Genomic DNA, 144179 nt, shown 5'->3' on the forward strand with positions numbered 1-144179 from the left:
TAAGATGCTACATACCTTTTCCAATTAATCATGGGCTTCTGATAATATCACCAAGACCAAGATGATTCATCCACCGGACAAACATATTTGACAATACTATACATAGAAAAATGAATCAGGGCCCAAATTGTGCAAATTTAACCAAATCTGTGCCAAATGTACAAACTATGGCCTCGATTTAATTCTAGCCGATCATGTTTATCAGCAGTTTCCTGGCTCCCAATAAGCCATTTATCTGCTCATGTTGATTAAATACATTCTGGTAAGATCTTATAGGAAGTCGATAAATATCAGTTTTAAATATTTAAAATGATACATATCCCTTATGTTGAAAATATCAGAAGAGGCGATTTACCTCTATTTACTGGGCACATAATGCCTGATAAATGACCTCATTGTATTTGATTACTAAACACAGGGCAAATAGTTACAAAAAGAGCCTATGAGAGTCAATATGGCCCCAACATTAGTATAAATTGCTCCCTCTTTTGCTTGTATATATATATATATATATATATATATTTAAAAAAAACATTCCTCCATCCTCCCTCCCTTCCCTCATCAGCCGTTGCATGCGTATGCATTCTGAGTCAGCAAATTAGTCCCATCACAGGCTTTTCTATGAGAAGTCTAGGATTGAACCGTGCACGACCCCAGTGACCTAACAAGGTGGCATGCAAAAGCAATGCTGGGCATTGGATTTCAGGTAAGTAGAACCTTTTATTTTCAGGTTTTATAGTTAATTCAGAGGGGGCTACTTTTCCACAATTCCCCCCAAAAGGCCCCCTCTCAAAAGGGTTATAGTAACCATTTAAGATTTTTTTTTAATATATATCTTCTTTATTGAAGTCTGATATAAATAAAATACACAAAATAAATTGACATTATTATAATAAATATTTTACAGCAGTCACAAAATATCAGAAACATTTTCAATTTAATCTTCAATATCAGAAACATTTTCAATTTAATCTTAATCAACAAGCATTCCAATCCACATTCATACTCCATTCATCAATCAATCAATTCATCAATAGAGGGTAAGAAGATGGTCATTCAGAGATTAGTACTTAGATTCAATAGTTCATATTGTTCACAATTTAATGGTCTTGTTTAAATTTCTAAATCGTATTAGTATAGGCAGATGTTTGCCATTGATACCATTTTGTTTTTTAAATAGATTCAGTTGGTTATTCATCAAATAGTAACCTTTCTCCATGGAACACTGGTAATTTATTTAGGTTGTTATTTCTTGCCAGTTTTGGTACATTTATTTTTCCAGTTTCTGGCTATACACATTTTTACTGCCAGTATAATATGAATCATTAAATTAATCAAGGGTTTGTCTATTTGGAGAAAGTCTAAATGGAGAAGAAAAAGCTGTGGAGTCATCTCTTTCCCCCAAAATTCAAGAGGAGTCTTTTTAGGTTATTTTTCAAAGTATCTAGCCCAGAACACTCCCACCAAATATGGAGATGGGATCCCTATCCCTTAGCATTACTACATCTCCAACATTGTATATTTGATTTAATTTTGTTGGAACCAGAGATGGCTGCTTGAAATCAGCTCAAGATTTTCTAACTGACTCTCAGTGGAATCGTTCTGAATAAATACATTATCTTTGGGAGCAAGTAAGTTTTTATTGATTTTATTCTGACCTTTAGATAATTTGTAATGATGAGATCGGCAAAGGATTGAGTAATCTTCACGCCCAGATAGTCAATAAATCTGCAGTCCCAATTAAACTCATAACAATCCCTAAGCTGATTCTTCTCTGAGGTATGAAGCCCAAAAGTCTGTATCTGTGTCTTAGTTATATTAATTTTAAAGTTGGAAAATTCACCCTATTCCATCATTTATTTGAGCGCTGCCGGTATGGACTCAAGGGGGTGCGTCAGAGTCAGAAGGGCATCATCAGCAAATAGGATGATCTTATGCTCCGTTTGGCGGACCAGGATGCCCTGGACTTCTTCTTTTTGCCTGATTAGAGTCACTAAAGGTTCCATAGCTAGAATGTAAAGCATGGGAGCCAGTGGGCAACCCTGCCGTGTTACGTTTTTAATATAAAAGTATTCTGATTCCATAGCCGGACCAATAATCTTTGCTGATGTATTTGTATATAGGGTCATGATACTGTCTCTGAAGCTACCTATCATACCAAATTGTTCTAGAACTAAATTGCCAATCCAGCCTATCAAACGCCTTTTCAGCATCTACAGCCAAAAAGGCAGCTTTGGAGTTTTTTTAAGTTGATCCTGTGAATTAGGTTCAGGACTCTACGGATGTTATCGGTAGCTCTTCTGTCTCTGATTAACCCAGCCTGGTCACCATGAATCAGTGAAGGAATTATTTCCTTAAGTCGGTTAGATAAGACTTTTGAGTAGGTCTTAATATCCAAATTTATCAAAGAAATGGACCTATAATTTGAGGTCTTGGTAGGATCTTTGCCTTCTTTTGGTATGGGGAGAAAATAAGCCTGAAGATATTCCTCAGGTATGTGTTCCTGGTTTGGAAGGATAGAGAACACCTTCAGATTATACAAATTAAAATAATAATCTCCAAAAGCTTTAACGATACGTTGTGGCGACAAATGTGTATGACTATCATCAATAATTTTTTTGATTATATTTTTTTATTTATTTTCTTCTTCGTATCTCTTTGTTTCTCTTCCATTCCTTACCCCCCCCCCCCCCACCAACACTGCGTCTCTCCAAAATCCACACTCTCTCGACAGTCCAGGTAGATTAACTTGTGCTGTAGAGAGTACACAGCATTCATACTACATTCATACTAGATCAACACATTAACCCTATACATTTTGTGTTAATCTTCCTTCAACGTCTCACAGGTGTGAGAGCTCATGAGGAGAGTGAGCTGTAATTGAATGTTGACTCTCTGCTCTCCACAATATGCTAAAGAAAAGTTGGACCAATGTCTCTTTCTCCCTCCCCCAATTTACCACTTCCCATATGAAAAATTGGGAATTGTACTAGTCGGAGAGAGGAGAAAAATAAAAAAAAAAAATGCCTTAATCCTTATTCCATATTTTATAACTTCCCTTGGAAGTGTAATCATTTTGTCTTCCCTTTAATAATCCAAAATAGATAAATAGTGAGTTTCCCCTCATTTATCTGTGCCAACATTCCACTCCACTTACTATATGTTTATCTAGGACGAATTGTGTATCTTTAAATTAAGTTGATACTATCTTATTGTTATTAAGTGTTAAGTGACTTCACACCCACTTGCTTAGATTAAAGTTGCTCTCTAATTAACATATTTTATGTGATTAATTTTCATGTGCTATAGCTTCCGTTGTAATGTTTGCATATTTTCACTACCCTTTTTACTGATTTATCTTACACTTATGCAACCATTTTAATCTCTTTACCATAACATATATCGTTAATTATTCCTTAAATTACCTATACTGTTTTTAACTCTGTGCAATCCTTTCTAAGAATAGCATCTTTTAATTATCTATTAACCCAATAGTGAGAGAAGATGGAAAAAAACATTATATACCCAAGATTTGTTTCCCCTATAGAGTCTTATTTTATTTTGTTGATTGTTGAGTCTTGTTTCCTTTGCATAGTCCCATTTCCCTAATTTCTGGCATGCTTGGGAAGGATCTTTTAAGATCAGGGATGATTTTTCGTGTTCAAAGATCAAGGCTACTGGAAACCACCATTTGTAGGCAATGTGGTTGTCTCTCAATATTTTTGTGCAGTCTTGAAACTTCATTCTCGCTTGTGTGGTAGCATATGATATGTCTACGAATATCTTCAGCTCTTCATATTGTTTAAGCTTAGTTAGTTATTTTCTTGCGGCTTGTGTGATTAAATTTTTAGTATAGTAAGAGGAAAATCTTATTATTACTTCTCTCGGTAGGTGCTCAGCTATGATTTTAGCTGTTGTGAAGCGATGACATCTTTCAAAAGGAAATTGACCCAACTTAAGTGAGGGAATTAATGAAGAACATAGATCCAATAAGACTTTTTCTAGTTTTTCTTTTGTATAATCCTCCGGTATGCCTCTAATTCTATATTTTCAGCTTTCAGATCTTTTAATTTATGTTCTAAGATTTCATGTTTAATTGATAGTAGTTTATAATTATCTTGTAGATTTTTTTTTATTGTTTCTGCTAGGAGCAATATGTTGTGGAGAATTTGAGAAGTTTCCTCTCTAAATGTGTCCATTAACCTTGTCATGTCTTGTTTAATTTTTTTATGTAGGTTGTCCATTAGTTCCGTCACACATTCCTTAGTTAAAGGATGGTAATGTTTGGATTGTTCTTGTAGGTTGTCAGGATTATTAGAGATTAATTGATTTATTTCTGGGCTGCCCAGTGAACTTCTGGGTTCAGTTTGTCTTCCTGAGTTCTTAGGCGAATAATACGTGTTCATAGGTTTGTTTTTATCACGGTTTTGTAACCTTTCTATTTTGGGTGCCATGGTGTGAGAGGGTTAATTTTCCTGTTAGATTTCACAGAGGAGATTGTATCTCTTTAAGAGGGAACTCCTTTCCTGTAGTGGATTGCTGTGGTGATTTGTTTGATATTCTAGGGGAACTACGCCCGATTAGGTGCTTAAGTAGATGGGGTATATCCTGTTAAATATGTTTTTAAACTTTTTCCCTCTCTTTCTTCTCTTTTTTTTCCATTTCCCCTTTTTTCTATTTCTTTACTCCTCATCTCTTTTCCTTTTCATTCTTTCCTCCTTTCCTCCTTTTCCCCTTTTTCCTTTGCCCCTTCTGTAATGCAGCTCCCTGTACCCCAGCTGGGTACCTCAGCCAAAGGACCGCTGTCTAACTGGAACAGGTGACATGCCCATGACATGCCCATGACACTCCCACACAAAACAGGATAATCCCTCCCCTATGCCTAGGAGATAATTGAGTCAGGAACTGTACAAAATTCAATTATCTCCAGGCACAAAAAACAAACATTTCAGAGACATCCCAAAAGAACCTTTAAACTACATGAAAACCCCACAAAAGTTATATCCCCTGATAGCCCCAATCTGGGTGACCAACATATCAAAAAATCACCCAAATCGGTTCAGGGGTTCAGGATTTCCATGGAAGTCATAATTTGACTGACCGCACATGAGTCTCCTGCGCAAAATAGTTCCAGGGTAAAATTGGTAGCGGTTGGTCAAGTTCGGTAGTTTAAAAGAGAACAAACTACCGAACAGAATCCATTGCCATACCGTGGAGCTTGTTCCCTTCATCCAGATGAATGATCCCACGAACAGTGTTCTTCTAAGTTTTGTAAAACCGAACACAGGTGATCATGAAAGTCCAGCAATGTTCGGGAGTTTCAGTGTCTGTTTTCAGTTCCATGAACTCGACGACCAAACACTGCTGCCTGCGTTCGTGCGAACAAGATGGCCGCCACCACTGCGGTTAGGATGGTTACAATGTATACATTAGGCTTAACAAGCACCCGGATGGTCCATAGTTTGTGTGGCGGTTCGGTTCCTGAACAGCATAGGGGAATCACACGAACCAAGCCAGTTAAATAGTCTTTTACACATTTCCCTGCAGGGCCCATAGTCTGTGGGCAGAAGGCTGGCAAGCAGGCTCTTCCAGGAGCTTGTGGTAAACTCACTGTTTTCAGCTTTAACAATTGGCACCTTCACTAATCAGTTGCCTTTATACTCCTTATACATACAGTCTTTAAGGGTATTCTCCCACAAGCATCATATGAATCTCTATTTTTGGCATACAATTGACCGAGCATGCAAAACTCACAGCCCCAGATCAAATACGGCTTGCACCTCCTGACCTCCACACTGTGTTGACAGAGTGTTCAGAACTCATGGCTCCCAATAGAAGTCCGGCTCACTGCTCCCAGCCTCCACACCATCCGTCGTTGACTATAAATCAGAAAGTTCTTCCAGACTCTCAGCCTGACTCGCAGCTTACTGTCCAAAAATACCCACTGGGTTCTTAATAAGTTTTCTTAACTCCAGCATCTGTGTTTGCCTCAGTAGCGTGATCAGTATCGTGGTCCATGGTCCATGCCTCGAGATGGTTTCACTTCCCCTCCCGGCTCTTCCGAACCAACGTCGTGCATCCTACGTCATCACGACCTTCTCCTTTAAGAAAATTTGAGAAAATTCATTGCTTCAAGAAAATCTTTACAGACATTTCTAATGAATGTACTCATTATAGAGATAAGAAAATCTATAGTTATGCTTAAAAGATTCTGTATTTTGAATATAATAAAATGTGCCAATCATTTTCATTTAATTAATGGAAATGTCATTTCCATTAGTTCCTTTTGGTCCAGAAAGGACGGGCCTATTAAAATGTCAGTTGATGCTGAATTCTTCTGCTATAATAAATAGCTCCATGGGGGCTTAAACAGCTTTCTAAGTATGTTCTTGATGACTCATTATAGAGAATAATGAAGTTATTCCAATACATTTCATTTAAGGCGTACATGCTTCATAGAAACATTACAGTTTCCCCATTCACTACATAAATAGACATACATTTATGGCTCAATTCAAAGGTACAAAACATGCATTACACTCTAATTGGCGTAATTGAACAGCAAGGATTAAGGAAGCTTTTGTTGTACCTGCTATTGATGGTATAGAAATTCAGAACTTTGCACTCTGCTCCCGTCATATATACGGAATTAATTTCTTCACAAATGCATCAATTGAAAGGAAGCTGCTTGCACCACTTGAGGGATTCCTAGCAATATTCAGTGATCTATTCTACACTGCTACCATGCAAACACAAAAGAAAGGTGATACATGCACACTTCTCTTTCTGCCGTTTTCACCTCTAAAATATGTCATTGTAGGAAATGAATAATGTATTAATGCCTGGAGATGAAAAACGAAACCTGCAGCGTATTCTGCAGAGATTTGTATCTGAGATGCAAGGTGTATGAAAGCATTGCTGTAAAAAAAAAACTTCGGTAAAGTCCAAGCATGCTAAAATATTCTCTTTGTTAAATAATACTCTATTCAACTCAGAAGAAGAACAGTTTACAATAACAGATAACCATTTTACTAGAATCTTTTAATTAAGTGAAAAGTATTTCACAGTTTCAATCTAACCTAATCTTTGGGGGAGGGGGGAATTAAATCATCGTTTTTTTTTTAAATTGAATCCTTGGATGTTAAAATGACACTCTATGCAAAAAAATCACTTCATCATAATGAAGTGGTTTTGGTGCATAGACTGTGTTCCTTTTCGTGTCAACGTAAACCTTTGCCATTGCTAAAAAAATGTTTTACATTTTGCTATTACCATGCCTCTAGAAGCTGTGGCAGAGTGACAGCCACTAAGGGCACTTCGTCATTGAACACTTTTAACATGAGAGTACTAGGAATGCTTCTCACATAGAACCATTGCATCCAGTACTTCTCTATGACAAACATTTGATTGGCTTAGCATATCAATTGCTGCTCATACCAAGTAGGTCCCCAATGCTTCTCTATGAGAATGCGTTTCTGTTTTCTTCTGTTTTCTTCTCTTGATCTGACTGACTAATTCTGGACATTTACAAAGTGTGTTAGTGCATGATTTTCAATAACAGTTGAAAGCTCAGTAGAATAAAATGTCAAATTAAAATGGTATGTCTACTTTATTATTCTGCCACCGGAATCCCACATTTAAGAATATTAAGTTAGCTAAGAAAATAGTGGCAACTCACAGAGTACACTTTAATATTAATACAGTAAAGTGCAGGTGCTCCCATTACAATTATTCCTTGAACAGACCGTGTTTAAATTTAACTTTTAATTTAATTGTAGTGAAAAGATAGACAATTCAGTTATCATCTAGAAAAAAATAATTTGACCCTGCAGCAGTCATACGTATGATAAAAACCATGTATTCTGTTATTTGAAATTATTTTAATAATACATGCATAGCAATTAGCTGGACAGGGAATAAGTAAAAAACATGAAGTGCTTGAGAAAGGGCAAGGTATCCTTTGCCATAGGTATTAAAGCTTTTTACCTATTTACCAACATATATATTAAGTATACAGTGGACAAAAAGACCTCAAAAGAAAGAAAATTTCAACATGGCAAGCTCAGGAATGTCTTTTACGTATACAGAGATTAGTCTGCTTTGAATTCATTATAAATATACTTTGTCATTTCTATCTAATTCTTTGTCATGGATCTGTATTGAAGATACAAGTGCACTGATTACAGACTACTGTCAGCCCTATAACTTTTGTAAAAGGTATTTATTGTATGTATTGTTATTTTTTCTAGTGGAAGGAATTTTGACTAAAAGGTCAAGAACTATGAGGTGGGGGAAACAATATACTGGTGATACTCGAAAAATTTGAATATCGTGCAAAAGTTAATTTATTTCAGTAATGCAACGTAAAAGGGGAAACTAATATATGAGATAGACGCATTACATGCAAAGCAAGATAGTTCAAGCCGTGATTTGTCATAAGTGCGATGATTATGGCTTACAGCTCATGAAAACCCCAAATCAACAATCTCAGTAAATTAGAATATTGTGAAAAGGTGCAATATTCTAGGCTCACAGTGTCCCACTCTAAAAAGCTAAGTAAGCCATAACACCTGCAAACCTTTAAATGGTCTCTCAGTCTGGTTCAGTAGGAATCACAATCATGGGGAAGACTGCTGACCTGACAGTTGTGCAGAAAACCATAATTGACACCCTCCATAAGGAGGGAAAGCCTCAAAAGGTAATTGCGAAGGAAGTTGGATGTTCCCAAAGTGCTGTATCAAAGCCCATTAATAGAAAGTTATGTGGAAGCAAAAGGTGCACAAGCAGCAGGGATGACTGCAGCCTGGAGAGGATTGTCAGGAAAAGGCCATTCAAAGTGTTGGGGACTTTCACAAGGAGTGGATTGAGGCTGGAGTCAGTGCATCAAGAGCCACCACACACAGACATTCCTCTTGTCAAGCTGCTCCTGAACAACAAACAACGCCAGAAGCGTCTTACCTGGGCTAAAGAAAAACAGACCTGGTCTGTTGCTCAGTGATCCAAAGTCCTCTTTTCTGATGAGAGCAACTTTTGCATCTCATATGGAAACCAAGGACCCAAAGTCTGGAGGAAAAATGGAGAGGCACACACTGCAAGATGCTTGAAGTCCAGTGTGAAGTTTCCACAGTCTGAGTGGATTTGGGGAGGCATGTCATCTGCTGGTGTTGGTCCACTGTGCTTCATTAGGTCCAGGGTCAACGCAGCCGTCTACCAGGAGATTTTGGAGCACTTCATGCTTCCTTCTGCAGACGAGCTTTATGGGGATGCTGAAAGTTGTGTGGAAGAAAAAGGCGCACAAGCAACAGGGATGACTGCAGCCTGGAGAGGATTGTCAGGAAAAGGCCATTCTGTCACGTCCTGCTCTCTTCTGTGGAGATGTCTGGCCTTGGCTTCTAGTATCCAGTACTCTTGTTACAATTCTTGTTTAGTTTTTCTTGGTTTTTGGTTTTCTATTCTATGTCTGGTTTTCTTTATGCTGGGATTTCTGGGTTCATTCCTGTAATCCATCCCTGGGATTCCCAGTCTCCAGGTTTCCTTTAAATGTTTGTTTTATTTGCCACACCCGTTTGTTTCCATCTTTCAATATGTTTCAGTGTTCCTGCAGGCAGCTGCTCTCTGCTTCTGTCCTTTCTTGCAGGTAAGTGCTATATATGTGTTCTGAATCTGTGGTTGTTTTAGCATACATTAGGCAGTGTAGGACCTGCCAGATATGGGGTACATTGGCATTGTTGGCAGGCTTGTGCAATGTATGATCATATAGTGTGACTAAATCCCCATGATTTCCATATGTAGTACTTGGTTATTTCTCCTCTTGTTTTGCCTTTGTTATCTTGTCTTGTTTTAGTTTGTATACCCAGTCCATGTACAGTCCTGTCCAGTCTTGCCCAAGTTATGTTCATGTTTTCCTCATGTCTTGTGTATATGTTCTGGGTTTAGCTTACTATCCTTCTCTGGTTCTGGGTTCTACTAGTTCTGTCTTGTTTTCATGTTTGGTGCCTATCTCTAGTCTTGCCTTGTTTCTAGTACTGGATACAATCTTGCTGCAGAGCCTCCCTATTAAGCTTCTGGGAGGTCTGCTTAATTTCCAAGCTCCTAGTTCCTGGTATCCGCTGAAGCTGATTCAGGGTCTTGGTATGTGGCTGCCCAAACGCTGGTGCTCAACACCAGGGGGCGTGCGGTTACCCTGCACCAGACCCTGCTAATCCACCTCCACACTGTGACTCCTACTTATCATCAGCCATTATGGGTCCCGGTCCATGCGCCGCCTGGACACTGTGTCTGGGTTCCGGACATCGGGCCGCCACCCTGACACATTCAAAAGTATTGGGGACTTTCACAAGGAGTGGACTGAGGCTGGAGTCAGTGCATCAAGAGCCACCACACACAGACGGATCCTGGACATGGGCTTCAGATGTCATATTCCTCTTGTCAAGCCGCTCCTGAACAACAAACAACGCCAAAGGCATCTTACCTGGGCTAAAGAAAAACAGACCTGGTCTGTTGCTCAGTGGTCCAACGTCCTCTTTTCTGATGAGAGCAACTTTTGCATCTCATTTGGCAACCAAGGACCCAAAGTCTGGAGGAGGAAGAATGGAGAGGCACACACTGCAAGATGCTTGAAGTCCAGTGTAAAGTTTCCACAGTCTGTGTTGATTTGGGGAACCATGTCATCTGCTGGTGTTGGTCCACTGTGCTTCATAAAGTCCAGGGTAGTGATGTCGCGAACAATATATTTTCGATTCGCGAACGGCGAACGCGAACTTCCGCAAATGTTCGAGAACGGGCGAACCGGGCGAACCGGGCGAATCGCCATAGACTTCAAAGGGCAGGCGAATTTTAAAACCCACAGGGACTCTTTCTGGCCACAATAGTGATAGAAAAGTTGTTTCAAGGGGACTAATACCTGGACTGTGGCATGCCGGAGGGGGATCCATGGCAAAACTCCCACGGAAAATTACATAGTTGATGCAGAGGTTTTAATCCATAAAGGGCATAAATCACCTAACATTCCTAAATTGTTTGGAATAACCTGCTTTAAAATATCAGGTATGATGTTGTATCGATCAGGTAGTGTAAGGGTTACGCCCGCTTCACAGTGACAGACCAAACTCCCCGTTTAACGCACCGCAAACAACCGCAAACAGTCCATTTGCACAACCGCAAACTCCCCATTTGCACAAGGTTGGATACCAAGCTAGCCATGTCCCGTTCCTTGTCCTCACTGATGTCATTGAAGGTCTCTTCCTCCACCCAGCCACATACAACACCAAGGGCACCCGAAAGGTGACAACAAGACCCCTGGGACGCCTGCTGTGTTTGGTCTAACACCTCCTCAAAGCCACCTTCCTCCTCTGACTCCTCTTCTTCAGACTCCTCTCACTGCGTTGCCTCTCTCTGCATTATTATAAGGTGTGTTAAGTAGTACTATTCCTATCAGTTTAATCCCTGTTACGTCCCCTATCAGGGGACGTGTATATAAGGCATCGATTTTAGGAAGCGGGAGATGGAAAAAGATGCTTGGACGGTCCTCCTACTTCAAATTTGGGGCACTGCGCGTGCAATCTAATGTGCCACCAGATAGGAGTGGTGTGTTAAGTAGTACTATTCTTATCAGTTTAATCCCTGTTACGTCCCCTATAAGGGGACGTGTATATAAGGCATCGATTTTAGGAAGCGGGAGATGGAAAAAGATGCTTGGTCGGTCCTCCTACTTCAAATTTAGGGCACTGCGCGTGCAATCTAATGTGCCACCAGATAGGAGTGGTGTGTTAAGTAGTCCCCCTCATCAGGCATTTTTAGTCGAATGTATCGCCCACTGTCAGTCCCTTAGGGATCCATCCCTCATTCATCTTAATAAAGGTGAGGTAATCTAAACTTTTTTGACGTAGGCGACTTCTCTTCTCAGTGACAATACCTCCTGCTGCACTGAAGGTCCTTTCTGACAGGACACTTGAAGCGGGGCAGGCCAGAAGTTCTATCTCAAATTGGTATAGCTCAGGCCACAGGTCAAGCCTGCACACCCAGTAATCAAGGGGTTTATCGCTCCTCAGAGTGTTGATATCTGCAGTTAAGGCGAGGTAGTCTGCTACCTGTCGGTCAAGTCGTTCTCTGAGGGTGGACCCCGAAGGGCTGTGGCGATGCGTAGGACTTAAAAAGCTCCGAATGTCCTCCATCAACAACACGTCTGTAAAGCGTCCTGTCCTTGCCGGCGTGGTCGTGGGAGGAGGAGGATTACTTTCACCTCTTCCGCTGTTAGATTCCCGTTGTGCTGCGACATCACCCTTATACGCTGTGTAAAGCATACTTTTTAATTGATTTTGGAACTGCTGCATCATTTCCGACTTGCCATAATTCGGTAACATTTCAGGCACTTTCTGCTTATACCGGGGGTCTAGTAGCGTGGACACCCAGTACAGGTCGTTCTCCTTCAGCCTTTTTATACGAGGGTCCCTCAACAGGCACGACAGCATGAAAGACCCCATTTGCACAAGATTGGATGCCGAGCTACTCATGTCCTGTTCCTCATCCTCAGTGATCTCTCTGAAGGTATGTTCTTCCCCCCAGCCACGTACAACACCACGGGTACCAGATAGGTGACAACGAGCACCCTGGGATGCCTGTTGTGGTTGGTCTTCCTCCTCCTCAAAGCCACATTCCTCCTCTGACTCCTCTTCCTCACAATCCTCTTCCAGCGTTGCCGCAGGTCCAGCAAGCGATGCTGATAAGGCTGTTTCTGGTGGTGATGGTGACCACAACTCTTCCTCTTCACGCTCATCTACGGCCTGATCCAGCACTCTTCGCAGGGCACGCTCCAGGAATAAAACAAATGGTATGATGTCGCTGATGGTGCCTTCGGTGCGACTGACTAGGTTTGTCACCTCCTCAAAAGGATGCATAAGCCTACAGGCATTGCGCATGAGCGTCTAGTAACGTGGCAAAAAAATTCCCAGCTCCGCAGAGGCTGTCCTAGCACCCCGGTCATACAAATACTCGTTTTTTCTTGTTCGAGCAGGCGGTCGAACATTAGGAGTGTTGAATTCCAACGTGTCGGGCTGTCGCAAATGAAGCGCCTCACTGGCATGTTGTTTCGCCGCTGGATATCGGAAAAGTGCGCCATGGCCGTGTAGGAACGCCTGAAATGGCCACACACCTTCCTGGCCTGCTTAAGGACGTCCTGTAAGCCTGGGTACTTATGCACAAAGCGTTGTACGATCAGATTACACACATGTGCCATGCACGGCACATGTGTCAACTTGCCCAAATGCAATGCCGCCAACAAATTTCTTCCGTTGTCACAAACCACTTTGCCGATCTCCAGTTGGTGCGGAGTCAGCCACTGATCCACCTGTGCGTTCAGGGTGGACAGAAGTGCTGGTCCGGTGTGACTCTCTGCTTTCAGGCAAGTCAACCCCAAGATGGCGTGACACTGCCGTATCCGGGATGTGGAACAGTACCTGGGGAGCTGGGGGGGGTGCCGTTGATGTGGAGCAAGATGCAGCAGCAGAAGAGGACTCAGCTGAGGAGGTTATGGAAGAGGATGGAGTAGGAGGAGTAGAGGAGGTGGCAGCAGGCCTGCCTGCAAGTTGTGGCGGTGTCACCAACTCCTCTGCAGAGCCACGCATTCCATGCTTGGCAGCCGTCAGCAGGTTTACCCAATGCGCAGTGTAGGTGATATTCCTGCTCTGACCATGCTTTGCAGACCAGGTATCAGTGGTCAGATGGACCCTTGCCCCAACACTGTGTGCCAGACATGCCATTACTTCCTTTTGCACAATCGAGTACAGGTTGGGGATTGCCTTTTGTGCAAAGAAATTTCGGCCCGGTACCTTCCACTGCGGTGTCCCAATAGCTACAAATTTTTTGAACGCCTCAGACTCCACCAGCTTGTATGGTAAAAGCTGGCGGGCTAAGAGTTTGGTCAAGCCAGCTGTCAGACGACGGGCAAGGGGGTGACTTTGTGACATTGGCTTCTTACGCTCAAACATGTCCTTGACAGACACCTGTCTGTGAGCAGATGAGCAGGAACTGCTCATGGCGAGAGACGGAGGGGCGGATGGTTGAGAGGGGGCAAGGAGGACAGCAGTGGTTAACGTGGCTGAAGATGCCTCGACCAAGAGGAGGATGGCGGCTTTGAGTTTGTGTGCTGCTTGTACTCATGTGTTGATCCCATAGGCGTTTGTGATGTGCGATCATGTGCCTACGCAAAGCAGTTGTACCTAGGTGGGTGTTGGACTTCCCACGACTCAGTTTCTTTTGGCACAGGTTGCAAATGGCATCGCTGTTGTCAGAGGCAGACACACAAAAAAAAATGCCACACTGCTGAGCTCTGCAATTACGTCATTCTGGTGGTGGCAACAGCATGCGTTGATTGGCGTGCTGTCTGGCTGACCCCGGGTGCCGATGCATGCTGTCTGACTGTGCCACTAGCTCCTTGCGACGACCTCCCCCTGCTTCCAACTCATCTCCTCCTCCTCCTCTCTGTCCCCCAATCTGAACTTTCCCCCTGTTCTTCTTCTCTTCTAGCGGGCACCCACACGACATCCACGGACGCATCGTCATCATCAACCGCTTCACTTGTATCTGACAACTCAGCAAAGGAAGCAGCAGTGGGTACAACATCATCATCATCACACCGTACGTGTGTAATGCTGCCTGACTGAGACATATCCCTGTTATCTACATCCTCTGGCAATAATGGTTGCGCATCACTCATTTCTTCCAACTGATGTGTAAATAACTCCTCTGACATACCAAGTGAAGCGGCTGTGGTGCTAGTGTTGGTGGTGGCGGCAGGCGGGCGAGTGGTAACTTGAGAGGTGCCCGAAGCTAAGCTGGAGGAGGATGGTGCGTCGAGGTTCCGAGCGGAAGCTGTAGAAGATTGGGTGTCCTGTGTTAGCCAGTCAACTATGTCCTCAGAACTTTTCGAGTTCAGGGTACGTGGCCTCTGAACACTGGGCATTATTCTAGGGCCAAGGGGAATCACAGCACCACGACCACGACGGCCCCTACGGGGTGGCCTGCCTCTGCCTGTCATTTTTTTTCTGGATTAGTGGTACTATGCGTGCAAGCTACTGTGACAACAGATATGAGTGGCACTGTGCACTGGCAGAAGTTGGCAGAGTAGACGCTGTAGGCCTGACACACACGCTTGCAGACAACTAACTGCTATTCAATCTATTACAGTCAAAATTGTATTTTTTTTTTTTTTAAATGTACACTACTGTTACACCAGATATGAGTTGCACTGGTGTGACACTGTGCACTGGCAGGCCCTGAAATGCACACGCGTGAAGGAAACTGACTGCTATTATTTCACAGTCCAAAAAGTTTAGTTTTTTTTAAATGCAAGCTATTGGGACACCTGATATGAGTGAGTGGTGGCACTGGGCAAGTGGGCACAGTATATGCTGTGAGCCTGACACACAGGCTGGCTGGCAGGCAGGCAACTGCAATTACATTACACAGAGGAAAAAAAAAAAAGAAAAGCAGACTGATGTTCTAGCCCTAAAAAGGGCTTTTTGGGGGTGCTGTCCTTAAAGCAGAGATCAGATGAGTCCTTCAGGACTGTAGTGGACACTGAATACACTAGCCTAGCTATCAATTTCCCTATCAAATCAGCAGCAGCTACACTGTCCCTACTCTCACTAAGAATGCAGCTTCACAATGAATGTAAAATGGATGCTGTCCAGGAGGTGGGAGAGTCTGGGAGGGAGGGTCTGCTGTTGAATGGCTGGAATGTGTCTGCTGACTGTGAGGTACAGGCCAGGGTCAAAGTTTACTCAATGATGACGAATAGGGGGCGGACCGAACAGCGCATGTGTTCGCCATCCGTGGCGAACGCGAACAAGCGATGTTCGCTGGGAACTATTCGCCAGCGAACAGTTCGGGACATCACTAGTCCAGGGTCAACACAGCCATCTACCAGGAGATTTTGGAGCACTTCATGCTTCCTTCCGCAGACGAGCTTTATGGGGATGCTGACTTCATTTTCCAGCAGGACTTGGCACCTGCCCACACTGCCAAAAGCACCAAAGCCTGGTTCAATGACCGTGGGATTACTGTGCTTGATTGGCCAGCAAACTCGCCTGACCTGAGCCCCATAGAGAATCTTTGGGGCATTGCCAAGAGAACGATGAGAGACATGAGACTGAACAATGCTGAAGAGCTGATGGCCGCTATTGAAGCATCCTGATCTTCCATAACACCTCAGCAGTGCCACAGGCTGATAGCTTCAATGCCACGCCGCATTGAGGCAGTAATTGCTGCAAAAGGGGCCCAAACCCAGTACTGAGTCCATATGCATGCTTATACTTTTCAGAGGTCCGATATTGTTCTATGTACACTCCTTGTTTTATTGATTGCATGTAATATTCTAATTTACTGATATTGTGGATTTGGGGTTTTCATGAGCTGTAAGCCATAATCATCGCACTTATGACAAATCACGGCTTGAACTATCTTGCTTTGCATGTAATGTGTCTACCTCATATATTAGTTTGCCCTTTTACGTTGCATTACTGAAATAAATGAACTTTTGCACGATATTCTAATTTTTCGAGTATCACCTGTATGTAGCCAGTGGATATCGTCTTTCATGAATATGCAAGGCTCTATTCCAGGTGTAGGCAACCTTTGGCACTCCAGATGTTGTGGACTACATCCCCCAAAATGCTTTTACACCCATAATGCTGACAAAGCATCATGGGAGGTGTAATCCAAAGCAGTGCCGAAAGTTGCCTATGCCTGCTCTATTCCATTGTGCTTTTTTGTGGCCTAGAACTAAACACCTCATTGTTGCTTGATCTGATTTCCTATCTGTTTTTACTGGAAAATGTTATATTCCCAGCTCCCTCTTGACCTCTTGACTTTGTATTCATTCTCCATGCTAGATATAAATTTATACATCTAACACAAATATATACTTTCCAATAAATATTCACCATGGTTACATTTCCTTTTACTGGGCTCTCGGGGGTGTTGAGGAACTTGTGACAACTTTCAAATTAAAAGAAAGTCAAGCAGACTTCAATATATCTATAAACAAATCAAGAAAGAAGAATTTAAATAAAAAAAATCAGATCTGACTAGCAAAACATCAAAGCAAAATTCGGTTTGCGTTATACAACAACGTATCTTCTGTCTTGTAATAAAAAATGCATGACATTGGCCCTTGTAGACTTTTCACACAGCTCTCCCTTATGTACTAGTGTCAAATATTAAAAAGGACTGAGCGTTAACACGTTTAAACAATAATGCCCTTGCCAGCAAGGCTCACTCATGTGTTGCAATGTTAATGTTGGGTCTTTGACAGGTGGGGCCCAGGAGGCAGTAGTGAGCCAAACGCGAGGTACCAATTTAGGATAAGACAGTCTCGTAGTCAGGGTAAGCCAAGGTCGAGGGCAGGCAGCGCAGGTTCAGGAACGGTATAACAGGCAGATAGGATAAGGGCTGGATAAGACAGGATTCACAGAAGTGTATATACCGAAGAGCACAGTATAACTGAGCACTGAGGTAGAGGTTAGCTGGGTTTATATAGGGGAGAGGTATCCACCTCTCACATATCATTGGTTAAACAATGATTAACTCTTTAAGATGTTTCAGGTGTTCTGTCCCTTTAAGAGGCCAGCTGTCAGGCGCGTGCACGCCTAGAGTAAGTGCAGTTTACACGTGGGTTTGGTTGGAGCTTTCCGCGTGTCGCAGCATGGCATGGAGAGCCGCGACACCGCATCCAAGAGTCAGAGGGATGCTGGCCGTCTGTCCTTGCAGTCGGACCCGTTGGAGTCCGGGGCGTGCATCGAGTTTGGACTGCCACAGGAGAGGACGGAGACGTGGCGGGGGTAAGCATGGCTGTGACAGATAAGTTCAGGAGGTGGCGTTCTGTGGTACCATCTCAGTCACCAGCAGGGTTAAATCATGGGATACACAGTAAGTCCTCAGAGAGCAGAGTTGATAGGTACGATACACAGCATGGTAGGGAATTTCTGAATAGTTGAATTTAGTAGCTTACAATGTAACCAGCTAGCCCTATTGTATATAGAAGAGGATATTCAGCTGAGAGAGTGTATCATTTATAGCCAAATCTCAAGAATATACGTTTCTCATCTCATTTAGTAGAATTCTTCACCCAATTAGCTTTTATATTTAACAAAGGAAGCAATATTGTATCAACGATTTAGAAGTACTATTTCTATTGTGTCACATCCTCACAAAAGAAAAAAAAAAATCTGCGTACATCTCATAATGAGGGAGAATTTCCATTTCCAGGCTTTTTTTTTTTACAAGCAAGTGGTTCTAATTATACAAGTCTACCTATTTGACTAGAACCAATTATCAGGAAGGTGGAAGTCAGCAAAGTTTGAAATGATACTTTTTAATATACACTGTTAGCATTAAGAAGCAATTCTCCTAATTAAGGTGAGTAGACTATTTTACTTTTATCTAGTGAAGTGACCACCTAAATAATCTTCTACAGATAATTTAACATACTCATTTGACTTAAAAATATTCAATTTCTACCATACACGAGTTTTAGCACTGGGCCAGCAATAGCACAGAACTGATGAAAGAGTTGTAAGTTTCAGACAATTGGACAATTCTGCTAAATTTTTAGTTTAAAGAATCAACATGAACTTTAAGCAACATACATTTGCGTTATTAAAATATTCACAGTGTGGGGGGCGTGGTTTGCGGCCGAGCGAGCTGGACGTGTCTGGGTAGAGCTCTGCTGCGACCGCGGTGCCAATAGCCTACATTAGCGGAGACTGACCTTTCAAACTACTACACCAGGTGGGGGAAACACGATGGACAAAAGAGCTCCCCGAAAACAAACGAAAAAATCAACAGAGACGGTCTCGGTACCTGATATGTTCGCGGCCTCTCGCGCCATGCGGTCGAGCACACAAGATGGCGGTCGAGAGGGCCCGGGCACACCCCGTTCGCCCTCGAGCCCAGTGAGCGGAGGAACCATGGGGTCTGCAGAATCCGACACTAGCCAGATCCTGGCAAAGCTGGCTGAAGTCCGCAGCTACCTGGCCACGGAGATGGTCCGCAACACGGCCGAAGTTAAAGCTGAGATCCAGGCTTTAGGGGTAAGGACAGAGACGCTTGAGCGGCGGATGGAGTCCACAGTTGTGGCCCATAACGCTGCCGCAGCCCAAATTAACCACCTAACCTCTCAACTATCCCTTGCAAGTTATGCTATTGACGATCTTGGGAATCGATCGCGGCGCAATAATATCCGCCTTCGGGGATTGCCGGAGCAGGAGGGGGAAGGGTCCCTGAGCGATGTGGTCTTGGGGATTTTCAAGCCACTTCTTCCCAATATCCCCGATCATCTATGGCATATTGAACGGGCGCATAGAGCGCTTCGTGCCAAAAGGGCGGATGACCGGCGTCCCAGGGATGTACTCATCAGATTCCTATCTTACCAAACGAAAGAGGCCCTGATGAAATTTGGCAGAGACCACCCGATTGTCCATAATGGGGCAGACCTTGCTCTTTTCCAAGATTTGACCCCTCTGACTCTGCAGAGACGTCGGGACTGGCACCCTATTACTGAACTACTGCAGCGGCACTCCATCAAATACGCCTGGGGGCATCCCTTTAGGCTATTGGCCTTCAAGGATGGCCGTACCAAAATTTTATTTTCAGATGGCGATCCGGAGAGGTTCCTGAGAGATCTGGGGATCCGAACCCCTGAGGACTTTGCGGTTCCGAAGGGGCCAGAGGAGGTCCTACCTGCTCTCCCCCAAGAGTGGTATGCGGCGGAGGATTGAGGTGATTTGGGGTTTTAGTCATTAAATCCGAGTTGCGGTCCGAGGTCCCGGATGGTAGGGTCTCGCGGGTGGGTTCATATTGCTTGGGAGGGGGGAAGCCGGACCCCACTTGGTGGGGCCTTTCCTTTTTTGCTGGTGGGCTCCGGCAGCCGGGATCTCGCGTAAGGCCTAAATGGGCTTTTGGTTTGCCCTTGCTGTGGGTGGGATCACTGATTCTGGGGAGGGTTAGGGTTGCTCGCTCTCCCCGATTCTGGCCTCGATACCCACTCTGATTTTTCGAGGGGGCCCCTTCCTTGCCCACTGTTCCACATGATCCGAAGCCCAACCTTTTTTAGTTGATTATTGGATATCTGGGGACTGTGGACTTTTATGTACTTTCTTTTTGTTATGGCAGGGATGCGGGATCGTTGAGGGGCGGCGGGCGGCGGAGGTTATTCACGGTGATTTCTATTCCGAATGCTCTGTTATTTTTGTTTCTATCCTGGGCTAGGATGCAATTTTGGTGTTTTGTTATATGAGGGGTACGTGGCCGGTGGGGGTTGGGGCCCTGGCTAATGGGATCATATAGGAAGCATCCTTGGCTTTGTGGGTTGCTCCTATTGCAGGTGGGATCGTTGTCTCGGGGAGGGTTGGGATTCCACGCTCTCTCTGATTATGGCCTTGATATTCTCCATAATAGTCTGGCAAGGCCCCTTATTTGCCTTTTATTATAATGTGTTCCTCCGCTCGACTCATATATTTTCGCTGGGTCTCGGGAGCCCGGTAATTAATGTATATTTTGGTTTTTAGTCTGTTTTTTTAAGATGGGATGCGGGATCGTTGCGGGGTGGCGGGCGGCGGGTGCTGTCGACTGTAATTATATTTCCGACTGCTATCTGTTAAATTTGTTTCTGTGCTGGATTAGGATGCATTTTTGTATAACTCGTGGTTGCATATGCGAGGTTTATGATGCCGGTGGGGGATGGGGCCCTGGGATCTGATTGCGGAACTTTGTGGTAATGTGCATTCTCTAATTCAGGACCCAGCCGTGTTTCCAGGAGACTAGCTACCTTCCCGGGCACAGAGCTAACTTTAAGTTTCTTATCCCATTTATCCTCGTTTCGGGGCCCATGGGCTCACGAGGTATGCTCGGGGGGTGGGGGGTCATTGGCCAGTGTCCCGGTTGGTGGCTCGGATGTGGAGGGATTCTTCTCCGGGTCAGCTGTGTATATATGCGTTCTATATAATCTTTTTTTTTGTTTTCTCATTTAATGCTCTCCAACGCCAATCCCTCCACATGCTGGCTATACTCCCTTCTCTATGCCCTTTAAGGTGGCCCTAAACCCTGATAGATTCTCCCACTCTCACCACGGGGGGATCTGAATCGGAACATATAACAAGTAAATTATACTTCCGACCTCATAACACACCACACACAAATAGTTAAATGTATAAATAATACCACATCGGATCCATAATCATAGACAGGTGGCCACTTTCATTTGTATTTGGTAAGCCTGGATCCCCCCTCTACTGTTAGTCGCTGCTGGAGCCGGGGGAGGGGGTAATGGATCTATCGGCTGCCCCCAGACACCCTTCTTAGTACCTCCTTGATAGGGGTCGTGACGCCGGGCTACACCCTGACGCGACCCGAAAGTTATCCCCCTACCGTTTGGTATCTCCCAATACCTATTAATTGGATTTCTGTCTCCAATTTAGTTGTGATTGGCACCCTAGGGGTGCCTATCTTGATTGGTCTATGTTTATACTTCTCTGGGGCCCAATTGGTGCTCTGGAGAGGCTTCAACATATACCCCATATTGTCCTGGCAATAGGTAAGACCAGGCTACTGTTTTTTTTCACTGTTACTCTTTACACTTTCCATTCTCTCACCCTACCCTCCTAGCCCTAGTTTATACCTCTCCCTACCCCGCTTCCCCTCTCTAACCCTCCTGGGAGGGGCTGTCACTGGACCCATTGTGCTTCTTCTACGTCGACCCAAGGCGGGATTGCCAGATAAGACTAGCTTGACCTTTCACCCACCGTCATGCCGTTAAAGATACTATCTTTAAATGTTAAGGGACTTAATGCCCCGAATAAAAGACGCCTCATGTTTCAGGAACTCAAACGCCTCAACCCCGACATAGCGTTCCTACAGGAGACGCATATCCCACAGGCCGCGAAGTTTGCTTTGAGAGACCACACGTTTCGAATTGTACACAAGACTAGGGCCTTAAATAAAAGGAATGGAGTAGCGGTACTTATACACCATAGGTGCCCTCTCCGGATAGGGACCGTGACAACGGATCCGGCGGGACGATTCTTAGTGCTTTCGGGGAGTTTATACTCCCATACGATTCACTTCCTTAATATCTATGCCCCCAACGACCCCTCCGCCGAATTTTGGGACACCATGGCCCAAACGGTTAATGAGCTGCCGCATGGAATGATTATTGTGGGGGGAGATCTCAACGCCACTCCGTGTCCAGCTGTCGATCGGAGCCAGGGGGGTGGGTTGCCGAGATCGCATAGGAGGGGGGCCAAGATAAACTGCTCCGCACATTCATCCAGCGCACTGGCCTCCTGGATATCTGGAGGGCTCACCACCCTGACGACCGCGATTATACCTTTTACTCTGCCCCCCACGATACGTACTCTAGGATTGACGTATTCCTGGTCAACTCCCACTTGGCACCAAAAATCTCGGACTCCACGATTGGATCTATCACGTGGTCGGACCATGCCGAGGTCACATTGTCATTAGACAATTTGTGCACTGCATCTCCGTGGTCATGGAAATTAAATACCTCCTTACTACAGGATCCGGCCGTGGTAGAGACGATCCGTATGGAATTGTCTGATTACTTCGACAGGAATGTGGTGCCTGATCTCCGTCCAGCCACGGTATGGGCCGCCCATAAAGCAGTTATACGGGGTATATTTATTCGTGAAGCCACTTTAAAGAAAAAACGCAAAATGCAGTTACTGTCGTCTCTCTTGGAGGCTTTGGGTAAGGCTGAGGAGAAACACAAAACTGCTCCGTCCGCTGATACGCTAGCGAATGTACAGACGCTGCGTTCCTCAGTATGTGAGACACTTATTGATGATACGGCCAGAGCTATGGTCTGGTCTAAGAGGACGTACTACGAAAAGTCCAACAAAATGGACACGCTTCTGGCCCGATCAATCCGCCCGAGACAAGGTCACTCCCACATCACTAGAATCAAAGACTCCACTGGTAAGTACCGCACTGATCCCACTGATATTGCAAAGGTTTTCTCGGAGTACTACTCAGCACTGTACAACCACTCCGGGAGGGGCGGCAGCGACCAGCAACAACGCGAGACGGATGAAACTAGAATATTTTTGGCTCAATTGGCACTGCCAAGGCTTGATTTTGTAGATACAGCTACCCTGGGAGCGCGAATCACGGCCGACGAAATAGATGCGGCAATCTCAACGTTGAAAGGCAACAGAGCCCCTGGACCGGATGGATTCGAAGGCGGTTATTACAAAATCTTTCGGGAAACACTTACACCACACCTGGAGACGTTGTTTAATGACCTCATGGAGGTGCCGGATAAAGACATGTCGCTGGCCGACATAGTCCTCTTACCGAAACCGGGCAGAGACGACTCGATTCCCGAAAACTTCCGCCCGATCTCGCTGATAAATCATGATTCTAAGATTCTGGCTAAGATCTTAGTGACACGCTTGAACCCCTTCCTAACACACTTAATCCATCCGGACCAAGTGGGTTTTATACCCGGCAGACAATTGTATGAGAATACTCGGCGCAATATCAACCTTATATGGAGGCAGGCGACCAAAGGGATCCCTACCCTGATCCTGTCACTTGATGCGGAAAAGGCCTTCGATAGAGTTAAGTGGCCCTATTTATTTGAGGTCCTACGGCACTTTGGCCTACCTGACTCATATATCACTACAATTCGGGCTATGTATACGGATGTTCAGGCGAGGGTCCGAATAACGGGATCAAGGGCACTACCTTTCACTTTGGGCAATGGCACCAGACAGGGCTGCCCTCTGTCACCTCTGCTTTTCGCCCTGTCGCTGGAACCCCTACTACAAAAGGTGCGTATTACGCCCGAAATTCGGGGGATATCTATAGGGGACAAGCGATATGTGGTCTCCGCCTTTGCAGACGACGTATTGTTGACTCTGACGTCTCCGACGGAGTCGATGGATGCATTGGCGGCGGTACTGGAATCCTACGGTGGCCTGGCAGGCTATAAGGTGAACCTGCCTAAATCGAGTGCGCTCCCTATTTGTATGTGCGACCCTGATGTTACATACGTGGGGAATGTACATGATATTCGAATTGAGAAACACCATCTCAAATACCTAGGGATACACCTGACAGCAGACCCTGCCCAGTTATTCAGACAAAATTACACCCCTTTGATTCGCACTCTGATATCGGACATGGAAAACTGGCAGGATAAACCAATTTCATGGATCGGTAGGATCCATGCTGTAAAAATGAATGTGCTCCCCAGGATTTTATTTTTGTTTCAGGCCCTTCCGGTCAAGCTGATTAGGTCTGATTTAGGGGCACTTCAACAGGCGGTGGGGAAGTTCATATGGCAGAACAGGAAACACAGAGTCTCCCGCAATATCTTGTACAGAGCGCGGTCGAGGGGGGGCCTGGGATTACCAAACTTCTATTTCTATTATCTAGCGGCCCAACTCTCGCAAGTAGCGTACTGGCATTCTCCCCCGGATGAGAGAAGATGGGTGGATTTAGAATCATCTCTTATGGGATCTGATCTCCCTCAGTTCTACATATGGGTCCCTCGGGACCATAGACCGATAACACAGATCGCTTGTCCGGCCATAGCAAACTCGGTGAAAATATGGGACGCTACATCGGTTAAATATGGGCTGTCCTCCCGGGAATCCCCGCTGACCCCCTATTTGAGGAACATCCCAGGATTGGATGCCAGGGTATTTAAAGGGATCGAGAGTACGGGCATTCAGCGTTTATGTCAACTTTACGAGGGCGGTACACTTCTTCGATTGGAAGACTTACAAACTAGAGCTGTCCTGCGCCCATCGGATTTTTTCCGATACATCCAACTTAGGGACTATGTGCAGACTTCGGCAACTAAACTATGCGCGCTCCAACCACTTACCTTCTTTGAAACCCTATGCCTTAAGGAACAGTTCCCACGAGGCCTTATCACAAAGTTATACACGCACTTGAGTACATCCACTTCGGAATGGGGTGAGCTTACGTATATTGCCCAATGGGAAGCTGACCTTGGTAAAGAGCTGGAAGGGGTGGACTGGCAGGAGATTTGGGAAGCTGCGGCGACTTCCTCCATATGTGTATCTATGCAGGAACAAGCTTACAAAACCATGTTCAGGTGGTACACCACCCTGGTGAAGCTTTGTAGAATGCATAGGTTATCTACGGATGTGTTCTGGAGAGGCTGTGGGCAAAAAGGAACCTACTTGCACATGTGGTGGGAATGCCCTGTGGCCCAGAATTTCTGGGGGCAGGTAGCGGGGTTATTGAAGGACATCTTTGGCAGGGAGATAAAGCTGGACACATGGGTGTTCCTCCTGGCCAGGCCACTGGAGGACTGGACCAGGACCGAACAGAAGTTGGTCCATAAGGTGAATCTGGCGGTGAGGCGGGCCCTTGCGCAAGTTTGGCTTCAACCCTCAGCTCCCTCACTTCGCGTATTGCTGCAGAAAATCAAAGATAATTTCCTCATGGATAAACTCACTGCAAGGGTCAGGGGCACGAATGCAAAGTTTGACAGAATCTAGGCACCTTGGGTAGATAGTAGCTTAGGAGATTAGGAGCCGCGGGAACTGGGCCTGATTTTTCCTTTTTGAGGAGATATGGGGGCTTCCATTGGGAAACCTCCAGGGGGTGGACGACTCCTTGGGAGTTGTTCTGCCCACAGGCGGGAACAGGGATGTAAGGTCAGGACCAAAGACATGACTATCTACACTGGAGCTGGGGGCCATATGACTATGCCATCCCCTCCCACACACCTTCCCATCCCTCCCCCCCCTTCCCCCTCCTCCCCTTCTGACTCTTATCTCTGTTCTCTTTTCTATCCCCATTTTCACTCATCTTCCTTTTTTTAAGTTCTTCTATCTCTTCTATCTCGTTTAATATTCATCTGTATGGCTACACTATATATACCATGACTTTCTGAACCCCGCCCCTGTACTGTTTGGAAAGGGGCACTACAGCAAGAATAACTGATAACTGCGTATAGTCACGCCGTTCAGCGCCCTCTGACACCGGGGATGGGTGGGGTTCTCAGATATTTTGGAGGCTCTGCTATTATGTGTCAGTATTCTTCGAATTATGAACCTCAACTTCTGGCAAGATAGCCATACTAGATTTCCTTGGATTTTATATACGTTGAAAACTGGAAGGACACCGTTCACATATCTGGAACAACTCAGGGACGATTCGCCAAATAAGCTATCAATATTGCCAAACACTTGTGTATTACCCTGTATAACGTACTTTTTATATATCTAAACCCATGAATAAGTCCGATGTGTGATGTTTGTATCAACATTGTTTGTATTAATGGTGTTCAACCTTGTTGAAAATAAAGAATTAAAAAAAAAAAAATGTTCACAGTGTAATAATTACCCTGCTTCCACTGTCACTAACGAGAGGGTTTATAAATGCAGCAAAAGAAACGTTGCTGTACTTTTATGGCAGGCCCCCTGAACAGTCAGTAGGAAAGCCAACATTGCCAGTTCTGTAGATACCTGGGTGATCCAGATGATTAGTTGGGGCTATGCCAATCACTATAAACAGCCTCGATGACAAATCTTTGAACAAGCCTGCATGTACAATAATAGCAGCTGGGGTATAGCTGCTATCAGTTTATAAAGCAATTCCACTTGTCTCATGCAATGAGTAGAATTATTGCTGGGGGGCAAATTACCTATCAGGTATAGGGGGTATGGCATAAGATCAGGTACCATAGAACAAAATGAGAGGCTTCTAAAAGGTGGAGACTTTTCCTTATAGGAGTTGTCTACCTGCTGCTGACACTAGCTGCGCAGTTACAGTGGCCGTAGGCACTTTAGAAAATAAACATTTGCATTTTTTTTTAAATGATTCTCCATATTTGAATGATTTTTTTTGACAATTAAGTTGATTTACCTATTTTAATGCTTATGCTGCCCCAAAGTCTCCCATTTAAATGATATGCTCCATAAAAAACTTATTTTCAGAACCCTGAGTTATTTTCAGAACCCTGAGTTAAAAGTTAACAGTGCAATTCAAACACAAAATGTACATGTTGAATATTTCAAAGCTACTTAAAATGACCTATTTCAAGTAAGCAATGTAGGCATATGCAAAGTTTGACAGAATCTGGGCACCTTGGGTAGATAGTAGCTTAGGAGATTAGGAGCCGCGGGAACTGGGCCTGATTTTTCCTTTTTGAGGAGATATGGGGGCTTCCATTGGGAAACCTCCAGGGGGTGGACGACTCCTTGGGAGTTGTTCTGCCCACAGGCGGGAACAGGGATGTAAGGTCAGGACCAAAGACATGACTATCTACACTGGAGCTGGGGGCCATATGACTATGCCATCCCCTCCCACACACCTTCCCATCCCTCCCCCCCCTTCCCCCTCCTCCCCTTCTGACTCTTATCTCTGTTCTCTTTTCTATCCCCATTTTCACTCATCTTCCTTTTTTTAAGTTCTTCTATCTCTTCTATCTCGTTTAATATTCATCTGTATGGCTACACTATATATACCATGACTTTCTGAACCCCGCCCCTGTACTGTTTGGAAAGGGGCACTACAGCAAGAATAACTGATAACTGCGTATAGTCACGCCATTCAGCGCCCTCTGACACCGGGGATGGGTGGGGTTCTCAGATATTTTGGAGGCTCTGCTATTATGTGTCAGTATTCTTCGAATTATGAACCTCAACTTCTGGCAAGATAGCCATACTAGATTTCCTTGGATTTTATATACGTTGAAAACTGGAAGGACACCGTTCACATATCTGGAACAACTCAGGGACGATTCGCCAAATAAGCTATCAATATTGCCAAACACTTGTGTATTACCCTGTATAACGTACTTTTTATATATCTAAACCCATGAATAAGTCCGATGTGTGATGTTTGTATCAACATTGTTTGTATTAATGGTGTTCAACCTTGTTGAAAATAAAGAATTAAAAAAAAAAAAATGTTCACAGTGTAATAATTACCCTGCTTCCACTGTCACTAACGAGAGGGTTTATAAATGCAGCAAAAGAAACGTTGCTGTACTTTTATGGCAGGCCCCCTGAACAGTCAGTAGGAAAGCCAACATTGTCAGTTCTGTAGATACCTGGGTGATCCAGATGATTAGTTGGGGCTATGCCAATCACTATAAACAGCCTCGATGACAAATCTTTGAACAAGCCTGCATGTACAATAATAGCAGCTGGGGTATAGCTGCTATCAGTTTATAAAGCAATTCCACTTGTCTCATGCAATGCGTAGAATTATTGCTGGGGGGCAAATTACCTATCAGGTATAGGGGGTATGGCATAAGATCAGGTACCATAGAACAAAATGAGAGGCTTCTAAAAGGTGGAGACTTTTCCTTATAGGAGTTGTCTACCTGCTGCTGACACTAGCTGCGCAGTTACAGTGGCCGTAGGCACTTTAGAAAATAAACATTTGCATTTTTGTTTAAATGATTCTCCATATTTGAATGATTTTTTTTGACAATTAAGTTGATTTACCTATTTTAATGCTTATGCTGCCCCAAAGTCTCCCATTTAAATGATATGCTCCATAAAAAACTTATTTTCAGAACCCTGAGTTATTTTCAGAACCCTGAGTTAAAAGTTAACAGTGCAATTCAAACACAAAATGTACATGTTGAATATTTCAAAGCTACTTAAAATGACCTATTTCAAGTAAGCAATGTAGGCATATGGGCATTCAAGGGCTGGTAGGCAGTACAAAAGTGAGTGGGACACTCATACTGTCTCTATTCTAGGTGAGCTATCTTTTACAGGTTCATTTGCATGACACACTCCAACCAACTTTGCCTATGCTGTACTATACAGTATTTTGCTTTACTGTACTATTCTATGTTATTCTGCACTGTATTGCAACCTTCGGCACCCCAGATGTTGTGGATTACATTGCCCATAATGCTCTATAAGCATCATGGGAGGTGTAGTACAAAACATCTGAAGTGCCAAAGGTTGCCTACCCCTGCACTATACTATACCATAATTTTCTTATGCACTTAATGTATAATCTGCCTCCTGTCCCCAACAACAAATGTATTATTTGCAGCTCCATTAGCTCTTATGTTAATCTGGCCCTGTTTGGGAGTCAAGGCCAACTGCCCAGTTTGGCACTTGTCACAGGTGCCTCATTACAGGGTCCTATTTAATATTGCACTACAGAGAGCCCCAGAAGGAAGGATTTCCTAAGTCAGTATGTTAATCCACAAGAGCAGGCATTAGGTTGTAGAATAGGACCTAACAAAAATGGCGCACATTGGTATAGTGGTAGGCTTAAGATCATATACATAACTACACCCCCATTATGTTTGCCTAGGTTACCTATTCCATTCTGTGAGCTTTGAAATTGCCATTTCGCGAATGAGTGACTGCGCTGGATCTTTTATGTCCAGTATGTTTTCAAGGCCCTGTGTTTAGCTATAGCAGAGAACATAGGGGGTACAATGTCTTCAAGTATCAGGGTACAAATCCAAGACAGTCTTTTTGAAGTTGAAGTGGTGGCATTTTACTATTACAGTTGCAAGAAAAAGTATGTGAACCCTTTGGAATGATATGGATTTCTGCACAAATTGGTCATAATCATAAAATGTGATCTGATCATCATCAGACAACAATAGACAATCACAGTCTGCTTAAACTAATAACACACAAAGAATGAAATGTTGTCATGTTTTTATTGAACACACCATGTAAACATTCACAGTGTAGGTGGAAAAAGTATGTGAACCCTTGGATTTAATAACTGGTTGAACCTCCTTTGGCAGCAATATCTTCAACCAAACGTTTCCTGTAGTTGCAGATCAGACGTGCACAACGGTCAGGAGTAATTCTTGACCATTCCTCTTTACAGAACTGTTTCAGCAACATTCTTGGGATGTCTGGTGTGAATCGCTTTCTTGAGGTAATGCCACAGCATCTCAATCGGGTTGAGGTCAAGACTCTGACTGGGCCACTTCAGAAGGCGTATTTTCTTCTGTTTAAGCCATTCTGTTGTTGATTTACTTCTATGCTTTGGGTCATTGTCCTGTTGCAACACCCATCTTCTGTTGAGCTTCAGCTGGTAGACAGATGGCCTTAAGTTCTCCTGCAAAATGTCTTGATAAACTTGGGAATTAATTTTTCCTTCGATGATAGCAATCCGTCCAGGCCCTGACGCAGCAAAGCAGCCCGAAACCATGATGCCCCCACCACCATACTTCACATTTGGGATGAGGTTTTGATGTTGGTGTGCTGTGCCTCTTTTTCGCTACACATAGTGTTGTGTGTTTCAACTTTGGTTTCATCTGTCCACAGAATATTTTGCCAGTACTGCAGTGGAACACCCAGGTGCTCTTGTGCAAACTGTAAACGTGCAGCAATGTTTTGTTTGGACAGCAGTGGCTTCCTCTGTGGTATCCTCACATGAAATCCATTCTTGTTTAGTGTTTTACGTATTGTAGATTCGCTAACAGGGATGTTAGCATTTGCCAGTGACTTTTGAAAGTATTTAGCTGACACTCTAGGATTCTTCTTCACCTTCACCCTTGAGCAGTCTGCGCTGTGCTCTTGCAGTCATCTTTACAGGACGGCCACTCCTAGGGAGAGTAGCAGCAGTGCTGAACTTTCTCCATTTATAGATGATTTGTCTTACCGTGGACTGATGAACAGCAAGGCTTTTGGAGATACTTTTATAACCCTTTCCAGCTTTATGCAAGTCAACAATTCTTAATCGTAGGTCTTCTGAGAGCTCTTTTGTGCGAGGCATCATTCACATCAGGCAATGCTTCTTGTGAAAAGCAAACCCAGAACTGGTGTGTGTTTTTTATAGGGCAGGGCAGCTGTAACCAACACCTCCAAGCTCATCTCATTGATTGGACTCCAGTTGGCTGACATCTCACTCCAATTAGCTCTTGGAGGTTCACATACTTTTTCCACCTGCACTGTGAATGTTTACATGGTTTGTTCAATAAAAAACATGGCAACATTGCATTCTTTGTGTGTTATTAGTTTAAGCAGACTGTGATTGTCTATTGTTGTGACTTAGATGATGATCAGATCACATTTTATGACCAATTTGTGCAGAAATCCATATCATTCCAAAGGGTTCACATACTTTTTCTTGCAACTGTATGTTCATGGCTCTATAAGAAGGGCTCAGTTTGGGCCTAGACACACACAGGATAATATTTAGATTTGAAAAAAATATAAGTAAGAGTAAACTTATATATAGTTATATATGTATAGACTTGCAATACCAACATTTTATTCAGATTTTTTTTTTTACTAGAGTGTGGACTTTGACAAAGACCTTATAGCAGGTTGAAACGTTGCTGCTCTGTCACATTTTTCTCACATTTTTGGACCCAATAAATCTGCCTTTGGTTTGAACACCCTGAGTGCCTAGAGGCTACTCTTCTGTTTGCCCAAGTGTTGTGGGATTGCTGGTCCTGCACGTGGTGTCCACTGGAATTGAGTATGGCTCCTTTCTTAATTCTTCAACCATCAAAAGGGACTTTATTATTATGACTTCATTATTACTTTTTCAATTAACCGTACACGCCTGCATTTGTACGACACACTCAATGCCTGTAACATATTTGACTAAACTTCAACGTTGTAGGATGAAGGACACGGAGCTGGGAGCAGATCAATTGTTACTTGCAGAATGTTGCATTTGTGTTAAAATGGTTTTTATTAGAGAAGACAGTGTAATTTATGTCCTGCGCAGAAGGATATATATTGTCATAGCACACTGTCGGGTACGAAAATCATAACAATTCAAAAAGTAACAAAAACGTAACTGAGGTTTCCACTCTAAACATAGAGTAAATTAGCCAGTGTTTAACGTATCAAAAAGTATAAACCATAGAACATACAGGAGTGTTAACAAATATGTCATCCCCTGCTCCACTTCCAGTTCATGCCTCTCCCCCAGAGGGCTCCAAGGCCGTGAATGAGGATAGTGTGCCAGTCGCCTCTGATAGAGTCCCTGTGTACTCCCATTTAGGACCTTCCCATGGGCATGGTAGAATGTTTTATTTAGTGTAAAGTATTTCCATGTCAGGAACAATAAGGAAACTTGGCTTTTTTATTAGTGCCAGTGTTTTGAAACCATGTTTATGTATTTGCTTAAGAAACTTAGTTTTTTGTAATTTATGTTTATAATGTAGTAATATAACATTTATTTAACAAGCATTATTTAACAAGCATAACATGTGTAATGTCATTGCATTATTAATGCAGGGTATTTATACTCAGACTACAAATTCTAATTTTCCACAAATGATGCCCCGCAAATTTACAAAAAAACATCTGCCACGGAACCTATTTTGAAAGCAGAATAGAGATGTCCCGAATAGGTTCGCTGGCGAATAGTTCCCGGCGAACATAGCTTGTTCGCGTTGGCCACGGCTGGCGAATATATGCGATGTTCAGTCTGCCCCCTATTCGTCATCATTGAGTAAACTTTGACCCTGTACCTCACAGTCAGCAGACACATTCCAGCCAATCAGCAGCAGACCCTCCCTCCTCCTGGACAGCATCCATTTTAGATTCATTCGGAAGCTGCATTCTTAGTGAGAGGAGGGACAGTGTAGCTGCTCCTGATTTAATAGGGAAATCGATAGCTAGGTTACTGTATTCAGTGTCCACTACAGTCCTGAAGGACTCATCTGATCTCTGCACACGTGTGCGTTTCAGGGCCTGCCAGGGCACAGTGTCACACCAGTGCAACTCATATCTGGTGTAACAGTAGTCTACATTAAAAAAAAAACTAGAAATTTGACTGTGAAATAATAGCAGTCAGTTTCCTTCACACGTGTACGATTCAGGGCCTGCCAGGGCACAGTGTCCCACCAGTGCAACTCATATCTGGTGTAACAGTAGTGTATATTTAAAAAAAAAAAAAAAACAACACTTTTTTGACTGTGAAATAATAGCAGTCAGTTTCCTTCACGCTTGTGCGTTTCAGTGCCTGCCAGGGCACAGTGTCACACCAGTGCAACTCATAACTGGTGTAACAGTAGTGTACATAAAAAAAAAACTAGAAATTTGACTGTGAAATAATAGCAGTCAGTTTCCTTCACACGTGTGCGTTTCAGGGCCTGCCAGGGCACAGTGCCACACCAGTGCAACTCATATCTGGTGTAACAGTAGAGTACATTTAAAAAAAATATACAATTTTGACTCTAATAGATTGAATAGCAGTTAGTTGTCTGCAAGCGTGTGTGTCAGGCCTACAGCGTCTACTCTGCCAACTTCTGCCAGTACACAGTGCCACTCATATCTGTTGTCACAGTAGCTTGCACGCATAGTACCACTAATCGAAAAAAAAAAGTGACAGGCAGAGGCAGGCCACCCCGCAGGGGCCGTCGTGGTCGTGGTGCTGTGATTCCCTTTGGCCCTAGAATGATGCCCAGTGTTCAGAGGCCACGTACCCTGAACTCGAAAAGTTCTGAGGACATAGTTGACTGGCTAACACAGGACACCCAATCTTCTACAGCTTCCGCTCGGAACCTTGACGCACCATCCTCCTACAGCTTAGCTTCGGGCACCTCTCAAGTTACCACTCACCCGCCTGCCGCCACCACCAACACTAGCACCACAGCCGCTTCACTTGATCTTTCAGAGAAGTTATTTACACATCAGTTGGAAGAAATGAGTGATGCGCAACCATTATTGCCAGAGGATGTAGATAACAGATATATGTCTCAGTCAGGCAGCATTACACACATGGACGTACGGTGTGATGATGATGATGTTGTACCCACTGCTGCTTCCTTTGCTGAGTTGTCAGATACAAGTGAAGCGGTTGATGATGACGATGCGTCCGTGGATGTCACGTGGGTGCCCGCTAGAAGAGAAGAAGAACAGGGGGAAAGTTCAGATGGGGAGACAAAGAGGAGGAGGAGACGAGTTGGAAGCAGGGGGAGGTCGTCGCAAGGAGCTAGTGGCACAGTCAGACAGCATGCATCGGCACCCGGGGTCAGCCAGACAGCACGCCAATCAACGCATGCTGTTGCCACCACCAGAATGCCGTCATTGCAGAGCTCAGCAGTGTGGCATTTTTTTGTGTGTCTGCCTCTGACAACAGCGATGCCATTTGCAACCTGTGCCAAAAGAAACTGAGTCGTGGGAAGTTCAACACCCACCTAGGTACAACTGCTTTGCGTAGGCACATGATCGCACATCACAAACGCCTATGGGATCAACACATGAGTACAACCAGAACACAAACTCAAAGCCGCCATCCTCCTCCTGGTCCAGCATCTTCAGCCACGTCAACCACTGCGGTCCTCCTTGTCCCCTCTCAACCATCCGCCACTCCGTCTCTCGCCTTGAGCAGTTCCTGCTCATCTGCCCACAGTCAGGTGTCTGTCAAAGACATGTTTGAGTGTAAGAAGCCAATGTCACAAAGTCACCCCCTTGCCCGGCATCTAACAGCTGGCTTGTCTGAACTCTTAGCCCGCCAGGTTTTACCATACAAGCTGGTGGAGTCTGAGGCGTTCCAAAAATTTGTAGCTATTGGGACACCGCAGTGGAAGGTACCCGGCCGAAATTTCTTTGCACAAAAGGCAATCCCCAACCTGTACTCGATTGTGCAAAAGGTAGTAATGGCATGTCTGGCACACAGTGTTGGGGCAAGGGTCCATCTGACCACTGATACCTGGTCTGCAAAGCATGGTCAGGGCAGGAATATCACCTACACTGCGCATTGGGTAAACCTGCTGACGGCTGCCAAGCATGGAATGCGTGGCTCTGCAGAGGAGTTGGTGACACCACCATGACTTGCAGGCAGGCCTGCTGCCACCTCCTCTACTCCTCCTACTCCATCCTCTTCCATAACCTCCTCGACTGAGTCCTCTTCTGCTGCTGCGTCTTGCTCCACATCAACGGCACCCCCCCAGCTCCCCAGGTACTATACCACATCTCGGATACAGCAGTGTCACGCCGTCTTGGGGTTGACTTGCCTGAAAGCAGAGAGTCACACCGGACCAGCACTCCAGTCCGCCCTGAACGCACAGGTGGATCAGTGGCTGACTCCGCACCAACTGGAGATCGGCAAAGTGGTTTGTGACAACGGAAGAAATTTGTTGGCGGCATTGAATTTGGGCAAGTTGACACATGTGCCGTGCATGGCACATGTGTGTAATCTGATCGTACAACGCTTTGTGCATAAGTACCCAGGCTTACAGGATGTCCTGAAGCAGGCTAGGAAGGTGTGTGGCTATTTCAGGCGTTCCTACATGGCCATGGCGCACTTTTCAGATATCCAGTGGTGAAACAACATGCCAGTGAGGCGCTTGATTTGCGAAAGCCGGACACGTTGGTATTCAACACTCCTAAAGTTCGACCACCTGCTCCAACAAGAAAAAGCTGTTAATGACTATTTGTATGACCAGAGTGCTAGGACAGCCTCTGCGGAGCTGGGAATTTTTTTGCCATGTTACTGGACGCTCATGCGCAATGCCTGTAGGCTCATGCGTCCTTTTGAGGAGGTGACAAACCTAGTCAGTCGCACCGCAGGCACCATCAGCGACATCATACCATTTGTTTTCTTCCAGGAGCGTGCCCCGCGAAGAGTGCTGGATCAGGCCATAGATGAGCGTGAAGAGGAAGAGTTGTGGTCACCATCACCACCAGAAACAGCCGTATCAGCATCGCTGGCTGGACCTGCGGCAACGCTGGAAGAGGATTGTGAGGAAGAGTAGTCAGAGGAGGAATGTGGCTTTGAGGAGGAGGAGGAAGACCAACCACAACAGGCATCCCAGGGTGCTCGTTGTCACCTATCTGGTACCCGTGGTGTTGTACGTGGCTGGGGGGAAGAACATACCTTCAGTGAGATCACTGAGGACGAGGAACGGGACATGAGTAGCTCGGCATCCAACCTTGTGCAAATGGGGTCTTTCATGCTGTCGTGCCTGTTGAGGGATCCTCGTATAAAAAGGCTGAAGGAGAACGACCTGTACTGGGTGTCCACGCTACTAGACCCCCGGTATAAGCAGAAAGTGCCTGAAATGTTACCGAATTACCGCAAGTCGGAAATGATGCAGAAACAAATCCAAACAAATTAAAAAGTATGCTTTACACAGCGTATAAGGGTGATGTCACAGCACAACGGGAATCTAACAGGGGAAGAGGTGAAAGTAATCCTCCTCCTCCCACGACCACGCCGGCAAGGACAGGACGCTTTACAGACGTGTTGTTGATGGAGGACATGCGGAGCTTTTTAAGTCCTATGCATCGCCACAGCCCTTCGGGGTCCACCCTCAGAGAACGACTCGACCGACAGGTAGTAGACTACCTCGCCTTAACTGCAGATATCGACACTCTGAGGAGCGATGAACCCCTTGACTACTGGGTGTGCAGGCTTGACCTGTGGCCTGAGCTATCCCAATTTGCGATAGAACTTCTGGCCTGCCCCGCTTCAAGTGTCCTGTCAGAAAGGACCTTCAGTGCAGCAGGAGGTATTGTCACTGAGAAGTGAAGTCACCTATGTCAAAAAAGTCTAGATTACCTCACCTTTATTAAGATGAATGAGGGATGGATCCCGAAGGGACTGACAGTGGGGGATACATTCGACTAAAAAAGGCCTGATGAGGGGGACGTAACAGGGATTAAACTGATAATAATAGTACTACTTAACACACCACTTCTATCTGGTGGCACATTAGATTACACGCGCAGTGCCCCAAATTTGAAGTAGGAGGACCAACCAAGCATTTTTTTCCATCTCCCGGTTCCTGAAATCGATGCCATATACACGTCCCCTGATAGGGGACCTAACAGGGATTAAACTGATAGGAATAGTACTACTTAACACACCTTATAATAACGCAGAGAGAGGCAACGCAGAGAGAGGAGTCTGAAGAAGAGGAGTCAGAGGAGGAAGGTGGCTTTGAGGAGGTGGAAGACAGCAGGCACCCCAGGGGGCTTGTTGTCACCTTTCGGTGACCCTTGGTGTTGTACATGGCTGGGTGGAGGAAGAGACCTTCAATGACATCAGTGAGGACAAGGAACGGGGCATGGCTAGCTTGGTATCCAACTTTGTGCAAATGGGGAGTTTGCGGTTGTGCAAATGGACTGTTTGCGGTGCGTTAAATGGGGAGTTTGGTCTGTCACTGTGAAGCGGGCGTAACCCTTACACTACCTGATCGATACAACATCATACCTGATGTTTTAAAGCATGTTATTCCAAAAAAATTAGGAATGTTAGGTGATTTATGCCCTTTATGGATTAAAACCAGACTCTGCATCAACTATGTAATTTTCCATGGGAGTTTTGCCATGGATCCCCCTTCGGCATGCCACAGTCCAGGTGTTAGTCCCCTTGAAACAACTTTTCCATCACTATTGTGGCCAGAAAGAGTCCCTGTGGGTTTTAAAATGTGTCTGCCTATTGAAGTCTATGGCGGTTCGCCCGTTCGCGAACATTTGCGGAAATTCGCGTTCACCATTCGCAAATGGAAAATTTTATGTTCGCGACATCTCTAAAGCAGAATCATTGTTGGAAAGTAGGTGCAATACTTTCCTATTAAATGTCAAATAAGTACTCATGTGTCCCCATAGTAGTAAATTCTATATTTCTTCTACTTCATTATGTACATCATCATTTCTGATAAGCTGACATCTAAATGCAATGCATTATGCTTTTAAATGTAGGTTTTCTGTCACTTAATTATGAAGGTGTCATCTTTTTTTCCTTCTAATTAATTCACTTGAAAAGGTCCTCAGTGTCTGTAATGAATTCAAAGTGCCATGAAAGGCACAGTACTTGACAATTAAATGCCTGATTAGAGCATTAAACCACTTCATGTCCTGCATTACTTAGTCAAAGTCAATCACCCAAAACCAGCAGATGGGTACAATAGATGTTTAGCACATGTGATTTAGGGAGTATACAGTTGTCTTTTTGCTTTAATTATTACTAAGGATTACAGATAGTTGGCAGTGTGTATATTTAACCTGACAACCCAGCTTCCCCTAAAATAAAGCAATATATTGCCTTAGAATGTGATGGTATTCATATAGATTGGTGCAGCAAAGCACCATGGGAGTTTCCATTTACACCCGCCGAGGATCTTTCATTTGGCCATCCTAGATTGAGAATATTCAAACATATTACACAGAACACACATCCTGTTATATTTGTACGTCTAACCTCTCAAACTGTTTGATTACACAGTCTTTTCTACATGACATTTTAAAATAGAATTGCTTGAAAGAATTCCTTATCCTGAAGGAGAAAAAAAAATAGAACTTTGTGATCTTTGCTGAATTGCCTCTGAGGATATATTAAACCACAATTTCCTATTCTATAAATACAACATTAATATAGCATTCGTGTTACATTTTTAAGAGTATTTATTGCGGATGTGCGGATCATTTTATTGTGGAATTACCATCATTACCAACATAAGATAGGAACCAATATTTTTTTATATGACCAAATCCAGATATTTAGTTGCAATAGACATGTAGCATGGCTTTAATTTAATGTCCAGGTTTGAAAGAAAATATCTATCTATCTATCTATCTATCTATCTATCTGAAAACAGGAAGCTACACTCACCTGAACATGCATAAATGGGGTGCTGCTGGGGCCAAATCATACAATACACAAGATCCAGCCCACTCACTCATCTACTTAACAGGAACTTCCAGGCTCAAAGACTTTATTAGTTTTTTAGTTACAATATATGGTTATTCATTGCATAAGCCTGCCACAACATCAAACATGGGGTACATTGACATTGTGGCAGGATCATGCAATGTATGATCATATATATTGTAACCCAACCCCCATTATTTATGCCTATATTAGGTGTTTTAAAAAAAAAAAAAAAAAAAACCAAACAATAAATGCAGAGAGCCATCAGTTATCCTTCCTTACATCACTTTTGTTACGTACAACCACTGCATACCAGGAACACCCAACACAACTTGCAGTTTTTGAGATGCTCTGACCAAGTCGTCTAGCCAACACCATTTGGCCCTTGTCAAAGTCACTCAGATCTTTTTTGCTTGCCCATTGTTTTTGCTTCCAAGACATGAAATTCAAGAACTGACAGTTCACTTGTTCCCTAGTATATATATATATCAACCCTTGACAGGTGTCATTTTAACTATATAATCAATGTTATTCACTTCAGTGTTTAACACAAAGTGTTTTTAATGTTGTGGCTGATCAGTGTATATAAACACAGGGCTTGTTTATATTTTGGCATGTTCATTTAATTTGTCTGAATGTTGGGCAACTGAAAAGCCGTTTGGATTTCCACATTCAGAATCGCTATATGACCGAAAACGAACTAAATGGACAATGAACGACCCATATAATCTGATTCTCAATTCCTGAACTGCCCTATATGGGCTAATCATGAAAAAAAAATGACTCGCCCAATGGATGAGCGTGCTCTCTTGATTCGTGATTAGGACTTTGGCCCGTGTAGCCAAACAAAGAGATGCTTGATGGGCAAAACGATGATTGTTGCTTAGGGCACAGACGCTAAATGTTTATTTTATTCATAGATCAAGGGAGAAGTGACAAGTAGAGTAAAAAAGGAGAAGTAAAAAATAAATCTATATTTATTTAAATATATCTATACATATATAAATATAGATTTTTTTTTTTTTACTGCTCATCCACTTTTTCCCTCTATTGGTTACTTCTTCCCACTTCATCTGAAAATGCAGCTTTCAGTGTACTGCAAAACAGATAAATAATATTTATATTTTGCAGTTTACTGATTGGACAATTTTTCACATTATTTTGGTTTGTTCAAATCATATTCCTGAAATGATCGCACAGACGACAAATGTTTGAACTGAAATTCCAAATGGATGAATCCAGAATCACCCAAAACAATTGCAGAGGAAGTGAAGAAGCCAGAAAGGAGCAGGCAGGAAATGGTGTCAGGAGCCCCAGTGCAAATAAACAAGGGCAGGAGACTGGGTGCCATCTGAGTCCCTGAGTCCCTTCCAGGGCCGTCTTTAATAATGATTTGACCCGGGGCAAGCATTTGCTAGGGCCCCCATAGACTGTGACCCCCAACTCCCTTACATGCAATCATGCCCTCCACACAAACGCAGTGGCGGAACTAAAGTATAAAGATCCCTGGTGCAAGAATTTTATTTGACCCCCAATTGCAAGGTTGGACAAAAGGTATAACCCTGTCTGTCGTGCAACTCCAACAATGCATTGACAGGTGGGTTCTACCAATTTCCCATGTTTGCAGGGTTGTACTTTGTACTGTTTGTCAGGGTTGTTTTTGTATGAAGTATGTTTGTCTGAATGTGTTTGTACATGGTGTTGGAGGTTGGATGCAAGCATGCATTTATGTGTAGTTTTGTTTTTTGATTGTGTGTTTATATATAATTTTGGTGCTCAGACACATTGACACACATGCAAATACACAGATACAGACGCTGACTGCTTACAGATACACAGACACATACAGATACACAGACATATAAACTGACTGACATACTGACACACACAAATACACTGACTAGACATACTGACGCGCACACACACACACACACCCACAGGCACATACACCGACAGACATAATGACACACACAGATACACACACTGACTACATACAGATACACACACTGACAACTTATAAATACACAGACACATAAACTGACTGACATACTGACACACACAAATACATACATTGACAGACATCACACATACACTGACAGACATACTGATGCACACAAACACATACACTGATAGACGTACTGACATACACACAGTCACATATACAGACATACTTCACACATACACTGATATTCATACTGACACAAACACTGACAGACATACTGACACACACAGGCACATAGACTGACAAACATAGATACAAACACTGACAGACATACTGACACACACAGACAGGCATACTGACACAAACACAGTCACATACACTGAAAGAAACTGACACACATACTGACACACACAGGCACATACACTGACAGACATACTCCACACACAGACATACTGACACACACAGAGACATACTGAAACACACACACAGACATACTGACACACATGTAAAACACCCTCAAGTTACCTAGCTTTTGCTGGAGGATGGCTTCCCTGGGGTCCAGTGTGGTGCCTGATGCTGATGGGAGTGAGGAGCCCCCATCCTTCGCCTCACTCCCGCTCTGATCCTCCTGCTCCCTCCTGTGCAGCTGCTCTCTTTATGGGAGGAAGTGACTCGCAGCAGTCACTTCCTTCCATGTTGCCGAAAAAAAGCAAGGGCCCGGTCATGCTGTTAAAGGGCCACAGCAACCGACCCGGCCCCTGCTGATAGAAGCCCACCAACACAGCTATCAGTGTCACACACATCATGGAGACGAGGTGGGTAGGGAAAGTAAAGCAAGGCTATCTAGGAGCACAACACACATCTATAGTTATGCCTTATATATTTAATAAATATAGATTATTTTTTTTACTGCTACTCTTCTTTTTTCTTCTGTTGGTTGCTTTTCATTGAATTTTTTTTTACATTTTGGACCAAGTGGTTCAAAACAATTTTTTTTTTCGCTCTGCACAAGTCTATTCCTTTACCGTAGTGCTGTATTTTGACATTTCATATAAACTAATATTCAAAAGTAAGGTAGGGTGTGCTTAAAAACTTTTTTTTTTTTTACCATTTAATTATAAAGGTTTCATTTGCTTCCTAATGCATTCGCTCGAAAAGGTCCACAGTGTCTATAATGAATTCAAAGTACCATGAAAGGTACAGTACTTGACAATTAAATGCCTGATTAGAGCATTAAATCATTCCATGTCCTGCATTACTTAGTCAAAGTCAATCATCTACACCTAGCAGATGGGTACCATAGATGTTCAGCATAAGTGATTTAGGGTGATGCAACAGTCTTCCTTTATTTGTAATAACTATTGTGTAACAATTGTAATATTTGAATGTACATATTAATGCAAAACATCTTATTATATGGAATTTTCATACAGGATTTACAGATACCTTACACTGAGTCCACGTTCTGTACCTAACCTAATCTAACCCATCTACCAGTTTGATTATACTTGTTTTCCACATGACATTTTAAAATGGAATTGCTGGCAAGAATTTCTTGCTCTGTAAAAATTGAAAAAAACAAACCAATATTATGCAGTTTGCAGAATTGCTGCAGACTATCACCATGGGGATTCCTTAATCTACAGTTATACTGTAACATAAATATATTACGATAGCAGTCAGATTGTTTCTCAAAGGCTATTTATGTTTTGGTTGTGTTTTTTGTCATTCTTCATTTAGCAAAAAATTATATAGCTAAATGTTATTCCATTAGAAATAAGCAATTATTTAGTTGCAGTTGAAATGCAAAAAAGTCCTACTCTGTTGTCATATATGGTGGTGCAGGGTACTGGCAAACAATACCTGGCCAGTGTGGTGAGAGCACTGCAATTTTTGGGCTAGTATTAAGAAATACACTAATCTGCCATAACATTAAAACCACTGACAAGTGAAGTGAATAAAATTGCTTATGTCGTTACAATGGCACCTGTCAAGTGGTAATATACATTTGGCAGCAAGTGAACAGTCGGTTGGACAGTTGGAAGCAGGAAAAATGGGCAAGCAAAAAGACAAGGGCCAAACAGTGATGGCTAAACAACTGGGTCAGAGCAACTCCAAAATGGCAAATGTTGTGGGGTGTTTCAGGGATGCAGTGGTTAGTACCTATTAAAAGTGGTGCAAGGAAGGACAACTGGTGAACCGGCATCATGGTAATGGGCACCCTTGGCTGATCGATGCACATGGGAAGCGAAGACTAGCTGTCTGGCCCAATAACACACAAGAGCTATTGTAGCTCAAGTTGCTGAATAATGTACTGATGACCACAATAGAAAGGTGTCAGAACCCACATTGCATCACAGCTTGCTGTGTATGGGGCTAAGTAGCTCTATACTGGTCAGAGTGTCAATGATGACCCCTGTCCACCGCCGAAAGCACCTTCAATAGTGATGAGAGCGGCAGAACTGGATCAATGGAAAAAGGTTGCCTGGTCTGATGAATGATGTTTTCTTTCAAAACAGATGGATGGCCAGGTGCATGTGCATCATTTACCCGAGAAAGAGATTGCAGCAGATGGCATCAGTAAGCACTATGAGATGAAGGCAGGCCGGCGGAGGCAGTGTTATGCTCTGTGCAATGTTCTTCTGGAAAAACTTGCAGTACCTAAAAGACCAGCTTCTAATGTCTTGGTGCCAGATACCACATTAAAATAACACATTCAGAAATCGTTGAGTCCGTCTTGATGCATCAGAGCTGTTTTGCCAGCACGAGGGGGACCTATACAACTACACAATATTAGGCAGGTGGTTTTAATTTTGTGGCTGGTCAGTGTATTTTAAAAGAGTAAAGATATAAGTAGCAAATGATTAAGAGGAACAATTATACAAAGATGCTGCATCAATGCAATATTAATGCTTGAATAATACTACAGCAGAAATACAGGTTTCAGCATTAAGTTATCATGCTTATGCATATACCTTTCTAGCTAATCAATCATAGTGTGTAGGAGTTGTGCAATGGATTCACAGGGATATATAAATACTATGGAACTTTTTAAATTAGGAACTTCCAGGAGGTCCAATATTATTTTTTGTCATGTTGGCTTTTTTACTGTGATAATTGTTTTAATTATTGCCTGTTAATTGCATCTTGGTTTTTCTGTTTTTTTTTTTTTTACTGCAAATTTTTTATTCTCCAGTTCATACATTTCTCAAGATGAATAAAAAGATGATTTTTAAATTGTTTATCACAAGCTTTTCCATTAAACAATACTGAGTGGTATGTAGGAATATATATTTTAAAAGGGTTGTGGGTATTAAAAATGGGTCTCGAGGGGCTTGAGGCTATTATTCAGGCCTCTACCAGGTTACTGATTATACTCAACCTCAACACACATGTATGGAGGATAGGGGTCTATTTGTGGAGCCACCTTAATAAATAGAGGTCCATTTTGACTTCTCAAAGTTTTTATATTTCTTTTCACTAATATTTGGATATAAGAAGGGTGGGTTATATAGTCAATCATTTAATTTTTTTGTTTTGCTGCTTGTCAAGTTAGGTTTATGTGTGATCACTATTCTAAATTTTTTTTTATACGGAATGCCTACTGTTCACAATTTTTACACCCTACAAATAAAGCAACCATTTAATAGGCAGCAGGCAGTGGTGTTTGGGCATGAATCTCATGGAACTAAAATCGGATACAGAAACTCCTGAACACCACTGGACTTCCATCATTGCCTGCGTTCGATTCTACTCGACTTAGAAGGGCACTGTTTGGTGAGATCATTCATCTGGATGAAGGAAACAAGCTCCAGAGCAAGACTATTGACTGTCACGGTTGCCAGCCCGCCACGTGGCACGGCCGTGCCCGACCGGCTCAGCCTCGCCGACAGCACGAGCTTACCTGCTCGTCGGCGAGCCGACAACTGCTTCCTCACATCTTCCGGCCATCGCGCCTGAATCCAAAATGGCACTGACCGCGTGGTCGCGTCTAAACAAGCTCCACCCCCGAAGTTTATACTGATGTGTGCGTGACGCCACGACGTCAACACGCACGCACGTTTTGGGGTCAGAGGTCGTCCTATGACCAATCAGAGCTTAGAGAGGGTTATTTAAATTCCTAACTCACCCCAGTACCTTGCCCTGTCGTGGTTTCCTGTTCCTGGTTTCCTGAGAGTGCTTTATCTTTGTGAATCTGATTTCCCGGTATCCTGATCTTGGCTTTTCCCTGGTTATTCTGAATTCTGGTTTCCCTGACTTGGCTTGTGTAAATGGTATTGTGTATTTTCTGGCTTCCTTGACCTCAGCTTTCCCTTTGACCTTTCTCTGTCTCTAGCGTATTAGTCCGGCCATTCTAAGGTCCGGTTTACGCTCCGTCCTTTTATTTTCCTTTTCTTGCCTATGTATATGTTTACATAGTTTCTGCGTGCTGGACCACACTAGTAGTCGTGACATTGACTCTGTTTGGTAGTTTGTTAGTTTTCAAACTACCGAACTAGACCGACCGCAAGCCCTGATCCTCTGGAACTGTTTTGGGCATGGGACCATGCCTGCAGTCGGTCAAATAAAGGACTTCCATATAATTTCTGAACCTCTGAACTGATCTATCAGGGGATATTATGTGTTTTTGGGGTGCTTTGGGGGTTTTGTAAAATGTGTTTTTTCTGCTGGAGTTAATTGGGTTAATGCATTATCGGACTCAATTATCTCCCAGGCAGAGGGGAGGGACTGTATGCTATGTGTTGGAGTGCCATGTGGGCGTACACTTTGCTTGGGGGCTTGTATAAAGGGCCAGTGTGGCCAGTGTGGCTCCCATTAGAGAGAGCTTTTGTTTACCCTTTAATGAAGTCTTGGCTCATGTTTGGGGGATTCGAGAACTATATTCACTCTGAGGATTGCTATAATCACAATACTCCCCTGAGTATAATCACTAGCTCTTATAAGAGCTGTTCCTGCTATGCTCTCTGGACCAGGAGAAGTCTACCCACTGGATCCTGGTCTTGGGTCCAAGGTGGCTGGAGGATGGCGAGACCCCAACCAAGCTGCAGTGGTTGTGGGGTTTACGGTGGTTATGATGTTCCAGTGCAGTGCTTATGGTACTCGCAAGTACTAGGAAGCAGTAATTGACAGAGGTACCCGGTCGGAGTGCCAGGTGGTCCGTCACAAGGTGCTCCCATAATTTTAGAAGTAAACAGTCACCCCTCCACTAACTGCATGTTTTTTTTAGATAGAGGAATTAAGGGCAATAGATGAACTCAATGTGGGTGCAGCTAACGCCCCAGACAAATACCTAGAAATCTGGTCGCACTGGCTACTGAGTACTGCCAAAGCAGACTTTGTGAATAGGCTCATATATTGACAAGATGAACGGACAGAGGGACTATAGGACTGCCCAGATCATGTCACCTTGACAATAACCCTTCGACCATTTTCCTCCCCCACTCAGTGAAACAAAGAGTAAAGCAACTTTACAGTCGAGAGACAACATCCTGATATACCAGATCACTGACACTAGGTGACAAACGTGACACAAACACAACACAAACCAACACCATGACACACGGACACAGAACCCAAGGGCATGTTACCCAGGCCAACAAAGGCCAACGCCTTGCAAGTACTAAGATGTAACTTAGGCACACACACAAGTACACTGCTTACTGACATGTACATAGATTGAAGATGAGACTTATGGGTCGCTATTCTACTATTTGCAACACCGACGCAACACGGTCTTGATTAGACGACCATAGGATAGACACATGATACCAGCAGTCAGACGAAGCAAAGTATGTAACAGAAGTGGATGTTATCTTATTATGCACTTGTATGATATGTTGCCATGCCAAACCGAGACCTGCGCATCTCCTATTTGATGCTAAACAAGAGATCTGCATATCTCGAAAACTAACTCACTCACTATCATGCTTGAAACCTGCATGTTTCCTTTTATTCATGACTCAAAATCTTCAATAAAAAGATATTTACAAAAAACATGTGTTTTACTAAAAACGACACTCTAAAAAACAACAAACATAAAATCCTGCTGTTTTGATAAAAGCGCAAAAAACATTCATATTTCTTATTGACAATCACATATTTCCCATCCAGATGACATGGTTAATGATTTTTATTAATTCCAATTTCCCATTGAATCAACATACAAAGTATTTTGCTGTGATCCAACAGGTCTTGTTCTGCATAAGCCCCCGGTTCCATAAACGTATCTTTTCTTTACTGCATCCAAAAATAACCATGATAATACAGCTTTAATTATGTTTTTATTAGAGCTTACAGGTACAATAAAAACTTTCATTACTGTTTGAGCTCAGATTTATTGCTTCATTTAAAAGTGAGCCTTATCACTCTATTATAATTACTGATAAGGCTCTCTGCCCAAGGCACACGCCATGATTAGTGTGCAAGTGCGCGAGCCATTAAATATTTAATGATTAAAATCACGGAATGGAAATGGAATGTTTCGTAAATAAACTTTCTGCTATGTATTAAACAAAATAACATTTTGCTATTTAATTTTAGTTTTTTAGTAATAGCAAGGAAGTAATATTCTGTCTAGCAACTGCTTAAAGGAAAATTATATAAATAAGATGTAATTTCCTGGATATTATTATTATATTGTGGAAATAAGCAAGTATTTCATGGTAGAATGGTTTTTAAATTTAAAAGTAAGTTATCAGATGCTGCAAATAATCTGTTTATATTTTAGGAAAGGAGCAGAAGGATACAGGCGTTTGCTTCCCCATATTTAACAGAGAGTTATTCTCAAAAGTATGAATTGTGGGGAATTCAATGTGACATTAATATGGATTTTAAGATTTAGGCCACAACAAAAAAAATGGAACCATTCTCCAAGTCAGCTGTGTTTTAAATTTAGCTATTTTAGATCAAATGCATATCTCTCTCCTTTGAGCTCTACATTTAATTGATATAAACACTTTTTGAGTATATAGTTATTATTATTATATTTATATAGCGCCAACCTATTCCGTAGCCCTTTACAATGGGTGGACTAACAGACACGTAATCGTAACCAGACACGTAATCGTAACCAGACACGTAATCGTAACCAGACACGTTTGACGTGCAGAAACAGAGGGGTTGAGGGCCCTGGTCAATGAGCTTAGATGCTAGAGGGAGTGGGGTAAAGTGAAACAAAAGGTAAGGGAAGTATTAGGGAAGTAGATTGATAGAATAGTATTCAATGAAGATTTAGTGTGGGTTTTTTTTGGAGCCATTAACAGTTTAATTGATATGCTTTTGGGAAAAAAGTGAGTTTTTAATGATTTTTGAAGGAGTGGAGACTGGGTGAGCGTCTAACTGAAAAGGGAAGGGAGTTCCACAAGAACAGTGCAGCCCTAGAGAAGTCTTGAATGCGAGCATCAGAGGTGGGAGTACGGACGGAGGATAGACGCAGGTCTTCGGCAGAGCGAGGGGTCTAGACGGGACATACTTGTGTATTAGGGAGGATAGATAGGTGGGACTAGCATTATGTAGAGATTTGAAATCAAGAATCAGAATTTTATGCTGAGCCCTATATCTTACGGGAAGCCAATGCAGGGACTGACAGAGGGGTGAGGCGTGGGAGGTGCGGCCGGACAGGAAGATGAGCCTTTCCGCCGCATTCATTATAGATTGCAATGGGGCAAGTTGGGAGCATGTAAGACCATTGAGAAGCGGATTGCAGTAGTCAAGGTGAGAGAGGACAGTGGAAAGGATAGTTACAGGATAGTTCATAAGTCAATGAAAAAAATTATACATGTGTGTATATATATATATATATATATGTATGTATATATATATATATATATATATGCTACTTATAATATATATTATGAACACACTAATAGGCTAATAGGTTATAAATGCTACATGATTACCTTATTTATCCAAAACTAATGTAAATTCATAAAATTACCAGAGTTATAAGAGGCTGAAGGACATAACTGGCCTTCATACTTCATATTTTAAAGAATTATGTAGTTGATTCTTCAAAAGCCTGAGGACATTAAAACAAGTATACTCCAAAATTGTAGAATATAAATTTCTCTGGTTTTGTGTAGTAATAACATTTGCATTGCCTTGCTCAATTATACCAAACATGTATTCGGTCCTTTATTAAGATGTCCTTAAATAATCAAGTATTGGAGCAGGAAAATGATTGAAATATTTAATATCTAATATTTGTCACTGTATAACCACAATGTTAAAAAAGTAAAAAGAAATAAAAAAATGTTCAGTCTTGTGATGTATGAACTCCTAGGCTAATTGGTAATCTAACAACTGAAAAGAAGACCACAAAAAAAAACAAAAAAACTCCATAACATAAAGTATACTGTGTAATGTTTCAGCTACTAAGAGCCTCCTTAAAGGACCACTCTAGTGCCAGGAAAGCATACTCGTTTTCCTGGCACTAGAGTGCCCTGAGGGTGCCCCCACCCTCAGGGACCCCCTCCCGCCCGGCTCTGGAAAGGGGAAAGGGGTAAAAACTTACCTTTTTCCAGCGCTGGGCGGGGAGCTCTCCTCCTCCTCTCCGCCTCCGTTCCTCCCCGTCGGCTGAATGCGCATGCGCGGCAAGAGCTGCGCGCGCATTCAGCCGGTCACATAGGAAAGCATTCATAATGCTTTCCTATGGACGCTTGCGTGCTCTCACTGTGATTTTCACAGTGAGAATCACGCAAGCGCCTCTAGCGGCTGTCAGTGAGACAGCCACTAGAGGAAATAGGGGAAGGCTTAACTAATTGATAAACATAGCAGTTTCTCTGAAACTGCTATGTTTATAAAACAATTAGTTAACCCTAGCTGGACCTGGCACCCAGACCACTTCATTAAGCTGAAGTGGTCTGGGTGCCTAGAGTGGTCCTTTAAGCTTAAGAAAGGCTCTTGGTGGCCAAATTGTTGTGAAGTAGGTGTCAATAAACCTACCTTGGATTTTATCCAAATTTTATGATCAGTTTCCATCTTAGTTATTTGGTGGAATAGAGTGGAGCTGCTCTGGACTGGTGCCACTATTGGTATGTGTCTTTTCTTTTTTCTATATTTTGTCAGTAATTCTTAAGCTTGATGGGCCCATTGCAGGGTCTAGTTTATCATATTGCTCTCACATTTTCCCAGCTTGGTGTCTTTGATGGTAATAAGAAATTTTGGGTCTTCCGGTATATACTCATAGAAATTGATATCATAATTTACCTGTAGGCAGCACTGGAGGTTGCCACTTCAGGTTCCCCTTCTTTCAAAGTAGGGCAGAGTTGTGGCCTCCTGGGATCTGATCTGATCGATAATTTTGTTAATATATTGCATTTGTGAGTACAAGTTGTGAAAAATTATGAAAAGAAGCTCAATCTATTTTTTAAGTCAAGGTTGGTTCTTTAAAGATGCTTCTTAGTAAAACACAGCCAAGAAAAATTAAATGATGTTCAGGAAATGGATGGAGTCACAGGGATTAAGGTTTCCAGAGCTTAGTTCCTAAACATCGGGTTATTTTATATTTGGTGACTAAAGCCCCATTTTTACTTATTTTAATTCCAGTGCCTCAGTGCTGGCTAGGTCTCCTCATCTTGTCACCGCACAAAAATGTAGGAACCTAATGCACCATAGGAAAGCTTTACTTAGGAATGTCACAAGACGGCCACCTCTTTTAAGGTCATCATCATTCCCTACAAGTTTCTTCTCAACCTTCTGTGAAAGATCCATGGCTATACACATTAATTGATTTAGTGCCTAAATGCTCTCCTATGGGAAATTTGAATATATTGGACATCCAGAGCAAAGCATGATGCCTTCCAATATAGTTTAGCATAGTTAAACTCCATAAGGCAGCAGGAAGCTCCTCCGGTGGCGGTCAGGAAGACAGCCCATAAAGGTAAACTTAACCTTGCAATGTAAACATGACAGTTTTTCTGAAGCAGCAATGTTTTATAATGCAGGGTTATGGGTACAGGGACACTGTACTCAGACCACTCCAATGGGATGAAGTTGTCTGGGTGCCTACAGAGTCCCTTTAATGCAATTGTAGGCACAACATCATTGAATGCGTGTGGCCATGGATCTTTCAAAGAAAGCTGAGAAGAAACCTGTAGGACATGATGATGACTTTTATAGAGGTTGCCATGTTGTGACATTCCTAATTACAGCTTTACCTACAGCAATGTTTGGAAATCTCTTCATTTATAAGAGAGCTGTGCCCAATGATCTGTACAAAATGCATCTTTCCTTATGGAGCTTTAAGTGCTATAGACTTACCAATCCTGTCACATTTACTAATGGCTAAAGTAATTCTAGTAATGTGCTATAAAAGTTTCAAAGAGCAAGGTACAGTGAACAGGAAGAATAAAATAAATATCTTACATAACAGGAATTTAACTATTAACTAATCACAATTACAAGTAAAGCCACAAAGTTGAGTCATATTAGACTGACTGCGTCCGCTATAAAAGAAGTATTACTCTCTACACATTAATAGGCGAGTTTTCAAGGCAACATGACCTAACAGATTATAAAGAGCCCAAATAATGGATATATATATATATATATATATATATATATATATATATATATATATATATAAAATTATTCAATGTGTCAATAATTATAATCTTTAGACAGTGACAGAATATGCCATATAGACATATGAACATTTGCATTGATAAAAAGAAACACATTTACACTGAGGGTAGAAGGATGTAAGGATATTGTATAGCTGCAAAATATAAGTACAGCCTCAAATATTGATACATAATTAAAATAGCTTCTCAGTAAACCAGAATTTAAAACTTTATTATGTTGCGAGCTTCACAAACCTGGAATCTATTGCAGTGCAATAATCTTGAAAGCAACTGTATACAAAGAAAGAAAACACAGAATATATTTTATCTGGTATAAGGAACACACAGTCTAGAAAGTGCTCTAATTAATCATATTTCCCATTTTCTTTATCCAGACAAATTAAAATATGGAAGGCTTAAGAATGCCTGCCACCCATTAAGGTCTACTGCCAACTGCTAAAAAAGACTGTGGGAAATCCATTATGCTATGGGTAGACATCTTGTAGGAAAAGCAATTATGGTTGATAATTGCTCTGCAAGGAAGTATAAAGTCCAAGGAATACAAATGCAGTTTTACATGACCAGGTGCACTATGTGCTGCAAACACTGTTCCCTCATGATATAGTTGGTGGCTTCAGAACCACCATAAAAAGTTGCAAACAGTCAATGACCTCCTCAAACATCAAATCTTAATCTCACTGATTCATTATGTGACGTTGTTCATCCATGTTTGGAAGATTCCTGTCTTCAGGATTGCGTAAAGCTCCACTAAATAAGGTGCAGAAGTTGGGTATACTGAATAGAGCTGTTTTTTGTTGAGTTGTCCCAAGATAACATGTTAGAGAGAATACAAGATAAGGATGAGGCAATGCTAAGTTAATATAGGGGAAAGTAATGCATGTTTTTGAAATTGTTAGGAGGATTTCATTGCTACTTTATAACTTACAGTGAAGTAGACAGATGGTGGTTTCTGTTACTTAAATTATTTTATAAAAGCACCAGGCAATGGTACATCTCTGTAAAAGGACATTTGACTATAAACAACATTTGGACATAGGAAATTGGGATGTGTGTGGGAATTGCTGATGGAGAGATGGAGAGATATGCATGCATAATCATGGTGGCAAGAAAGGTTATGGATATGTAGAGACAGGGGACTCAGATTAGAACTGTGCCTTTGGATTCAGTCTGTTAGAATGCAAATCAATACATGGAACAAATCATTACATACACATAGATGCATACTGCTTCCAAGGGGATAGAGGGATATTCTTTTGCATGGTTATATAATGAGGATGTGATTGCAAGAGAAAATGATTAGACTGTGAAGGTAGATCTAGTGGAGATAGATGATGTTTAAGGTAAAGCATAGTGGCACACACTAGAGTAGAGTGGCACACACTAGAATTTCCTATACACTGTGCCTCCAGACCATTTTGTTTTATTATTATTATTATGACAAAATGTATATCAATGAAGTTTCCTGCCGCACCTGAGTCCATCAGGGCTTTGCATGAAAAGTTCTTCTTGTTACACTTGGCCATAATATCAAGGAGGAATCTATTTTTGTTATTCCCAGAGGACGTATGCATCACACCTAAGACCTGTCCCCTTAGGGTTCTTCGGTGCCGATGTTTTCCGGACGTATGGGAGAAGCACTCCTCATATGTCCTTTTTAACCACAGTCTAGGCACAGACCCTCTTTTCTCCTATATTGTCTTTCTGTCTCTGACAGTCTAGTGACCCCCAACTGCATTGGTTCGGGTTCGGACTGTACAGAGAGGTCAGGAACAACAGGTCTGGAGAACCGAGGAGCTAGTGACATAGCCATATGTCTAGTTCTAATCCTGATGGTTTCTCTGGTTCTAAGTCTATTATCAATCTGCATGAGAAATTTGGTAAATTTCTTAATTTTTTAGGTAGCTTTTTGGCAGCAATCTCATCCAGAATAGCCTTGGATGATCCTTTTTTAAAAGCAGAGATTAACCCGCTATTAGTCCAATCTACCTCAGAAGCCAAGGTACAAAATTCTATGGCATTATCTGAGATAGACAGGTTCCCTTGTTTGATATGCATTAGGGCAGTGGAGGCATCATCCTTCCTGCCTAATGGTTCAAATGTTAATTTGAATTCTGCAAGGAATTCCTGGTAATTATGTGCAATGCTCCTATTACTCTTCCATAATGAATTGGCCCAAGCTAAGGCTTTACCTTTAAGTTAATACAAATACAAAAAGAGAAGTCCTGCGCTTAGTCCCATTACTGCTGGGCCAGTAGCAAGGACTACAATACACATCAGCCCCAATATATAGTAAAAACCAAAGAAAAGAAAATGTTACCTGCGCTTTCTCCTTAATCCCTATGTATATTTAGACAAATTTAGACAATGGAGGTCATTTAGTTGCTCCAATGGCCATTGGAGGGTCTGCCTTGACGTTGGCAGGCGGGCATTCCCTCCAATGGCCATTGGAGCAACTAAATGACCTCCATTTGTCTAAATATACATAGGGATTAAGGAGAAAGCGCAGGTAACATTTTCTTTTCTTTGGTTTTTACCTTTAAGTTGGCTTATTAGGTAACGAATCTTAGCTCTATCCGAGGGAAAAGATCCCGGTGAGGCCTCAAAGTGGTAATCAATTTGATTCAGAAATCCACGGCATTCTTGAATATTACCACCAAAATGCGGGGGAGGAGATAGGGAGATAGTAGGTACCTTATGTACTATAGGTGGAGATACATTAGGCAGAGGTGACCTATTAAGAGAAACCTTAGACTGCAAATGCACTGTTCGGGTAAGAAGCCTACTGAAAGCCTGGGCAAACTGATCCATACAGTGATCATTCTCCTATAGCTTTCTCTCGCAAGTTACTATGTGTTGACACAATTCTACAGGATCTATGGCCATGTCGCAATGTCAGGATTACTAGTTGATCCAGCACGTAGAACTGTATCACACCTAGGTCTAAAAGGTAACATCTTACAGGGCTCTAGAATGGCCGGACTTAATGTACCAGAGAATAGTCAGAATACTTGCCGAGGTCGGGGACACAGAATGAGACACAACAATGAGGGAAAGCCAAAAGTCAAGGATACTAGAATACAGGGAAGTCAAAATGAAGCCAAAGTCAATAACCATAAATAAATGCTCAGGAACACACTCTTGGACAACCACTAAAAGAAACCACAACAGGGCAAAGAGGAGAAGTAAAAATGCATTTAAATAAGCCTTTTACACATCTGATTGGCCGAAATCGGCTTTTGACCCCAGGACGTGCCCGCGCGTCTCCCGTGTGACATCACACGCACGCCAACATAGTCACCACCGTGGGCGGACATGGGGCTATAATTTGGCATGCATCCACAGCAGCTGGCGTCCACCAACATGTTGCAGTAGTCAGGTACACTGATGCATGGTCACTGAGCGCAGATACCACAAGGTGAGGATGAAAATTTTACAGATATTAAGGAAAGAACAGTGAGTGGGATGGCAATCAAGTGATAGAGAAAATGCAGTGTTTACATTACAGCCTTGGGACACCTCCAGTGGCCACTCCTCATATGGCTGCTAGAGGTGCTTCCTTGGGCAAAGCTGCACAGTGTGCAGCACTGACATTCAGTGTCATTACCCTATTTTGATTGAATCTTAGAATGCACAAGAAGCCAATGTAACAATTGATAGAGGGGAGACAAGTAAGAGAAAATTAGTCTGGCAACAGTATTCATTATGGACTATAGAGGGGCAGTATGGTTTCTGGAGAAACCAATTAGGAGATAATTACATTAATAAATGTGGGAAATTATCAGAGTCTGTACAAGCTCCTTAGTACCATCTTGGGTGAGAAAGGGGCAAATGCGGCAATGTTTTTAAGGTGGAATTGGCCACATTTGGCTACAGACTGGAAATTAGCTATAAAGGCAAGACTACAATCAAACATTCAAATTGCAAAGAGAGCGACAGGAAAATATTAGTTTTATAAGAGGGGAATATTAGAAGCTCAGTTTTAGAAAGATTGAGTTTTAGAAAGAGAGAGGAAGTCCAATTAGATACAGAAGATTGGCAACTTGATACAGAAGATTGGCAACTGGTGATGCATTCTAGGATGTATGAAGTAAGTTTCTCTAAATAGATGGGCTTTGGTAAGGTAGTTATAGGTGTGGTGGCTGGTTCTGGCACAAGGAGGTAAGGAATTCTAGAGTACATGTGTGGCACAGGCAAAATCCTTGGAATAGGCATTTCCCATAGTGCTTTTTACAGTCATAATGCAGACAAAGCATCAAAGAAGCTGTAGTCCACAACATCTGGAGTGTCGAAGGTTGCCTACCCCTGGTATAGATGGTCATAACTCACTGGATGAATGAGATTGTGATATATTCAGAGACAATAGCTGTGGTGTATCAGAGACTAATGTTCTTGACAGTATAGGATAGAATGGATACTTTTACATTTCTAGGAATTCATTTAATTAATTTAAGTTAAAAATGCTTTTCAAGTATGGGAAATGAATTTCTTAAGGAAAGGCAAACCACAAATTTATTCTGTATAAAACAATATAGAAAGACATGAAGAATGTAAAGTAATTATTTTTCCTCAGGCTGCTGAAAACCTATACATGCAATTTCTAGCATCATATGTTTTCCTAAGGTATGCATATGTTTACATAATTATTTATTTGTGAATTTCATAGAATCATATTTTATTTACGTGCAGAATGATTCTGAATACTAATGCCATATGCATACCTTAGGAATGCTACAGAATAAAGGTGTAGAGGAAGACATATTTGTTACAAAAAGTATGAGAGAAGAACAGTGTATGATTTGAGATTCAAGGTTCTATTTCTGAGTGGTAGAGGAATAGTCGTGAGAGACTGAGGTAGGTACCTTCTTTGAAAAGGGACCAGTGTTCACCTGGAGTGCCATAGTTGAACCTATACAAAATAAGAATGTTCTATGCAGCAGTGGCGTCACTTGGATTAGTGTCACCCGGTGCGGTAACTCACGGCGTCACCCCAACCACCTTAATAATGTTTTTTTTTTTTTTACTAATGTAACTCGTAATTCATAACTACAATCAGGGCCAGTGCAAGGATTTTTGCTGCCCTAGACAAACAAAAAATTGCCATCACAATGCCCCACCCATATGATCTGCCATATGAGTTAACATCAGTGCTGCACACAGTGTCTTTTTTCTGAAAAGGTAGTGTGCTTACATTAAAAAGCCTGTAGGAAGAGGCTATTGACACTAGAACCACTACATCAAGCTGTAGTGGTTCTGGTGACTATAGTGTCTCTTTAATGTAAATTAGAGATTAGTGAGACTACTTGTTAGTAATATTTACAGAAATAAGGGAAAATACCTACACAGACAGTTACAATTACTATTTTTGTTATTAATAGTTATACTTATTATCATAGCTGTTTATGCCATGTTTTGCTATCAATCCATTTTCTTTGAAAGGCATCTGCTTAATTTGACAGAAAAAAACTCTTTTTATATAAATATTTTCTAACAAAAATTAAAAAGATGTTTCAGTTGATTTCATAGAATTGTTTTATAGCAAGTGAAAATGCACAATATGCATAGGATAGGTGTCGCTAGAGCAGGGGTTCCCAATTAATTTTTCCAGTGGAACCCTTTGACATAGTGTATCGATGTTGTGGAACCCTCCCCTTCCCTCTCCTCCCCCCCCCACACACACACTGACATACACACACACACAAACACTGATAAACACACACACACATACTGACATACACACTTAGATACAAACAGTGACACATACACAAACCTTGACACACAGATTCACACACTGACACACTCAGACACACATACTCTTTGACAGACACACATACACTCTCACTGACAAACACACACTCTTTTACAGACACACATACCAACACACATACATTCTCACTGACAAACACATACACACTCACTGACAAGCACACATACACTCTCACTGACAAACACACATATACTCTTTGACAGACACACAAACACATACAAACTCCCTAACAGACACACAGCCCTACCTTTGGAAGTGCTAGCATGGAGTCTCTATGTCCCATTGGTCCAGTGAGGCTGTAGGGCTGAGCGTGCAGTCCCTGGGGTCTAGTGGGGCTGCCGGGCTGAGTGTGCCATCCCGGGGGTCCAGTGGGGCTTCTGAGCGGCTGGCATGCGGGTGGCAAGGGAGCAGTGATCTCCCTGCTCAGCTCCCTTGTGCGCCTCTTAGTGATGCCGCAGCCAGAGTGACGTCATATTCTGGCTCCGGCATCACTGCTGAGCTGAGCATGGAGATCACTGCCCATTGCTCCGTCGCCGCCCGCGGCCATTTTATTTTTAAACATTTTGGCAGAGCCCCAATTGTGTTCTCGCAGAACCCTAGGGTTCTGCGGCACACCAATTAGGAAACGCTGCTCTAGAGGTACTGAGCCTAATGCTACAGTATCCCTTTGCCAGTAACTTAAGGTCTGCGTCTGCCCCGGTGCTGAAAAGGTTCAACCCCCTTTTTTTCACTTACCTGTTTCTAGTTGCAAGGTTTCTTGGTGCTGGCTCTGTCACCTCCGACATCATAGCGATGGGGGAACCTAATGTACATGCACGCATTATGCCACCCCTTAGGTAAGCATTGAATCAATGCTTTCCTATAGGGGATTTGAAGACACTGGACATCCTCATGCAGCGCTAAAATCCATGAAAATCCAGGAGGCGCTTCTAAGAGCTGTCAGGAAGACAGCCATTAGAGGTGGAGTTAACCATGCAATGTAATTATTGAACGTTCTCTACTGTTGAAGTGGTCTGGATGCCTATAGTGTCCTTTTAAGACAAAGCTCAAATATGAGGCCCCATAGACACTTCATGTCCTATCCTCACAATCTCCTTATTACCCACTACCCCAGAGACCCAATCACATTTCACCAGACCATATTGCCTTCATTACTTTCTGCTTGATAGTCCCAATCTCAATTATGCCCATAAGCACCTCAAACTCCAAAATGATTACACTGCTCTCAGCCCCAATCACTTTACCTAGTCTCAAAATCCATATTCTCATTATTTGCTAAGCACCCATGTCCACAGAGTATAATCTTGTACCAATCTGCTGGGGCCCCCATTCTCCCAGTCAAATCCCATGCAGGCAGAGCCCTCTGCCACCCTCCAGTCAGATCAGTCCCAGGCAATCAGATGATGCCCATAGCCTACCAATAGTCATATCAGTCCTAGGCAGCTAGATAGTTTATTTAGGTCCCAGTCATATCAATCCTACCTAGTAGGGCCGGCGCGTCCATAAGGCGGCTCAGGCGGCCGCCTTAGGGCGCACCGGCCCGGGGGCGCAAAAGTCCGGGTGACCGGCAAGAGGGAAGCGCACAGCTCCCCTCTCCTGTCGGTCACTTCTTGTAGCGTGGCCGTGCGCAAACCGGCAGTGCCGCGGACTGTGTGGAGGGGGCGGGGATATGAACACGTCATATCCCTGCTCCCTCTGTAGCACACAGCGCGGCTGGCGCCCAGCAGGGGCGGAGCTACCGCCGGCCCCCTCACGTCAGCATGGGAGGAAGTCCTCCCAAGAAGAGAGCAGAGAGGAGGCAGAGAGGAGGGGGGCTGGGCAGGACCAGCTCCTCCAACTCCCAACTACCTCAAGCAGCACTTTGGATCCCAGGTAAGCCATCCTCTTGAACCTGTCTGTCAGTGTGTGTGTATGTCTGTCTGTCAGTGTGTGTATGTCTGTCAGTGTATGTGTATGTCTGTCTTTCAGTGTGTGTGTATGTCTGTCTGTGTGTGTATATCTGTCTGTCAGTGTGTGTATGTCTGTCTGTCAGTGTGTGTGTGTGTATGTCTGTCAGTGTGTGTATGTCTGTTTGTCAGTGTGTGTATGTCTGTTTGTCAGTGTATGTCTGTCTGTGTGTGTGTGTGTCTGTCTGTCTGTCAGTGTGTGTGTGTGTGTCAGTGTGTGTATGTCTGTCAGTGTTTGTACGTCTGTCTGTCAGTGTGTGTGTGTGTGTCTGTCTGTCAGTGTGTGTATGTCTGTCAGTGTGTGTGTATGTCTGTCAGTGTGTGTGTATGTCTGTCAGTGTGTGTGTATTTCTGTCAGTGTGTGTATGTCTGTCAGTGTGTGTGTATGACTGTCAGTGTGTGTGTATGTCTGTCAGTGTGTGTGTATTTCTGTCTGTCTGTCAGTGTGTGTGTCTGTCTAAAAGTGTGTGTGTGTCTGTCTGTCAGTGTGTGTGTGTGTGTGTCTGTCTGTCAGTGTGTGTGTGTGTGTGCCTGTCTGTCAGTGTGTATGTGTGTCTGTCTGTCAGTGTGTTTGTGTGTGTGTGTGTGTGTGTGTGAGTGTATATGTCTGTCAGTGTGTGTGTGTGTCTGTCTGTCAGTGTGTGTATATCTGTCAGTGTTTGTGTGTATATGTCAGTCTGTCAGTGTGTGTGTATATGTCTGTCTGTCAGTGTGTGTGTGTATATGTCTGTCAGTCAGTGTGTGTGTATATGTCTGTCAGTCAGTGTGTGTGTATATGTCTGTCAGTGTGTGTGTATATCTGTCTGTCAGTGTGTGTGTGTGTATATGTCTCAGTGTGTGTGCGTATATGTCTGTCTGTCAGTGTGTGTGTGTGTGTGTGTATGTCTGTCTGTCTGTCTGTGTGTGTGTATGTCTGTCTGTAGCATTGTGTATGTATGTCTCTATATGCCTCTCTGTTTCTTTATGTCTGTGTCTGTATTTCTGTGTGTGCCTGTGTCTGTATGAATGTATGTCTGTGTTTGCACGACAATGTACCTGTATGTGTAGATTGTATAACTGTGTTTGTTTAATTGTGTGCCTTTTATGACTGTGTGTCTGTATATCTTTGTGACTGTGTGCCTGAATAATTATGTCTGTGTGCTTGTATGGTTGTGTGTCTGTATGTTTGTGTATTTGTGCATGTATGTATTTTTGCCTGTATCCATGTCTATGTGGGAGAAAAAGAGAGATAGATAGGGGCTGGGGGGAAGAAAGAGACAGAAAGGGGCTAGCGGGGAAGTAAGAAATACATAAGAGGGGTTGTAGGAGACACACTAAAGGGCACAAAGGGGCCAAAGGGGTAAGACATTGAAGAGGTTGGATATGCAACACTAATGGGGGTAAGAAATTCAAAAGGGGGCTACGAGACACAGAGGTGAAGATGCATTGTTTATTTTTTGGGGGAGGCGTGGGGTGCATCAAAATGCATCTTCGCCTGTGTAGTCAAAAATCCTAGCACCGGCCCTGCTACCTAGCCAATGTCTGATAGGTTAGTAGTGTAGCTGCAGCTCCTGACATTCCACCTGGCCTTATGTTACTTCACTTTTTAATGTCCTGCTTTCACACAGAGCATAGGCAGGAAGCTAATGCTGATGTACACAATGGTTCCTTGGAAGGTCCTGTGCAATCTTAATTTTTCAGAATGTCAGTTGTGCATCACCATTAATATTATATTTGCCTTAGGATAATGGAGGCGCCTGTGAGAGTGAGGCCTTAGGCTGTTCATATTAGCTGTTTATCTTGGAGGGTTCAGGAGCTTACAGTGACTAACAGCAGACAGACTAAACATGCAAGTAGAAGTAGAGTAGTATAAAGTATTCCCTGCACATCATCATTACTTAAGTTTCTTGGAACCAAATGTACATGTCATCATGAGCACGCTAGTGACACTTGGTGGTGAACCTAATTATTGGATGGCATGAAGGGAACATTCAGATAAACATAGTAAAAATTCAAAATGTTATAGATCCATTTTAAAGACGAATATTATCTCTGGCTTCTAAAACCTATGTTTCAGGCTCTGCACTAGTTGAAATTATTTACATATACTTTATAATATTAAAATAAGTGTTCCTTGTAGATTAGCGGTATGACCTGTTTACTGAATTCAAATGAAAGAAAATTCTGCCTGATTTTCTAAAATATCCATACATTTTCTGACCTTCTGCTTGTACAGTCGGTATTCCAATAAAAACTAATAGATAAGAAAAATTATGTCTGTGCCTCCAAATTACTAACACTCTGGAGCCCTACAGAGGACCTCCCAACCTTTGAATATCCAGTGGAGAATTCATTACAAGCAGCAGCCTGCTTAATTGGGTTTATGAATGAGCTGATAAAGAGAGAAAATGACCTTCTTCAAAAATCAGAGAAGTTGTGTGTTGCATATTAAGTTGAAGAGTTTGAAATAGAGTTTGGTAATAGAGTTGGCCTAAGACAAAAATCTGCACAAATCAATGTATGCAAAAAATATAACTATACATGGAGACTGGATACATAGCTAAAAATACAATTTACTAAACTCCATATTTGTATATTGTGGAATATTTGTACAATAGCCAAAGTGGACAAAAACCAAATACAATTTGGTAATTACTAAGGGCAATTAATAGGCACATTTGAATATTGACCAAAAAACCCACAAATGCTCGACTATATTGGTCTGGCTAAAAATTAAACCTGTATCACAATATAATAAACAAAAAGAGGGCAGAACTGAAAATAACTCCTAAAATAAATACATTAACTGACCATTAGATGCACAGTGTGAGTGAATGAATAAATAAATAAAAAAATACAAACATGCATAAATATAATGGAGTGGAACAAGCTAGTAATCACATTGTCCAACATTGTCTTCAAGTTAATATTTTCTTTAATTAAGAGAATTACACATTTGACCACCAGTAAAAAGACCCTGACCCAATATAAAAACTAGAACAGCCTGAAAGTTTGGCTACATAGAAAGAAAGCAGAGTGAACTCACAAATAGAGGAGGGGCTTGTATTAAATGGTGAGTGTTATGATATGGTGGTCAAGGAGGGCTGGTTTGGATAAGCTTCACGTGGAGGGTACAATAAACTCATATGGATTGGGGAACATAGGTTTAGGAAGCAAACAAGAGGAAGCACAAGTTGAGAGAAAAGGGACGTTTTATAGGGTCGGTTGGCAGGGTCATCTTTAATGTTATTTTGGCACTGGCCCACCTACACCTTTAAAAACATTAAAAAAAAAACACAACTTAACCCCTTCAGGACCGGCCTGTTTTTGCGATGTTTGTACGTTAAGGACCAGAGCAGTTTTAACACTTTTGTGGTGTTTGTGTTTAGCTGTAATTTTCCGCTCTCTCATTTACGGTTCCCATACAAGTTATATATTGTTTTTTTCAAGACAAGAAGGGCTTTCTTTACATACCAGTATTTATATTATGTCATATATTGTATTTAAAAAAAATAATGAAATATGGTGAAAAATAAAAAAACAAACATGTTTTTGGACTTTTACTTGAAAAATCTTTTACTTATCTACAAAAGCTAATGAAAAAAACTGCTAAATAGATTCAAAATTTTGTCCCGAGTTTAAAAACACCCAGTGTTTACATGCTTTATTGCTTTTTTTTGCAAGTTATAGGCCTATAAATACAAGTAGGAAATTGCTGTTTCAATATATATATATTTTAAATGTATCAATAGTGACATTGTTACACCGTTATCTGTCATAAATCCCCGAAACACACCTAACATGTACATATTTTTTAAAGTAGACAACCCAGGGTATTTAAAATGGGGTATGTCCAGTCTTTTTTAGTAGCCACCTAGTCACAAACACTGGCCAAAGTTAGCATTTATATTTGTTTGTGTGTTAAAAATGCAAAAACCGCTAACTTTGGCCGGTGTTTGTGACTAAGTGGCTACTAAAAAAGGCTGAACATACCCCATTTGCAATACCTTGGGTTGTCTTCTTTTGTAAATGGTATGCCATCATGGGGCTAATTCTCATTCCTTGGCTACCATACGCTGTCAAAGGCAACCTAACCAATCTGACAAATTTCAATAAAAAAAATCAAGCCTTATATTTGACCCTGTAACTTTCACAAACACTATAAAACCTCTACATGTGGGGTACTGTTATACTCAGGAGACTTCGCTGAACACAAATATTAGTGTATCAGAACAGTAAAATATATCACAGCAATAATATCCTCAGTGAAAGAGCTGTTTGTGTGTGAAAAATGCAAAAAACTTCACTTTCACTGACAATATCATCGCTGTGATATGTTTTACTGTTTTGAAACACTAATATTTGTGTTCAGCGAAGTCTCCCGAGTAAAACAGTACCCCCATGTACAGGATTTAGGGTGTCATAGAAAGTTACAGGGTTAAGCACAGTGCTAGCAAATTAAATTATCTGGACTTTTGGCCTGGGTTGGCAGGCAGGTCCCTCAAATTGCAATCATTAAAATTACTTAATTAGGTAAAAATATTACATAAATATGCACGTAGAATTTTAATATATATACATATTTATATATTTGACGTCTACGTGTATATTTATGAAATTATTAATGTAATTTTGTATGTGGACATATGTATATTTCGTATTATTTTTATTTATTTATTTATACATAGATATATATATCATTACATTCTAAGTGTATTTTGATATAAATATATATATATCAATATCAAAATACTGTTAGAATAAAATTGAATATATATATATAATTTTTTTTTAATTATTAAAAATTATTTTTATTTTTTGTTATTTATTTTTATTAACATATTATTTGTATTTTATAATAATATATATATACCATATATATAGTTATTATATATATTGTATATATTCGTGTGTAATTTAAATATAAGTGTATTTTTATATTAATATACGTATATATAAATATAAAAATACACTTAGTGTGACATTATATATGATACATATACATATATTATATATATAGATATAATACATGTATATATATCATATATATATACACATATTATAATTTTTTTTACACTGATTGTTTTTTTTTTTAACTTTATTTCTGATTTTTCACTTGCAGGGAGACTGCCTGTCAGCACAGACAGTCCCCCTGCAGGCAGATACAAAGACCCCTATTGCGGTCATGTGATCGAGTGATCACATGGCCGTGGGGTCCTGATCTGCCGAGGGGGGACTGCCCGGGCAGACAGGCAGTCCCCCTGGACCGGGAGGAGAGCTGATCGCCGCCGTGGGACCGACGGCGATCAGGTAAGTAGCCCAAAACCGTTATGACGGTTCAGGACCGTCAGCGGTCCAAACGCACGTTTTACCGCTGACGGTCCTGAACCGTCAGCGGTCCTGAAGGGGTTAATAAAGTTATTGTTGCTTGGCCAGGGAGTGGGTGGGCCAGTGGGAGATACACTGCAGACTATTCAATGAAGGCTTCCCTGGTGGTCCAGTTTAGACGTTCTTGCAAACTCCAGTGTTCGAAGCACTACAGTGTTAATCCATGGCAACACTCCAAAAACTGGAGCTTACAGGAGCAATGCTGGGTCATGCACTTTCCAGGTTTAAAGATGGCCACCGCCATGTATGGTGGCCATCTTTAACAAACGAGCATGGCGGCTGATCTGAGCAGAGGTGCCCTGATCCCCACTTCATGATGGGACCCCTTGCTCCCTCCGTCCCATGTCAGTTCAATGTAGGTGTAAGAGGCAGCTGCTGTTCGCTCCTGGAAATTATGGGGTCTAGGGCAGTTCCCCCTTTTGCCCTATGGAAAAGATGGCCCTGAGGTTTGGTAATGAAGAATATAAGGGAATAGTGGATCAAGATGTGGAATAGTTATAGAAAAATGTGCCTGTGAACTTTTACTTGATTTCTGCAGATGTTTTGTTATTCAGGCTATTCTATTCAGGCTCAAAACCTTTGCCATTGCCCTGGAGGTTTACAGTGACATAATTATACCCAATAATATGAGTTTTAAAAGAGAATCCTCCGTAGTTGTGACTATTCACCTAGTAATCCAGGAAGCTTTCTAAATTTACATAACTAACTATAATTATCAAAATAATGTGCAACCCAGACATTTCTAAATATTACAGCCTTGATACATGGAGCAATAAGAACCGCTAGCGAAACTTCAAACTCTGTGTGACAAAAGGGACCTGGTTTGTGTCACATGGCACAAGAGGCAAAATCTCTCCCCTCAAGCTGGGACCAAAATGAGATTGGGATTCAGACTCTCATGCTGAGATATCTATCTAGCCGACCTAAATAGCTTTTGCAGGTCAGAGTGGACATGCACAGAGGAGGAAGGAAACTCTAACAAATAATATAGTTGTGTATTGTTTTCTGAGTGTTTCAAAACACCCTGGTTCTTGTAAAAAAAAAAGTAAGTTGCTGTTGTTTGCACAAAGAAGAATCTTGTTTGTCTCTTTTTTGATGTTTCACAAGCATATGTATGGTAGGCAATATTCATATAAATAAAACGAGAACACATAATAACCACAAACATCGTTTAATGACTTTTCAATGGGCTTGGCAGTGGTGTTTATTCAAAGCTCAAGGGGCATACAACCATAACTTTGAAACCATAACTTTGTAACCACAATCATAGCCATATAACATATGGTTCACCAACTTTCAAAACTTCTAACTTTATTAACCACCAAATAGCCAGTCAGTCATAACTAACCTGACCACGGTTTACTTAAAACTTTCAACTTTATTAACCACCATATTGCCAGTCAGTCATAACTAACCTGACCACCATTTAAAACCATTTACCACCATATCCTTCCTCAGAACTTGACCCAGAGGATGACTTTTGCCCCAATGCTTCATAACACCACAACAATACAATTAAATAAAAGTACAGGGAGGTGGGGTCCATCCGCACCGTTCCTGCTTCAGTCCACTCTGACAGGATTAAACTTGAGCTGCTTCTCTTTATACTGTTCCAGTTTCCCGCTCTTTCTCTGCTTTCAACCAATCCCATTCCTGCTCCAGCCCCCAGAAACAGCTGTGTCAGCAATTCTGCCCAGATAACTGACCAACTACCACAAGATGTAAAATTCCTCACATTCAAATTCTAGACAAAACATATTAACTCCTTTATTGCCACCATACATATATGCCGCAGTGCTTAGTGCCTGTGGCTTTTTTATTGTTCATAGAGTTTTGCCAGAGGACTAGATCGATAGAATATCCTGTAGTAACAGGTTAGTAAATCCTGCATTGTAAGTGGATAAAGCAACTCAAAGCCCGAGTCTAAGCACTTAGTATAGCGATCAGCTGTGCAAGTTAACACAAGTACCCATGGAAGATATTAAGCCTGAACTGTTGTGCTTTCGGTAACAGAGACGCCAAAGCCGTATCGTCACACTCTGCTATTCAGTATTTTTTATTTTAAAAATGTATTCTTACATAGAATCTAGAAAGGAATTATCTATTTTACAATACAGATTTTAGAAATAGTGACTTCTAGATGATTGCTCTGTCAGCTCCTATCCTCTGCAAACCAGGAACAATATCTGCATATTAATAATAATAATTTCTACATAACTTATGGCCAACCACCTTCACAGAAAAGGGTTTTAACGCAGTTTTGTAAAAAACACATATATTAAAAAATATTATAAAAAAGGCATTTGATGTTATTAATGGTAGATTGCTAGGACGGCATTCTAAAGAATGCCCGGATGCTGTTGTATTGCATTTATTTATTGTAATTTATTTTATTATGTTTCTATATAAATTTATTAAATAAGGTTCACATTTGCCCCCACTTGTTCTCTGTCTCTTTACACATTTCAATTAAATTTTCTGCATTAATGTGCAGCATTTTTACTTTTAAAACTCAAGTCCATTAATGTTAAATTGAAGAAATTTAGATTAATGAAGTGGCAACTGTATCCATGGAGTCATAAAATATATGTCCACTCTACACAAGTCTTATATTTCTTTTCAGCAAGATTTCCATTTGGTAAATTGCTGCTTCACAACATTTAACATCCCTTATTCATTTTTAACTTGATTTGTGGGAACAACTCATAATAATTTCACTTTATAAACCATATAATTCATTCTGACGTGATTGCTCTATCACAATTATATGCTTTGTGCTCAACATGTTTCTTATGTTATATTTGGCTCTATGCAAAACATTGCATCTAAAAGGAATTCAACAGACATCTAATGTCTTCTTATTTATGAAATCATGAATTTGATAGGGAATGCAGTAGGATTTGTTCGCCCTTTGTAAGTGATAAAAAAATAAATATTAATATTTGTATCACTCTATCATGCCTTGCCTATAAGTTAAATATGTATTTTCTCTCTTTGCTGCTAAACTCATACACTACCACCTTACTTTTATTAAATTATCTCCTTGGACCCTGACGTCCTGAAGGCTCATCATGTCCTATATATGTATAAATAAAATGTATAAGATGCATTGCGTGCATACATAAATGTACACAATCCTCATCAATATATCATGAAATAAAAACACAATATTTATTATTTCCTAACGACACAATACAATGTATTAAAGAAAAGCAGTATGTTATGATTAGTTCACCAGAGATATACAAAACATATAGAACAGGAATGCCCAAAAGGTAGATCCCCTGATGTTTTAAAACTACAGCTTCCATGGTGCTTTGCCATTCAAAAGCCATTCCAAAGGCATGCAGAGCATCATGGGAGTTGTAGTTCTACAACAACATCTGGAGATCTACCTGCTGGGCAGTAAGATTAAAGAGACACTCCACTTCTCCCCCTTAAAAAAAATGATAATAAAAAAATCATTATTTAGTAGACATACCGGCAATGAAAACATTCATGCATTTAATTAAGCATTTTTTCATTGGGGGTATATAGCTTGCAAAAGCTGGAGATCCCTTGTCTGCTACCTTTGCAATCCTTCCTTTTCCAACTCCACCTAGACTTTTTGTGACTGTTCAATCATAATCCCCCAATGCAGCCCACTGAGAAGCCTTTGCAATGCAGGCTCCCAGGGGCGATCGTTCGACTGTTAAGTTTAATTCCACTAAGCTAAACAACCACGAAGTAACAGGACTGACTGACAGTCAGTGGGGTGTAGTAAGGTTAATTTATAAAATTGCCATTTCTTTAGTAATCTGCACTTTTTGTAAAATGAAAAAAGAGGACACACTAGTCATACATAAAGCACTTTAGTAAGGCGTCTGGAGTATCCCTTTAAACGGGCTATTAAATAAAGTAAAAATTCTAAGTGAAATTCAAATTTAAGGTCAAAATAGTCAAAATTGAATTTTCTTCTAAGTCAGCTATGCTTCTCTGTCTTTTACTTTGTCCTTAAATTTTAAATTCATTTTGAACTCATTTTGAATTCTCACTTTGGTAAATAACCCTGAGTGTTACATTTAATTATAGTCTAGCTAGCAAGTCTTTTGACTGTTGGAGCATGTTGAAATATTAGGTGAGTGACCCCATGTAATTGGAAACAATAAAGAGAATATTAGTAATTCACGCCATACATTTGAGCATACTCATAAATTGGAGCCAGATCTACTTGCTAAGAAAATATAAACATTTATGCATTCTATAGCCTTTAGCTGTAAAATATATGTATTTTAGTATGATCATTTGTGTATGATTTTTGGAACAAAATATTTATTTTACATTCTGCATCTTATCCTTGCCGTGTCTATTAACATTCAAAATACTTAGTTCTTGCTAGTTAGCATACTGCAGGGAATTATGTCACATCTCAGGCTGTATGGCACTGACAATATCCAGATTTTCACCACAAGAAGGTACCACTGGAACAAGAGGACACCCAACCAGGTGGATATTGCCTGGTGCATGGTATAGTTCCTTTCCAACTGCCTGTGGAGTTAGCTGCTTTGAGTAGAACTGAGTGGAGATACACAGAGCATTTAGGGATGAGACATTTATGTGGTAGAGGGGCACAGCCAAGTTACATCTTCTATTGAAATGAAAGTTCCTCACTATCAACATTCTATCCCATTATATAGTGCTTTAAATCAGTGTTCTTCAACCCAGTCCTCAGGGACCACCAACAGTCCAGTTTTTTTCAGTATCTCCATTGGAATAAAACAGGGAAATACATAAATCCAACATTTTGAACTGTTGGTGGTCCATGAGAACTGGGTTGGGGACCACTGCTTTAAATTAAAGAATATAACATATATTTTAAATGTACATGTACTCTGTATATTATTTATGAATATTTGTGTATTTGTGGAACAAGTACAAGTAACCAAGCTTATTATTCAAGCATAGTGTATATGTCTGTAAATAAACTGTTCAAAAAATAAATAAATGTATATATATATATATATATATATATATATATATATATATATATATATATATATATTTGTGTATGGGATAATAGTGGAACGTATGGTTGAAATTGAATGTAATTTGATAAGAACAAAGTCGGTTGAGGTGTGCCGAAACCGACATGAGGTTGGACCTGTAAAAAAGAGGGCCCACCTAGATACATTAATATGAAATAATAAAGGATGAGGTGGGAGGGGAACTTCCGAAATCATCGACAATAGGTAAGCAGGGGCTACTGGGTTTAAAAAGGGCCAATAATCCCTCCCACAATTTCAGGCATATGCCTTACACTTGTGTACGGGGTAATAGTGGAATGTATGGTTGTAATTTAACCTGTGCCAAAACCGGCGTGAGGTTAGACCTGTAAAAAAGAGGGCAAAAATTATGAAATTAATTTTATTTATTTTGCAAAACATTAATTATATATTTCATGGAAAGCAAGTCTGATTTCCTTTTCTGGGTTTGGAATATACCTGTTGCATGCAGAGAATTTCCAGCATCCCATATTCTTAATTATATGTGTCGGAATGTGATTACTGGATGCTGCTGTGGCTGCCCCAATACGGAATGAATGACCGGAGAAGGAATGTGGATTGTGGCCTAGCCTGAGTAATAGTGTGCGTATGTATAGCATGAATTGTTTGGTGGTAAGAGGTTTCCCTTGAATGGATAATAGTGGGTAATCGGGGTTTGTTGTGAAGTGATTCTTAATTAAGTTAACCAATACTAATATTGGACACCATTTGGAAGAGGTAGGACAATACTTATTTTCTACAGGGGGGGCTGTCTGGCTAGTTTTGGTATGAGGGATTAACAGAATAGAATGGTCGTTCACTTTTGCTAAGTGTTTTTGCTTAAGGCATGACTTAAAGTCATATGCTTTCTCTACAGAAAATTCTTTAGATCGCAAGAAACTGTAAAATGCCAAATAGGCTGCTGATTTGATTACGTGGTTAGTGAGATTGTCGAAAGGGTTGTTATCTAATAATTTAGAGATCTTCCTAAATGTCTATGGGAAGTCTTTTAAGGGGATTCTGATGTTTTAGTCTCTGAATACCTCTCAGGATACTTTTAACTGGATATAAAGATAGGATTGGAGTTTTGTTTGTTTGTAATGTTGTATGCCCGTCAAGTAAAGTTTAATTGTATTGTATGCTAGTCTCAAAGAGATGTGGCAAAAAGTTGTGAATGCAACCATAGTTTCTACAGAAAAAACATTTACTACATTAAAGTCACGCACAAACTTTTTAAACAGATCATACGCTCTGGCGTAAGCTTTTTTAGTATCAATTGACAACAGCTTGTGCAAGTGATCTACTGTGTTTTAACACCATATTCAAAGCATAATTAGGTCTGTGAACTGTGGAGGTTCTTTGGGCTGAACGTTCGCTGTAGGATGTATTCTGAAAAACTCCTGTAAATTAGAAAGTGACAGAGCGTCAGCTGCGTTGTTCAGAATGCCTAGTACGTGGATACAACATACACAGAACTGTAGATTTGCAGCTAACCAGGTAAGTTTCCTTACTAAATTAATTATTATAATAATGTCTGAAAAGCAACTGTTTTAACTTTCCATTCCTTGCCCCATATGTGTGCTGCAGCTACTATTGAGAACATTTCAAACAGTGCTGAGGTCTTGTTAAAATTCTCTAAGGTGGAGGTTTCTGGTGGCCAAGTATCATATACCCAGTCATTGCCGAAAATAGCAGCGTAACCTATGGCTCCTGCTGTGTCAGTCCATATTACAGGGGGATCGTCAGAGATGGGGGGAACGAATAAGGACCTGACATTCCAAGAGGATAAAAAGAGATGCCACATTCTTAGGTGGGCCCTGGCTGGTTCATCTAAACTAGTTCTAGAGTCGTCGTCAGGGAGACCATGTAGACGAGAGGGTATTCTCGAGATGAAAGACCTTCTTTGAGTAATAATCCTTATAGCAAAGTTGAGTGAACCTAAAAGTGACTGTAATGTAACTTCAATATATGTTAAAATCATGTCTACCTTTTCCTGAGGCAGGCTAGCTTGCATGGATACTGAATTTAGCGTGATACCCAGGAAAGTTATTTCGGTGCTGGGACCTTCTGTTTTGTCTGGGGCTACCGGAACTCCCAGATCTTTAAATAAAGAAAGCATGTGTTGTAGACTGCATGGTATGTAGTAGTGTGGTTCAATGGAGAGAAAATCGTCAAGATAGTGAATCAATACTAGACATCTGCTTTTGTTAAGTAAGAGCCAGGTCAAGGTTTCTGTGAAAATATCGAAGATTTTTTGGCTACTTTTGGAGCCAAAAGTCAGTCTAGATGCGAAATAATATTTATTCTCCCACTTAAAGCCATGCAGATGCCAGAGTGATTGATGAATTGGTAATAATTTAAAAGCATTTGTGATGTCTGTTTTTCTTAACCAAGCTGCCTTGCCGGAGTTAATAATAGCTTGTATGGCATCGTCTATTCTTGCATATTGTAACGAGAAATCCTCCCTTGGTGTTAGTGCATTTAAACTAGGGGTAGTAGAAGAGTGAGGTGCTGATAGATCGATGATGAGTCTCTTTTTATTGGTAAATTTCCCTGTAGCTATGCCTAGAGGGTTCGTTCTCCAAGAAGTGAATGGTGGGGTAGTGAAACGCCCTATCATGAAACCACTCTCAATTTCTTTATTGAGGAGTTCCTGCAGACTAGTTGGGTCTGTGAGTGCGGATTGTAGGTTGGGGCATTCTAGAATACCTGTGGGAAGTGCAACAAAGCCAGTGTGAAACCCGTTGGAGTAACCAGAGGTGGGAAAGTCTACAAGATTTGAAGAAGGATAATCAGTCAGGTAACGTTGCAAATTTGGTATGTTTATTGAGGTTAATGATTTTTTGGGGGAACAATTTGTTCTGATACCTTGTTTTGGCATGTGCTCTGAAACAAAGTGAGCACACATGAAGAAGTCTGCAAGCACTGTAAGTACATCCCCCTGCATTAAAGTTATTACACACTTGAGCTTTCACGAGAAAAATGATAGGCCTGCCTAATTTATCTTTCAATTCTCTTTGAGCCATATTAGGTTGAAACTCTGGGTTGGCATTGCTAGTGGAAGGTACAGCCATGTTAATGGGACAGAAATTAACAGTATGTGAAGCTGAGGAACATATTGCACAAGCTGGTGTTTTAAGACCGGCAAAAAGTCTGCAAAACAACTCGGTGTCTAACTGGCCCCAGTCATTAGGAGTATTGATTTGGGCCAGCGACGCAGCAGATCTAGCTGAGAAGTAATTGTGGTAATCGTAGAATGCGTAGCCTCCGTATTTATAAGCTAAGTCTATCAGCTTGTGTAAGTATAAATGTAATTCCTCTCTACAGTAGGGAAAAGCAGAGCAAATAACTTCCCTATATAATCTGAAGGCTAGGACAAACTCTGGAATATTTAACTTCCTGTTAAGTCTAGGGTCTCTAGACTTCATTACCATGGATACATCGTCAAACGTGTATGACTCAATTATATCTTGTGACGCTATGAGGAGAAGCCAGATTAATATCTTTGCTTTCTAATATGTCACGTTTAAGGTTTTGTGGAATGAGATGTACTGGATTAATAATATTAGTACTTTTCATTGTCATCATGCATGTTTAACAGGCAAAATAGTTAGGCTTTCCTGGCTGTGGCAGGAAAGGGAATGTTCTTCCTTTTAAGTTTGGCTGTAATTTTTGGTATTGTCCTGGATCTGTAGCTGGACGTTAGGCTGGCTACAATGGTTTGCCTCATCTGGGAATTAGGTCTGGTTGGGGTGCTGGTAAGCGACAGGTCATCTCCTTGTTTTGTAGTGTTAGACATGCTAATGGTGTGATGTAGATGACTTGGTTAATATGATATCCTGATAGATATGAAGTAACCCAGCTCCCTAGGTTTAATGTCCAACGGCAAGATTATATTATTCTAACTAATTTAGGTGACAGATGACGCCCCTACTATTTGCCAAGTGACTTTGAGAGGCTCTATCTATGATTTGGCTCGTGGGGGCTTTTGGTGCCACTGACGTAAGTGGCGGGGTGTTGGCCTCTCTGTGACACTTATGAGATTTAAGATAGATTGGCCGTGACAGGTGAGGCCCTAACTATGACACAATGCAAGGAAATAATTATGAGTTGGGTTTGGAGATTGGGGTTGTACCTCTGAGCGAGAGGATGGGAGTTAGCCTTTTGGGACCGCTCAACTTAAGACAAAAAGGCCTATGAAAAAATTATTCCTAATTGGCGAGGGCATTTATAAAAGGTTACTTCCTATCTGTTTTTTTTTTTTTTTTTTTTTCACATACCTGCTAGTGGACTAGTAGGGTGTATTTGGTAAGATGACCCCCCACTTGTTCCTAACACATGTCATAATGAATGAGTTATAACCTTATACCCCCGAAGTAGTTGTAGAGCAATGACAAGAATAATAACTGAGAAAGAGAAACTAAATACTAACCAATTTTAGCTATTTAGGTTAACTTGGGAGAGCTTGGACTTGTCCTTGGAAGTGTGTTAACTTGAAATTATTTATAGAGGGAAACAAACCGTAACTTGTCTTATTAATAGTCCTGGTTATAACAGATAAAATGACTGCAAGGAAGAAAATGAAGGGATAGGGAGATAGCAACCTAGCGGCCTACCTCTTTAATTCATTTCTGAGTTAGTTTTAATGACTGGATCACGGCAAACCAATATATGGAATTATAGTATTTTTGAGGGAAGAAGAAAAATAAACTTTAATCTATTTATCTAGAACTGGCATAATTAGAGTTGTGAAATGCTGTTCTGATTAACATAACTATTTCTTAATTTATTAAAACGGACATCTAACCTAACAAATAATAATAATAAAAGAAAAGAAAATCGTAATCCATTTAAGAGAATGAAATTATAATATATGCAACAGTTACATATTGTGAAAGCGATAATATACACGTGAATTAACTATTCTAACGTAATGGAATGACAGAGACTAAGCCGGCTGATAATAGGATGGAGAAAACATAACCCTCTAATGGGAATGAACTTATGACCAGTCATAACCGACTTAAATTGCAGCCAGCAAAATACTACAACATAACATTCACCTAAAATAGTCAAACAGAATTGCTTATACTGTAATGTGTGAAAGAGAAATGAATTTCACTCTTAGGGAATGGATAGAAAGGAGTTACTCGAACGGAGCCTTTATACGACTTAGTATTGTGATTTTTGGCGCAAACGCAATATCCTACTATTATGTGAAATTTTGTATATCAGTAAATGAGATCCACGACATACCATTCCTCTGCTTCCTATACGAATGAAAAATTAACTGTAGTACATGAATGAAGCAGACTGAAACCTTATTTAACTGAATGGAGAAAACACACAAAATGTGAAACAAAATGAATGCGACTAACGAAAGATAGTAAGTGTGTTTGTATAACCGAAACTACTTAGAGTTAGCCTGTTCGTATGCTGGCTGTGTTCATTTTTCTAATACTCATAAAATTTCACGAAAGTAATTGGGATAGTTGTTCATACGGACTGCCGGCGGGCGGGAAAATTACATCAGGGTCCTGTGAACAGGAAGTAGAACAGTGGAACCTCCGAAATCGTCGACGACAGGTAAGCAGGGGCTACTGGGTTTAAATAGGACCAATAATCTCTCCCACAATTTCAGGCATATGCCTTCCACATATATATGTGTATATATATATATATATATATATATATATATATATATATATATATACACACACATATATATATATATATATGTGGAACATTAGCATATATATATTTCCATTACTTTTTATTGAAATTTGGAATACGCATGTTCACTAAAACAAGCAACCAAGATTATATATCAAAAGGAACAGAGGTAAAGCTTTCATACTGAAAAATGAACGCATGCTACTAGAAACTGTTAGTCACCTAGAACATTAGCAACTGAGATTTATGAGTCCTTTAACAGCTAGTCGATCCACAATTGTAGACATGGGAATGACAGGCTCGCACAGACGATTCTTGCCTCCATTAGGCAAACAACAGGACAAATGTGATAATTTGCCCATGACACATGCAGACCGTTACTTCTTTTAGTGGTAAGTACACTTAATAACAGAAAGATCTATACTGTAATTGATTAGTAGACTATTGAGGAAATGATGCCTTCCCGCAGTGGAATGTTTGTGAATTAAAATGTGATCTGGTGTGGGATTTACAGTGAGAGTCATTGAGCATCATTCACAATCTGAGGAACCATTAAAAAAAATGTATTTGTAGCAAGCTATGCACCTTAGGTCATGTGATATAGATAGTCTGTGTAGCAAGTAGCTATTATAAAAATAATTGTTTCCCTTGTGGAACATTAAGGGTAGCATGTATTGAATTAATTCTAGATCAGAGAAAGAGCAGTACAAGATGTTCTTTGAATCTACAGTTGCAAATGCGAGGGAGCTAGCTCTACTTCAAAGCTATCTGAGCTGCAGTACTGCCTGGTGGGAATATTAAAGAAAGAGCTACCTATTAATTAAATGTAAAATAAATTAGCAGATAAAGCTGCCTTCATTGTTTCATTGCATTGTTTCATTGCAATTTATTTAAAGGGAACCAGCCGTAGCTGTCACAGCTCTCTGACGATTTTAATCAAATCAAACACAAAAATAACTGATTTGTATATAGTAAAACAATTCTGGACAAAAAAAAAAAAATTCATAACGCAAGTGATGTTGTAAATCCTATGGTGCTTTCACAAATACGTAGTAAACAAAGGTTTCACATATAGTGTAAAAAAATTATAGGCGCTCACTATATTCAAAATAAAATTACTTACACAGCGATAAGTGGTATAAGGATTCTCAAACATCAATCAGTAAGCAGAAAAACCAAAATAGATAGAATATGCTGCGCCCAGTGTTGTACTGTGAATAAAAGTATAATAAAAGTTAATAAAAGAAATAAAAACAATAAGAAGATGCTAAAACTGGACCCCACTTTTTACGCATTTCGCCTCTTTAAAGGCTTCATCAGAAGTGTGGTAAGTCCATACAAGTCTGAGTTTATAAATTATATTGTTGACTGGTGATCGCTTCCTGGTGTGGTTAAAGTGTCCATTTCCACCACTTCTCCTTCACAATATTGACCCGAAACACTCTGATATGTGCTGGAGATGTGAAAAAGAAGTAGGCACCATGATACACATTATATTGGGAGGGAATACATGGCATGCTGGAAATGTTCTCTGATGCGCCACCACCCTGAAACCGGCAGAAATGCTACTTCACCAAACAACCGTCCCTAGGTCTAAATACAAGAAATCCATGACCATCAGAATATTAAACGTAGCAAAGCAAGTTCTTCCTCAATTCTGGAAGCAAAAGATTAACCCAAATTGATAGAGGAACTGACCATGACCACCAATACAAACCCCGTAGCGTACACAGGCACCAGGACTCACTGGATACTCGAGACCGCAAAAGATGACTTTACATTGAAGCTCCAAAACAATGGGACATATAGGACCAATTGACAGAATCCCAACACACCCACACACCACCCACACAGCAGGGAACCCCCCTACCACTTACGGTCACCTCCCCCCTCCTGTTATCCCCAGCTTCCCCCTTCTCCCCCCCTCCTACCAAAATGCTCCATACTTCGAGCAAGCCTCAGAGATAGAGCCAGACTACACCAAAACCCAGGGAGAATACTCCCCAAACAAGAGAAATCGTAATAACCACGAACCCTACTCAAAACCGTGCAAGAAAAAAAGAACAGATCGCAACTGGCCCAATACACACAAGCGCTTGCTCATATATAAAACAACATATTAGCCCACATAGCATGCAGGGGCACCCGAATAAATGAGCAGCAACCTATCACACGCAGCAGACAGAACACCATTGACACCGCTAGACAATGGTCACCCGAGAATGAACTAGCCCATACTCCCACTGATGGCCACAGTAGCTCCACTGCATGCACGAAACAGGACCTACGTATCCATCAGAACACAAACATCACCTTCTCTTAATCCGAGACAAGAGAACCTCTTACTGACATAGAACGCACCACGGCCCGCACCGATACACAGAGCATTAATTAGCAACAAGCTTACTCTAAAACACAGACCGCATTTGATGAGTACCCTCTAGATGAAAGCCCCCTGGCCAGATACATGAAACGGAATACGAGAGACCTACATATTGGACCTATCATTGAAATAAACTGAGACCCTAGCGCCCCTAGAACGCACGCTGTCTATTCTTCAACAACAATAGAGATAGCCAACCCAATGTATAAGGGGGCCTCTACACCCGCACAACAACCCCTCTACTCCTGGGTAAACTCAGAATGACAAAGAAAGCAACGACAAACAAACAACAAGACGGGAACCCTCTAGGGCGCAATACGCATCACACACAGGCTGAAAAAGCTAGAAGTTTTCAACCCTAAAACCATTGTATAAGATGCTGCACATAGTCTTGTATCTTTTTTATATGACAAAACCTTACTGGCCTTAGCAACTGCAGATTGACATTGCATATTGCTGCCTAATTTGTTGTGTATAACAATTCCTAAATCCTTCTCGCGTGTGGTTTTCCCTAATTCACTACCATTTAGGGTGTAAGTTGCTTGTGCATTCTTGAACCCGAAGTGCATAACTTTGCATTTCTCTACGTTAAATTTCATCTGCCATTTTAGTGCCCGATCCCCCAATCTATCCAAATCCCTCTGCAGCAAAGCAATATCCTGCTCACATTGTATTACTTTACAGAGTTTTGTGTCATCTGCAAACACCGAAACATGGCTTTCAATGCCAATTTCAAGATAATTTATAAATATGTTAAAAATAAGTGGTCATAAAACAGAACCTTCCTCCAGACCTCCGGTACAATACCTGAAACAAAAGAATCTTGAAAAATTAAATATAGTGGTTCACCTATTTCCCTACTTAGCTCCTTAAGTACTCATGGGCGAATACCATCAGGCCACGGAGCTTTATTTATATTAATTTTCTCTGTAGCACCTTGTCTCGAGTGTTCCAATCACAAGTTATCTACAAGTTGTTTGCAGCAATCATTTGCATATCACTTGCCATAGGATCCTCATTAATATATACTGAAGAAAAATAGTTATTTAAAATTTCCGCCTTTTCCTGGTCCTTATTAACTAACAGACCCATCCAGTGTACCTACACTTTCATTTGTTTGTTTTTTTAGAATTAATGTACTTGAAGAAAATGTTGGGGTTGGTTTTGCATTCTTTGGCAATCAATTTCTCATTTTCTAGTTTAGCCACTTTAATTGCCTTTTTGCAAGCATTATTGGCTTCCTTATATCTTATATAGGAATAAATGCTTTAAATGCCATTTTCTTATTTTGAATCTCTTGTTTTACTTCTCTACTAAGCCACATTGGTTTCAATTTGTTTCTTTTATATTTATTACCCAATGGTACATACTGAGAAATGTACCTTTCTAATATTTGTTTGAATAGTTTCCATTTATCCTCAGTGTTTGTATCACTAAGGAGTTTATGCCAGTCGATATGTTGTAGAGCTGCCCTAATCTTATTGAAATTGGCTTCTTTTTTCTTTTTTTATTATACGTTTTAGTATACCCCACTTGCTTTTGCTTTTTTTAGTTTATTTAAAAATTACCATATTGTGATCACTATGCTCCCCTACTTGAATGTTGGTCAAAAGATCAACATTGTTTGTTATAACGAGATCCAGACAAGCATCCTTTCTAGTTGGTGATTGTACTAGTTGTGACATAAAGGTGTCATTTAACACATTCAAAAACCTGATTCCCCTTGCTTAAGTACTAGTCCTTCTATCCCAATTTATGTCCGGGTAATTAAAATCTCCAATAATTAACGTGTTACCCCGATTTGCAGCTTTCCCAATATGCTCTTACAGCTGTTTTTCCTCATTAATATTTACATTAGGTGGTTTATAACATATTCCAACCAATAATTAATTTCCCTTTGTTTGCCCCAAGCAGATATCTACCCATAAAGCTTCCACATTTTCCCTGTCACACTCCACATGCCTAAGATTTGAGTTTAACTCATGGTTGACATACAAACATACCCCACCACCCTTCTTGTTTTTCCTATCCTTCCTAAATAACGTGTACCCATTTAAGTTAACTGCCCAGTCATGTGTCTCATCCCACCATGTTCATGTTATGCCTATTATATCATATTGTTTAGTTTATGCTATTGCCTCTAGCTACCCCATTTTGTTATGTAGGCTCCGTGCATTAGCAAGCATACACTTAATATTGTCATGAGTCATTTGTACTTTTTGTGATTTTTCATCAATATTACATACCTCCTCTGTTCTGAGCTGTCCCATCCCCCATCTCCACCACCCTTACACTGGTTGCCGAAAAATTGGGGGTCTTGTGTCTCGTGTTTCTGTCCTAGGGCTGTGTGTAGCTTCTATTGGTATTGTACTATTTGCTATTGTATTTGCCCTTGCTACTGTCATTTTATTTTCAGATTTTTTTTATTATTTGTGAGGTACTATTTATGTACATACATTTTTTATTTTTTTACTCATAAGTGATTGTAGTGTGCATTCTGTAGTTTATGTATTTTCTTTTTGTGTAACACCCAATCATACATGTTTATATATATAAACCTTGGTGGTGTATATTCAATAAAAAATTACACTAGGTAACAATACACTTTTATTACTAACATAGACCTCAATTTAATATTGTTAGAAAAGCTTTTAAAATTATTGAACTCTATAAATAATTACATTTTGTAATGTTTTTATATTTTTTGATATAGAAATATATTATATATGCATGATATATTTTCTTTATATTTTAATGTTAAAAAACATTTTTAAAGTTTATAGAAAATATTAAAGCATGGTCAATGGCACTGAAGGCCCATTTGACTGGGGACTTATTCTTGGCCATCAATAAGGAATGTGAAAGCAGTGTGGGCCCAAGCAAATGTGGGCTGAGAGCACACTCAGATTTTTCAGGCAAGGTCCCATGAGAATCAGGAAGCAATGGTTCTAGCTGCTTCCAACTGGCCCCACGCCTTCTTACTCTTAGCCTGTCTATCAGAAAACTGGGACTTGATGGCTTACTGGAAAGAGTGTTAGTATCTGATTACTACCTTGGTACTTTAATTTATTAAATTCATTTAATATCAAAATATAAAAAAAATGTTGTCTGTCTGTGAAATGCATTGAGTGGTGTGTAGTGCATGTAGCTTGTCTGTGAATTGCACAGTTTGTCTCTGTGTAGTACAGGGAAGGTATGTCCAAACTGCATGGAGTGCGAATTATTCTTATTATTTATATAATGACTACAAATTCCATAGCACTTTACAGTTATGGAAAGGTAAAGAGGATCCGGCTCAAATAAGTTTACAAACTATGAGGATTTGAGGTAGGTAGGTAGATGTATATCATTAGGTGTCTTTAACAAGGACAATTAATGCTAAGGTGGTCTGACTTGGACTCAGCACATTAGGAGCCAGAATATGGCCCTTCCGCAGTGAGTGGATAGCGAGAAAATAAGATCTATTTGGGGGAATGAAGGGGTTAATTGAAAGAGAAATGGGGGGTTAATTGTAAGAGGAATGGGGCAACCTAGTTAAGTACACTTACTATACACCTAGCCAGGGCATGTGCCAATCAACATTGAGAGGGGAGACGGTTAGTTGGTAAATCTAATTTGGTAATAAAGAGGATTCACAAGTATTCCAGTGTGCTAAAATATAATTTGGGGAGTGGTACATTGTCATGGAGTGAGGCTGTCTAAATTGGGAAGAGGGTGAAATTGCATGGGATATATAGTCTTGTGAATATAGAGTGGGTTATTTGGCAGTGGCAAATAGGCACTTTTTAGGGAATTAGATGTTGTCAGGACTTTAATTGCACCAGGGCCCTCTGTACATCCCCCCTGCCCCCCCGCTACTGGTTAAAGTGTTCCTTCCTTTTCATTGTGATATCAAGTACATGACACTTGAGAAGGTAGACTAACTAGATTGACAGGTATAACGCTCCTTGATGTTTAAAAATGCCAGAGAAGCTATACATGCCTGAAGCATTAAATCCATAGAAACATAGAAACATAGAAACATAGAATGTGACGGCAGATAAGAACCATTCGGCCCATCTAGTCTGCCCAGTTTTCTAAATACTTTCATTAGTCCCTGGCATTATCTTATAGTTAGGATAGCCTTATGCCTATCCCACGCATGCTTAAACTATTTATTGGGCTTGCAGATTCACAGATAGTTTAACTGAACACAGTCAATGCTTATCATTTGTTTTACTTTAGAATATGTGCTGACAAATGCTATCTTACCTAGGTTTCTATTTTTTTAGTTTTGTGGTTTGAGAATATCTCTAGCCAAGCTATTGAAGTGTTGCCAGGATAGGTGTCACAGTAACACCGATGATTATGTCTCAGTACATTCAAAATACATCACATTTGGCTTTCCATCATGTTTCACAGTTGAAATGCAATTGTCTCTTCAAATGCCGTTTAAGCAGCATTTTGTTTCACTGTGATCCTGTCTATAGTTTTTATCTAGATAGTATATGAATTCTTGTAATGATTTAGTAATTATTGCTAAAAGTCGATATAGATTATTTAAAAACAAAACAAAAAACATTAGCTTTTAAACGGAAAGTTTTATTTAGAGAGTTGAAACAAGCAAATGCATTATGCACAATCATATCTTGTCCGTTCTTTGATAGAACAATGCACACTGAGTTCAAAAAGCGTTTTTTATTTATATCAACTTCAATTACTGTACGCCTAGCCAAAATCCAATGATAATATGAAATGCTACACACAATGGAGTTAAATCCTAACCAAACTTCGGAAATGCTTTCAAACACTTCAATGAGAATGATCAGTGAATTTTACTTCAAATAGCCTACTGTCCCATTCTATTATGCGCCCATAACAATTCCACAACAGTATAATGAATGATAACCTTTAGTAATTTAAAAAATCTGTCAACATTTAAACTGCCGTAAAGCAGAAATGTGTATATAAAACAATCTCAACTACTATTAACAAGTAAGTGTAAATAAAAAGTGTATATCAAAACCACATGAAAAGGGATAGCCCCAAAAAAAGGTGAAGTGGTAGTAAAAAACCATAAAATACAACCTGAACGTTGAAGGATGGCAAAATGTTATCTACAAAATATAAATGCATAATATAACATAGTGTATACTGTATAATACAAATAAACACTGAATAAAGATGGACTACCACTCACATTTGACAGAGCCGTACCAGGCTCTGTATAGCAGGCTCAAGGGTGCCAATTCAGGCTGACGAAATTCCAAACAGTAAATGGAAAAAATTCTGTGGTAAAAAATATATACATTTATTTAAAGATAAAATAATCAACAAACTCCTGGTTATAAGGGATTGGAACCCAATAGTAAACAATATAAAAAGGTATCCACTTACCCAAGCTGTAATAACCAAAGGAGTAATATAAAACAAGAGTAAAAAATACAATCAAATAGTAGATAGCAGCAAACACGTTTCGGCTTGGTAGCCTTCTTCCAGTGCTGTTCCTCGAGTCCTCAATGCTTGTTTAAATGCGCCCGGCATTTCAGATCACCTGTGCGTAGTTTACTTCCGCGTGCGTCACTTTCTGTATTTTCGAACTATGTCACTTCCGGTTTCGTCAGTTGGAACGCATGGTGGAACGCATATAGCGTTATATCATTTCTGGTAATCGGAGAGAGTTCTTATATATCAAGAAAAGATCATAATGTAAAAAGAAAAAAAATATAAATACACAATGCTCACAGATATAGAGCCAAAAGGATGACTCAAAAGATGACTAACTTTCCATATACATATGACACTTATGTTTAATATGTATATATGTAAAACAGAATACATATGTATAAGGGGAGATATAAGAGCTGGCAAGAAACAGGGCAAAGACAAAAGGAGAAAAATTAATAAATAAATAAAAAATAAAATGGTAAATATATAAAATATATCAAAATATATAAAAAATATATTTAAATATACATTTAATATAAAAAATGAGAAAACTCAAAATCTAAATTTAATCCATTGGGAGATAAATGAGGGCATTAGTTTCCTCGACTTATATGTATATATCGAAAATCAAACTATTCAAACTAAGACCTTCTTTAAGAAGGTTGATGTTAATGGGTATATTGATACTTCAAGTTGTCACTATGGCCCATGGCTACACAATATGCCTAATAGCCAATTTTTGCGTCTATACAAAAACTGCAGTGACCCTAAATTATTTGATGAACAGGCACAGTTTTTAAAAACTAGACTAGTTGAGAAAAATTACGATGCAAAGGCATTAGATAACTTTATAAATAAAACCAAAGAAAAAGAACGTAATGATATTTTGACACAAAATAGTATGATACTTAATACAAAAAAGAAGGAGAACTTCTCAAATATCCCAATTGTTCTAAACTATAACGAAAATGCCAAACACAAACAGGTTAAACATATTATTAATAAATATTTGTACATTCTCAAATCAGACCCAACCCTTAAGAATATTATAGGATCAAAACCGACTATAGTATATAGAGGTGCAAAAAATTTGAAGCAACACCTAACGACCAGCTTTATTAAGGATAAAAAAGATAATACCAGATTCTTCAACATTGATCCGGGTTTTTATCCATGTAAATCATGTGTCGCGTGTAAAAAAACCTTATTCAAAAAACAAAAAAACACCTCTTTCACTTTTATCATAATCACCATATTTTCCCTATTTGCCAGGTTTTGACGTGTCATTCCACTAATGTCATATACCTCCTCTGGTGCCCATGTGGTCTGCAATATATAGGAATGACTACAAGAGCATTTAAAACTAGGGTTGCGGAGCACATGGGTAATATCCAGAGGGGGTATATGAAACATAGTGTTTCAGCACATTTTGCTGACAAACATAGAAGTGATCCATCTGTATTATCATTTATGGTTATTTTTAAAAAATATACAAATTGGAGAGGTGAAAACAATGTGAAGGAGTTGGCAAAAATAGAGAGCAAATGGATTTTTGATGTAGACTTTTTATCTCCCAATGGATTAAATTTAGATTTTGAGTTTTCTCATTTTTTATATTAAATTTATATATATATATATATTTTTTTTTTATATATTTTTATATATTTTATATATTTACCATTTGTTTTTTTATTTATTTATTAATTTTTCTCCTTTTGTCTTTGCCCTGTTTCTTGCCAGCTCCTATATCTCCCCTTATACATATGTATTCTGTTTTACATATATACATATTAAACATAAGTGTCATATGTATATGGAAAGTTAGTCATCTTTTGAGTCATCCTTTTGGCTCTATATCTGTGAGCATTGTGTATTTATATTTTTTTCTTTTTACATTATGAGCTTTTCTTGATATATAAGAACTCTCTCCGATTACCGTAAATGATATAACGCTATATGCGTTCCACCATGCGTTCCAACTGACGAAACCGGAAGTGACATAGTTCGAAAATACCGGAAGTGACGCACGCAGAAGTAAACTACGCACAGGTGATCTGAAATGCCGGGCGCATTTAAACAAGCATTGAGGACTCGAGGAACAGCACTGGAAGAAGGCTACCAAGCCGAAAAACGTTTGCTGCTATCTACTATTTGATTGTATTTTTTACTTTTGTTTTATATTACTCCTTTGGTTATTACAGCTTGGGTAAGTGGATACCTTTTTATATTATTTACTATTGGGTTCCACTCCCTTATAACCAGGAGTTTGTTGATTATTTTATCTTTAAATAAGTATATATATTTTTTACCACGGAATTTTTTCCATTTACTGTTTGGAATTTCGTCAGCCTGAATTGGCACTCTTGAGCCTGCTATACAGAGCCTGGTACGGCTCTGTCAAATGTGAGTGGTAGTCCATCTTTATTCAGTGTTTATTTGTATTATACAGTATGCACTATGTTATGTTATGCATTTATATTTTGTAGATAACATTTTGCCATCCTTCAACGTTCAGGTTGTATTTTATGGTTACTACCACTTCACCTTTTTTGGGGGCTATCCCTTTTCATGTGGTTTTGATATACACTTTTTATTTACACTTACTTTTATTTAGTGTCTGGGAAACACTGCTTTATCAGCCACTGCATTATATTCACTATATCTCCATTCTGTGAAGCGGCTACACACTATTTTCTATTTTTTTGTACTATTAACAAGTGCAGGCGGTAAATAACAAAATATTTGATTGGGATTTCAATGAACCAATTCTCTCTGCTCTAAAAACAAGTAAATATTGAATAGTAAAATTTTAAAAGAGTCACAGAGCCCACATCATACAAGTATTCTATGTCAAAAATCAAAAAGTACTAATTTATGCAAAAAGTGCAAAAATACCAACAAAAAAAATCATAAAACGTGATTTTTATTTATGATCATTTATTGCTTGAATGTGTTTTAAAATATCACTTCAAATGCATATAATAGGAGGTATTACTCATCCGAAATATGTTGAGTTTGGGTTAATGATATCTTATTGTGGGAAATGTACCATGCAGAATGAATTCCATTAAAATAATCACAACTCATAGCCAGATCACGTCATGGATTGCATATAAAACAACAAGCATAAACACGTGACTTATTTAGGTTGCAGATGAGGGTTATATAAAGCTTCCAGGTAGCTGAACGATTGAATAGCTCATCTGTGTGAGATGCAGATAAGAGTACACATTTATGTATTGCAAACAGTAATATAATGTTTTGTCAAACTGATGTATGAAATATTATGTGCTTTACGCAAAAGGGAATAATTTTCTGCCTGTCGTGCATTTTTTTTGACTTTTATTACATAATTATTATTGAATTTGAGCCAGGAAGCTCATTTTTTATAAAGAATGTCATTTACTCTCCCCTAGAAATGCATCATTATTGGTGGGGTTGGTACTAGATGATGCATTGCTCTCAAATCTCATTAAACCAGGAACTTGGAATGATGATGGATTAAAGTAATGAGTCATTTATAGCCTAAGGCAAGAGATCACTAATGAGGGAGAGGGTTGAGAGAATGGCACACAAGCATTCAATCTAGTGGCAGGACAGGGAAAAGTTGGTTGGATACAAATGCATGAATCAATATTCTGTCATCTTTTATATAATTTAAAATAGAACATATTTCTATATTAATATATGCTATATCCCACAGCTGCATTCCTGTATTGATGATTAGCGATAAAGGAATGTTTGTTTCATTCTTCCAGGATATTCTGTATGATATTTATTATATTTATTAGACTTAGAGATTCGTTTCGGAATGAACTACAATTCAGCCTAAAGCGGGCCGATTGGGTGATTGAAAGAATTTTTGATTTCCAAACAGCCATGTGGCTTGGGTGGACTGACTTATGCAAATGCCTGTTTCCAGTTTTGATTTGTTATGTCCATCCTTGCACCAAAATAAATAAATAAAAATAGGAAGGAATGGAGAAAGAGGCTGCTTTTTGTTTTGGGGATGGGGGCGAGCAAAAAAGCAGCATAGTTTCCCATGATTGACAAGAGATCTGGCAAATCATGTGGGCTGGATTTTTTTGATTTTATTTACAGATCATGTCTGTACAAAACAATGTTACAATAAAAAAAACTATATTTCCATGCAGGATTCTTCTAGCAACTTTGACTGTTTACCCTTACTTGTGTGGAAGTGGGGTAATTTATTCTAGTATGAGACTAGCTTTAAATTTATGCTGTATCTAGCAACTAGTACTACCAGGAGCACTAGAGAAAACTTTGAGTGAGAGATAGGAGACTGCCACTTAGGTTGGCAGGTATTTTGTCATTCATCCTAGGGTGAGACTATTTTACCAATATAAAGTTGTTAAAGGTTTTGGCTTTTTTTTTTTTTTTTTTGTTACATGCTTGGAAGAAAGAGATACCCTCCTTTCAGGACCGTACTGTTAGAAAAAAATATATAATTTTGCCTAACAAGGGTCACCATAATAAATGTTCCATCCTAATCCACCCCAAAAATATGAGGAACAGTCTGGGAAGGGATCATGGCCTCTGAGAGTTAGAATACCTCCTCCTCAGCTATGACCATTGCCACTGCCACTGCCATACCTACTATCAGTAGTATTCAGCCTTAGGATAGTGATATTAGCAGCATGTCTGTTAAGTCCAATTCATCACCTAGAAAGGATGTTTCTCAGCCTTTTCATGCTGCAATAACCTTTGCTGCTGCTTCCACGTGCACGCCAACTCATCTAGTATGGAGCAAAGGATCCATGAAACCAGTGTACTTGTTGTCATTTTATGTTTCCCCCTATTTCTTGTAGAGTCGCAGGAAGTAACTGAGGGAGAGCTCAGCAAAGACTTTCAATGCCATCAGTGCCACTAGCTACTAAAGATGTAGAGCATAGTGTCCAAGGACTGTCTGCAATTGTAGGTGTTGGTTGTGGGGAGGAATCTAGTGATGATCATATTGCCCTTTCCCCTGCCACTTCCGACATTTGTTTAAGTCTATGATACAGAGGAATTAAAAAAGGAGGATCCAGAGAGTAGAGGCAGCAGTCCACCATTGTTCACCTACTGTGCACTCACCACTTTGTCAAACCCAATCTCTGTTTTCCAGTGAAATCACCTCATTTTAAGGAAACAGTTACAGAGTAATTTCCTGCCAATTCCAGAACTAGCTCACCCAGTGAAAATGTTATAAACACCATCACCTCCCTTCCAATTAGCTTAAGTCAACAACATGCTAGTGTTGATGCTAGTGTTGCCACAGTTTCCTAATAAGGAAATCCACCAACATCTACATCATTTAGAAAGCATAGGTTTGAGGCTAGTAGGAAATACCAAAGCAAGGATAGGCATTACTTTGACAGCCTCCAAGAAGAAGTGCAAAGTACAAATTGTGTGGCAAGGAAATGTTTAGGGAGAGAGTGAAAGGCCATTTCACTAGTGCTGGTCTGAACACCACAATTTGGTATTAAAAAGAAAGAAACAGAAACAGAAGGTACTAGGGCAAGCAGCATGTCCACTGGTACTGTATCTGATTATGTGCAAACAACAACTACCACTGTTATCTCCTACACTATTATCTCCCTTAGGCAGGATGATGATCAAAGTGCCACTAAGCAGCAGGCACAGTCCACATTATGCTATGGACATGTCTACTATTGAACATTTTGTTGGATTTCATTCCATGGGCATGTCAAAACAGTAGGCTAACAAAATCATCCAGCTGATTTCTGTAGGGTGAGCTGCTTTTCCATGCAAGAAGAGATGCCCTTCAACATAAGAAACGGACCGTGGAGCAATAAAAAAAGGTTGCCTGGTCTGAAGAATAAGATTTTATTTTAGATTAGGTGGATGGCAGGGTGCATGTGCACCATTTAAGTGGAGAAGAGATGGCAGCAAGATGCACTATTGGAAGAAGACATGTTGACAGAGGCAGTGTTATGCATTAGGGAATATTCTGCTGAGAAACCTTGGGTCCTGGCAATCATGTGGATGATACTTTGACATGTATTACCTTCCTAGAGATTGTTGCAGACCATGAACATTCCAACATGGCAACAGTGTTCCCCGATGACAGGCTTAGGAATGGTTTGAGAGAAATCAAGGTGTTGTTTTGGCCTCCAAATTACCCAAAACTCAATCTGTTTGATCATCTGTGGGATGTGCTGGATCAAGCAGCTATTATCCCACTAATTAGAAATTGTATCCCTGTATGTTATGTTTTTGCAAGTATTTATCCAATTGCAATTTAAACATCTGTATAGACTCTGACAAAACCACCTCTTCCGGCAATGAATTCCATATCCTTATTGCTCTTACTGTAAAAAAACCTTTTCTTTGCCTTAGATGAAATCTCCTTTCTTCAAGCCTAAATGTGTGACCTCGTGTCCTATGTATAGCCCTGTTTATGAATAGATTTCCAGATAATGGTTTGTACTGGCCCCGAATATATTTGTATAATGTTATCATATCCCCTCTAAGGCGCCGTTTTTCCAAACTGAAGAGATTTAAATTTTTTAACCTTTCTTCATAACTAAAATGCTCCATTCCTTTTATCAATTTTGTAGCTTGTCTCTGCACTTTTTCTAGTGCCATTATATTTTCATCTCGAGAATTCATGCCCCTATTTATACATGACAAAACCTTACTGGCCTTAGCAACGGCAGATTGACATTGCATATTGCTACCTAATTTGTTGTCTATAACAATTCCCAAGTCCGTTTGGTAAAGCCCTATTGCGGCATGGTCTCACAGCTTCCCTCCAGCTCCTGGCCCCAGTATGGGTCGTCTGTTGCGAACAGAGGGTCCCATGACTTGCACAGCTCCACACACTACCTCCCTGTCGTGGGCCATCAGTAGAGTCGACGCTGGAATCGCCATGAGGTCTGCTGCCTGGGCAGGTGATATGGCTTCCTCTCATAAAGGCTCAGTGGTGCCCGAGCCATTGGTGGAGCATCACGGGCCGTCACCATCTTGCGAGGTAGGTTCAGTCTTCTCCCAGCCCAAGCTCTCTCTAGTGGGGACTGGGATGACCCCCCCGGCTCAGAGGGGGGACACGCGAGACCGGTAGGCCTGTCAATAAGCCGGCGTGTGGTGGCCCGAACTGAAGGCAGGGCGGCGGCCATTCACCCCGCTCCCCTTCTGAGTAGGCCGCAGTCCCTGAAGCCTCGTGCCTCCCTCAGAGGACCCAAAACTCCCGATCTTGGGGTCTGCCACCTCCTCCACCACCGTATGGATGTCTCGAGGCCTCATCTTGAGTGCCAGAGCAGCAAGTTTTAGCCTAAGAGGCCAGATTTCTCCGGAGCCTTTCCTGCATGCGACCGGACAGCATGGCGGCCCGGCCCCACCCCCCCGTGTTAGTGTTTTTATGTGCGTATTTTAGAGCAAGGTGTATTACTGTGTGTATCATTATGTATCTGAGCGTGTGTGGCACTGTACATATAGGAAGAGGGCCGGACTAAGACCTTGGCGGAGTAGCTCAATAGGAACGTGCAGGGCCAGTGAGAGGGTGTATTGTCATGACCAAAGACACACATGCCTCCCAAAGGTAGGCATGTTAATTCAGTGCCCCTCCAGGGCACCTCCTTGCAGAGTCCTGCTGAAGAAGTCTTACATGGGAAAAGTACCCTGTGTATAGCACCATGCAAATTAACTTTACGACATGCTTGCTTAGAAGTGAGACATCATAGGACAAAAGGTAAATAGGTTTAGGGGCTGGTATTGTGTGTGGTTAGCTGCTTGTAGAGTTGTATGTGCTTGGCATTGCATGTAGGGGTAGACTATCTGTGTGGAGAGGCTGCTTGTGGTATTGTGTGTTTGTAGGGATGTCGCTTGTGGTGTTGCATGTCTATGTAGATGCATTTGTGGGGATGGGCTGCCTGTGGGGTTGCATGTGTCAGGTGAAGCTGCTTGCGGGTGTTGTGTTTGTATAGATGGACCTGTTTGTGGTGTAGGATCTATGGATTATGCTATTAGTGGTGTAGTGTGATAGGGAATGCATTTTGTGTGGGGGGAAGGCTTGTGGAATTGTGGTTATTACTTTTGCATAAAGTGTCTTGCCTTGTTTGTTTTGTCCATTTCTTTGGCATATTATATGTTTTTTTTTTTTTTAATAAGTATACTATAGTGTGTATTCTGATTTTTGTTGTATATTTATGGTTAGTTGGAGCACTTAAGGAAGTGCTTATGAGATTTGCACCAATTTCATAATCTATATCTGTCAGGATCGGGACAGGGATCCAACACGCAGAGTACAAACAGTAGCCAGATACGTATACCGGACCTTAGAATGGCCGGACTAACGTAAGTAGTACAGTATAGAATGGTCAAAGACAAGCCGAGGTCGAGGGTAACAGAAGACAGGTAAGCGAGAGACAAGCCGAATCAAGGGTAACAGAGATAAGCAGAGTAAGGTAAACAAGCCGGGTCAAAACCAAAAGGGATAATAGAATACACAAGCACTGAGTGACTAGAACAAGCTAGAACCACGACAGGGCAATGAGCTAATGAAAGAAGCTCTGTTAAATACCCTGTTCAGAGCAGTAACCACGCCTCCGAGGCTTCCTGATTGGTCCTGCAGCAATTGAGTGACAGGTCGTTCCGGAGGAGTGTCCTGATGGCAACTTCCTGCCTAGATGCTGTAAAAGGCAGTCACTCCCTCGCGGCCGGCCTTGCATGACCGGATAGACCGTGGGGAAGGGGGCCATCAGGCCGTCTGGATGGAGGAACAGCTAAGTCTCTACCTCTTTCGGAGGTAGAGACCACAGGTACCCTGACAGTACCCCCCCTCTCAGATACGCCCACCGGGCGGAATACACCAGGGCGAGAAGGGAATCGAGAGTGAAACGCCCTGCGGAGACGGGGAGCATGCACCTCCTCCTGAGGTACCCAACTTCTCTCCTCAGGACCATAACCCTTCCAATCGACCAGATATTGCAGTTTCCCCCGGGAGATTCGAGAATCAACGATGGAATTGACCTCATACTCCTCCTGACCCTCCACCTGAACTGAGCGGGGAGGGGCGATCGTGGAGGAGAACCTGTTACATATTAATGGTTTTAGCAAGGAAACATGAAATGAATTAGGAATGCGTAAGGCATTAGGCAACGCTAAACGATACGCAACTGGGTTAATTTGGGACAGTACCCTGTAAGGTCCAATATATCGAGGAGCAAACTTCATGGACGGCACTTTTAACCGAATGTTTCTAGTACTTAACCATACTCTATCGCCTGGAACAAACACCAGTGCTGCCCTTATACGTTTGTCAGCGTGTTTTTTAACCAGCGTAGAATTGTGCAGAAGGATTTGTCGAGTTTGATCCCACAACTCTCTTAAATTGGCAACATGAACATCCACCGACGGTATCCCTTGAGAAGAAGACTCCGAAGGAAGGATGGAAGGATGAAAGCCATAATTCAAGAAAAAAGGGCTAGACTGTGTAGAATCACAAATTAGATTGTTATGTGCAAACTCCGCCCAAGGAATCAAACCGACCCAATCGTCCTGGTGTTCTGAAACGAAACAACGTAAATATTGTTCAACTTTTTGGTTAGTGCGTTCAGCAGCTCCATTGGACTGAGGATGATAGGCAGAGGAGAAATTCAATTTGATGCCTAGTTGGGAGCAGAATGATCTCCAAAAACGGGAAACAAATTGGGAGCCTCTGTCAGAGACAATCTGGGAAGGTATCCCATGCAAACGGAAAATCTCCCTGGCCAATATCTCCGCTAATTCGGGCGAAGATGGGAGTTTAGGTAAGGGAATGAAGTGAGCCATTTTAGTAAATCTGTCTACCACAGTGAGGATGACAGTCTGCTTTTTAGAGATAGGCAAATCCACAATGAATTCCATTGCCAGGCAGGACCAAGGCTTTTCAGGAACCTCTAAAGGGTGTAGAAATCCGCATGGAAGCGAATGGGGTAGCTTGGTCTTGGTACAAACTTCACATGCCCCGATGAATTCTTTAATATCCTTGCGTAAGTCAGGCCACCAAAAATCTTTAGAGACCAGCGCATAAGTCTTGCGGATGCCAGGATGCCCAGCCACCTTACTGTTATGGAGACAGCGTAGCACCTCCAGTTGGAGAGCGGCAGGAACGAAGTGTCGATCCCCAGGGGTCTGTTTGGGTGCCAAATGCTGAAACTTCATGATCTCAGAAAGCAATGGAGAGTGAATCCTGAGATTCGTGTTCGCGATGATATTCCCCTTAGGAACTATGGAGGACAGAAGTGGTTCAGTTATAGTGGATGGTTCATATTGACGAGACAATGCATCGGCTTTAGAGTTCTTAGAACCAGGTCTATACGTAAGTACATAATTAAAGTGAGTGAGGAACAAGGCCCTGTCGTAATGTCAGGATCGGGACAGGGATCCAACACGCAGAGTACAAACAGTAGCCAGATACGTATACCGGACCTTAGAATGGCCGGACTAACGTAAGTAGTACAGTATAGAATGGTCAAAGACAAGCCGAGGTCGAGGGTAACAGAAGACAGGTAAGCGAGAGACAAGCCGAATCAAGGGTAACAGAGATAAGCAGAGTAAGGTAAACAAGCCGGGTCAAAACCAAAAGGGATAATAGAATACACAAGCACTGAGTGACTAGAACAAGCTAGAACCACGACAGGGCAATGAGCTAATGAAAGAAGCTCTGTTAAATACCCTGTTCAGAGCAGTAACCACGCCTCCGAGGCTTCCTGATTGGTCCTGCAGCAATTGAGTGACAGGTCGTTCCGGAGGAGTGTCCTGATGACAACTTCCTGCCTAGATGCTGTAAAAGGCAGTCACTCCCTCGCGGCCGGCCTTGCATGACCGGATAGACCGTGGGGAAGGGGGCCATCAGGCCGTCTGGATGGAGGAACAGCTAAGTCTCTACCTCTTTCCGAGGTAGAGACCACAGGTACCCTGACAATATCAGATTATTGTTTACCCTCCATGTGTTTTTGTTATTGGATCATGGAAAAGCATATCCATGTTTGTATGTGTGCCTAGGAATGTGAATGTATCTGTAAGTTTGTATCTGTGTTGCTTGGTGCCCACAAACTAGTTATGTAAGCAGCCCTGACCACTATGCACCTTCAATTTATTTTAATCAGCAGAAGAATTCTTCACTAATTCTGGAGCCTGCTAGCCTTCCATGCTAGTGACTTGAGTGGCAATTGCTCCTGTCCCTCTTTCTAGCCTTTTTCCAACTCTTTCACACCCGTAGAGCATTGTAAACTTATACCCACCATTTCTTACAAAGTACTCCAATATCAGTCGACTCTACACTAAACATGGAAGAGAGACATGATAACTGTAAAACTCACTACTTAAAGGGGCAATTTAACCTTAACAAGTACAAAGTGCGGAAGGGGTTGTAAAAGTTGGAGTTACCACAATGTTAAAAGTCATATGGTTTTTTAAATTGCCCTAACACGCAGAGACTAGGATAACAATAATAGACTAGATATCATAGATGTATTACCAGTCCTTACAGTGGCCAGACTTAATGTACAATAGAGAGGGAACATAGAAGCCTAGGTCAGGATAACAGAGAGACAGCATGAACAAAACCTAGCCAGAGTCAGGTGAGGTATATCAGTAGAATAGGTAAACAAGGTCAATACTAGAAATATTACAATGTAATCAGGAACACACTAAAGGATACAGAGATCAGAAACCACGATAGGGCACAGTAAATGTTATTGTAGGTCCATGTTACATGTGATTTTAGGTCCATGTCATGTCTGCAACCGCAGAACGTCAATTGGGATGCCTTATTGACCTGAACCAAGAAGAGCCAGAAATATTGTGACACCCCCAGAGTATCTTTCACAATATGCTCCTAGTGTGAACATCATTCTTATTGCTGGGAATTGGGCCGTGTGTATGATTATTTTGTTTGGCGCTCACTGCCCTTTCAGTATCGTTACACCTGGGTTATCTTGGGTGCCTGAGGTCTGGCCACTAATCCCTGATCTAATGCCTGTAAATCAGCTGAAAACGTAAGCTCATCCCCTGCTTCCAAACAGTACATTAAGTTTCAAAGTGATTTATCATTCCTACAATCAGTGAGGGGAGAGGAGTGTGGATTGTACCATTTCACTGTTATCATAACATTAGTAGTCCAGAGATTGATAAAGATATCTATAGCAGTTTTAAATACCTTTATTTTACTATATGATTTAACTGTATTTATTGTATGCAGGCATTATGCTCAAATGCAGGCATTCTTTTTATATTTTGCTGCCATTTTTAGTAAGCTGCACTGCTAGTAATGCAGTATGTGATAAAAGATAAATGACCCCTCCCTCCTTTGCTAATGTGACTGTAGATTTGCCTATCTTTTATTTTCCAAAAAGACATAAGAAAAGGAAACAGGTCATATGCCAAACCAGAGGAAGAACTAAGGCTCACACGCTCAGGGTGCCCATTGGGTGGCCCATGCACTTAGGGCAACCCAATGACAAAGTGTTTTCAGGGGCCCTTTAATCTTGGCAGCGATATGAGGAAGAGAAAGTTGATCACTTCCTCCCAGATAACACAAAAGCTACACGGGAGGTAAAGGCAGAGAGAAGGGGTGAAGAATGGGAGAGCCTCTGGCTCCTAACAACCTCAACCACCTACTCTCCTGCACCACAAATATAGGAAACAGGAATGTGGCTTAATGTGTACATTGTGCATGTGTATCTGTATCTGCATGTCTTTATGTGTATCTATTTGTGTCTGTATGTGTGTCAGAGTATTTATCTGTGTGTCAGTATGTGTATCTGTGTATCTATATGTGTGTCAGCATGTGCATCTGCATGTTTGTATGTGTACCTGTGTTTATATCTTTGTGTCTGTATGTGTATATGTGTGTCTGCATGTGTATATGTGTGTCTATCTGTGTGTCTGTATGTGTATATTTAGTGTATTAGCATGTTATATATTCACAAAATGGCTCTCAGACATTGTAGTAAAATAGAACTTCTCTTTACTCAGTACAAACACATAATGACATAACACAAGAGAGACTAACACAACAGTACAAGTGCATAACTTCACTATGCTGTCATCTACTGGAAGGTGGACTGCATAAACCTCAATACATAACACTCCTCCCCCCTAGACCTCAAAGTCTTTGAGATAACTGGGAGGTTTAATATTTCATCTTGGGCGCCCCAAAACCATGTTTGGAACTGCTTCACCTGGACCTTCAGTTGTGCCCATCCTTTCTTTCTGTGCTCTGTCAGATGGACCACACATAACTGGCTCTTCAACAACTCCTGGAGAACTGAGACCTGTATCATCCAGTGGTTCAACATCATCTGGTATCACAGAAAACCCAGTATGACAGGGACCTGCAGCAGGCACAATCTCATCACTCCATTCCCGAATCTGATCGACATGCCTTCGTAATATTCTACCATCAGGAATTTGTACTTTGTATGACAAAGGTCCTGTGGCCATAAGTACTTTTGCAGGTATCCATTTAGGCCCAGAAACATAGTTCCTGACATAGACAGCACTGTCAGGTGCAAATATTCTGACAGTAGAAGCATTATAGTTCTTATTGAATTGCAATTCTTGCTTCTCTTGTAACTCAGTTGTCAAATCAGGATGTAAACGATCCAGACAAGTTTTAAGACGCCGGTTCATAAGGAGCTCTGCTGGACTACTACCGGTGCTTGAGCAAGGTGTCACATGTTGTTGCAGAAGGAAATTTGCAAGTCTACGATTCCAATCTCCTTCAATAATTCTCTTTAATGAGTCTTTGGTAGTCTGAACCATACGCTCAGCTTGACCATTTGATGATGGGTGAAATGGTGCAATCGTAAAATGTTGAATAAGATTACTTGCCGTGAACATTTTGAATTCTGATGAGGTAAATTGTGTTCCATTATCAGACACAATTATATCTGGCAACCCATGTGTAGCAAACAGCCTCCTTAGAATCTTTATGACTGTGACTGAGGTAGCAGATTTAACTGGAACAACTTCTAACCATTTTGAAAAGGAGTCAACAACTGAAAAAAACATCTGTCTGTGAAAAGGGCCAGCAAAATCTATATGTAAATGATACCAAGGATGTACTGAGGCTTTAGGTGGAGCAGGACGAGTAGATTGGCATGGTACACAGTTCTTCACCCACTTTTCAATAACTTCTTCCATTTTAGGCCACCAAACATAACTTCTGGCTAAAGCTTTCATGCGAACTATTTCAGGATGTCCTTCGTGAAGAGCCTGCAATACTCGAGCTTGCCCTGCATTTGGAATTACCACTCTGTTTCCCCATAATAGGCACCCTTTATAGGCAGATAGTTCATGTTAGCGCACTACAAATAGTTTGAACTTGTCTTCCACTTTTGATTTTGGCCACCCCCTCCAAACCCAGTTGAGCACACGGGACAGCAAAGGATCCTTGGCAGACATACAGGCAATGTCACTTGCATGTAATGGAGGGTTTGGAATGGATTCCAACATGAGGACCTCAGGCATAGGAGGAACAAGGAAGTCAGGAGAAGGCAAAGGTGGCAAATTGGCTTAATCCATCAGCATGTGTGATATCCTTGCCAGGACGATACTTGAACTCACAATCATAGGCATTCAGCATAAGGGACCACCTGAGCATGCGTGGTGAAATTATTTGAGGAGTGAGAGTATTGCTGGTGAACAGACCCAGTAAAGGTTTATGATCTGTTATAATAGTAAACCTCCGCCCATACAAATAGTCATGAAACTTTTTTACACCGGACACAATAGCTAAAGCCTCCTTGTCAATTTGGGCGTAATTCCTCTCTGTAGTAGATAAAGTCCGTGAATCAAATGCAATAGGAGCCTCAACCCCATTTCTCAAAGTGTGGCTCAATACAGCCCCTATGCCATACAGAGAAGCATCGCAGGTGAGGTTGAGCGGTTTCTCCAAATCATAGTGTACAAGCAAACTGTCAGAAGACAACAGTTTTTTAGCAGCGCTGAAAGCGGTAGTATGAACATCAGTCCACTTCCATGGAGCATCTTTATCTAGTAGACGATGCAGAGGTTCAGCAACAGTTGCTTTATCAGACAGAAAAGAATGGTAAAAATTAAGCAACCCTAGGAAAGCTAGTTCTTGTTTGTGTGTTGGAACCGGAGCTCTATGGATAGCTTCAACCTTAGAATCAGTTGGATGAATGCCCTGTGCGTCAACTCGGTAACCAAGGAGATCTACGCTGCTTACACCAAAAACACACTTTTCTTTTTTAAGTTTTAGACCAGCATCAAGAAAACATTGTAAACCAAGTTGTAGCTGTGCAGCCAATGACTGTATAGAATCTGCTCCAATAAGAACGTCATCAAAATAAGGCACTACACCTGGAAGTCCAGATAAGAGGTCCTCCATTAAATTCTGGAATATGCCAGGAGCAATGGAAACTCCAAACTGCAAACGTCTTGCTCGGAAACCTCCTTTGTGTGTTATTATCGTTTGTGCATCAGCAGCCTTATCATCTACAGGTAACTGCTGGTAGGCTTGAGCCATATCCAACTTGGCAAATACTTTTCCTTTTGCCAAAGTAGTAAGAATTTGATTAACAGCTGGAATTTGATAGGGATGCTCTTGCAATGCTTTATTGAGTGTACATTTGTAGTCAGCACAGATTCTGACATCCCCATTTGGTTTCATGACTGGAACTATGGGTGTACACCACTTTGGGTGTGTTACGGGTTCAAGTATGCCTTGTTCCACAAGACGTGTAATCTCAGCATCTATTTTTTGGTCTGAGAGCTAATGCAATTTTGCGAGGCTTCATACGAATTGGGGGTACTTTTGAATCTAATACAAAATAAACAGGAGGGCATTTAAACATGCCAAGACCTTCTTCAAAAACTGCACTAAATTTATCAATCACATTCTGTAGAATATCTGTGGATACATTATTAACTCCAGTTAATGAAATTCCTAAGGGTTCAAACCACTCTCTACCTAGCAAACTTGCTCTTTGTCCCTTAGTAATTATTAAATGTAAGTGTCCTCTGAATTTACCATATTTTACTGGTATAAAACAAGCCCCTTTAACATCCACAGCCTGTTTGTTGTAGTCCACGAGATGAATATCACAAGGTACTATTGAAGGAGAATTATGAGGCCATAACAATGTAAATGTCTCTTCTGAAATCAAAGAATATGCGCACCCAGAATCTACTTCCATTTTGCACGGAACATCTTGCAGCACAAGTTCAGTGTAAACCTTCAGTCCTGATGGTGAATTTTCCACTTTATTCACGTAGTCATTTGAGTAAACACCTGCAGTAATTTCACTATCTGAAACGGTATGTGGAGTATTAAAAGTGTGCGCTGTGGTTTGTATTTTATTCACATTCTTATATTTGGTCTGAATTCCACTGGCTTGACTTTGGCAAACTGTCTGTATGTGACTTGTATGTTTACATGTGCCTGTGCAGTTCTGCAATGTATGCTGCAATGCTTTCACCTGGTTTCTGATTTTTTCTATTGAAATGGAAACGTCTCACTGTTTCAGATGGGGTGGGTGCTAAATGATTTTTTAACAGTGCCAGTATTTCTTCAAATGAGTAGTCTTGTGGTTTAGCAGGAGATATCAGTGAGTGGACAATATTAAAAGTATTGGATCCAATAACACTAAGTAACACAGCTCTCTTCTGAATAGCATCAACCACCTTATTAGCTTCCAGGAAAAACACTAACATATGAGTCCCATGAGGCTGGATTAGCCAGATCAAATTCCTCCATGTGTCCCAGAGAAGCCATGCTGGAGATATTTGTAGATAATAGAATTCCAAAAGGAAAGTTTTACTTCCTCACTCAGGCTGATTTCATTTCCTTTATATATATTCTGCAGTGTCCATTTACTGACAATACATGCTCGTCGCCAGTTTTGTGTATTAGCATGTTATATATTCACAAAATGGCTCTCAGACATTGTAGTAAAATAGAACTTACACACACATAATGGCATAACACAAGAGAGACTAACACAACAGAACAAGTGCATAACTTCACTATGCTGCCATCTACTGGAAGGTGGACTGCATAAACCTCAATACATAACAGTATATGTGTGTCTGTAAATCTGTATGTGTGTCAGTGTTTGTCTGTGTATGAGTGTCATTGTGTGTATCTGTGTGTCTGTGTATTTGTATGTGTGTCAGTGTTTTTATCTGTATGAGTGTCATTGTGTGTCTGTATCTGTATGTGTATTAGTGTATATATGTGTATCTGTATGTGTGTTAGTGTGTCTGTGTATCTGCAAGAGTGTCATTATGTGTATGTGTGTCAGTTTGTGTATCTGTGTGTCTATGTTTCTGCATGTCTGTACCTGTGTGTCTGTATATGTGTCAGTGTGTGTATCTGCACGTCTGTATATCTGAATGTGTGTATGTGTATCCGGATGTGTGTTAGTGTGTGTCCTCTGTGTGTGTATATGTTTGTGTATGTGTACCAGTGTGTGTGTGTGTGTGGCAGTGTATATGTATATGTGCCTACATGTCAGCATTCAAACATCTACTACACACAAATACGCCCGTACATTCAAACGTCAACAGTACATACAGATACATCCCTGCATTCAAAGGCAAACGCTACACAAAAGTAAACCACTGGTGGCAACGGTACATAAAAACACACAACACTACACACAAATACACCACTACATCCACACACACATACTCCATACAAAAAATGCTTACATTCAAACTTACAAACAATGCTCAGTGCTAAATGCAACCCTGCAAGGATAGGAAAATGATAGAACCCCAGCAGGCAAACCATTGTGGATGTTGTATGGCAGATGGGGATCTACTTTTTTTTTCCATCCTTGTGATAGGGACCCCCAAAAAATTCCTGCATAGGGACCCTCTCTACTTTAGTGACGCCACTGTGCCAAACAGCATAACAAAAGCAGTGGCAGCAGCTATACAACTGAGGATCTCTTACTCTCCAATAAAAAAATATGAAACAAAACATAAAGACAGGTTTACCCCTTAATCCACATACCTACATTGTAAGTTATTGCACAGCTACCTATTCTTATATTTTATTTCAGTTCTACTCAATAACCAGTTTATTGAATAAGCATCAACTTTTTACTTGCAATTAACTGTTAATTAATGCCTGAAGTGTAAGCCTAGTTTAAAACTTTTGTTACTTCTGTTTCCTCCTACACCGAGCTGGCAACGGTATGTTTCAGGAAAAAAGCTTTTGGCAATAAAAATACTTGAATATACAATTGACCTCAAATTCAATATTTTTCTTTCACCAATACTGCAAAACTATAAATAGCATTGTTAGTAAAAGCTTGAAAGAATATACAGTACAGGAAATACAGGGAGTGATCGGAGGGTTTAATAAATGTTACAGTAAATCATTTTTGTTATAATTAGATTACAAACTGCAAGACAAAATTGTCTGCCATACTGCATGTAAAGATAACGATTAAATTATTTCTCTTAAAATAAATGGAAGGTAAATGAAATAGAGAGTAAGAAAAAGAGAACTTGAATATAAGGACAGAGTATGCAAGAAAGACCCCCACAGTGATGATAAATAAATAAATGCATGCATTCACAAACTTCCATGCTGAGTACTTTAATCATCTTTGTCTTTATAGCATACAAAGTGACTTCAATTAGCAATGTTCTATACTTTCATGAAACATCGACAAACACAAGTTCATTGGATACACATCCAAGGCTTTGTGGTGTGCCATTGCTTGGACTAAAAAAGACAACCTATTTATTACTACTGCCAGAAAGTATTTTTTTGGCAAAACATGACTACTTTAATGAATCTTTTTATGGAGCGTTTTGGCTTCCATCCCTGTCTGAGGCAATACAGGTGCATAATTATAGATACCACCTGTGATTTTTAATAGGACTCCTAGACTTCAGTTTTCCTTATTATCTGAATTATTCAGTGTAAATTCATTGGAAAACTGTTGGGCATAAATATATAATAAAGATTTACATTTGTCACACACATGTGAATCAGCAAATCTGTTTTATACTGTTATAGCAGGAACACACACAAAGACTAATTTAACATTGAAAGACTAGCTCCAAACCTGTATCAAATATTAGAAGGGACTGTACAAAAAAAATCACGGCAAAAAAACATGACAACATTTATTTTTCAGCTGCATTCATGCAGCCATATGCCTCCAGTTCCAACGTGTGTTCATGCAGATTAATATTATCGGCCGATATTCTGTATTTTTGGCAATATCTGTATCGGCCAATAAAGATACCGATATTGCCGATTAGGACCGCCGGGCCCATTACAAGCCCAGCGGTCCTTGGGGGCCCAGTAAGTGCTTCCTCACCTTCTCAGCAGCTCCCTTCAGCTCCCCTGTCTAAATCTGATGACTCCCACGGCCGTCAGAGCGTTGCCATAGGATACCATAGCAACGATCCGTGCGGCACGCAGGCCGCGAGAGTTACACAGGGGAGCTGAAGGGAGCTGCTGAGAAGGTAAGTGTCAGGGACCAGGAACCAGACAGAGACAGAACTAGATGCAAAAACACCTTTATTAATAAATAAGAAAATAAATAACCAAAAGCAAAGTCCAGGAATCAAGCAGGGGTCAGTCACCAGAGCGGGTAGTCAGACAAGCCAGGATCAGGAGCACGGAGAGCAGCGGAGTCAGGAACAAGGTCGGAGTCAGGAACCAGGAACAAACAGGAAACACAGGAACAAGGAGACTTCTGGGGAACAGGAAACCATGCAAGGGCAAGGAGGTTCTGGGATTTGCTGCTTAAATAGGCTGAACTGCAGCAGGGTTGACTACTACTCTCAGGTGAGTAAACGTGGCAACATGCTGAAGGATCTGATAGTAATTACAGCTGAAAACTCAGTCACTGAAACAGAAAGGGTTGCTGTTTAAAACAGCAAATAAATTCTGACAGTAAGTAAGAGCTTGCTGGGCCACCACTGCACAGGCTATACCACCGGACCACCAGGGAATGCCATAGCCCCCACTCCCTGGCCAAGTAAGAAGCAGGGAGGGGGGACAAAAACAATTAAAAAAGATTTATATTTTACACTCACTACAAACCTACACAAACACACACACACACACACTCTGCATTATATACACACTACACAAACACACACACACACACACACACACACTCTGCATTATATACACACACTACACAAACACACACACACACAGGGCCGGATTAACATAGGGGCTGATGGAGCTGCAGCTCCAGGCCCCTGCCCATGGAATAGGCCCATTAAAAAAAAAAAAATATATATATATATATATATGTTATAAACTTTTTTTTTTTTTTTTTACACACTACTCTTAGGTTTGCCACCTGACTGGTATTTTAAGGCACAGATGGTATTTGAGGTTGCCTGGCCGTCACGGTATTGCAGTAATTCCGGAAATTCAAATGCAAATGTTTTTCTCAGTATTAACGGAGGTTACTCTGCAATACCAGCACCGGCCAGTAGGGGTCACTGTGTATGGAGATGGATAGGAAGTTACAGCATCTCCCTTCCTCTCTCTACTCATTGATCCACGGGGGAGCAGCTACGCAGCACTGAGAGTCCAGACAGCAGCTCCCAGCCTGCAGAGACAGACTACAGCTCCGGTATAAGAAGGATGGGAAAGGCAACAGGGAGACATGGGGACACTGAGACAGTAGGGGACACATGGTGATACTAAGACACTAGGGGACACTAGGAGACGTGGGGACACAGACACATGGGGACACTAGGAAACATGGGACACTGATATACTAGGGGACACTGTGAGACATGGGGATGCTGAGACACATGGGGACGCTGTGAGACATAGGGAGACACATTGGGACACGGAAACACTTGGGACACAGTGTCTCGATGTCTCCCAGTGTCCCCATGTCTCCCAGCCAGTGTCCCCATATCTCCCAGTGTCCCCTAGTCTCCCAGTGTATGTGCCCCCAATGTCTCCCAGTGTCCCCAAGTGTATCTGTCTCCATGCCTCCCAGCCAGTGTCCCTAGTGTCTGTGTCCCCATGTCTCCCAGTGTCACCTAGTCTCCCAGTGTCTGTGTGTCATTTGAGTTTCCCTTCAACACCAACTCCATCAGATACATGATGCTTAAGAGCTATGACTGTTTTAGTGTTTTTGGTTGATAAGATTCTGTAATTAGGCCCCATCATAATTGTCAGCACCAGGCCCATTGGACTCCTAATCTGGCCCTGCACACACACCCTGCATTATATACACACACTACACAAACACACACACACACACTCTGCATTATATGCACACACTGCACACACACACACACACTCTGCCTTCATTATATACACACTACACAAATGCACACACTCTGTATTCATTATATACACACACTGCACAAACACACACACACACACACTTCATTCATTATGTACACACACACTACACACACACAGTGCATTCATTATAAACACACTATAGAAACACACTTCAGAAACACACTACATTCACTATACACACACTACACACAGACACACTGCATTCACCTTACGCACACTACACACACACACTGCATTCACTATACACACACTACACAAACACACACACTCTGCATTCATTATATACACACTACGCACTCACTGCATTCACTATACACTCACTACACAAATACACACTCTGCATTCATTAGACACACACTGCATCCACTACACACATACTACACAAACACACACACTGCATCCACTACACACACTACACAAACACTGCATCCATTACTCACACCTATATTCTTGAAAACATAACAAATTCTGACTGACACGTATATTTTGTGCATTTACCTTAAAAAAAAAGAAATTTGCAAAAAAAAATTAGGGGCCATTAGGGGTCACTCCCAGGAGCAACGGGATAGGAGGAGCGCCTGCAGAAGGGATGACAGAGGACATCAGCGTGGAGGGGCGGAATGGCAAGACAGCAGGAAGGGATCTGAAGGCAGTGGGAGATACGGGGACAGGAGCCCAGCTGGGAGTCGGAGCAGTAGGAGAAGGTCCAATTCCAAGGACAGGTGGCTGAGGCGCCGGCGCAGTGAGTCAGGGTCGTCAGAGAGGAGCTACGCTGCTCAAAGGTGGAGAAGAAGCGAGCAGGAGGGATGAACCATGCATGGGTGCGGGAGTGGGGATGGCAGGTCTGAACGCAGGGATGATGGGCGGGTGAGGCTGCAGTCGAACAGACCACCCAGGCTGTATTCTCCTTGCAGGTTGATGAGTAGGACGCCCACGAGATCAACACACGAACAGGCGGGCAGGAGTCGGCGTCCCCTGGTTCCTTCTGGGGCGGTCGATGCTGAGGAAAGGATGGCGCCCCCGCGGCCAGCAGCGGACGGGGGCCTGAGCGGTGAGTCACCAACTGCACCACACTCAGGGAGTCTACTGGGGTATTTAAGATTGCTGTTAGATTCATGGTCAGGGGACGGGGGTTCGCCAACACAGTTCGAGAAAGTGTGGGCTGTAGACGGCGGTCGGAAGGCGAGGGTGAGGGCCGCAGTGTCAGCAGTGACCAAAGGGGGGTGAGGGTGCCGCAGAACCGGGTCTAGGAGCGACGGGAGGCGCGGGGGAGCATGTAGATCTATGCGGGGAAGTAACGGATGCAGCGCGGCAAAGCGTGCATGTGTCTTTTGCGGGGCCGCTGGGGTGTCACTTAAAGGCGGAGGTTAAGGATAAAGTATGGAAAGGGGAATTTGTGGAAATATTTTACCTGCTTCCCCTGGAGGAGTTTTTAGACTTGAAAGAGGAGGATAAGAAGGAGGCGAAAAAAGAGGAGGAGGAAAAAAGGCGGAGGTATCAGAAGATACCCAAGACTTTTGGGAACTGGTTGAGGGCTTTTTGTATCTTAGCGAGCGTGATCGGGGAAAAGTGCCCAGATCGCTATTCGCAGCTCTTTTGTTATTTAGACGGGATAGGGGACGCCTATCAGACTTACGGGGGTCTAGCGTGGTGGAAATATGACGAACAATTTCGTCAACGGTTAGCAGCGAACCCGTTAATGAGGTGGGACCAGATGGACCTGCCGTTGAGGATGAGGCTGATGATGGCACAGAAGAGTGCCCCCCTTCTCGGAGTGGCCGGCACGGGCTCGAGTGGGACCGTGTCGGCAGGCCAGAAGAAGGGTTTCTGCTGGCTCTATAATGAGGGCCAATGCAAATGGGGTGCATCATGCAGATTCAAGCATGAGTGCTCCGGTTGCGGGGGTAATCATGAAGTCTCCAGATGCTTTAGGAAAGGTAAGCCGAACGTGGGAGGGGGGGGCACCGGCGCAACAGCCACCGCAACTGCGGCTGGGGGCATCACCGGTGAAGGTAGGCACGATGCTGCCTTGGTTAAAACTATACGATAACCAAGAGGTGGCGAGGTTCTTATGGCTAGGTTTTACAGAGGGTTTCAGGATTCCGTTTCAAGAGAAGGGTTCGGGTGAGTTATGTAAAAATCTTCGGTCGGTGTGGGAGCATCCAGGGGTGGCTCGTGAAAAGTTATGCAAGGAAGTGCAATTGGGGAGGATGGGTAGGTTTGCGAGTGTCTCCACTCGGGGTGGTCCCCAAGAAGGAGGTTGGTAAATTCTGTATGATACATCATTTATCGTACCCAAAGGGGGCATCGGTTAATGATGATATCGACGAGGCCCTGTGTTCTGTTTCCTACACATCATTTGACAAGGCTGTGGAGTTGGTAAGGAAAGCAGGGCAAGGGGCACTGATGGCGAAGTTGGATGTGGAAGCGGCATTCAGGCTGCTTCCCATACATCCGGATTGTCATCACTTACTGGGGTGCTATTTCGAAGGGGGGTGTTTCGTGGACTTGTGCTTGCCTATGGGATGCGCCATCTCATGTGCCTACTTTGAGAGGTTTAGCACCTTTTTGGAGTGGGTGGTACGGCGGGAGTCGACTGGGGGTGCAGTGGTGTACTACCTTGACGATTTCTTATGCATCGGCCCACCAGGCACAGAGCGCTGTGGCCAACTATTGCAGATCTTTCAGTGGGTGGCACATACATTTGGGGTGCCGCTAGCAGAGGACAAAATGGTGGGGCCCACTACGTGCCTCAGCTTCCTAGGGTTGGAGATCGACTCGGTACAAAGGGAATGCAGGTTGCCTGGGGACAAGCTGCACGCCCTTAAACAACTGGTGGACACGGTTAGGACGGCAAGGAAGGTAACATTGCACGAGCTTAAGTCATTAAGAGGGAGCCTGAATTTTGCATGCCGGGTGTTTCCAATGGGAAGGGTTTTTTGCAGGCGGTTGGCGCGGGCGACGAGCGGGGTGAAAAAAACGTCACATTAAATCAGAGTGTCGGTGGACATGAGAGAAGATTTGGGGGTATGGGCAAGGTTTTTGAGGGAGTTTAACGGGAGAGTGTTTTTTCGGGATCCAGTGGGATCATCCGACGATGTGGGCTTGTTTACGGATGCATCGGGTAGCGTTGGGTTTGGGGCGTACCTAGCGGGTAAATGGTGCGTGGAGAGGTGGCCGGAGGCCTGGAAAGCAAGCCCATTGATTAGGAACATGGCATTTTTGGATTTTTTTCTGGTGGTCGTAGCGGTGGCATAATGGGGTCCAGAGCTAGCCAATAAGAGAGTGGTGTTCAATTCGGATAACATGGCAGTGGTGCAGGCTATTAACGGGTTATCTGCTTCTTCGTTGCCGGTGGTACAGTTGTTAAGACAATTAGTACTCTTATGCATGTCGTTTAATATTGTGTTTCGGGCTCGACATATTCCGGGGCTAACCAATGTAGTCGCTGATGCGCTGTCTCGCTTACAGTGGGAGCGTTTTCGAGAGGCGGAGCCGGAGGTGAAGGAAACGGGACAAGGCTGTCCAGCAGAGATGTGGGAGCTCGGGACGTCCTGCTTGGGGAATACATAAAGAAGTCTTTGGCGCCTGGGACTTGGTTCTCCTATGTTAAGGTTTGGAAGGTTTGGGAAGACACAATGCAGCAAGTAGGGGCGGAGGGCTCTGGGAATAATTGGCTGGAAGTGCTTTTATGGATCCTATGCCGCTTGTTTGCAAAGCAATCATCGCCGTCGATGGTGGATAGGAAATTGTCAGCGTTGGCATTTCTGTTCAAGTTCAATGGCTGGGTTGACATGACGAAGCATTTTATAGTGAGGCAAGCGGTTCGGGGATTCAAGAAGGGTAAGAAAACCAGAGATACGAGAAGGCCAGTCTCGTTCACGGTATTGCAAGGGTTAATAGGCAAGCTACCTGAGATATGTTTTTCCGCATTCGAAGTGGCGTTATTTACGGTGGCTTTTTCTTGGGCCTTTTTTGGGGCGTTTCGGATAGGAGAATTGCTTAGTGCCAACACGAAAGGGGTTGGCGGGCTCAGGTTGGAAGATGTGACGGTTGGTGGGGACAGGGTGAAGATACAACTGGTTCGCTCGAAGACGGATGTCTTCGGGAAAGGTTCCATGGTCAAGGTTCCATGGTCACGGGGTTTGGGTTGTGTCCAGTGGCAAGTGGGGCTGGGTTTTTGAAAAACCATCCAGAGGGGAAAGCATGTTTCTTTATACATGCCGACGGCACAGCGCTGTCGCGCTTCCAATTTGTGCGGGTTTTTCGTTTGGGCTTACAGAAGTTAGGTCTGGAGCCAATGCAGTTCGGAACACATTCATTCCATATAGGTGCAGCGACTGAAGCGGCGCGCTTGGTTTGGGTGATGAGCGGATTAGACGGATCGGGAGATGGGAATCTTCGCTCGTATGTGCGGCGGCCGGATAGACTGGTGTGAGGAGGTGGACGATGAGAGGAGAGTTTGGGGGGGTGTATATGCTGCTTCATCGCTGTTATGTTTTTTCTTTAGGTTGTCCGGTGTGGATAATTGGCCATTCGTATATCTATTGGGCACAGAGGAGGGCCGCAGTTCGAAGAAACCGAACACAGCTGGGCTTTCCTGTGGAACGGGTGGCGTTATCCTGGTTTGGTTATCGGGGTTTGATTGGCAGCACATTAGTACAGCAATGTTTCAAAGGGTAGTGGAGGAGGCTTTACCAAATGTGGTAGTAGTTCATGGGGGGGGAAACGACTTAGGTTTGGTCCCCCAACGTGAACTGGTTAAACGTATGAAGCAGGATGTTGATAGACTTATCCCTGGCGTAAAAGTGGTATGGTCGGAGATGGTGCCTCGGTTGTGCTGGAGACACGCCAGGGATTCGACTGCAGTTTCTCGATGTCAGGGTAAGGTGAACAGGACCATGTCAGTGTTTATTCGTAGGTTAGGAGGTTGATGGTGAGACATCGGGAATTAGAGGAAAAATTACCCGGTTATTTTCGAGCAGATAAATTTGGGTTTGCAAGAATGGATAGCCCTGTTTTTGTGTGGTGGGGGTCGCACATGTCCTTAAGGGGTCAAGGCAAGTGCTGTGGCGGAAAAGGTCTTGGTTAAACAGGAAGTTTGGTGGTTTAAGAAATTGGTAGGCCAAGGTCTAGGCTGGAGTAGGCCGGAGTTAAAAGTGTGGAGGTAGGTTCGAGCCCATCGGTGGCTACGAACCAAGGGGTGTAGGGGTGTCTGGGTACACCCCTGCAGTTAGACAAATGGAGGTGGGGCCTCTTGGTAGGTTACATGTTATGTATTATTGGTTATGTTAATGTTTGTTCTTTGGTAGGGTCATTGTCGGGGGTATGGTACAGGAGAGAACGTAACGAAAGGAGTACTGTTGACAATGACCCTAAATTGTTAATTTATATATTTATATTAATTAATAAAGCTGTGGACTTTATACTGCAGCAGAACTTTTGGTGTCTGCGTGTTATAAAAGTTATGGTTGGCACATGCCGAATAACGACTGTGCAATAATGTCATGGTCCATACCGCCCAATAGTGGACGATTTGAGATTTCATGTGGGTGGTGAAAGGTTTTGCTGAAAATGCCTAGTGGGCCTCAATGGCTGTGGACCAAGGCTGGCAGGGGAGATCCTTGCATCTCCCCTGCCAGCCCATGCAGAGCCAGCCTTGCTGTAAACCCTCTCAGGCTGGTGAGGAGATGAAAGATCTCCCTCGCCAGCCCGCTGGCACTTAGTTCCAGCAGAAGGAGGGAAGGGCTTGGGAGAATTTGTTTTCCTCCCACGAGCAGGCTGGTCTTATACAGTGCTGTGCTCGCTGGAAGACAGGAGAGTAGGCCTGCAGCCGGAGGAGCTGCAGGCTAAAGTGAACATGCCACCACTGGACCACCAGGGCTTTCAGCATTATGTACCCTCTCACTGGTTAAAGGTAAGAAGAAGGGATGGGGAGACATTAAGCTACAAGTTTACATCTCACCCACCTACACACAGCATTGACCCTATGCACCACACACAAACACACACTACGTCTCTCACACACACACTATACCCCCCCCCACACACACACACACACTGACCCCCTTACACACACACTGCCCCCCTGAAACACACTGTACCACACACACACACTAAGGTAGAATAGAAAATAGAAAAATAGATGAATTTAAGTACATATTGAAAAAAACAACACTCCTTTCTAAAAAAAAATAAAAAAAAATTTTAAATTGCACTTGCAAGTTACTGTGGCACTGGTGGGCGGTAAGGACATTTTACTATCAGCATAGAAAAAGTGGGCGGTAAGTATTAAAAGGTTGACTACCCCTGCTCTAATGGATGTCCCAATGCTCATTACTATTGCTGTCTGACCCAGAGTGAATGGTCAAAGGTAGGTCAGCTGCAACAAATAGCATGTATTAATGTGAATTAAACATAAAAAATCCACAGCAATACATGGAGCAAACAACATTGCAGGAAGGTTACTTGTTGCAACTGGGAACCATAACTAAACCTTTTACACTGTATTATAGAAAGGAATGTTTAAATAGAACCCACAAACCTTAAAGCTTATGTAAACTGATCTCATAAGAGAAATTATTTATTTTTTCATTATTTTACTCTCAAGCCAGCAATATTATATGAATAAAAGAGGTCTTGCCATCTATTAGTCTAGAAGAGCTTCGGTACATAAAAAGCAAACAGGAAATGCAATGATGATCGTAATACAAGGTAAAAAAGCAAACTGCAATTGAGGTTACCTGTGCTTTCTAAAGCTCTAAAGTGTAGGAATAATAAACAATATATATGTAAAAAAAAAAAAAAAAAGATTTTAGAAGAAAGACACAAACAGTGCACAATAAGTACCTCTGGAAAAGTACATTAACCTGTACACTGCTAGACGTATCCATCAAAAGTAATTCAGTAGAAAATGACTGGATATAAGTAAAGTAAGGAACATAGGATATGTTACATAGTTACATATAGTTACACAGTCTGAAACGAGACATGTGTCCATCAAGTTCAGCCTTTCTCACATCTGTTTTTGCTGTTAATCCAAAAAATGGCAAAAACCCAGATTGAAGCATTTCCAATTTTTCAATAAACTAGGAAATAGTTCCTTAAATAATTCCGTAAAAATATGACTGCCATAAAATTTCTGAACCTCTGAACTGATATGGGTGATTTTTGGATATGTTGTCACCCAGATCAGGGCTACCGGGGGATGTAAGATTTGTGGGGATATTATGTGTTTTGGGGTACTTTTGGGACTTTTTTTTTAGAAATGTGTGTTTTTTGTGTTTGGAGATAATTGAGTTTAGAATAGTGCTTGACTTAATTATCTCCTAAGCAAAGGGGAAGGCTTATTGTATTGTATGTGGGAGTGTCATGCATTTTATCACTGTTCACTATCACTTATTGGTTTGTCAGTTTGTGTCCCTGTCCCCAACAAGGTCCATGTGGGTGTCACACTTGCATGGGGACTTGCATAAAAGGCCAGTGTGGCTACCATTAAACCAGTCTTACTTTTACCCTCAACACTAGTCTTGTCTCTTGTTGTAGGGAACTGCTATACCAGCTATAATCCCTTCTCCTGTGATTGCTCTTTGGATTACGATACTGGCTATAATTACTAGCTCTTTTAAGAGCTACACTGCTATACTCTCTTGGAGGAGAGGTTCACCCACTGGAAGCTGGATCCTGGTCTTGGGTCCAGGGTGGGTAAAGGACCCAAGCTGTGGCGGTTCATGGGGTCTACAGTGCTTATGGTGTCTGGTGGAGTGCTTGGAGTCCTCAGTGAGCACTAGGAGCATCGATTGGCTGAGGTACCTGGTTGGGGTGCCAAGTGGTCTGTCACAATTATGTTTTTGCAAGTATTCATCCAGTTGCTGTTTAAACATCTGTACGGGCTCTGATAAAACCACTGTAAGGTACCGAATAATAACTGTCTTTTTATATATGATATGATACATAATAGTGAATCATGCATTATAGGTAGTGATATCCCGAACGGTTTGCTGGCGAATAGTTCCTGGCGAACATAGTGTGTTCACGTTCGCCATGGACGGCGAACATATGCGATGTTCGGTCCGCCCCCTATTTTCTTCATAATTGAGTAAACTTTGACCCTGTACCTCACAGTCAGCAGACACATTCCAGCCAATCAGCAGCAGACCCTCCCACCCTAGACAGCATACAATTTAGATTAATTCTGAAGCTGCATTCTTTATTTATTTATTTTTTTGTATTTTTATGTGTTTGTGTTTATTATACATTATCCTCCATAGCCAGTAACCTGTGTTTATTATACATTATCTCCCCATAGCCAGTAACCTGTGTTTATTATACATTATCCCCCCATAGCCAGTAACCTGTGTTTATTATACATTATCCCCCCCATAGCCAGTAACCTGTGTTTATTATACATTATCCCCCCCATAGCCAGTAACCTGTGTTTATTATACATTATCCGCCATGGCCAGTAACCTGTGTTTATTATACATTATCCTCCCATAGCCAGTAACCTGAGTGTAGTATAGAGATACTGTGTGTAATACTCTCTGTATTACTGAGTGTAATACAGGGATACTGTGTGTAGTATAGAGATACTGTGTGTAATACAGAGATACTGAGTGTAATACAGGGATACTGTGTGTAATATAGAGATACTGTGTGTAATACAGAGATACTGAGTGTAATACAGGGATACTGTGTGTAATATAGAGATACTGTGTGTAATACAGATATACTGAGTGTAATACAGGTATACAGTGTATAATACAGGGATACAGTGTGTAATACAGAGATACTGAGTGTAATACAGGGATACAGTGTGTAATACAGATATACAGTGTGTAATACAGAGATACTGAGTGTAATACAGGGATACTGTGTGTAATATAGAGATACTGAGTGTAATACAGGTATACTGTGTGTAATATAGAGATACTGAGTGTAATACAGGGATACAGTGTGTAATACAGGGATACAGTGTGTAATATAGATATACTGAGTGTAATAGGGGGATACTGTGTGTAATATAGAGATACTGTGTGTAATACAGAGATACTGAGTGTAATACAGGGATACAGTGTGTAATACAGAGATACTGAGTGTAATACAGGGATACAGTGTGTAATATAGAGATACTGTGTGTAATACAGAGATACTGAGTGTAATACAGGGATACAGTGTGTAATACAGGGATACAGTGTGTAATACAGAGATACTGAGTGTAATACAGGGATACAGTGTGTAATACAGGAATACAGTGTGTAATATAGAGATACTGTGTGTAATATAGAGATACTGAGTGTAATACAGGGATACAGTGTGAAATACAGGTATACAGTGTGTAATACAGAGATACTGAGTGTAATACAGGGATACTGTGTGTAATATAGAGATACTGTGTGTAATACAGAGATACTGAGTGTAATACATGGATACTGTGTGTAATATAGAGATACTGAGTGTAATACAGGGATACAGTATGTAATACAGGGATTTAGTGTGTAATACAGAGATACTGTGTATAATACAGAGATACTGAGTGTAATACAGGGATACTGTGTGTAAAAAAGAGATACTGAGTGTAATACAGGGATACAGTGTGTAATGCAGGGATACAGTGTGTAATACAGAGATACTGAGTGTAATACAGGGATACTGTGTGTAATATAGAGATACTGTGTGTAATACAGATATACTGAGTGTAATACAGGTATACAGTGTATAATACAGGGATACAGTGTGTAATACAGAGATACTGAGTGTAATACAGGGATACAGTGTGTAATACAGATATACAGTGTGTAATACAGAGATACTGAGTGTAATACAGGGATACTGTGTGTAATATAGAGATACTGAGTGTAATACAGGGATACTGTGTGTAGTATAGCGATACTGTGTGTAATACAGAGATACTGAGTGTAATACAGGGATACTGTGTGTAATATAGAGATACTGTGTGTAATAAAGAGATACTGAGTGTAATACAGGGATACTGTGTGTAATATAGAGATACTGTGTGTAATACAGATATACTGAGTGTAATACAGGTATACCGTGTATAATACAGGGATACAGTGTGTAATACAGAGATACTGAGTGTAATACAGGGATACAGTGTGTAATACAGATATACAGTGTGTAATACAGAGATACTGAGTGCAATACAGGGATACTGTGTGTAATATAGAGATACTGAGTGTAATACAGGGATACTGTGTGTAATATAGAGATACTGTGTGTAATACAGGGATACAGTGTGTAATACAGAGATACTGAGTGTAATACAGGGATACAGTGTGTAATACAGGGATACAGTGTGTAATATAGAGATACTGAGTGTAATAGAGGGATACTGTGTGTAACGGACCGTTTCACTTACAAGAGGATAAAACCCAATTTAGGCGATAATCCCCTTTCCAGATGCACAGGCAGCTACTGCAAACACCATTCTCCCGACTGGAACCACACGAACACTGGAACAGCTGAACAAGAAAAGCAGACATCGGCTTACACTCTTGGCAGTCAGCATACAATCCCATTCCCCCAAAGACCGAGACGACACATCGCTTTGCGGGTTAAGCAAGACTCTCGACTGGCTCATCCAGCCTGGCTTTTATTTCCAACTCACACATACATGCCACACCCAGGGGGAGGCATAAAAGAACCAATGACATAGATGTTACCTCCCACACATCCCCTCCCCTTAGTGTGACACATAATCCCATTATGCATACAGAGTAAAATATACTTTTACACAACTTTCATAACTTTAAAACCATACATCACATTCACATAAAAATACATATCCACAATCAATCCATTTAGGGGAACAACATATTAAAAAATGGCATGAATCCGACCAGGGGTTCAAAAGTTACTAAAAGTATCTTTTGGGCCCTGGCTTGCAGCATGGCACAATCTGGCTCAAACAGAAGTAAAACATCCCCCACAATGCATCCCGGCTTCCTCCCTTCTGCCCTGGAGATAATTGGAGAAGTAATCCAATTATCTAGGACTAGAGTCAGACTCCATTAACCACATGGTTGCAAAAAGACAGTAAAAGACATAAAATTACATACTGATACATTTAACACATAAAACACACATTTCTACATATCCCCAGTTTAACTGAACACATAAATACCTACATAATATTTAAGACAGTATTACTGTGATATGTTACAAAGTCTTAAAGGGACATTAGTCCCAAAAGTCCCAATATGTCCATCGCTGATTTTAAAGGGCCAGTAGCAGCAATATAAATTATTACATGCCCAAATATAGTGTTTATAGAGCAATATGTCCATGGGCCGTAGTCGCAGGGCAGGAGGCTAGCAGCCAGGCCTCTCCAGTTCACAGTGGCGAAGCTGGTTTCGCCACACTGTGTGTAATATAGAGATACTGTGTGTAATACAGAGATACTGTGTGTAATACAGGGATACAGTGTGTAATACAGAGATACTGAGTGTAATACAGGGATACAGTGTGTAATATAGAGATACTGTGTGTAATACAGAGATACTGAGTGTAATACAGGGATACAGTGTGTAATACAGGGATACAGTGTGTAATACAGAGATACTGAATGTAATACAGGGATACAGTGTGTAATACAGGGATACAGTGTGTAATATAGAGATACTGAGTGTAATACAGGGATAATGTGTGTAATATAGAGATACTGAGTGTAATACAGGGATACTGTGTGTAATACAGAGATAATGAGTGTAATACAGGGATACTGTGTGTAATACATGGATACCGTGTGTAATACAGGGATACAGTGTGTAATACAGAGATACTGAGTGTAATACAGGGATATTGTGTGTAATATAGAGATACTGTGTGTAATACAGAGATACTGGGTGTAATACAGGGATACTGTGTGTAATACAGGGATACTGTGTGTAATACAGAGATACTGAGTGTAATAGAGGGATATTGTGTGTAATATAGAGATACTGTGTGTAATACAGAGATACTGTGTGTAATACAGGGATACAGTGTGTAATACAGAGATACTGAGTGTAATACAGGGATACAGTGTGTAATATAGAGATACTGTGTGTAATACAGAGATACTGAGTGTAATACAGGGATACAGTGTGTAATACAGGGATACAGTGTGTAATACAGAGATACTGAGTGTAATACAGGGATGCAGTGTGTAATACAGGGATACAGTGTGTAATATAGAGATACTGAGTGTAATACAGGGATAATGTGTGTAATATAGAGATACTGAGTGTAATACAGGGATACTGTGTGTAATACAGAGATACTGAGTGTAATACAGGGATACTGTGTGTAATACAGGGATACCGTGTGTAATACAGGGATACAGTGTGTAATACAGAGATACTGAGTGTAATACAGGGATATTGTGTGTAATATAGAGATACTGTGTGTAATACAGAGATACTGAGTGTAATACAGGGATACTGTGTGTAATACAGGGATACTGTGTGTAATACAGAGATACTGAGTGTAATACAGGGATAGTGTGTGTAATATAGAGACTGTGTGTAATACAGAGATACTGAGTGTAATACAGCGATGCAGTGTGTAATACAGGGATACAGTGTGTAATACAGAGATACTGAGTGTAATACAGGGATACTGTGTGTAATACAGGTATACTGTGTGTAATACAGAGATACTGAGTGTAATACAGGGATACTGTGTGTAATACAGGTATACTGTGTGTAATACAGAGATACTGAGTGTAATACAGGGATACATTGTGTAATACAGGGATACAGTGTGTAATACAGGGATACTGTGTGTAATACAAGGACTATTGGAGAGGAGCAGTAAATGTAATATAATAGAATTAAGGGAGGAAGACATGGAGAGGGGGCAGTAAATGTAATATAATAGAATTAAGGGAGGAAGACATGGAGAGGGACATGGCACTAAAAGACTGTGTCCACTCCGGGCAGCATCCAGCTGACCCGTGTGAGTCAGGCTAGGGCTGCCGGGAGTGGACAAGGGGGAGATATGTGGCGGGACATCGCCACTAAGTGCCATGTCCCCTGAGTATTCAGAGGTTTGGTTTTATATTTTGTGTCTCCAATATGTACTGTGATGATTTTCCCTTGTGTATGTCTTGCTATTACTGCATTGCAGAACATTGAAAAGTTGACAGTTGGCAGTTGACAGTTAACTCCTGGAGCCGTGAATAAAAATTGTCAGTTGACTCCCAGGCTATGTGTCGTGTAGTCCTTGGGAATGGGAATTATGCTGTGTGTCCTGCCTTCTGTATGCTGAATCCTGATTACCAGCGGAGAGCCCTTGGATTAACCCCTGCCACTCTGCTACAAGGCTCCCATTGGCCCACGTCATTCCAGCACCCCCACACACAAACGTTTTGGGGGCGTTGGCATGATGTGGGCCAATCACTGGTGTAACAGTAGTGTACATTAAAAAAAAAAACTAGAAATTTTACTGTGAAATAATAGCAGTCAGTTTACTTCACATGTGTGCGTTTCAGGGCCTGCCAGGGCACAGTGTCACACCAGTGCAACTCATATCTGGTGTAACAGTAGTGTACATTTAAAAAAAAAATAAATACAGGGGGCTTGTTGTCACCTTTCGGGGACCTTTGGTGTTGTACGTGGCTGGGTGGAGGAAGAGACCTTCAATGACATCAGTGAGGACAAGGAACGGGACATGGCTAGCTTGGTATCCAACCTTGTGCAAATGGGGAGTTTGCGGTTGTGCAAATGGACTGTTTGCGGTTGTTTGAGGTGCGTTAAACGGGGAGTTTGGTCTGTCACTGTGAAGCGGGCGTAACCCTTACACTACCTGATCGATACAACATCATACCTGATGTTTTAAAGCACGTTATTCCAAACAATTTAGGAATGTTAGGTGATTTATGCCCTCTATGGATTAAAACCAGACTCTGCATCAACTATGTAATTTTCCATGGGAGTTTTGCCATGGACCCCCCTCTGGCATGCCACAGTCCAGGTGTTAGTCCCCTTGAAACAACTTTTCTATCACTATTGTGGCCAGAAAGAGTCCCTGTGGGTTTTAAAATTCACCTGCCTATTGAAGTCTATGGCGGTTCGCCCGTTCGCGGACATTTGTGGAAATTCGCATTCGCCATTCGCGAACCGAAAATTTTATGTTCACGACATCACTAATTATAGGAAAATAAGTGGTTCTGAAGTCATATCATTTTGAGACTAAAGACTGACTGGTTTACAAATGTCTCCAGACCCCGGCATAATATTATTTCCTCTATTACATAATTTGCTGGGATTTCTCTTTTATTTTACTTGATATAAAGTTGGGGTTAGGGCTCAGGCTAGGTCTCGAGCTGGGAATAGAGATAGTATTAGCTTTAGTGTGATATTAAAGTGTTTGGGTTCAGAGTAGATCATCACTGGTAGGACGGTATTGGAGTAGACATGACTGCATATTGCAACCAGAAAAGGTAATCTGAGCAAAGTGAATACCTTACAGAGTTTATTTGCATTATGTCATAGCAAACATGAAATTCCAGAAATAATGCAGAATAAATGTGTATACTGTTACACTACATATACTGTATAGTTGTAAATACTATGGTACTGCTCAAGATATTGCTGCCTGGCAGTGGTGGAACTAATGTAGATGGGCCCTGGTGCGAGAAATGTTTTGGACCTCCTCTAGCACAAGGGTGGCCAAAAGGTAGATCCCCAACAGTGAAACTCCCACGATGCTACGCCAGCTGAGGATTTACCATTTATCTGGTCTTGCAGGGTTGTATTTGTGAGTAGTGTTTGTGTGTTTGAGTGAAAGCTTGTTTTTGTATAGCATATGTGTGTGTGTGCATGAAGGGGTGTATTTGTATGTACCGTTGCCATTTGGAATGCAGTGGTGTACTTGTGTGTAGTATATACGTTTGAATGCAGAGATGTGTTTGTATGTTGTATTGGCTATTACATGCAGGTGTTATTTGTATTTAGTGTTTGTTTTTAAAAATGTATGTGTGTAATAATGGTGTTTGTATTCAATTTAAGTATTTTAATACAGAGGTGTGTTTGGCAAGCCCTGAATGTACCTCATACAGGGAATATGGGGTTTCAGGACTCAATTTAATATTGGTGGAGAAGATTTCTAATTAATTTAATATTTTTGGAAAAATCTTGTAAAAATACCTTATGTAATATTATGAAAATTATTTTAATTTTGCAATAGTTTAATAGTTTTTTTAAAAATAATAAATTATTTGGAAAGCTTATCCAATAATATGAAATTGATGCCTTAATTATTATTATTAGTATTTAGCATTTGACCGTTTATACTTATGTACCGTATATACTCGAGTATATGCCGACCCGAATATAAGCCGAGGCCCCTAATTTTACCCAAAAAAACTGGGAAAACGTATTGACTCGAGTATAAGACTAGGGTGGGAAATACAGCAGCTACTGGTAAATTTCTAAATAAAATTAGATCCTAAAAAAATTATACTAATTGAATATTTATTTACAGTGTGTGTATATAATGAGTGCAGAGTGTGTGTATGAGTGCAGTGTGTGTATGAATGCAGTGTGTGTATGAGTGCAGTGTGTGTGTGTATGAATGCAGTGTGTGTGTGTATGAGTGCAGTGTGTGTGTATGCATGCAGAGTGTGTGTGTATGAGTGCAGTGTGTGTGTATGAGTGCAGTGTGTGTGTGTTGCAGAGCCTTGGTGGGGGGGTGGGCATTTTTTTATTATTATTTTAATAATTTTTTTTGTTAAATTATTTTTTATTTGTTATTATTTTTTTTAAATTATTATTATTATTTATATTTTTATTTTTATTTTTGTACCCCCTCCCTGCTTGTTAGCTGGCCAGGGAGGGGGGCTCTCACTCCCTGGTGGTCCAGTGGCAATTGCAGTTCAGTGGAGGGGGCTGTCAGAGAGCGCTTACCTCTCCTGTAGCTCCTGTCAGCTCCCTCCTCCTCCGCGCCGGTGCGGTCAGCACCTCTGTCAGCTCCCAGTGTAAGTCTCGCGAGAGCCGCACTATGACCCCGCGGCTCTCGCAAGACTTACACTGGGAGCTGACAGAGGAGCTGACCGGACCGGCGCGGAGGAGGAGGGAGCTGACAGGAGCTGCAGGAGAGGTGAGCTTCCTGCCAGCCCCATTGTCTGTATTATGGCAATGTAAATTGCCATAATACAGACATTGACTCGACAAAAAATTTGCTGAAAAACTTGGCTTATACTCGAGTATATACGGTATTTTGGCACATATACTGTAAAGGATACAAATATCGAGGCTCCACTGCCTTAGGTTCAAATAAACGTACAAGGAAACTATAGTGCCAGAAAAACAAAGTTGTTCTCCTGGCACTGTAGCTTCCCCCCCAGTGGTGCAAAAGGGGTTAAAAACCCTCAGTGCTGGTTCAGGCTCCACCTCTGCTCCTCCTCCCCCAATGTCAGGGACCTAATGCGCATGCATGGCTAGTGTTGTGATCGCTTTCCTATAGGATATTAGTTGATGCTGGATGTCAGTTAGGACTTCACATTAGGACTTCCTTCATAGGAAAGAATTATACAATGCATGTCCTCATAGATAGCGTGGGGATGTCCAGTGTCAGTTAGGTGACCAAAAGTCCCCTGACGACACAGAGTTCCCTCTATTGGCTGTCTAATAGACCTGCCATTAGAGGTAGAGTTAACCCGCAAAGTTAATTATTGCAGTTTATTATAAAATGCAATAATTACCTTTGCAGGGTTAAGGGACCTGGGACCCTGCACTCAGACCACTTCGATGAGCTGAAGTGGTCTGGATGTCCCTTCAATTTAAAAATATACACAATGTTTCACATTACTTAACCCCTTAAGACCGCAGGACGTTCTATGCCGTCCTTATTTAGATGGCTCTAAAATCCGCAGGGCGGCATAGAACGTCCTGTGATCTTATGTACTTACCCGGTCGCCGGCGATCCCACGCCGGCGATCGCGGTATGGGGGACTTACCTGGGAGCCCAGGGAGTCCCCCTCCGTCCTCTTCGGCCCCCCAGGGCCATGTGATCGCGAGGTCCTTGCGAGGACCCCGCGATCACATGGACGGCATAGCCGTCCAAGGCAGTGCCAGCAGGGGGAGTGCCTGTAATGACAGGTACTCCCCCTGCTGTCTGAAATTCAAATAAAATCAGTTAAAACAGTGTAAAAATAAGATTATATATACTTAGATCATATATATATTTATTATATATATATGATCTAAGTATATATACACATATACACATATACACATAAATATACATACACTGTCTACATGTATTTTAATATTAATATATACATAATTATATATATATATATATATATATATATATTAATATCAAAATACACGTACAATGATATTGATTAAATATATATATAATTTTTATTATATATATATTTATATATAATAAAAAATAAATAAATATATAAATACGTTAAAAAATAAAATAAAAAAATAATACAAAATAAATAGATAAAAAATATATAAGCATGCGTAATTTCGTTCTAACTGTATTTTAAAATTAATATATATATATTGATATCAAAATACATGTAGAACGAAATAATATATATATCTATATACATAAGTATATACGTATATATCACTAAATATATACCTATATATAAATAAAAATAATAAAAAAAAATATATGCATATATATGCACACACATATATATATATATATATATATATATACACACCTATATATATAATAATTCTACGCATATATGTATGTAATAATTTTACATAATTAGACCATTTTATTAATTACAATTAACCCATGCTGAAACTATAGGGAATTTAATTTGCTAGCACTATATTTAACCCTGTAACTTTCCAAGACACCATAAAACCTGTACATGGGGGGTACTGTTTTACTCGGAAGACTTCGCTGAACACAAATATTAGTGTTTCAAAACAGTAAAATATATTACAACGACGATATCGTCAGTGACAGTGACATTTTTTGCATTTTTCACACACAAATGGCACTTACACTGACGATATAATTGTTATGATACATTTTACTGTTTTGAAACACTAATATTTGTGTTCAGCGAAGTCTCCTGAGTATAACAGTACCCCTCATGTACAGGTTTTATGGTGTTTTCAAAAGTTACAGAGTCAAATATAAGGTTTGCGTTTCAGTTTTTTCACATTAAAATTCGCCAGGTTGCCTTTGAGACCGTATGGTAGCCCAGGAATGAAAATTATCTCCATGATGGCATACCATTTGCAATAGTAGACAACCCAGGGTATTGCAAATAGGGTATGTTTTTTTTTTTTTTGTAGCCACTTAGTCACAAACACTGGCCAAAATTTGCGTTCAAATTAGTTTTTTGCATTTTCAAATATCAACACTAACTTTGGCCAGTGTTTGTGACCAAGTGGCTACTAAAAAAGACTGGACATACTCCATTTGCAATACCTTGGGTTGTCTACTTTTGCAAATGGTATGCCATTATGGGGGTAATTCTTATTTCTGGGCTACCATATGGTCTCAAAGGCAACGTAACCAATCTGGCGAATTTCAATGTGAAAAAACTGAAATATGTAACATGCTATATTTGACCCTGTAACTTCCCAAAACACCATAAAACCTGTACATAGGGGGTACTGTTTTACACGTGAGACATCGCTGAATACAAATATGTGTATTGTATTGCAGTAAAAGCAAACAGTATTATGACATTCACAGTTAGAATGTCACGTAGAACTAAAATTTTTTAAAAAAAATCTTATTTTCTCCCATTTTTGTAATATTTTTTTCATATTAAATAATGTTCCATACCTAAATATTTGATGTTAAACGAAAGCCCTGTTTCCCCTGAATAAAATGATATATAATAAGTGTGGGTGCATTTAATATGAAAGAGGTGAATTACGGTTGGACAGACATGTAGCGCAAATGCCAGGTTTTGTTTAAGTTTTTTTTGGATCACAACTTGTACATTTGGCTGCGGTCTTAAGGGGTTAATCATGTGTTGTATCACAGTCTCCCCAGGTGGGGTTTAAATAATCATTAGATAAAGTCACATGGGCTTAATTGAATTCTACAGCAATAGTAGCCCTGTCATGTGTTAATGTATATAGTTCACAAGTAATATACTTAAAAATAATTTTGTGGTTTTATAATTTTAATGTTTTTAGTACAGCATATTACATTTTTTTTCTGTTGTAAACACATTGTGTTTTATTAAATGAACCATTAATATGATGTATTTAGGTACGTGTTTTAGTTTGGAATGTATTTTTGTGTGTATGAACAGCAATTTGTATATGAAATTGCCGTTTTATTTTTTGTTTATGCACTAGCAGAACATCCAATGCAGAAGAAATAAAAGCTATGCAATTTTTTTTATTTTTTTTTAAGTGAAACACAATGCTTGTGAATGGGTTAAATACATTTATGTGACTGTGATTTCTTTAGGCAGTGTTCTCAAACTAAGCCAATAGTTCCATGTGAAACTATAGTAGTTATTCTGGAGCATAGCATTGGTCTCATCAGAATTGGTTTAATAAATATCAGAAGATGATAGAACCAGTATAAGTACAGGTGGCTTAGAATTGTTATTTGCATTGTGCATCGATACACTGATCTCATATAGAGCAGACCTGGCCGACAGCTCTGTCTCAGTAAATGGTGTGTGAGAGATTTATGGAGAACATACACAATACTCTCAGGAAATGAGTGGCTGAAACTAGGCAATTAAAAAACCAGCGTGTGTCAATCATTTGTTTCATCACCACCCTGTTGGAAATTTCGCTCTTCCAAGAATTATTTTTCCAGATGTTAAAGGTATCAAGAGAAAGTGATAACGCAGCTCTGGTTATAAACAGGTAAAGGATTACAGCACGCAAAATGCAATTATGTTTGATCTCCTTTTAATGATTGGATGACATTAAAATATAGGGAGTAATTTGTCTGTATCCGAAGGCTGAAAACCATTATCTAGCTCTGCCTGAAAATGAGGATAACTACAGTCACAGTTTGGAATCAGAATGATTAAACTGTTATCCGGAAATCCAATGATCATTATAATATTTTCATTAGGATACAGCCCCGGAAGAGAACAAAATGAAATGAATTCTATTAAGAAGATGTAACGTATTGCATGTAATGACACACCCAAGGTCAACTGGTTTAAAGAGAAAAAAACACAGTGAGTTAAAAATGCATTATCACTGTATGTGAAATGGAAATCTGTTAGCATACATCATTTATCCGCAATGCTGGGCTGTTTTAATAAATCGTAGAAAAACTACAATCGTCCAGATAATGAACTGTATTTAGGGTTAATTCTTTTGAATCTTGGTTTGTATAGATTCCTACATTCAAATGGCTTTATTTAAAATTTTGAGTATTACGTCATTATCATATACGAGTATTTCTTTCTTAAAGGGACACGTTAGGCATCAAAACAACATTTGCTTAATAAGGCTGTTTTCATGTATAGATCATGCTGCTGAAACTGTATGTAGTGCCCTCAGTCCCTTCCCTCCCTTGCGCCAATCTCTCAGTGCAGAAATGGTTTTGTCACTTACCTGATTGCAGTGTCGATGTCTCTCGGCGCTGGGTATGGCTTTGCCTCCACTTTTCTTCCAACGTCAGCCGACGGAGGACCTAATGTGCATGCGCAACAAGCACCTCAAACGCATTAGGACTTCCCCACAGACTTTCACATGGCTTTCTGGTGACAAGGTAATTATTGCAATTTCTCAATAACTCCAATAACATTGCAGGATTAAGGGGAAAGGGGCATTGCACCCAGACCACTTCACTGAGGTAAGGTGGTCTGGGTGCCTATAGTGTCCCTTTAAATCACTTTTGTTTCTGTTTATGCAGCTCTTGTCACACCTAGCCTGCATGTGACTCACACAGCATGCATAAAAAATGGTTTAATTTATAAATCAGATGTCAACTTGCTTTAGAAGTTTATTTTTATATTCTACTCTGTAAATCGAACTTCAATAACACACAGGAGGCTCCTGCAGGCTTTAGCAGACTGTTAACAGAGCAGTAGATCAGACATTTTAGATTAAACAGACTGTGCAATAAAGGATGTTAAATATTAGATCTCACTTTACAGGAAGTATTTAGGAAGGCTGTGCAAGTGACATGCAGGGAGGGCTGGCTACGGCTGTGATTTCTAAATGGCAGAAAATTGAACAGTGAGACTACGGGGACATCTATACGGCAATAGACAGAGAACGAACTCAGTGTTTGGGTGATCAACCCCACCTCCCAGCACACAGAGTTCAAAAGTGCAGCACTTTTACCCCTCAGTACATATAGGGGATTTTTTCACATGCAAGGAATAAAGAAAAATCTAATAGTGTAATATATTACTTTACAGGTGTATATTAAAGTGAGTATATAGATAAACTCGCAATTTTTAGAGCCTTTTTCAATATTTTTACCTTATTTTAACTCATAATTAACCCGGAAAAATTGCACAGAAACATTTTATGAATGATAGAAAGGGTTTTTATTCCTGTGGCAAATGCACAGGATGTAAATATAGTAAAAATAAGACCATAAAGGGTATAAATGAATTTAAGAGCAAACACAAGGGCAATTAGTTCAATATTACTTATTGTATTACTTGTTTTACTAGAAATGTAATTTATCTTTTAATTCGTCCATGTGGGCAGCAATATGTGGGCCGCACAATACGCCCACTCCATAAAAGAATAGGAGAACATGTAAATAATATTTTAAAAGGTGTAGCTCAGCATAGTGCCTCAGCCCAGTTTAAAGCAAAACATAATATGGACCCCAGGGGTTTAATTTTTTTAGGAATTCAAGTATTAAATAAACCATACAGGGGAGGAGACCATATTTTAAAAATAGGAAGAGAAGAAATGAAGTGGGTCCACAAACTAAAAACTTTAGAACCACATGGTTTAAATATAGAATTCAATGTTTTTTTTTTTTTATACTGTAAAACATGATACTGGTTAGGTTCATTTTGTATTTTTTGTTATTAACAAACATTTTTAAGATATTTAAAAGGATAATAGATTATGTTTCTATATATAAGTACATACGTTGTATATGATATTCACTAATCCCCTTCTTTTTCTTCCTTTTTTTCCCTTTAAGTAGTTATAGCTCTATATAACTAATAGAATATATTGTTCATATTTGTTCATATTTGTTTTATAAAGATATTTGATTTATATGGAATTAGATTGAATTTTAATATGTGAGGCAAGTCTACAATGTGTGTATTTTATTTCATTTTTTTACAACCTAAGGTTATTTTATATTTTTTTAATATGTATCTTTTAACATTTTAGCTAATAATCCCCTATTGAATGGATGGAATAGGGGATGTATTCATTATGTATGCAAGTGTGTTCTTTTATTGGGGCCAATTATATGACCAGATTTGCGGACCTATGAGGCAACTACGCCCCCTAATATGACTTAAATTAAGACTGTGGTGGACAAGTGGGCGGATCTGATGAAGCCGGGTGTATCGGCGAAGCGCGTCATCACGCTCTGACGCCATTACATCATCACGCTCAATGGCCGTAAGCCCCGCCTCCCAGAACTAGTGGTACGTGATTTCAGCCCTTTGTGTCCTGTAAAGCCGGCGCAAGACCGAGGGAGCTAACACACCACAAATTGAAGAGGAAAGGATATATGAAGGGGACTTACCTGCCTGACAGCTGTTTTTATCCAAAGTGTCAATAAATGATTTCTACTTCACCATAGCTTCAAGTCTTTTGCAAAATATGCCATCACAGTTTAGAGCAGACTAAATTGCTCTCTTTTTGTGAGTGTTTTAGTTTATATCATTTTAATTTTTGTATACAAACATATTGCCCTATGAGTTTGTGTTTTCCTTTTTTCTATTTGAGATTTACATTGGAGCACTGACACAAGCAAGAGGGGTTACTCCAAAGTGAGTAAATTAATAAGGATTTTTTCCAATATTTGCACATTACACAGAATAAATGTGTTTTTCACAAGTGCACTTTGGTCATAAATCATTGCACTAATAATTCTCAATTATTTTTCACTATTATATGATATTTATGCAATTATAATCTATGAATAGTAGTCTTAAAGGCACAGTGCACTTTATTTTTTGTTTTAAATAAATACTAATTCAAAGAAATTAAAAAAAAAAACTTAAAATACCGTTATATAAAAAAAAAAAGTTAACTATAAGAAATGGCATAATTAAAAATCTTATCTTAAACCTAAAGGTCTAAGGGTATTTAAATTAAAAAGCCATCTCATTTCACATTTCCCTAAGCACTTTATGATGTCATCTCCTCTCCAATTTGGTTTAACTTTCTGTATGGCTATAAAGTTTAGAAATTGTGGATCACAATTATGTATTTCTCCATCCATTTTTAATATTGCTGATATGTTCATTTAATCTTACATGTAGGGGGTGTTTAGTTCTTCCTACATACCATAGTTGACACGTACAGTTAAGCAAATATATAACATTCTTTGAGAAACAAGTGGTCATTTATTTAATCTTATAGACTTTCCTTTTAATATGAGGTTCTTCAAATGTTTCTATGTGTCTTTTCTCGCTTCTAGTGTTTCTACAGGCTAGACATAAGCCACACCCATAAACTACTTTTTTTTTTTTTTTTTTTTTTTAAAAAGGACTCTGTTTATCTTTTTTTTTTTAATATGATTTTTAACTAAAGTTTGTTTCAAATTAGTTGCTCCTCTGTATATGATTTTAGGTTGATCTGCTAAAATATTGTACAGAATAGGATCTTTTTTCAACATTGGCCAGTATTTTGACAGAAATTTTTTCTGTTTATTATTTTGGTCAAAATTGTATATAATGGGAATTTCGGAATCTATCCCATTATTTTCTTTTGTTTTATATTTAAGGAGTGAGGTACGATCTAAACTTTCGATTTCTTTTCTAGAATTATCCAACATGAAAGGTTTGCAGCCTTTTGCTATGAATTGATCTTTTAACTTATTGGCTTGGGTGTTGAAAATTTTCAAATCTAAACAATTTTTTCTTATTCTCAGAAATTGTGATTTAGGCACATTTTTCAGCCATGGGGAAAAATTACAACTTGTTAGATGAATATAATTATTTACGTCAACTGTCTTAAAAAAACGCTTTGGTTCTTAATTTATTGTCTTCAATATAAATACTGATATCTAAAAAATTGACATTGAGGCTACTGTAAATAGTATTTAGAACTATCCCCCAATTATTTGAATTTAAAAAAAGTTAAAAAATCTTCCAGTTCTGTCTTATTCCCTTTCCAGATGAATTTTTTTTATATATACACCTATGGTATGAGACCAGATTTGCACTCCAGCTATTGTTGTTGTAAATAAAAGGATGTTCCCAAAAAGCCATAAATAAATTGGCATAGCTGGGTGCAAATCTGGACCCCATAGCTGTACCACATATTTGGAGATTTTTTTTTTCTTGAAACCAAAAATAGTTATTATTAAGAATAAGATCTATTCCTTTCATGATTATTGTTAAACTTGCAAATCTGTTTTCCATTAAGCTAACATTTTTAAGTGGCCTATAGCATCCCTTTAATAAAACTATTAATGTTTAGGTGACTATAACTGTAGCCTTTGGTTAGAAATAGCGGTTAGATACCCTCTGCCTAAAGTTAGTCTAGGGTTTCAGGACCGACCACACTGTTTAGGATTACACCACTCTGCATTAAAAGCTCACTGTAAGCACCATTGCATATTTGCATCATCTAAAGGTGGCTCATTGCTGTAGCTATTTGTAAACACTGCTGTGAACAGGGCTGTGTGTAAACCAATAGTAACCTGGATATAAGTGATGAGTCGAAGATGTCAACTCACCCCAATTCAATGTTTAGTGAATAGACAAAGCATAATATGTGATAAAGCTAAACACTAAACGTGATGTAGACTGTGGTATTAAAAAGGAAATATAATTTCCCATGATTTTCAATATAATGTTTATTTATCCCTTTTTAAAAAAAATCAAATATGTAATCGTAAAGTATGGGGAATTAACATAGAAATCCACATCATTTAAACATAGAAATCCACATCTCTTTATTCTGCAAATGGATGCCACCATCGTAGCTCTCTGTCAATTATTATAGGCTCTGTACTTTGCATCTTGCAGTCAGCATACAGAAATCAGACAGAGAAAAGGAAAAATTAAACAACGTTTCTATTTCTTCTTTACATTTGCAATGTTTGCCCTGGCTTTGCCTTGTCTCAACTGGATTATGATGTGATCTGTTAAATCTTTAATATAAATTTAAAAGAAAACAGAATAGCTTATAAAAAATTTTTTTACTAAGTGATTGATATTTTATTTCATTTTACTTAAGTGTGTCAATCCCAGAAAAGTGGCAGTTCCCCTTTAAATTATATTATTTTTCAAAGATACATTTCATAAATTTTGCTATATTATAAAAAAAGCCAGAAACTTGAACATTTCTTGGTATTCTATTTTGCTTCATAACGTCATAGATTGCCTAATAAAATGACATTCAGGAACATTCACTTTCTCCAAATCATAGAGCAGTTCCTATTTTATGACATATGGTAGATGGAACATTTCTGGACTTATTTTAGCTTGATCAACATTTTGCAATAATCTTCTAAGAATCATTCACTCAACTATGACATTTGGAAAACATTACCAACTAAATGTGTGATCTAATTATCTGCTTCTCTTTTTCAGTAACTGCATGTCACTTCTCCTCTCAAAGCCCACTCCAACTGTGCTACCCTCGAAGAAGAATAATTATTAAATATCTCTTTCTATGCTGCTTCTTCCATCTGATATACCATAGCACCTGCTGTCTCTAAAATAAGTCCAAGAAACAATTTCCCTGTCTGTTTTCATCCTCATTAGATTACCAAGAAAGATTTGACTGCACCTCTGTGAGTTTTTCCAATCACAAGTTGTTTCATGGTACATACACTGCAGGAGACTGTCGTTAGGCAGTTTTAATTGCTACTTTCCGACTCATAATTAGGAATCTAACACATTTCACTCATCTTCTACCTAGAGTGGCATGAATGGCATGTAATCTCATTTCGCTTACTGTGTGATTACAAGAGTAGGCATGAGACACAATTTTCCAGGTGTGCATGCTGAGCTAGGAGTGTCATTGAAAGAGGAACACAGGAAAGAGCTAGTCTTTGGATTAATACAAAATGTGTTCAGGTCGAATGACTCCTTTACATAAATGCACATTTTAGACTCTTGTCTCTTGTTTCTTATTTCTATGTTAAACCGTAGCCTTTATGGCTATTAATGATTGCTGTCAAATAGAGAATCACAAATAATTAGCTTTTTATGTGTTTTTTTTTTTATTTCTAATGCACTCTAGGGATGAGACACCTTTGTATGACAGCAGTTTTTCGAATAGGTACATGAGTTTCCCAGTAACAAATTTATGTTTAGCAGTAAATACGAAAAGGATAAGCTCTGTACCATCATTGCAGACCAGAAAAGAATAAAGACAGGAAGAGATGGAATCATTTGTTTGCTTTGGATAGTAGCTTGTAAATACAGGGCAATGTGGGCATTAAAAAAACACAATGTTACTTCCAACAGACTTCTCTACTAATGCTGTGGTATATCACTTAACCTGGAGAACTTTATTGATATATTTACTTATGAAACAACTACGAGAGAGTGGCTAAAACATAGATGCTTAGCTTTTGCAGAACTACACATTCTATAATGCTTTCAAAAAGCAGTTCAAAAGTTGGGGGTTCTGATGATGTGGTGTAATGTGTATTGGCTGTGTTTGATGTGTGTGTCTTATGTGTGCTGACTGTATGTGACTTGTGTGTTTTGATTGGCTGTGATAGGAATAATGACTGTGTGTGTGTGATAGCTGTGTGTGGGGAGTGTTTAATACAGTCAATAAATACATTGTGCTCCCTTTCCTTTCTACCTTTCTGAATGGAGGCAGCTAAATCCCTGGTGTTCCAATGGGTGAGGTGGACTATCTTTCTTAGTGGTCCAGTGTGTTGGAGGAGGCTAATGAATAATACTTGGGGGATCATGGTTGAGCACATGGTCTGCACCTCCGCCTGGTGCTGACTATATGACTCGCTCTTTTCAGGCTGGTGCTTTATGAGGAAGTCAGTATACAGGCTGGGTATTAGACATGTGCAATTTTTTTCGTTACAGTCGTATATTTCATACAGTCGTATGAATTTCATGCCATTCGGATGCTTACAAATGTCCGAAGTGCCGAATTTTGGTAGTTCGGAAGTGATGAAGCTCCGAAGGGCCAAAGCTCCGAAGTGCCGAAAGTGATTCGGATTTCTAAAAATGGGCAAAATGAGAGAGGGAGGGAAAAGTATGTGAATGATAACAGGAATCTTGACCGATAACAGGAATCTTGACAGACACTCAGATTCCTTTTGTGCAATGTAATGCTTGCTTGCCCAATCCGGTTTCGCTATTCCCTGTCCAATTGTAACAAAATTATACTCCAACTCGCAGGATTCAACTCAACAAAAGACAACACAGAGGAGAGATATGTCTACCGGACCTTAGAATGGCCGGACTCGACGTATATGAGAGGAGACAGAGTCAGGAACGATCCGAGGTCAAGGGCACAAAGAGACAGTGTAAACTAGGACTAGCCTGGGTCTGGTACACAGTAAACAGCAAGCCGGCAAACAGAACAGATAAGGATAAAGAGATAACATAGTCAGAAACAAAGCCAAGGTCAATACGAAGGAACACAACTGAACACAACAAGCACTAAAGGGAACTGCAACAAAAACCACGATAGGGCAAGGACTAAGGGAAAAAGGTGAGTATAAGTACCTTCTAAATTAATGTGATTGGCTCTTGTCATATTCACACCCCCAAAAGGTAAGTGTATGGGGAGTGTGGCATGACAGGGGCCAATGGGAGCCTTTTGCCAATTTAGGCTCCCACTGTTTCTTTAAGAGCGCGCCCGAGACCCGCGGTGCGCTCTTAGATTCAGGCGGGACACGTGACCGCTTCTCGCGGTCACTGCCCGCCTTCCTGCCGCAGCCGTCGGATGAGCCACGCGCGGCTCGTGCAGCAGCAGGACCGCACGCGGCTCGAAGAGAGGACCGCGGCCGGCCCCTGGATAAGGTAAGTAACGCTACACCAAAAAAAGAAAATGAGTAAGTTTTTGTGATTGATGTTAGAGGACAGCCAATTAATGGTGGTTTTGTGACTGACACTTGGCCAATGAAGGCACACAGAGTCATTGAGGTGGGATAGTATATGTCACGGCAAGGGTGTATAATTTATTATTACACCCTTGGAATATTATCCTTTAATGTAATTTGTGTAGTAAATGGCACAAATTACAGAGATGTTATTGCTGAGGTCAACAGGGGTTACATCTTTTGAAGCTGGGACCCCCACAGAGGACAGTTGACAGTTGACTATTCTTTGTTCATAATAAACATTAATTTATTAAGTTCTGCCTTTGTCTGGTTAAGAATCACGTTACCTGAAGAGACTAGTTAGTATTTTTGTAATTCCTTAAATATTGTACTAAGTAATATTTGGTGGGTTTTATTGTTGATCAGGGCCGGACTGGGGATTCCAAAGCAGCCCTGGAAAAAAAATCTATGCCAGCCCCATAAGTCATTGCGCCATATATTGTTGCATGTAATATGTAAGGCTATGTCTTGCCACCCTAGATGATTGAGATATATATATATATATATATATATATATATATATATATATATATATATATATTGCTTTTTCCAATATAAAATATTGGTCCTTTCAGAGTAAAATTTTTAATTATACAGTAAGCATACTCACATGCAGACACAGACAATCTCACTGACACAAGTTGATTGATACACAGCCTCACAGACAAACAATCTCACTGACATACATAAGGTCATGGGCATAAAAACACAAGCTCACTCAGTAGAAGGCACACACACACACACACACAAGCAAGCCCACTCACTAGCAGGCGCGCACACACACACAGAGCTTAATGTAGTGGTTCTGGTGTCTATAGCCTGTCCCTGCAGGCTTTTCAATATAAACACTGACTTTTTATAGAAAAGGCAGTGTTTACATTGCTTCCTAGTGACAGACACTCAGATGGTCACTAGAGGTGCTTCCTGTGTCAGTGCGGATTGGCTGAGATCATCAAGCTTGATGATCTCAGCCATAGAGGCAGGGCCAGTCGAGGGGAGACCAGCGCGACGTGGGGGAAAAAAAGGTGAGTAAAAACACACATACACACACACACATACCATGACAGACACACACCATGACACAGACAGACTGTGACACAGACACACACACACACACACACACCATGACACAGACAGACACACACACACACCATGACACAGACAGAAACACAGACATACCATGACAGACAGACACACCATGACACAGACAGACACACACACCATGGCAGAGACACACATACCATGACAGACACACACCTTAAAAAAGACACACACACACCATAACACAGACAGACCGTGACACAAACACACACACACACTGTGACACAGACATACATTACATGACACAGACAAACACACACACCATGACACACAGACACACACACACTGCGACACAGAGAAACCATGACATAGACACACACACACACCGTGACACAGACAGACACACATTACATGACACAGACAGACAGACACACACACACACACACCATGAAAAACACACACACACCATGACACAGGCAGACCGTGACACAGACAGACACACACACAATGACACAGACACACATTGCATGACACAGACAGGCACACACACCATGACAGATAGAGACACACACACACACCATGACAGACAGACAGATACACACACACACCATGACACAGAGACACACACACACATCATGACAGACAGAGACACACACACACCATGACACAAACAGACCGTGACACAAACACACACACACTGTGACACAGACACACATTGCATGACACAGACAGACACACACACCATGACACACAGACACACACACACCACGACAGAGAGAGACCGTGACACAGACAGACACACACACATCGTGACACAGACAGACACAAACACCATGACAAACACACACACACCATGACACAGGCAGACCGTGACACAGACAGACAGACACACAATGACACAGACACACATTGCATGACACAGACAGGCACACACACCATGACAGATAGAGACACACACACACCATGACAGACAGACACACACACACACCATGACACAGACAGACTCACACCATGACACAGACACACACACACACAACATGACACAGACACACACATGGGCGTCCGCGGGGGGGGGGCACTTGCATTTTTCAGCTTGTTCTGCTGATTTTCGTGTGAAATTGAAAATACAGTGCAATACCGGCGCCGGTGTATGGAGAGAGACAGGGACAGGAAGCTGCATCTATCCCTGCTTCTCTCTGACTGACTGAAACCGCAGGGGAGCAACACATGCAGGCAGAGACAGCCTACAGATTAGGGGAGTGAGGGATGGGGGGGCAGCCTATATATTAGGGGAGTGAGGGATGGGGGGGCAGCCTAAATATTAGGGGAGTGAGGGATGGGGGGCAGCCTATATATTAGGGGAGTGAGGGATGGGGGGCAGCCTATATATTTGGGGAGTGAGGGAGGGGGGAAGCCTATATATTAGTGGAGTGAGGGATGGGGGGCAGCCTATATATTAGGGGAGTGAGGGATGAGGGGGGGCAGCCTATATATTAGGGGAGTGTGGGATCGGGGGCAGCCTATATATTAGGGGAGTGAGGGATGGGGGGCAGCCTATATATTAGGGGAGTGAGGGATGGGGGGGCCAGCCTATATATTAGGGGAGTGAAGGATGGGGGGGCAGCCTATATATTAGGGGAGTGAGGGATGGGGGGGCAGCCTAAATATTAGGGGAGTGAGGGATGGGGGGCAACCTATATATTAGGGGATTTAGGGATGGGGGCAGCCTATATATTAGGGGAGTGAGGGATGGGGGGCAGCCTATATATTAGGGGAGTGAGGGATGGGGGGCAGCCTAAATATTAGGGGAGTGAGGGGGGAAGCCTATATATTAGGGGAGTGAGGGATGGGGGGGCAGCCTATATATTAGGGGAGTGAGGGATCGGGGGGCAGCCTATATATTAGGGGAGTGAGGGATGGGGGGCAGCCTATATATTAGGGGAGTGAGGGATGGGGGGGCAGCCTAAATATTAGGGGAGTGAGGGATGGGGGGCAGCCTATATATTAGGGGAGTGAGGGATGGGGGCAGCCTATATATTAGGGGAGTGAGGGAGGGGGGAAGCCTATATATTAGGGGAGTGAGGGATGGGGGGCAGCCTATATATTAGGGGAGTGAGGGATGGGCAGGGGCAGCCTATATATTAGGGGAGTGAGGGATCGGGGGGCAGCCTATATATTAGGGGAGTGAGGGATGGGGGGCAGCCTATATATTAGGGGAGTGAGGGATGGGGGGGCCAGCCTATATATTAGGGGTGTGAAGAATGGGGGGGGCAGCCTATATATTAAGGGAGTGAGGGATGGGGGGGCAGCCTAAATATTAGGGGAGTGAGGGATGGGGGGCAGCCTATATATTAGGGGATTTAGGGATGGGGCAGCCTATATATTAGTGGAGTGAGGGATGGGGGGCAGCCTATATATTATGGGAGTGAGGGATGGGGGGCAGCCTAAATATTAGGGGAGTGAGGGGGGGAAGCCTATATATTAGGGGAGTGAGGGGGGGCAGCCTATATATTAGGGGAGTGAGGGATGGGGGGCAGCCTATATATTAGGGGAGTGAGGGATGGGGGCGCAGCCTATATATTAGGGGAGTGAGGGATCGGGGGGCAGCCTATATATTAGGGGAGTGAGGGATGGGGGGCAGCCTATATATTAGGGGAGTGAGGGATGGGGGGGCCAGCCTATATATTAGGGGAGTGAAGGATGGGGGGGCAGCCTATATATTAGGGGAGTGAGGGATGGGGGGGCAGCCTAAATATTAGGGGAGTGAGGGATGGGGGGCAGCCTATATATTAGGGGATTTAGGGATGGGGGCAGCCTATATATTAGGGGAGTGAGGGATGGGGGGCAGCCTATATATTAGGGGAGTGAGGGATGGGGGGCAGCCTAAATATTAGGGGAGTGAGGGGGGGAAGCCTATATATTAGGGGAGTGAGGGGGGCAGCCTATATATTAGGGGAGTGAGGGGGGGCAGCCTATATATTAGGGGAGTGAGGGATGGGGGGCAGCCTATATATTAGGGGAGTGAGGGATGGGGGGGCAGCCTAAATATTAGGGGAGTGAGGGATGGGGGGGCAGCCTAAATATTAGGGGAGTGAGGGATGGGGGGCAGCCTATATATTAGGGGAGTGAGGGATGGGGGGCAGCCTATATATTAGGGGAGTGAGGGAGGGGGGAAGCCTATATATTAGGGGAGTGAGGGATGGGGGGGCAGCCTATATATTAGGGGAGTGAGGGATCGGGGGGCAGCCTATATATTAGGGGAGTGAGGGATGGGGGGCAGCCTATATATTAGGGGAGTGAGGGATGGGGGGGCCAGCCTATATATTAGGGGAGTGAAGGATGGGGGGGGCAGCCTATATATTAGGGGAGTGAGGGATGGGGGGGCAGCCTAAATATTAGGGGAGTGAGGGATAGGGGCCAGCCTATATATTAGGGGATTTAGGGATGGGGGCAGCCTATATATTAGGGGAGTGAGGGATGGGGGGCAGCCTATATATTAGGGGAGTGAGGGATGGGGGGCAGCCTAAATATTAGGGGATTGAGGGGGGGAAGCCTATATATTAGGGGAGTGAGGGATGGGGGGCAGCCTAAATATTAGGGGAGTGAGGGGGGGAAGCCTATATATTAGGGGAGTGAGGGGGGGCAGCCTATATATTAGGGGAGTGAGGGATGGGGGGGCAGCCTATATATTAGGGGAGTGAGGGATCGGGGGGCAGCCTATATATTAGGGGAGTGAGGGATGGGGGGCAGCCTATATATTAGGGGAGTGAGGGATGGGGGGGAAGCCTATATATTAGGGGAGTGAGGGATCGGGGGGCAGCCTATATATTAGGGGAGTGAGGGATGGGGGGCAGCCTATATATTAGGGGAGTGAGGGATGGGGGGGCCAGCCTATATATTAGGGGAGTGAAGGATGGGAGGGGCAGCCTATATATTAGGGGAGTGAGGGATCGGGGGGCAGCCTATATATTAGGGGAGTGAGGGATGGGGGGCAGCCTATATATTAGGGGAGTGAGGGATGGGGGGCAGCCTATATATTAGGGGATTTAGGGATGGGGGCAGCCTATATATTAGGGGAGTGAGGGATGGGGGGCAGCCTATATATTAGGGGAGTGAGGGATGGGGGGCAGCCTAAATATTAGGGGAGTGAGGGGGGGAAGCCTATATATTAGGGGAGTGAGGGGGGGCAGCCTATATATTAGGGGAGTGAGGGGGGGCAGCCTATATATTAGGGGAGTGAGGGATGGGGGGCAGCCTATATATTAGGGGAGTGAGGGATGGGGGGCAGCCTAAATATTAGGGGAGTGAGGGGGGGGAAGCCTATATATTAGGGGAGTGAGGGGGGGCAGCCTATATATTAGGGGAGTGAGGGGGGGCAGCCTATATATTAGGGGAGTGAGGGATGGGGGGCAGCCTATATATTAGGGGAGTGAGGGATGGGGGGCAGCCTATATATTAGGGGAGTGAGGGATGGGGGGGGGCAGCCTATATATTAGGGGAGTGAGGGATGGGGGTGCAGCCTATATATTAGGGGAGTGAGGGATGGGGGGCAGCCTAAATATTAGGGGAGCAGCCTATATATTAGGGGAGTGAGGAATGGGGGGGGGGCAGCCTATATATTAGGGGAGTGAAGGATGGGGGGCAGCCTATATATTAGGGGAGTGAGGGATGGGGGGGGCAGCCTAAATATTAGGGGAGTGAGGGATGGGGGGCAGCCTATATATTAGGGGAGTGAGGGATGGGGGGCAGCCTATATATTTGGGGAGTGAGGGAGGGGGGGGAAGCCTATATATTAGTGGAGTGAGGGATGGGGGGCAGCTTATATATTAGGGGAGTGAGGGATGAGGGGGGGACGCCTATATATTAGGGGAGTGTGGGATCGGGGGCAGCCTATATATTAGGGGAGTGAGGGATGGGGGGCAGCCTATATATTAGGGGAGTGAGGGATGGGGGGGCCAGCCTATATATTAGGGGAGTGAAGGATGGGGGGGCAGCCTATATATTAGGGGAGTGAGGGATGGGGGGGGCAGCCTAAATATTAGGGGAGTGAGGGATGGGGGGCAACCTATATATTAGGGGATTTAGGGATGGGGGCAGCCTATATATTAGGGGAGTGAGGGATGGGGGGCAGCCTATATATTAGGGGAGTGAGGGATGGGGGGCAGCCTAATTATTAGGGGAGTGAGGGGGGAAGCCTATATATTAGGGGAGTGAGGGGGGCAGCCTATATATTAGGGGAGTGAGGGGGGGCAGCCTATATATTAGGGGAGTGAGGGATGGGGGGCAGCCTATATATTAGGGGAGTGAGGGATGGGGGGGCAGCCTAAATATTAGGGGAGTGAGGGATGGGGGGCAGCCTATATATTAGGGGAGTGAGGGATGGGGGCAGCCTATATATTAGGGGAGTGAGGGAGGGGGGAAGCCTATATATTAGGGGAGTGAGGGATTGGGGGCAGCCTATATATTAGGGGAGTGAGGGATGGGCAGGGGCAGCCTATATATTAGGGGAGTGAGGGATCGGGGGGCAGCCTATATATTAGGGGAGTGAGGGATGGGGGGCAGCCTATATATTAGGGGAGTGAGGGATGGGGGGGCCAGCCTATATATTAGGGGAGTGAAGGATGGGGGGGCAGCCTATATATTAAGGGAGTGAGGGATGGGGGGGCAGCCTAAATATTAGGGGAGTGAGGGATGGGGGGCAGCCTATATATTAGGGGATTTAGGGATGGGGCAGCCTATATATTAGTGGAGTGAGGGATGGGGGGCAGCCTATATATTATGGGAGTGAGGGATGGGGGGCAGCCTAAATATTAGGGGAGTGAGGGGGGGAAGCCTATATATTAGGGGAGTGAGGGGGGCAGCCTATATATTAGGGGAGTGAGGGATGGGGGGCAGCCTATATATTAGGGGAGTGAGGGATGGGGGGGCAGCCTATATATTAGAGGAGTGAGGGATCGGGGGGCAGCCTATATATTAGGGGAGTGAGGGATGGGGGGCAGCCTATATATTAGGGGAGTGAGGGATGGGGGGGGCAGCCTATATATTAGGGGAGTGAAGGATGGGGGGGCAGCCTATATATTAGGGGAGTGAGGGATGGGGGGGCAGCCTAAATATTAGGGGAGTGAGGGATGGGGGGCAGCCTATATATTAGGGGATTTAGGGATGGGGGCAGCCTATATATTAGGGGAGTGAGGGATGGGGGGCAGCCTATATATTAGGGGAGTGAGGGATGGGGGGCAGCCTAAATATTAGGGGAGTGAGGGGGGAAGCCTATATATTAGGGGAGTGAGGGGGGCAGCCTATATATTAGGGGAGTGAGGGGGGCAGCCTATATATTAGGGGAGTGAGGGATGGGGGGCAGCCTATATATTAGGGGAGTGAGGGATGGGGGGGCAGCCTAAATATTAGGGGAGTGAGGGATGGGGGGGCAGCCTAAATATTAGGGGAGTGAGGGATGGGGGGCAGCCTATATATTAGGGGAGTGAGGGATGGGGGGCAGCCTATATATTAGGGGAGTGAGGGAGGGGGGAAGCCTATATATTAGGGGAGTGAGGGATGGGGGCAGCCTATATATTAGGGGAGTGAGGGATGGGGGGGCAGCCTATATATTAGGGGAGTGAGGGATCGGGGGGCAGCCTATATATTAGGGGAGTGAGGGATGGGGGGCAGCCTATATATTAGGGGAGTGAGGGATGGGGGGGCAGCCTAAATATTAGGGGAGTGAGGGATAGGGGCCAGCCTATATATTAGGGGATTTAGGGATGGGGGCAGCCTATATATTAGGGGAGTGAGGGATGGGGGGCAGCCTATATATTAGGGGAGTGAGGGATGGGGGGCAGCCTATATATTAGGGGAGTGAGGGGGGGAAGCCTATATATTAGGGGAGTGAGGGGGGGCAGCCTATATATTAGGGGAGTGAGGGATGGGGGGCAGCCTATATATTAGGGGAGTGAAGGATGGGGGGGCAGCCTATATATTAGGGGAGTGAGGGATGGGGGGGCAGCCTAAATATTAGGGGAGTGAGGGATGGGGGGCAGCCTAAATATTAGGGGAGTGAGGGGGGGAAGCCTATATATTAGGGGAGTGAGGGGGGGCAGCCTATATATTAGGGGAGTGAGGGATGGGGGGCAGCCTATATATTAGGGGAGTGAGGGATGGGGGGGCAGCCTATATATTAGGGGAGTGAGGGATCGGGGGGCAGCCTATATATTAGGGGAGTGAGGGATGGGGGGCAGCCTATATATTAGGGGAGTGAGGGATGGGGGGGCAGCCTATATATTAGGGGAGTGAGGGATCGGGGGGCAGCCTATATATTAGGGGAGTGAGGGATGGGGGGCAGCCTATATATTAGGGGAGTGAGGGATGGGGGGGCCAGCCTATATATTAGGGGAGTGAAGGATGGGGGGGGGCAGCCTATATATTAGGGGAGTGAGGGATCGGGGGGCAGCCTATATATTAGGGGAGTGAGGGATGGGGGGCAGCCTATATATTAGGGGAGTGAAGGATGGGGGGGGGCAGCCTATATATTAGGGGAGTGAGGGATCGGGGGGCAGCCTATATATTAGGGGAGTGAGGGATGGGGGGCAGCCTAAATATTAGGGGAGTGAGGGGGGGAAGCCTATATATTAGGGGAGTGAGGGGGGGCAGCCTATATATTAGGGGAGTGAGAGGGGGGCAGCCTATATATTAGGGGAGTGAGGGATGGGGGGCAGCCTATATATTAGGGGAGTGAGGGATGGGGGGGCCAGCCTATATATTAGGGGAGTGAAGGATGGGGGGGCAGCCTATATATTAGGGGAGTGAGGGATGGGGGGGCAGCCTAAATATTAGGGGAGTGAGGGATGGGGGGCAGCCTATATATTAGGGGATTTAGGGATGGGGGCAGCCTATATATTAGGGGAGTGAGGGATGGGGGGCAGCCTATATATTAGGGGAGTGAGGGATGGGGGGCAGCCTAAATATTAGGGGAGTGAGGGGGGGAAGCCTATATATTAGGGGAGTGAGGGGGGCAGCCTATATATTAGGGGAGTGAGGGGGGGGCAGCCTATATATTAGGGGAGTGAGGGATGGGGGGCAGCCTATATATTAGGGGAGTGAGGGATGGGGGGGGCAGCCTAAATATTAGGGGAGTGAGGGATGGGGGGGCAGCCTAAATATTAGGGGAGTGAGGGATGGGGGGCAGCCTATATATTAGGGGAGTGAGGGATGGGGGGCAGCCTATATATTAGGGGAGTGAGGGAGGGGGGAAGCCTATATATTAGGGGAGTGAGGGATGGGGGCAGCCTATATATTAGGGGAGTGAGGGATGGGGGGGCAGCCTATATATTAGGGGAGTGAGGGATCGGGGGGCAGCCTATATATTAGGGGAGTGAGGGATGGGGGGCAGCCTATATATTAGGGGAGTGAGGGATGGGGGGGCAGCCTAAATATTAGGGGAGTGAGGGATAGGGGCCAGCCTATATATTAGGGGATTTAGGGATGGGGGCAGCCTATATATTAGGGGAGTGAGGGATGGGGGGCAGCCTATATATTAGGGGAGTGAGGGATGGGGGGCAGCCTATATATTAGGGGAGTGAGGGGGGGAAGCCTATATATTAGGGGAGTGAGGGGGGGCAGCCTATATATTAGGGGAGTGAGGGATGGGGGGCAGCCTATATATTAGGGGAGTGAAGGATGGGGGGGCAGCCTATATATTAGGGGAGTGAGGGATGGGGGGGCAGCCTAAATATTAGGGGAGTGAGGGATGGGGGGCAGCCTAAATATTAGGGGAGTGAGGGGGGGAAGCCTATATATTAGGGGAGTGAGGGGGGGCAGCCTATATATTAGGGGAGTGAGGGATGGGGGGCAGCCTATATATTAGGGGAGTGAGGGATGGGGGGGCAGCCTATATATTAGGGGAGTGAGGGATCGGGGGGCAGCCTATATATTAGGGGAGTGAGGGATGGGGGGCAGCCTATATATTAGGGGAGTGAGGGATGGGGGGGCAGCCTATATATTAGGGGAGTGAGGGATCGGGGGGCAGCCTATATATTAGGGGAGTGAGGGATGGGGGGCAGCCTATATATTAGGGGAGTGAGGGATGGGGGGGCCAGCCTATATATTAGGGGAGTGAAGGATGGGGGGGGGCAGCCTATATATTAGGGGAGTGAGGGATCGGGGGGCAGCCTATATATTAGGGGAGTGAGGGATGGGGGGCAGCCTATATATTAGGGGAGTGAAGGATGGGGGGGGGCAGCCTATATATTAGGGGAGTGAGGGATCGGGGGGCAGCCTATATATTAGGGGAGTGAGGGATGGGGGGCAGCCTAAATATTAGGGGAGTGAGGGGGGGAAGCCTATATATTAGGGGAGTGAGGGGGGGCAGCCTATATATTAGGGGAGTGAGAGGGGGGCAGCCTATATATTAGGGGAGTGAGGGATGGGGGGCAGCCTATATATTAGGGGAGTGAGGGATGGGGGGCAGCCTAAATATTAGGGGAGTGAGGGATGGGGGGCAGCCTATATATTAGGGGAGTGAGGGATGGGGGGGGGCAGCCTATATATTAGGGGAGTGAGGGATGGGGGTGCAGCCTATATATTAGGGGAGTGAGGGATGGGGGGCAGCCTAAATATTAGGGGAGCAGCCTATATATTAGGGGAGTGAAGGATGGGGGGCAGCCTATATATTAGGGGAGTGAGGGATGAGGGGGGCAGCCTAAATATTAGGGGAGTGAGGGATGGGGGGGCAGCCTATATATTAGGGGATTTAGGGATGGGGTCAGCCTATATATTAGGGGAGTGAGGGATGGGGGGAAGCCTAAATATTAGGGGAGTGAGGGATGGGGGGCAGCCGATATATTAGGGGAGTAAGGCATGGGGGGCAGCCTATATATTAGGGGAGTAAGGCATGGGGGGCAGCCTATATATTAGGGGGGTGAGGCATGGGGGGCAGCCTATAGATTAGGGGAGTGAGGCATGGGGGGCAGCCTATAGATTAGGAGAGTGAGGCATGGGGGGCAGCCTCCATATTAGGGGAGTGAGGCTTGGTTAGGCGGCCTATAGATTAGGGGAGTGAGGCATGGGGGGCAGCCTATAGATTAGGGGAGTGAGGCATGGGGGGAAGCCTATAGATTAGGCAAGTGAGGCATGGTGGGCAGCCTATAGATTAGGCAAATGAGGCATGGGGGGCAGCCTATAGATTAGGCAAGTGAGGCATGGGGGGCAGCCTAAAGATTAGGCAAGTGAGGCATGGGGGAGGGAGGACAGCCTATAGATTAGGCAAGTGAGGCTTGGGGGGGCAGCCTATAGATTAGGCAAATGAGGCATGGGGGGGCTAAATGAAGAGTCAGCAAGGAGCAGGGGCAGCAAGGAGCAGGAAGGGTATGCAAGGAGCAGGGGCAGCAAGGGGCAGGAAAGGTCTGCAAGAAGCAGAAAGGGACAGAAGGAGCACAAAGGTAAAGTTGAAGAAGGAGCAGAAAGGGACAGCAAGGAGCACAAAGCTAAAGTAGGAGAAGGAGCAGAAAGGGTCTGCAAGGAGCAGAAAGGAATCTGAATGAGAAAGGAGCAGAAGGGCGCAAAATAAGCAGAAAGGAGCAGAAAGGTAAAGGAGCAGAAGGAGCCAAATATAGAAGACAGTGTCAGAAGAAAAAGAAGACTGTCAAATGAAGGAGAAGAAAAGGAGATTGGAGCAGGAAGGACAAATGAACTGAAACCTCCACTTTATGGACACCACATCATAAGGCTTTGGTACCTGGGCCTGGCAGGGAAACTCTGGACTTTCTCATTTCCCCAGGTAAAAAAAAATATCAGTGTTAATATGTTCACTTTTATTTACTGAGTGTCAGGAAGCACAGAGTGCCGCTGGGTAGGGGTGTTGCTGATTGGCTAGAGCGGTCAGCTGGCACTCTAAGCCAATCAGTAGCTCCCCATTCATAAAAAAGTTACAAAAAATTATGAACCGGGAACTAGCGATTGGCTT

Source organism: Pelobates fuscus, chromosome 5 (genome assembly GCF_036172605.1).
Source record: "Pelobates fuscus isolate aPelFus1 chromosome 5, aPelFus1.pri, whole genome shotgun sequence".
Lineage (NCBI taxonomy): Eukaryota > Metazoa > Chordata > Amphibia > Anura > Pelobatidae > Pelobates > Pelobates fuscus.